Genomic DNA, 143,320 nt, shown 5'->3' on the forward strand with positions numbered 1-143,320 from the left:
TCTTCCGGCTAGCCATTTTGGGTGAGAACCTGAGTTGTTACAAATAGTATCAAAACAATCTCGGCCCATAGCCTGTATGTATAAGGGGACATTGCAATACGAGTTCATGGAGGTAACCACAGGCCGATCGTGGTGTGCCTTATATTAGATTTGAATAGATTTAAATTCTTAGCCTGACATGGATTTTAGGGCTTGAATGCGGGGAGTACACGACGACCTGCGTAGCCGTGTGTTTAGTCTCACATCGGCTAGTCCTACGTTGTGCCAGTTTAAGCTGCAAACTAGTTAGACAAGATATCTGAGTTGAAAATATATGGAAGATGACTGACTCTCTCCATCTCTCTCCCCTCTCTCTCTCCCCTCTCTCTCTAAAACAGCCATATAAACCTCAGTGAAATATCTATGTGAAGAGTAGGTTTAAGTTATTTGTCACCAACAATTAATTCCTTCCAGGAAAACTACTTTTACCCCCTGTAAGCAATTACCAACTTGAACAGCTTGAGTTAGCATTTCCTCTCCTTTGCTGAGATCTGCGATTCTATCCAAGTTGGCTTCAAGTTATGTATAGGCCATACGTCAGGCTTTATAATTAGCTATAAGGGCCTAGCAGGGCTGCACTAGTGGAAGAGATAACCCACTGAAATCTAACAAAGTTGAACTACCATGATAATTACTTACAAGGGTGTAGAGCCTCCTTTGGTCATGCCCTCCAATCTCGACCTGTGGCGCACCCGCCACCGCCGATGGCCTCAGCCCCGTCCCATTAGTGAGTTCCTTACCATTGTACACCACTCTCATGCTAGCGGACCTCACAAAATTATCCAGGACATCACCAATGATTTGTCCTAAGATCAAAGGGTCCCTCCCTCGTATCATTGCCTATGAAGCTTAGAACAACAAGTACTGAACTTCTCAAAGAAGATGAAAGATTAGCAGTTCAAATGGACCTTGGTGGGAATAGAGGCAGGAGAGCTTGTCTCTATATATAGTAGAAGACCAATGTGCAAGGCATCCACTTTATGTTAACAGCATGTTGTTGTCGTTGTTGCAATACCTCCCAAGGCTTGGAATCTGTTTATCTTTTTCTCCTCTCTCTCTCTCTCTCTCTCTCTACAGGCTTATCAACGTTGGCTTGGAAATATGGGATGAGCCTCCCCACTTTCAGCCTCCTCATCATGGGCAATTGCGAGGGAGTCCTAGCTGTGAATAATATATTCACAACTAGAGAAAGGCTAGCTAATTAAGTCCTCTTATATATTCCCAAGATCTAGCTAGAGAAAGGCTTTGAAAGTGATACGTTTTTATTTGTTACTAATCTATAACAAACAAAACATGGCTTCCGGCCCGGCCGGGCCTTCCCCGAATGCCGCCATGCCCATGCCCAGCCCCACTGGCGCTTCAGCGAATCGTGGCCTCGTGACCCATCGAGAGGTCGCATTCCGGTCAGGCTGGTGAGCACTCAGCCGGACAAAGATTCTGAGCCAAGGCAAGCAGCCATTGCTATCACTAGCAATGTTCTTTTTCTCCTAGTGTACTTTTACCTCAGCACTTCAGGGCATCCGGTGCCTCACTTTCACTTTAGTTTGGGTGAGTTTTTGTGGATTGTTCCACCCCGGAGTCCCTTCTTTCTGGCTCCTCTCCGCCTGCATGGTTGTCTGTGAGCCACTTGCTCGACGATCGATGGACTTGTTTGATCAATGAGTGCTCCTCTTTCTGGTATGACTGTCGAGGACGTCGGACACGCGTCCGACACGCATTGCAGCGTCGGCCACAGGCTGCAACTTGTGTGTGACTGCTCACGAATGCAGAGAAAAGTCTATGCTCCTTGAAGGTGATTAATGAGGTCTGATGCTCATTGGACCATTTAGCATGGCCGCTCAAACATGCATGCGAAAATGTCTGAGATGAATAGCCACAGTCATGTCGCATGGTCTGAGCGCAATATATCTCTCCATGCATCGAATATATTTCACACATTCGCAATATTTAAGATGTGGCTAGTTGTTTGTCACTCGAGCATCAAATTCACATCTTGAGAGTCTCATGAGGCCAACAATATTGCATAAAACGATCGAACAGTACTCCAAAACAATCCCAATCTATCTGTGTCGCATCCAAGCTGAGAAGGTGATTCGAGAAGTCTGAAAAATGTGGACATATTATTGTTTACTAGATATTGTAGGAAATTTTTGGAAGCAGATAGAGAGGTTTTTGCAATATTGGTATGTTCTCTTTGTTTTGTTGGAAGTAGAAGATGAATGTAATCAGAACATATATGTGACTCTTGAATGAAAAATTGTATGTGAATATCTATGATGCTCAGTGGACCATCCAACATTATATGAGCAAACATTTTGATCAATCACATTTCTCATATGTCTCTATACGTGATGCATGGTTGTGCTGCATCAGATCATAGAATTCACGGATTCTAGAGTGTCATGTGGTTGGCACTGTAAAAATATTGCGACATGTGTTCCATCAGAGCTCAGCGAAGTACTTGTAGAACACCTAAAGTTCTTTTACATGTGCAAGGACTATTGTTAAGGAAGATATAATATGGGACATAAAAGTAAACAAATTTTTTGTGACAATATGCCATTTTTACCGTGTAGGATGTTTAGTCCCACATTGGTTATTCGCCGAGGAGATTTTGGATACTTATACATGACTAAAAAACTCAAAAAGATATTTTCCGACTAGTCTTTTGGATGAGACCTTGAGTTGTGACAGTTTTTGATACTACACATGCATATATCACGTCGTTTAACATTTAATGTGTGGTGGTTACAAGTAAATTGTGAGTTCGTAGAAGACACATCGTAAGAGTGTGATATGTCATCGTTATAAAATTATGAAAAGACTTTAGATATATTTGCATCTATCTACATTGCATCAAATCTCCAAAGGTGCTTTGAGAATATTTGTTATACAGATTGACACCTGCTAAATTAAAAATAGTACAATGTGAGAAGTAGACAAAATCTTTATGATGCTATGTCATTACTGCTATGTGGGATGTATGAGTATAATTTTCGGTGTCCACTTAATTTTGCTAGCTATAGGTGCTTTTCTTCTAATATTAAGGCTCTTTATTTTGGCGGCATAAAATTATAATGCATTTTGGCTTTGTGAACAAAATCCCCTGCCATGTTGTGCAGGAGCTCTTGCCCCCAGTTAATAATCCTCATCGAAATATGCATGCATTGCTGCCTTCTAGATTTTTCATCTATGCATATTGACTGCTACTTGTAAAATTATTTTTTTGCTTAAGACTAAAAAAAATATTGATCAAATGTACATCTAAAACTTTATTTCTGAGGCCATGCAAGGGTGTCAATCAACCTTATTATAGAGTAACCTAATTATTCTAAATCTAATGCTCCACTAGAAGAGGAACAGAATAGAGGACTGATGTAGTTAATAGAAGAAGCAGTGATGCAATAGTAGGGAAGTTATTATGCCATGGCATTGGCATGTCTATGTCTTCTTTTCTTGGACAAAACACCCTTAATGTTAAGGACAGATTTGTCATACTCTAGAATAATACTGTGAAGTATATGAGGCTTACCAATCTTTGTCCATTTCTTAAGTACAAAGAAGCATTAGTTCCTTCTTTTTCTGACTGCCACGTTGTAAAGTGAAGGTTCCCTCAAAAAGGTTACCTAGGCCATACTGGCCTCCAATACCAATCCCCCAAAGAGTGGCGTTTATGTGCTTTTAAGTCATAGTCTTAAAGAAAAAAGAGGGAGAGGTGAGGGGCAGTTGTTTTCAACCTCCCATAAAGTAAAATCTATAAGTGTCAATATTATTGTTTAGGGTTTTCAACTGAAGATTCCTTTCAAAGTACAAATATCCAATTTCATATATATGCAATGTCCAAAAAGCTTCAGTGGATGATAGAGTTGTCAAAGAATTATAGGCCTGAATGCAAATGGCTCTTTGTGATCTATACCATTAAATATATGTAGAGCAGAACAAAGCTAAAGACACAATGTTGGAGCAAATGATCTATGAGCTTGTGTTTTTTGGCTGTTCAAAGATGGGCAAGGACCACCAAGGCCACCAAGTATCTCAAAGGATGAATGACCATAGGCCTTCATGTGGCTAGCAATGAGCCACTTAGATAAACTGATAAAAAAAATTCTATGTAAGAGAATCTATCAACCCACCTTTTCAATCTTGTAAGAATAAAGTTGCGCATAAGATTGGCATCTCCCATAGGATATGAACAAAGAGGACAAGAGTCATCGAATTCCAAGCTCGCAATACCAACCACTCATATAAAGACACTGAAATTGTAGAGCATTGGAGTTAAGTTGCTGCATGGATTCTTGCCGACAGAATGTCGTGGTTTAGATGAGGTAGCAAGTAGGATTTGATCTACAACTTTAATGTGGATTACATTTTGAGGCCAGGGATTGTCAACGGGGTGTAGGTGAATTAGACCAAGGTAGTCATTCAAGATAGGAATGAGGGAACCATAGGTATACTTGACTAGAAAATTGATAAGACTTACATTATAGGCCAGGTTACAGACTTACAGTACCCACTTTGTTTCCCATGCTGCTTCTTTTTCTTCTACTTGGGAGTTGGGAATTGGGACAGCCAAATCTATGTTGATTTAGAGAGGATTTTAATGAAAAAAATAGCTAGAGGATATACACTTAGGTATATGGAAATACCTATGAATGAAGAAAGATATAATAAAAAGTTAATAGAGGGTTATGATAAGGCATGATGGACTCTGCATGCTTGTAGGATTGGCAACCGATGTCGGTTGACTTAAAATGCAAGGGTTGGACTTTAAAGGGGAAAAGAGGGAAGCTTTTGTGACCTTCATAGCATACTTTATAAAAGTGACTTTGACCTCAAACTTTGTGACCCTTCATGATGCTCATCCACCAACTTATACATTTTTGATGTGCAGGTAATTAACTTATATTTTGAAGTAAGATGTGTGAATAAAAATTCTGAGCGTACATATATAGTATTAGGAAACCAAAAGAAAAGAAAAATAATGCCATCTCTTTTATTATAATTCTTTTGTCATTCTTAGAGCTTTTCTTTTTTTCTGTTGATAAAAGAGATCCATAAGGCATAAACTATGTAAGTTGGGCTAGTCGTTTGTCTCAAACACCTGCAAACTCCCAAATCTTAATGAAAGTGGGATTTGAACCACTGGAGAGATTTTACCAGCAGGAAAACGGCTTGACACCTTCTTTGTTAAAATCAACCTGCTACAAAATCTTATAATCAAGATACATACATATACATGCATGCATGCATGCATACATACATGTACATATACATACATACATACACATATATACATGTATGTATATATGTATATGTATATGTGTATATGTGTGTGTGTGTGTGTGTATGTGTATGTATGTGTATATATGTGCGTGTGTATATATATATGTATGTGTGTATGTATATGTATATGTATATATAATCATATAACCATACTAGATCATGCATAAATTATGCTGAACAATATAAAAACAACATCATTACAACATCAAAATATGTGTAAATTGTAACCATACTAGAACTTAGAAAACATACCTTGTGAGAATGCAACATCAAATTACATGCACCACACACCGGCTTGAAAGTAATATATACCTCCCTTTTGGAGGCAAGGATGCCAACTATTAGACCATTGCACCTTGTTTCTTTTGATAACTTCATATTATGTTATTTTTAATTTGGATGTACTTGGGCTCAAATAAGGTCCCAATTATGTGCTCGGGCTCCACTTGTTTCATGAAAGGGGTTATTGGGCTTGAGCCAAGCTTGACAAATATTCAAGCTTAGGTCACTTGTCAAATGAATTAAGCTTTCTATCAATCTAGCCAAGCAAGCTTCTACTTTTTCTAGCTCAGCTACTTTGAGTCTAGCTTTCTAAAGATGTTAAAACCTGGCTTTTCCCTATAACGGCGTGTTACCCACCTGAACCCAAGGTGCTTATGCATAGATAGCTCTGTTTGTTTGCATTACTTTTCTTTAAATCAGTGTAGTTTTTTGACAGCCTTGCTTGATTAGCCCCATGCATCTTATATCAGTCCACAACCATTGGCTTGGCTCTGCAAAAAGTACAGAGAACTAATACCAAATTGAGCATGGGGAATCCAGGATTTACTGAATCTCAGTTTTAGCGCAAATTTTAATGTTTGAATCTACCTTTCAGCTAATAATCGAGGTAAATGAGTTAGGTTATAGAGAAGGCAAGCCAAAACCTGGCTTGAACTAGAGTTAGGTGAACAACCTAGGAGCAGGCTTCCCATCCTTAACCCATCTGATCACATTGAACCATGGATTGCTTCGACCTATCAATCCGCACATATAATATAATTGCTTCATAGCATTTTGAATCACCATATAAGGACTACACACACTCTAAACTTATTAAATGCTATCATTAATTGTTTTTTTTTCTTTTTTACTTCTTTTTTATACACATCTGCGATGCCAATCTAACACCTGCTGCAAGAAGTGTTAATTAGGATGCCGATACTACTAGTGTATTACCAACTTTCTATTTCAGTTTACTCCTTAGATGGCATAATGAGTTCCATTGATGAGGTGCAAGCCTTTATGATTGTCATTACACTAGAAAAATGATTCCATCCTTCTTTAGCTGATAATGCTGGTGGGTAGTCATGCGTGACACATAATATACTGACAAGGCCTAAGCAAGGGTGCTGATAAGAACTATCATTTCTACCAGCTACAAACAGAAGAGCACATTCCCTAGTTCCTATCAGCAAATCATTCGTTAGCCTTATGATGTGATTTAAAAGGCTGTTTGTTTCTAATTACACTATCTGCAGTCCTAAATGTTGATTAGGATCTAACACCTGCTGCAAGAAGTGTTGATTAGGATGTCGATGCTATTAGTCTGTTACCAACTTTCTATTTCAATCTACTCCTTAGCTGGCATAATGAGTTCCATTGATGAGGTGCAAGCCTTTATAATTGTCACTACACTAGAAGAATGATTCCATCCTTCTTTTTAATTGATAATGCTGGTGGGTAATCATGCAAGATATATAATATACTGGCAAGGCCTAAATAAGGGTGCTAATAAAAGAACTATCATTTGTACCAGCTGCAAACAGACATGATGTGATCTAAAAGGTTGTTTGTTTCTAATTACACTATCTGCCGTCCTAAGTGCTCGAGGAGGAAACTCTATACTCCGAAACTCTCCGTGATCTTCACTTTTCCCCTTCTATATTCTTCTTCTTCTCTCTCGCAATGCCAATAGGCCCAACCCCATGTCCCTGTTCCATATGGGTCCATCTCTAACTGGTGTCAGGACTATATTTGGTCAAATTTCTTTTTTTTTTCAAACATAACACTATCATGAATTTGTGTTAAGGTTCAACTACTCAATACTAAGCTTGGCCTCAAGCATTAGCCAAGCCTGGCTAAAAGGCTTAAACTTAATGAAACAAGGCAAGTGGAGACCATTCTAGAACTATTGCCCCACCACCAGGCCTTCAAAGATTGCTGATGTGTCGGTTTGGAAGATCGCCAAGAATGGTGATTTCACTGTTGAATCCTGCTAGAAGTTGATTAACAATGGTGGCATTCTTTGGCCGTTTTACAAAGCAGTTTGGAAGGCAGCAGTATTGGAGAAAACAAAGGTGTTTGTTTGACTTGCATTAAGAAATAGACTATACATGGGCGAGCTCCTTGCTAAGGAATGGTAGGCGATAAGCTCCAATTGCCCCTTGAGCAAAGCTTGAATTGGTAGTCGGTTCACTATAGGGAAAATAGGAATTTCCGACTGTGAACTCTTAACGCTAGAAAAAGGCGTCGGTAATTTGGCTATTGCACCAAAATTTGCTAACACTTTTTACTAGCATCGGTATATTACGATACTTAAAAGCATCGGAAGTGGAGGAAAGGGCTCTCCCGAGACTTTTTGGTAAGCATCGTCAGAAGCCAATAATTAGACAATGCATATAAGCATCGGAAATGATTTACCAACACTTTTTTTACAAGCATCATCGCGAGTAAATAATAAGATGATGCGAATAAGAGTCGTCGGAAACCAATAACAAGACGACACTTATAAATGTCGTCTTAAAAGCATCGGGAGTGAAAGAAAGGGCTCTCCCGAGGCTTTCTGGTAAGCGTCGTCAGAAACAATAATTAAACAAAACATATAAGCGTCGGAAATAATTTACCAACACTTTTTTACAAGCATCATCGGTAGCAAATAATAAGACGATGCGAATAAGAGTAGTTGGAAGCCAATAACAGGAGGACACTTATAAGCGTCGTCGGGTTTCATATATTTTTCCAAATCGATCGACCGACCCACCATCCATCATCCCCCTTTCCTCTCTAATCCCAAACGCTGCTACCACCGCCACCGTCGAGCTCCGCCTCCGCCTCTCTGTCGGTCTCCTTGTCTTCCAGCCTCCTTCCCCTTTGCCAGCTTCCTCCTCCTCCTTCCTGCCCATAGCCACCGCCAATCCACAATGTTCTTCAAAGCTCCGGCAGACCACCCTCCTCCGTTCGGATCTCAGCCAGCCTACCTCTATACTGGTGATTTTCTATTTTCAGAATAATCCTCTTTTGAGTTTTTGCTTGATGCCCTAATATTCTATTTCACTAATTAGTGAAACATCAAAGGTAGGAAGATTGACATTGAAGATAGCATTTGCATGGAATTATGACTATTATTTATTTTTATTTTCACACTTTTCCAAAACTAATAAATTTTTACAGTCAAAAGCCTTAAGGATTTTATAAATAGTTTCAAGAAAACAAGAATTTTATTATACATGTCTTAGTCTAATTCATTTTTCTTATTAAATTTTTTAATAAAAGATAGAAAATAAAAATAATACCAAATAGGAGTGGTGTTGGTTGCTTTAGAGCAGCTGTATTTTGTGCTGCGAGGGTTGTCCCTCGTTTGTCTACTTGACATGTGCCTGGCTGCAGCAGGCCTCTACCCCAAGGCCATCTTGTTTCCGTGGCGTTAGGTGTTTCGAGTGCGCTTCCCAAGTCAAAATAAACGAAGATATCACACGTGGCGATCATGCATGAAGGAAATAAAGTGCCTGTGCTAGGATTTGCTACAAACCAAGTACTTCATAATATTTACTGGAATTTAACTTTGTGACTTAAACATGATATTTCTATATGGATTTCTTTCTTTTTTCATTTTTTCTCCATATTGGGGTGGGGTATACAGGTCATGTTACTCATGTAGGGTTAGGGTTTTATTTCTCGATCTTATATTATCTAGTAATCTAACTGATGATCTTAGATACTAAATATTAAACTAGACAAATAAAATAACTAAATACACCCTTATATGGCTGCACCATTGATGATTCATATATCCATTTCATTTAGGTCGTGAGTTCTGTATTTGGCTCAGGCCAAAATACACCCAACAAGAAATGTAGGCTTTTACACAAGTCAAACCTGACCTAGTATTGATTGATCCAGCCTAACTAACTGTTTTGGGTCTGAAGCCAGTTAATAAGGTCTGATTATCTGGTAACATGTGTAATCCCAGAATAAGTAATGTCTATTCTGCTGAAGCTCGCATATCCACTTCTATCCTTCAGTAAATACGTAAAGGAATCAACTTTCTAATATACATAATACATTATAAAAATAAAACATGTTCTAAAAGAAATACATAAAATATATTTTTAAAAGAATCAAATTTAAATCTTTGTGATGCCAATGGCTAATATGTTTGGTGAATTTGTATGTTTGTTTTCCTCCACTTTCTCACTTAGTATCTGTTGCTGGAAATTGGACCCGAGGGTGACCGCGGACCGAGGAGGAGGAGCTCCGGCTGGTGGTGCGGCGGCAGATGGCTGTCTCTGGCAGACCTGCAAGAAGCCTGTGCCCGGAGGTTCCGGCGCCGGCCTTCCGATGCTTAAGTCAGAGAGGGGCTTGTAATGGAGAGAAGTAATGGAGAGAGGTAATGGAGAGAAGTAATGGCCAGGGAGCAAGAAGAAGAAGTCCTTTCTTTTGTGGAGGAGGAAGCCCCCTACCTCGCCAGCATTCCCCCCTCTTTATAGGAGAGGGTGTGGCGGTTACTCACCCTTGACTGCGATTGCGCATATCTCGGATTAAATATGTTACCTTAGATGGCACGGGCATTAAAATTAGCTGGCAATCGGTTGAGATAGTAGGAATTCAAATTTTGACAGCTATGGTGGCGAAGACTGCGGGATTTGATCCCGAATATGGAAGATTTGGTGCTCTTTCTTTATGTGGGCGTTCCACGCTCGGCCTTCTGAGCTTGGTCTTCTGAGGTCGGCCTTCTAAGCTCGGTTTTCGAATCTTGGCCTTCTAAGGTCAGCCTTCTGAGCTCATGCTTTCTGAGTTGGGCCTTCTGAGCTCAGTCTTCTGAGGTCAGCCTTCTGAGCTCATGCCTTCGGAGCTCGGCCTTCTGAGCTCGATCTTTTGAGCTCGTTCTTCTGAGGTCAGTCTTTTGAGCTCATGCCTTCTGAGCTCGTGCCTTCTGAGCTCGGTCCTCTAAGCTCGGTTTTCTGAGCTCGGTGTTCTGAGCTCGATTTTCTGAGCTCGGTCTTCTGAGCTCGGTCCTTTAAGCTCAGCCTTCTGAGCTCATGCCTTCTGAGCTCATGCCTTCTGAGCTCAGCCTTCTGAGCTCATACCTTCTGAGCTCGGCCTTCTGAGCTCGGCTTTCTGAGCTCGGCCTTCTGAGGTCCGCCTGCCGAGGTTGTCCTTCCGAGCTCGGTAGGAGCTTCGGTGATGGCAATGCTCTGCGGAAGAGCAACGTCGCGAGCGCTGTCCTGAGGACTTGCACCAATGAGGAGGGAGTACATGCTAGTCTCTTACTTGCTGTAGGTCTTGAACGGCCATAGTGAGCGCTTGGACTTGTTGCACCGATATGTCAAACTGTTCAGGGTGGATCCATGGAGCTTGTTCTGTCGGAGGCATCGTGATATGCCCTCTGAACCCACCAGACCGCAACGGGTTCGAAGACCCAACCTCCGCTACCTGATGGCATTGGACCAGGGCCCTAACACACGATCCACCATGATGGAGTCCCAGGCACGTAGAGAAGGAGTCCGTTGCAAGGGAGCTGAGTTTTCGTCGAAGATTCTGTTGCGAAGATGGGGGGAGCGGGACGACATGCAAAACAGGGAAGATGGCATGCAGAACGGGGAGGAAGAAGAGAGTAACCACATCGAGGAAAGCATTCGATTTAGACGGAAGACGTGGGAGGGAGAGGAACTCGAGTGCCGATGTGACAGCCTTTTATTTCGCTAGTCAGTTATCAAGGGATCCATAAATGAGAGAACGAGCGAAGGGAAAGGCAGCGTGAGAATAGAAGTGGTGTTTGGGTTAACTCTCGCCTGAAGAAGAGTCCTACGTGCATGGGTTTTCTCTCACCCAAATAGAGGTTTGAATAAAATATTTCATTTCCATCGTTCTCCTCTTCTTCTTCTCCATAGCTGGGACCTACCACATCGGTGGTGGATTCTGGATCGAGTGGCTAAGACTTGGTGCATGATGCCTGGAGACATTAGAAGCTCCTCTGCTCCTGAGTCTCATGATCATGACTTGGGTCCTTCCTCTAGCACCAATTGTTACTGAAAATTGGACCCGGATGACCGTGGACCCAGGAGGAGGAGCTCCGGCTGGTGGTGCGGCGGCGGACAGCTGTTTCTGATGGACCTGCAAGAAGCCTGTGGCCGGAGGTTCCGGCGCCGGCCCTCCGATGCTTAAGTCGGAGAGGGGCTTGTAATGGAGAGAAGTAATGGAGAGAGATAATGGAGAGAAGTAATGACCCGGGAGCAAGAAGAAGAAGTCCTTTCTTTTGTGGAGGAGGAAGCCCGCTGCCTCGCCAGCGTTCCCCCCTCTTTATAGGAGGGGGTGTGGCGGTTACTTACCCTTGATTATGATTGCGCATATCTTGGATTAAATATGTTACCTTAGATGGCACGGGCGTTCAAATTAGCTGGCAATCGGTTGCGATAGTAGGAATTCAAATTTTGACAGCTGTGGTGGCGGAGATTGCGGGATTTGATCCCGAATATGGAGGATTTGGTGCTCCCTTCTTTATGTGGGTATTCCGCGCTCGGCCTTCTGAGGTCGGCCTTCTGAGCTCGGTCTTCTGAGCTCGGCCTTCTGAACTCGGTCTTCTGAACTCGCCCTTCTGAGGTTAGCCTTCTAAGCTCATGCCTTCTGAGCTCAGCCTTCTGAGGTCGGTTTTCTGAGCTCGATCTTCTGAGCTCGGCCTTCTGAGGTCAACCTTCTGAGCTCATGCCTTCGGAGCTCGGCCTCTTGAGCTCAGTCTCTGAGTTCGGCCTTCTGAGGTTAGCCTTTTGAGCTCATGCCTTCTGAGCTCGTGCCTTTTGAGCTCGGCCTTCTGAGCTCGTGCACGTCGAGATCATGCTTGCCGGGGTCACGCCTATCGTCAGATTCGGATGCTCTGATTGTATTTGTAGGGTGGTCCATTTTTCCCCCAACAGTATCTAATTTTTTTAATCTATTTTAGATAAGTTGCAATTCAATCAGTATTCTAATATAATGAACAAAAGTTGGATAAATAAGTCGAGATCCAATAAAGAATATTTGGACGGAGTTCAGAATTTCATTAAATTTTCTTTTGAGAAAGCTAATATAAATTGAAAGATTTTATGTCCATATCAAAAATATGTAAATTATTCTTCTCTCGCTCCAAAATCTGTTAAAGAATATTTGGGATGGAATAGTTTTCTAAAGGGGTATACTAAATGGGTATTTTATATAGAGTCCATATTGTCATCTTCATGCAACCAATCCTTCTATATAGAACATGCCTTTAGTTTTGGATCCAGTAACACACAAAAAAAATTTGTAGGGAAAGATGATATATGAGGCTTACTCAGAAGATGCTCTTGAACATGGTATTGAAAATTTAACAGATTTCAGTGGAGAACAAGAAGTAGCTGCAATAGGTGATGGGCGTACAATTACTGATTCTATGTATGTTGAGATACCTATACATTCATCTAATGATGAGACAGGTCAGTATCGTAACTTGGTGAAAAATTGTGATCAAGAACTATATCCGGGTTGTAAAAAATTTTTGAAGATTTTTATTATGCATTTATTCTGTTTGAGATATTTGAATGGATAGTCAAGCAAGTCTTTTACTATGCTGCTTCAATTATTAAAAAATATATTTCTAAAAGGTGTTACTTTGCCATCATCTTTTTATGAAGGCAAAAAACTAGTAAAAGAATTGGATCTTGAACATGAGAAGATACTCAGTTGTTCGAATGACTGTATTTTATACCGTGGTGAAAATGTTAACCAAGAGGCATGCCGAAAATGTGGATCTTCACGATGGAAAAAATATAAAGAAGATAGGCATAATCTGTTGAGTGAAGTGGATGTTATACGGACTAAGAAACAATTGGCCAGAGTTTTGTGGTATTTTTCTCTCATACCTAGATTGAAAAGGATGTATGCATCATCGAAGACAGCTTCTTCGATGAGATAGCATGATGAAGGTCGTACAAAGGATGGAATAGTAAGGCACCCAATGGATTGTTTAGCATGAAAAATATTTGATGATAGACATCACAATTTTGCTTTTGATGTTCGCAGTATTAGGCTGGGTTTAGCTGCTAATGGGTTCAATACATTCCGACCGATGAGTTCTACATACAGCACTTGGCCAGTTATTTTGATTTCTTATAATTTGTCATCATGGATGTGTATAAAACAGTCTTTATTTATTATATCAATGGTTATTCCAGGTGATAAGGGTCCACGTAATAATATTGATATTTTTCTGCAGTCTCTAATAGAGAAATTGAAACAATTATAGGAGGGTATTGATATATTTGATGCTTTCACTGGCCAAACATTCAATGCGGACAACTCTTATCTAGACTATTAATACTTTTTCTGCATATGCTAATTTATCTGGTTGGAGCACTAAGGGGTATATTGCATGTTCTTCTTGTAGCGATTTAACCCATTCGTATTGGTTAAAACATGGAAGAAAGTTTTGTTATATTAGCCATTGTTGATGGTTAGAAGCAAAACATCCATTTTGATTTCAGAATGATCTGTTTGATGGTACTATAGAATTGTGATATGCCCATATTCTACCAACTGGAACTAAAGTTCTTAGATAAATTCATGGAATCAATTATAGTTATGGTAAGGTCTCCAAATGTTAAAAAAAAAGGGGACGAAAAGATGTTGGAAGCTCAATGAATGGAAGGTTAATAGAGGAGATCACTGCTAGCAATCTTGGCGCGGGGGTTTTTGAGGATGATCACAACTTCTTCAAAAAAATTTACACTTTTAAAATAAAAGAAAAAATTAAGTAAAGTCAGCAATAGGTTTGCCGATTTTTACTTAAAAAATACAAAAATAAAAGGGGCCCCCTTCGGGCCCCTGTTTCGAATAAAAGAGGGAACCGTAGACGGAGCCCCTCCTACGCCTCGTCCACGGCAGCTCCCCGACCTTCGCTTCCTCCGTGCAGGGGCTCCTCGACCCTCCGCTGGCCTCCCCCTTCTCTCTCTCTTTTTCTCTCTCATGTTCTTCCTCTCTTCTGTGTCTTCTACTGTGTCAGTACATGCCCGACATAGTACGACATAGGCCCATACCGACCTGCACCATTAGGCAACCGGTCTGGAGCTCGGTATGGCACAGCAGACACTAATTATAAATTTTATTTTTGGGTTCACTTGTCTTCTGTTTTGAATAGCACTAACAAATAGATGCATATGTATTTCGTGAGTAATTGATTTTTTATGATTTGTAAATTATGTATTCATACTCATAATTTTAATGCAACGACCATATTATACAAAATATATGTCATTGCTATAGTGGTTGGCTTATTGATTGTATTCCATTCAGATTTCAGTTTACCTTCTATAACAACATCTTTTAGTTTATTTATTTTGCTTTGCTATTTTCTAGTTTTTAAAGAAGAACTAACACTATTTGCTAAAAGAATGTGCATTTTTGGTTTCAGATTTATGCTATTATACTCTGCGGGGTTCAACAAAGTATTATGTTTACTTAATGATGATGAAAACCATGCAAGGACGTATAACCGAATGTCACATGCAAATATAATATTGATATCCACTTACAAATGATTTGGTTGATATACTCTCTAGCACAGATTTATTGGGTGTTTTCTTTTTGCACATAATAATTGTGTTGTGCTATCTATACTTCCTACAAAAATTTTCTTCATTTTTGGAATTTACTGTACATATATTAAAATTCATAGCAAACAAAGAGATATATAGTCCAATGAATAATAAGTGACTCTGAAAAAGTGGTATATTAAGTGGAGTTAGTATCCTATTTTTTTGTTCAGTCTCAATGCTTACAGTTGTTTTATATGCAGGTTATTCCAGTTGGATTTAGTGATTCCTTTTTATTTCCATTGCAATGCAGAATATTTTTAAAAGATAGAAATATATCATGGTCAAGAAAGAAAAACTGCAAACAAGCTAATTTCTTTTGCTTTAGATAAAAATGAATGGTTAACATGAATAATTTCTGTGTCATATTAGTTTATTTTCCATCATTTTTTCGACACTAATGATGAGCTGCTTTGTAGATGTTTCATTGTTAGATTAGTTTTTGCAATGTAAAAGAAGATTAGTTAGTTAGAGGCAAATTATTGTCCATATGGTTCATTAATGGATACATTGATATTTAATCTTAAAGTCATTTTATCTTGGTTGTTGTTATGGCTTCAATTGCATTGATATTTATGGATGCATTGATATTTAATCTTTAAGTCATTTTATCTTGGTTGTTGTTATGGTTTCAGTTGCATCGATAATTAACTTTTATCTCAAAAATGGTTGATGATGACAACAGCAATTTAAAAAAACAATTTTGCGCTTTACATACTAATATGTTATCTTATTAGTTTATTGTTTGATTGATTTTTAAAGTATAATTGCCCTGTAAATTTGTTTTTCTCCTACTCTTCTTTCTCTATGGATGGTTTTAGCGCTATATATGAAACTATACTTCGAGTGGAGTGAACTATTCTATATATCTTTGGATAGGGATACATGGAGCTAGAGTGATACATCACTCTAATGATTTTATTGATTGAGGAGTGTGTTAGTGCCCAATGAAATTGAGGCCTTTTTGTTGCTTAACATTGTGCTTTTTATTTTAGGCTATTTGTGGCTTGTATTCCTTGTAACGTTTCTGAAGCATGGTTAAAGATGTGTTACCCAAGGTGAAGCATTGTTTATAGATGTATTTCTGAAAGCATGAGTCTCTTGTTCTTCCAAACCCTTCTCGCTTGTAATCACAATGTTTAGAGTCATATTCATCTCCGCCAAGTCTTTGTTGCCTCTCGCGCTTGCAAAAAGGGAAATAAATAAACATTAGTACATATTTATGATCGACAAGTTTATTCTTTTATCTATATATTTTTGTTGACCCAAAAAAAGTTGATTTTAATAATACAAAATAGTTGAGTTAAAAGTTGACTAATCTATTACTTTGAGTTTAATTGATTAATTTTAGAAAATAGGAAGAAAGCCTTTAGCCACTCTCAAATAAAGATCATCCATCTGAAGCTCTACATCAAGAAGCTGAACTTCAAAATGCTATAAAAGCAATCTTTGAAAACTCACATGTAAGATAGAAAAATTTATCCTGAGCTACTTCAAGAATCAACCTCAAGTTTGCAACGAGTCGACTCTGGCACACTATTACTAACTGATACACCTTCCTGAGCCGACTCCAACAAATCGCGAGTTGACTCTAGAACAGTCTCAGAGGATAGACAAAATGACAAGAAATTTATCACAATGACGAGTTAACTCATGAAGTACTCGAGCCGACTCAAGCTTAATAAGAGTCAACCCCAGACAAAGCGAGTTGACCCCAGAATGGCCACAGAGAAAAAACAGAGAATTGAAAAAATATCGAATTAGCGAGTCGACCAATAGAATTCACGAGTCAACTCCAGTCAAACTAGAGTCAGCCCTAGAAATAGTTGAGTCGACCCCAGAACGGCTATAGTGGAAAGATAGAAAGCAGTGAAATTTAGCCTGTTGAAGAGTCGACTTCGAAAAGCAACGAGTTAACCCCCGTCATCTGACAAGTCGACCGCTGAACTGAGAGAGTTGACTTCATAAGTACCACAGAAGAAAGATAGAGCATAATAAAAAAAAATTGCAAGCTCGAAATAACTCCTGAAGATCACGAGTCGACCCCTCTATTTTTGACAATAGTAACGACTAGTTTTTCTGTGAATCGGATGGCTATTTTCATCTCATAACGACTCTATTAACTGGCTGATGGCTAGAAAATTATTCCAACTTTCTCCAAAGAGTATAAATACATAGAACACCAAAGAAAAAAATAAGCTCAAGCACTGTAAAAAAAAATCCATTAGAGTAAGAAAAAGAAAGCGAGAAGAGAGAGCCTTAAAGAGAATATCAGTCAAAAGCTTTTATTGTGAGCTGATCGATCACATCCTCAACATCAGAGAGTTGGTGAAGTACTTTTAAGAGCAATCAAATCAACCAATAGAGTCTAGCTCTATTTATTGTTTTGTATTCATTGTTTTCGAGCTATATTCATCATGCTTAATTCTTTCTATTCTTTGCTGTAACAAGTTTTAAAGATTGAAACTTGGAAGAAATTCCATCCAAATTTGAAATTGGATTGTGAAGGTTTTGGTTCATTGCCCGAAAAAATCAAATTGTGAACCCAGAAAATAATTAGTGTAGGTTTTTGTTGATTTTCTGAAAAAATTTTCTGGGTTGTTTGTGAACCTAAAAAATAATTAGCTGTAGGTTTTTGTTAATTGACCTAAAAAAATAAATTGAATTTGGTTGTGAATCTGAAAAACAACTTGGTTGTAATCTGGATTATAGATTATAGTAAAATTTCAAGAAGAAAATCTTGGAGAGTGGACATAGGTGCAGAGTTAGCACCAAATCACTATAAATCTTTTTTGTTTGCATTGTTTGATCGGTTTACCTTTATTTTTAGCTCATTTACTTATTAATTATTCGTTGAAATTTATTTTCTTCTATCAAATATTTAATTCTGGTGCATTTAGTAAAAATTTTTGAAAAACCCAATTCACCTCTCTTCTTAGGTTGCATAGCTAGACAACAATTTTTATACTCCCTATTCTAGAATACTAATTTTAGCAACTTCACGAGATCATAATACATAAAAGAGCAACTACTTATTTTATTTATTTTGTAGTAATTTTTGTTATCATTGACAGATATATAACTATTTTCTTTTTTATAGTGCTTTCTCTTCTCACTTATTTTTGTAACCTTTATTCACTACTATTTTGTTACTTTAAAATCTTGTAGTCTTTTCTGCATTTACATTTTATGTAGAATGACGAGGACTGCCTATATAATATTTGGCTACTTTTGTGGCTTCTCAGAAAAGATGATCTCTAAATATTTTAGCCTTTATCTTTGATTTGCTATATTGAAAGTAATATATTGCATGTTCTTTCTATTACCTAAACCTATAAAAATGTAATATTATAATATTACAGCAAGTTTCTATATTAGTTTCAGTCTCAACAAAACAAACATTCTTTATATATTCTTTTCATACTCTCTATCTCAAACTCCTCACTAACTTTCGCATATTTTCAATTTTATTACTTCTATTTTTGTTTTTTTTTTAGGTTTATATAACAACAAAGCCGATTTGCAGTGCATTGTTTTATATCTTACTTTTTTCTCATATATAATGGCGATTGAATGTAATTATCCCTTCAACCATTAAGAAAAATATATTATCATTATAATAAAAAAATATTATATTTATTTATTATTGTTTTTTAAATTTATAGAAGATGAGGCTAATTTGGAGAATGTATATGTTTTGTCGAATGGTACCCTAGAAGACATGAATATTTGAGCTGTTTATACAAACCTACAGTCTTTATCAGATTTCTTCACAATAAGAAGCATAACCAATCATAAAATTTGATTGTCTTAGGACAACAATTTATTTATACACGTTCTCTAACATCTTTTTGGAGCAAAAGATCCAATTACTGCTTCACATCAAGGCATCTCCTATGATAGAGGTAATATCTAACATGCTTTTGATGGTTTGAGCAACCTATGTGAACTTGTGTATTATTTTTAATTACTAATTTAAATTTAGGAAATGATTTATGTTTTCTCTCCTAACTCATGGTCCCACTAATTTTTCTTTTATGTTTATATTTCTCTAATAATGTTAGATAAAAATATCAATGTTGATCGGTTCTATTGCTGAGTGGAGAACAAATGACTCTTGCTTGTTCTAATATGTTTTTGTAATATTATTGGAAAATATCATTCAATGTAAAATTTTATTGTTATCTTTTGAATAATACTATTGGTAACATAGTTGTCTTCATAATATTAATTAATATTAAATGATCATAAGCATTCGTTATTTTAGATTTTCCTATGGTATTTGTATTATGATTGCAAAAACAAATGAAGCCCCCACAATTACAAGGACTGCATTTAGAAGAAGAAAATATGCATAAAAGCAATTGATCATCTTTTAATTATAAGTATGAGCCGGTAAACAACAATGCTTCCATTTTTCTTATGATTTCTATGTTTTATATTCTTTGATATTTATTGAATTTTTGTATTTATTGGGACTGTGATGACAAGATATTTATAAAAGTTAAATTCAATTGTTGCACAATAAAGCTAATAAACTTGATTTATGTTTCCATCATATCAGGTTATTTTCATTTTTTTCATTTCTTTGTAAACTTTTTTCACAAATTTTCTTTGATAATCTTTCTCTATACTCTTTATATTACACAGCATGCGCGCGCGCACACATATCAATATTTTCCCCTCCCCTACTATTTCATTGTTCTTTTGCATGTAATTAGCTTAAATATTATTTGCGAATCTTCATATCCTGTAGACATGTCACAAGTAATATGTAGTTTTATATTGTGGAACTAATGGATATAAATCTGAGCCCTCCATTTTTATTTTTAAATTTTATTTGTATTTTTAAAGTTACTGATTAGTGGTCAAAATATCTAATGTTACCTTTTGCAGCAAAGTAGCTTATAATATGCAGCTTTCTCTCTTGTGTTTGATACATAATAAATATTCTTCACATAAATTACCAATTCAGCATATAATTCATCTAGGTAAGCATGTATAAATGTCTTCAGTGCTATCTTCAGTTGTTTCATTTATTTAACATCAGCAGGCATTTATATTACATGCATGTTCATTATTGTTTTATATCTTATTCAAGTTTTCTCCTTTCCTTTTGTAATTGTGCTTAATTCATAGTCCACTAAAACACATAACCTGAATTATTTATTTTCAAGATGTTGCAAATATATGTTTTTCATTCTTGGCACCAACCGGATCCACCACAGGCGAGTAACTCACAGAAATCATGCTCCAAGGTCTTCTTAAAGCTTATAGAAAGTTTAGCCACTGTCCCAAGTTCTGGATAATCCCAAACTTCTTAAAGCTCCAAGGCTCTACATGGCTATAAGATCAGATGGTGAGATGGAATTGTTGTTTTGCCAAATGAAAGGACACACAAGCATTACTGTTTATGATTTGGAATTGGCAGGCAGATTCCACAGGTACTGCACTTTGTTAATTAAATTTTCTCACTCAAGTAAATAAATGAACGTTTGTTGCAAGAGAAATAAGGAGATGATGGTGGCAATGGGGCCATCATGCTGCAGACCAGCAAACACGTTTTTTTTTTTTTTTTTTGTCAAAAAATTACAAAACTTTAATTATTGCAAAAAATTTTAAGTTGGATTATAGCATATGTTGCATATATTTATATCTATGTAAATTTTGTTAATTTCTTCTTTCACTAATAATTATTTGCATATCTCTAGCTTACATGGCAGTTTATTACAAAAAAATGTTAAGCTGAAAATAGTGCACCAAAACCCTGGGTATCTATGACATATAGCCTTAGACATATGTAAGTGCACATGGTGTATAATGAATATTTCTTAGGGGAAATAGTTGGAACAAGTTACTATCGTGAGAAAATAGGGGTGAAGGTGGATTGGATAATATCCGTTCGAATCTATTTTTCTATTTAAATCTATCCAGGTATAGATAGAAATTTGAGCATTTTACTAATATCTGTATCCGTATTTATATCCGTCAAAGAAAATAGATGTGGATATGGATAGACAAGTATTTGATCCATATCCGAATATTCGATTCTTTTTATAACCCTATTTAATTTTTATATAGAACTCATTAACGTTTAAGAAAAATATATAATCATATTAACATACAAATAATTTGATTTATCATCCACTTAGTATATCTTTAATTATATGGTTATAAAATTTAATTATCCAACTTATATCTATATTTATATCCATATTTTCAGTATCTAATTTGTATCCGCACCCTTTTAAAATAAATATGAATATAATTTTTTTGCATCTGACTAAAATCTGTATTTATATTCGTCAGACCAAACAAATATGGATATGGATATACTAATAACTCAGCCGTCACGTTGCGTGAGTAATCACGATCTTTTTGCTATTTACTTCCACTTTTGTATTTTGCAATACGAACCTTATCCCAAGCATAAATTGTTCCCAGATCCAAACGCCTCTAACAATAATCTAACAAGCTTCTTAAGTAGCGGCATAATTTATTCACTATTAAAAATATTTCAATCAAAAAAACTAAAAATTCCATACTTCCTAAAAATTAGAAATATGACACGCCCCTTTATAGCTATTGCAAACCTAATTTACGAGTATAACACCTACGAAAAAGTGCAAGGTTGATAAATAAAAAAGAAAAATTGAAGCAAACAGACATGGAACGCCAGGTCATGGCTCCCCCATAATATTTTATCTTACAAAGTAAAGACTTCTTTCACTATATAAAGTTCAAACTTTTATTTGGTTATTTAAAGAGTTTCACTTCGCCACTTGCATCTAATGCATTTCATTTAACCAAAAAATGATGAAAAAATTTAACCATCCTCTTGATGATATTATCACTTAGATAAACCAACTCCATGCTGCTCTCTTATAGAAAAGAACAGAAAAATAACACGAACTGAAGCATGGATTCCTACACGGCCTACCACTCAGAGTATACTCTTTAGTCTGGGGAGGGAGAGTTGCCATTGGCACTCCGTGAGCTTTTGTATTTTAACTTTATTGGGTGTATTCATACACGTACTGTATGAAGCACCCGTTTTCAGCAAAAAAAGAAGAAGCATGGATTGATATATCAAGTATACAAATATTAAAAAAAAGTCTACATGTTTTGTTTTTAAATATTCATCATTTATCAAATGCATTTACTATTTGATGGTATAACTATTAATTTATTTGATTCTATTTATGTAATCAATATTATTTTATCGTTACAGTACGGCTTAAATGATGGTCAAGAACTATTTTCATATAATAAGTGAATGATCTCAAAAAAAAAAAACAAAAAAGAAAAGAGGCAGATACAAGATTTATGAATTATTTCTTCAAACATTTTATCTGGATAAAATTCTTAGATCATGATTTTAATATGATAGCCAGCTGTGCTTCCATTATTTTTTTGAAAAAAAATAAATATTAGAAAAATTTAAAAAATATTTTTAAGCTAAATTATAAAAATTCTTTTGAGATTAGGCGTGAATTACATTTATATCCAATAATTTAAAATTTTATACTTATGTGAGAGTTATTTTTATCCAATACTTCAACCCATAACTTAATATAATGTTAGTCAAATTGTTAAGATTAAATGGGATTCAAATGCTATATCAGAAAAATTTAGAAAATATTGAAAATTATCTTAAGTGTTATAACATCTATTTATATATATATATATATAGATATATGTATCCTCTTCTCAATTCAAAAATAATTTTAATTTTTTATATGAGATAAATTGTAGCACGAATACTGTTAATTTAACTAGATATAAATATAATTTTTTTAAAATTATTAGATATAAGTGTAATAAAAAAATAGAAAAAATTTTATAATTTACACTAATTTTTATCCTACCTTGTATCACGGATGCGGATGGCCGTTCGGAAAAGTAACGGTACAATACATTCACACTGGACAACGGCTGGTCGGCCGCTGCGGGTTACAGAAACCATGGTCCTAACGGGCTCCGTGTTTCTAAATTCTAACAATCCGTTCCGTTACGATTAAAAAGACCAATATACCCTTCAGCCTTTCTTTTCCATGGCGTGTGTGTCTTTTTTTTTTTTTTTTTTTCTGTTTAATGATGTACGGTTTTAAGCTGGCCGGCGGTATGATTCGGCTTTTTCGGCACCGTCTTCTTCGGTGGCTTCTCCTGGTCCCCTTCCCCTTTTTGAGACGCCCTCCCCCCTCTCTTTTCTCCCGGGAAGAAGCCGCTCTCTTCCCCCGGCCAAGAACAAGCTCGCCTCCGCCCCGCGATTTCAGGTCCAAGAAAAATTCCTTCTCCTCCTCCCTCGATCCCTGTTGAGCGCGACCGACCTCTCTGTTTTTTCTGTTGCTGTTTGCTTCGGTTTTCTTGCTCCAATTTTTGATTCCCTTTTTATTTGTTTGGGTCTGTTCAGATTAGATTAAATGGCAAGGAAATACGCGCTTGGGAAATTGTGTGATCACTTGGGGAATTATAAAATCTTGGTCGGATCCGGATGTTTTCGTGGGGATTTGATCGGTTTCCTTGTCGGGTGTCGTTCTCTGTTGAGGATTTGGATTGCTTTGTATTATGAGCGGCATTGATTGATACTTTGTGCCCTTCACCTTTCTTTATGCTTCTTGGTCGTTCTTTTCTTTGCTTGGGGGCTTTCAGCTGGGATAGTCAGGTTAAATTTAAGGGTTTCTTGCGATTTGGGGATTCTTTTTGGCTTCATGGAAGAATTCTTTGGGATATGTGGGAGGGTTGGTAGAAGACTTTTGACAGTGATTGAGTGCAATTACGGGCCGCCGGGGGGGGGGGGGGGGGGGGGGGTGCAATCTTGTTTTTTATGGAGGTATTTATTTTGTTGTTATTATTAATTTGTGAAAACTTGAAGGAATTCTTGGTATATTTTCGTAGTTATTATTTATAAATTGATGACATTTTCAAATGTGATGGAAATGTTTCTTGAATCTGATTTGTAAAATTGTTATCTAGACTGGTCTATTGCTGTATCCATATGAATAATCTTTGTCTCCCTCTTCATCCCCATTAATATTGAGTATTTTTTGTCCAAAAAATGGAAACCCGCCACCAGTCTCCAGACCCACAGATCTGGGGCGCCGGACTCATGTACTATATTCCAATGACTGACAATGCCAGAGTTTCATTTTAATATGTTTCCCCGAAGTTGGTTAAATGTTTCTGCCTATGCTACAATTGGTTGATGGGAGATGTGCATGTATATTTATTCAGGAAGAGAAGAGAGCTTGTGATATCATTAATACATGGAAAGTGTCATTGGACATAATTAAACTTTATTACCTTACTGCATAGCCTTTCAAAACTATGATTTCATCTCATTTCCTTATGTTGTCAATCAAAGGCGTATTTGCAATATGTCTGTGTTATTGTATAATAGTTCTAGCTAATTATATGACCTAGAATATTTCTTATTTTAGGTGTATGTACCACATAAAAAAGGTATAAAGAAGAGGTGCAACATGCGGCGCTGGCTGTGCTGTTCTTGTCAAGTGGACGAGCCTTATGATGCCCACGAGAATGAATACCTGAAAAATTCAACAGATCATACAGATGGTATGTTGTCTTTTCCTCTGCATTTCAAAAATCAACACTAGAACCACTACCGTTTTGCAGTAAGCTGTTTTTTTTTTCTGTAATATTGTGCTCCATAATGCACGTCTTGTGCTGGGAGGTTGAGGAAGATATTAAAAAAAAGGATAATTTGGAGGTCTCGCTTCTTGTCGAGGTTAAAGTTAGAACAAAAATGTTGTTATGAGTAACTTTTCCAGACTGATCCTTTAAACTTCTCTTGGTTTTGGTGGGGGCTTTTTATGGTTTTTGAAATATCTGTTGGGATCCTCCCACTTGTATATTTTGTTTATTTCACTGCCAGTTTCTTTTGCTCTGTACTTGTGATGCTATTTTTTCTTTAATCATGAGAGTGTGCCTTGATTTAGTTCTTGTTTATCTTCATGTCTCCCTTTGTTTCTATGATTTGTGCATGCACATGTTATATGATAATATTTTTCTGTATATTTTTAACAAGTAATGATTTCTGCAGTTTATACTTCTTCCCTATCATTATGTGAGACATCAGTGATTTACCCGTCATTAGGTGGCGTTGACCAAGTCATAATTATTGTTATATTTTCTAAGTATGCAATTATGGTCCTTGAGTGGTTGCTTCCTTTCATTCATATTTAGTCATATGGGAAGTGAAAACTTTGTATTTGGTACCAGTGAATTCTGACATCATAACCTATCCCTAATGCAATTCAGCCTGTGTACAAGCTGAGAGCCCATCTCTTTTCAGGTTGAAATCTTTCATGGAGGTTGGCTCATGCTTAGACCTTTCTGTTGTCTGAGACTCTAAGTTGAGGCTCTCTGTGGTCCTCTTTTGGTGTGACAGGGTTATGCCTAGTTTAGCAAAATTTCAAAGTCATGGCTTGACATCGAAACAAATTAAAATAGCTATATATCTGGACATTTAATTGAAATGAATTTTCTTTTTCTTCGTCAACTAGTTTTATATAAAAGAAAAAATTATCCCCATATTTTATCGGCCAACCTAAGGCTTGGCATAAGCTTATTTTCTTAAAACAGATCCTATATGACTCAACTGTTGAAATGATAAGGTTGTCTCAACTCTCAATGTTGTAGCTTGCAAGCAAATCGTGTTGTTTCAATACATGACAGCCCTACTTGCATGCTTGAAGTACAAAAATATAGCTGTCTTTGTGCTAGTTGGACCGAGTTTGACTACATTTTGATTTCAAAATGTTGAAACCTTTCGTATTGTAAGATATACTTTGGTTACCTTAAAATAGCAATTTTGATCTTCAGAGTTTGGATTTCTTACTAAGATGATCGGAACATTACTGATGATTCTATCAGTTTCCTACATAATTTTAATACTTAACATTCAAGGCAACCCTACCTCATTAGTTGATTAGTTGTCAATAAGACTCCTATTAGTTAGTTTTATGTTCTTTTGGGTAAGGCATTAGGTTAAATGCTACTTTGTCCTTGACTTCTTTTTTTTGTGGATAAATAGTGCTGAACCAAATTTCTAAAAGGGTGATTTGCACATCTATACCATTTTCTCCTTTTCTGGTGCAGTTGTCTTGTGCTTTTGTGTTGCTTCTGTTGTTTTATTTCTGATACTGTCTTTTTGATTCTGGTTTTCAGGAATGCAAAAAGGTTCAAAGCTTTCTGCTGTTGCCAAAAGCGAAACCCAAAAAGCACCACCTCCCATTGAAGTGCCTGCATTGTCATTAGATGAGCTGAAAGAAAAGACTGAAAATTTTGGATCAAAGTTTTTGGTTGGGGAAGGGTCCTATGGAAGAGTATATCTTGCAATCTTGAACAATGGCAAACAAGTGGCATTAAAAAAACTTGATGTTTCATCAGAGCCTGAGTCCAACAATGAATTCTTGACCCAGGTCTGTTTGCTAATATGTCTAACAAAATTTCTCCTTCCCTCTCAGTTTACCAAAGCTTGACTTATTGGGTTAAGTAGGGAGCTCTTGGTTTGATATCTTTTGTCATCAATCTTTGGTACTTGGCTTTTGAGAGTTCACTATATTATTTTTTCTGTCATTAGGTCTCAATGGTATCAAAACTGAAGCATGAAAATGTGCTTGAAATGGTTGGGTATTGTGTGCAAGGAAATCTTCGTTTGTTGGCCTATGAATATGCAACCATGGGTTCACTTCATGATGTTTTGCATGGTATGACATCTAGTTCTGTAAACATCTGATTTGATTGTTGTTATTGTATGAGAAACAAAGATTTCTTATTGTCTTTGGACCTACAGGTAGAAAAGGAGTGCAGGGTGCTCAACCTGGTCCTGTTCTTGACTGGATGCAACGGGTGAGAATTGCTATTGATGCAGCGAAGGGGCTCGACTATCTTCATGAGAAGGTTCAGCCTTCAATAATACATCGTGATATCAGATCAAGCAATGTCCTTTTATTTGAGGACTTCAGAGCAAAAATTGCAGATTTTAATCTTTCAAATCAGGCTCCTGATATGGCTGCTCGTCTTCATTCTACTCGTGTCTTGGGGACCTTCGGTTATCATGCACCAGAGTAATTGCCTGACTGAGATGCTTTATGCAGTCATATAGGCCATAAAGAATTAGATTACTAGGTTACTTATATATCTTTCTGCTTATAGTTTTCATAGCATACTTTGATGATGCAGATCAACTAGGGGATTTATGTAAACTTATAGTTCTGCTCATAGTGTGCATTGTCCAATTTTTATGGCCCATATTATAGTTACCATGCTGTTAACTGAATTGGAATGGAATAGACCTTGATCATTATGAAAAGGTTGTGAAATTGGTTAACCTTTATGTAACTTGCCCATCGTGAAAAGCTGATTGGTTTTTCAGCCATTTCTCTTTCCAATAAGTTTGTTACTCTGACTAAGCATTTAATTTTTCAAGTGAAAGGTTACTTGAGATAACTCTAGCATGTCATAGCCTATTAAGCAAGATTCCCGAACTGGTATTGGAGATCGTACCGGCCGGCGACTAGTTTGGGATGGTACGGGTCCATTCCAAGGCAAGTTGAAACAGGGAGAGGGAGAAAAGGAGAGAGGGAGAGGGAGAGGGAGAGGGAGGGGAACAGAGAGAGGGAGAGGGAGGGAGGGAGAAAGGGAGAGGAGGGGAGGGCTGAGGGAAACCCTAACCCTAAACCTAGCTGAGTGAGAGAGAGGGAGGGAGGGAGAGAGAGAGGGACTTACTAGTGGCAGCCGAACCCTCGAATGGTGCGGGAGCTCCCAACCATTACAAGCTGCAAGTGTTGGGGGGGTGACTGTGGTCGCAAGCAGGGGGGTGGGAGGTGGAGGCGGGTTTAATATGTGAACCATATTGTCTTGAATAAAGAGGTTGAACCATGCTATTCCCCGACTGGTTTGGTTTGATATGCCCCGAATGGGCCAGTTCGGCCATCCTTGCTATCATGGGTGTACGGCTCTTAGTTTCTTTTATGTAATATTGTTTGAGGAGCAATAATAGTGAGCAAAGTTTGAAAGAGATAGATAACATGAGGAGAGAGGAGGGTGAGTAAAAGACATGGAAAAATTATATATGGGAGTTTTTGGTTTAGAACAGGGATATCCCATCTTGAGGATTTGGAGATTGGCACTGTTGGTTGGGAGTGGACAGGTGGATTATAGCTTTAATGAAGATGAAGTTAAGGGAAAGAAGTTTGTCTAGAGTGGGAGAAGGCCTGTGAATTAATGGTTCCTCTATGTTGACTTTAAATGATTCTAGACATTACTAAGGATGAAATGTCATGTGACCATCTTTGTTTATAGTTATGAGATTCTGCAGTTATAAAAATTGTGAAGATTAAGAAAGTTTTGCGAGGGCTCCAAATGTAATTTGCATCGCTTGTAATGCGAAATTGACACTGAGGCCCACCAATTTGCTTTACTAGAAATATAGAATCACAATAAAAGTCTTAACATAGGAGCTATGAGAAAAGAATGGACCCTTATGTCAACGAATTGCATTTATCAAACATTTAACAAGTTCGGACATTTTTACAAACAAATGAACTATTAATACATTTTTGCAACATAGATATGGGGATTCTTATTCTTTACTAGATAAACTTGAACTATTAATTTAATCATACCAAAAAGAAGAATTGTGAGACATTAGTAAAAGTATTTCAGTTATTTAACCATTGAAATGGAGGATTAGTCATCCTATTTGATATGCATGTTGCCATTGGTTCATTTGATTGAGGATTAGCAAATCCTACTACTCAAGCACTATCAGCTGTTGGAAACTTTGCAAGAATTGAGGAACCAAGAGGTATGCTGTTCCTGTTGGAGAGGGGGCTGATGATGTGGGTGAATTTTGTGAAGGTTATTTGGTTGGAGAAAGAACACTATTATCTTATGTTCAAGTCAGTGATTCTTGGATGGACTTGATTTTTAGTCTGTTGTCTTTCTTCAGAAAGGTTTAGGTTTTTAAACTATAATGGAGTCAATTTTGGCCTGTCTAATTTACTTCTTCTTTTTACCAAGCTCAATTACCTTCTATTGGTTGCATTGACATGCTAGGATGCGTTAGAAACAACTAGATTTCACTCCAATGAATCAGGTTCAAGTTTGGTGGCTTAATATGGGCTTTTCACCGATCCACACCCTTTACCTTTTATTTCATGTCTTTCTTATGTTTTCCCCCAAGATATGCAAATCATGATTGCAACAAGTTCTCCATTTTATCTTCTTTGCTTATCTTTGCATATTTGTTACTGCACCTTCATTTACCTCATCTATCACCATTTACATGTCCTTTATGAGTTACTTTTCCCTTGATCTTCCTTTTTACAATTCCCATGGTTTTAGTTACCTCTCTAACAACTCTCACTTGATTATGTTGCTTATTCATCTTTTTGTCTATAAAGATGCCTTGGACTTGTTCTGTTATGATTGTCCCAGTTTTTCTTAATAGATTGATGAATTAGATGAAATCATTGGTGTCATTTGGTTTGACCTTGATAAAACATGGTCCGATTGACCTTGAACATGGATATACTTGTATTCTTAACCTAACATGGATAAATGTTTTATTTGATTACTAATAGGAATGATTTGTCAAATCTTATGCAGGTATGCTATGACCGGCCAGCTAACCCAGAAAAGTGACGTATATAGCTTTGGCGTAGTTCTTCTGGAGCTTCTGACTGGCAGGAAACCAGTGGATCATACGATGCCTAGAGGGCAGCAGAGTCTGGTTACTTGGGTAAGCTATTACTACATATATGACTCTTTATTACTTGCATAATTACAATTATTTTTGTAGATAATATTATGTGATCAAAATAAAAGAAGTCTATGATAGGAGCATTTTGTGGTCCATAACCTACAAACAGGTTGCCATAAAGCGGTTTAAAAATGATAATAATGTCTGTTTTCTGAATCAACTGAAAGGAACAATTCCTCTCTCTTGGAATAGATTGACTTAAATAAAGTTGCATTGTCCAAGTTTTTAGAATATTATTGTGACACTTAATAGCTGTCTCCCGCTCTACAATCAGCTAGTCATTAAAGAAACCATATATATGTCTATTGATCATCTCATCACATTACTCTTTCTTTGATAATAATTACATTTAATTTCATCCAACTTGTTCGACACTTTTATTTGTTTAATCGCTGTTTTTTTTATCAATATATCAATTTAATGTATATTTGATGTTTTTAGAATTTCTTAATGTTAATATTGATCTAATCTGATTCAAGTTGATGCTTGATAACTGAAAGAGAGGCTACCAGATTAGTTTCACCTTCACAGTAGTTGGTGTACCCACTCAGCCTAGGCTTCATTGCAATTTGGAGCTGCCACCACATACCCCCAATTTCTTGCACTACCATTTTGTTTTGAAAGCTCAAGAATCTGCTGTTTTCTGTCGCAGCGAATGCCAATTCTGGAGTTTTTAGCTTATCAGTAGCACAGTGGTTAAAACTGGAACTTTATTGGACAAGTGTGTGTCACAAATTGTCGCAAGATTGAGGTTGGGCTGGCTCTTTAGATAATGTCACAGTATATGGCAGAGCTTAAACCATGATTGTGTTTTTGGCCATACACATTAAGGGGCAAATCAAGTATTATTGTCCAAGGCACTTGCAGAAGGATATCTCCTATGTGGGGTGCTTGTGTTTCCAAACTTAATGCGCCAAATTCCTTATTTCAGCCTCTAAAAAGGCACTATGTATGCAGAGAACTACATTATATTTTAGATCATTGAACCCACAAATGGACAGAGGGAGGGAATGAACTTGACCCACAAACAAAAGCCAAACTCTATATCCTTTCAACCATGGAATGCCGTACCGGCCCGTACCGGCCGGTACGGGCCGGTACGTACCGGTCCGGTCCTAGACCGGTACCGGAACGGCAAAAAAACCGGTATTCCCGGTTTTTTATCCGAACCGGCCGGTACGGGATCGTACCGGCCGGTTCGGGGCCCGTACCGGCCGGTTCGGGGCCCGTACCGGCCGGTTCGGGGCCCGTACCGGCCGGTACCGGCCTCGTACCGGTGCGAACCGGCCAGTTCGCACCGGTACGATTTTTTTTTTTTTTAGAACCACAGCACCGCGCGCTGTGGTTTTTGAAACCACCGCGTACCGTACCGGTACCGGCCGGTACGTACCGGACCGGACCGGTACCGTACCGGTCCGGCCGGCCACCGGTACGCCGACCGGTACCGGTACGGCGGACCTTGCTTTCAACCCTCGGACTTCATATGGATGCCCAACTGCTGTCCATGTGTGTTATCTTCCCACAGCAGTGGGAAGGGCTGAGAGGAGGCGCACCATTGATCCCAGAACTCCGGGATTCTTGGCATTCCACGAATGCCTTTCAATGAAATCTGTTATCCTTAAAATTTGGGATTTGTTGGACTTTGTTATCTTTTAATCTCTTCAACATCTTTTCTTTTTCTCTGTTAAAACCATTTCTTAACCTTCTGCTGGTATCATCCGGACATCGGACCCTTGCATAGATGGAAGGTATGTTGCATGCACGGACAGAACTCTTGCCGAAGTCATAGATAAATACTGCATATGTGTCCATGCCCGCTCGGTGGGTATTGCGTTAATGGTGGAATCTTCTTGGATATCCACAGTAGGGAAAACATGAACTACGTGCCACCTGTGGGCATTCTAATCTATTGTATTTTCTGTCCTCTCAATACAGGCAACTCCAAGATTGAGTGAGGACAAGGTCAAACAATGTGTGGATCCAAGGTTGAAGGGAGAGTATCCACCAAAAGGAGTCGCTAAGGTCTCTCTCTCTCTCTCTCTCTCTCTCTCATTTTTTCTGTCCCTGTGTGGGGATGTGGGCATGCATGTCTGCATGCCTGCTTGTGTACTTGCTGTAGCGGCAAGCATTTGTGCATTTATCTGTAATCATGCACTTATAGCTGTTAGCTTATCAGTTTTGCAAACAAACTGCTTTGTTAAATGTGCAATATTTTTGTTGCACTGCTCATGTAGTTCATCTCTGCTCCTATAGCTCAGTTAGCATTTGTGTTCTGTACTTTACTGCAGCTTGCAGCAGTGGCAGCTCTGTGCGTGCAATATGAAGCTGAGTTTAGGCCCAATATGAGCATTGTGGTCAAGGCACTCTCTCCCCTTCTCGTAAATAAGCAGGCTCCACCTGCTGCTGCTTCTTCCCCAGCTCTTGGGACTTGAGTCCTGAAATGAAATGTTGCATTAAAAATTTGGCATGCTTTTGTGGGTGCATCTTACTTCCTCCAGGAGACTCTTTTGATATATCGCACTCATCGGATCAAGAGCCTGAATTGGTCTTGCCATGACTCTGCAGGTTGTCATGCTGCTTGTTTGTTCAGAGAGTTTTTTTTTCCAGCGAGAAGCAATGGACCATTCTTCATGTCATCCTTGTCAGCAGGGATCTATGTTGTATATTTGTTGAGTATTTCTGTTGTTGTTTCTAACTTTCAGCTGTCCTGTGAGATAATATGGGATGGATTGTTATCAATGCTGTAGTGTCTCCCATGTCCTGCACGTAAGATCTAAATTAAACGTTTCATGTTCTGTCAACTGTTTTCCATACTTATCTGCCCCATGATTAATCTACCCTAATTTATTCCCCAGATGGTTGTAGTATGATTAAAACGGATCTTTGTGGTCTTGCCCATTCGACGGCTCGTGAACGATTTCTAGCAGGCAGCATCATGCAATCACCTTAAGGACCTCTATGGTTCGCGAACCAATTGGGCCTGTTGGAAGTTCCTCGCTTGAGAGAGGTCTTTAATGTTTATCAGTGACGGCATACATTTTGGTCTCTAGTTGCGGGCCTGGTGCTGCTGCAGGATTTTCTTAACAGGATGGTGCTGAGAGCTCTTCTTACTGATATGATTGTGTTTGTGGTTTTCGTTATGAAACAGGATAAACCTTGTTAACTGTTGACGGCGTTTTTCTCAGCAATTCTTAGAAACTGTTAAAAGTCATACGAAAGTGGGAGTTGTTTTGTTTATTTTTTACAGACGCCTACGAAGTTCGAACCGATTTCGGAAGTAATGAATTAATTAATCAGCCTGGGGTAGGAAGTATGGACGAGAGAACATGTGTTCTATAGTCCTAGCCTATCAGCCAATTTACCAAAAACTCAGGAATTTAGCTCTCTCTAACAACTCTTTTGTACAGCCCATTTCATAGGTGCGGATGAATTTTCCATTGATCCACTTCAGCTTCACCGGATTTTACTCCGATATGTAAGTTTGTTGACCATCTTTCTTACCCACGCATACGGTGATCCAGGCATCAAGTCATGGTCGCCCGCTGCCAGTAAGACAATCTAGTCGGAGTATTTGTTTCATAACATTTTTCTAGATCATGGATCCGATATCAATGAGTAGATATGGGTTCCTTGGGTTTAACAACCAGATAGACGAAGAACTTGTTTCATAACCTTTTAAGTCAGAGATCCGATATCAATGAGCATATATGGGTTTGTTGGATTTAAAAAAAAATTATATCCCAATCATTCAACACATTTTTTTTGATCCTTGATGAGTTGTTATTAAATTTTAATCAATGCGAAGCAAGTAAAGCAACATCAAACTACTGTTTGTAATCATAATCCGGAGCTATTCATCCTTGCGATTCCAGATTTCTAATCGACTCTCCCGAACAAAGTTTCTAAGGACACGCATACGGATGTCCCGTGTCCCAACATACCACTAGCATATCATGCCAAGAACCATGCTAACTAAAATAACAACTAAAGGTGTTACGCTTTAGATCCGAAACATGATTTGTCGCGCCCCATATCCAAAGCATGATATGGCCATGCTATCGAGGGGTACAACGCACGATAACACGAAGCCAACATTACATTTAACTTTCAAATATATCTCAAAAAAATAATAGAATCAATACGAATCCAATTTTATTATCCATTAAATAAAACCAATATTGGTTCAGAACGTCTAAATTCAAACATAAAAACCAAATCCATATCTTTACTATTCAAAAATTTACTAACTACAATTTTATAATCAACTAAAGAACTAAAGTTCTGGTCAGTTATATAGATCGCCAAGCTTACTAGCGCGAACTCCAAGCCTGGACCATGCTTCGTTTCTATCGACCTTATTCGTCTGGAGAGAGAACAAGTAAAATATAGATATATGAGCGTCACAGCTCAACATATGCTTGATTCTTAATTTTAAGAAAAATATGATATCATCAATATTTAATACTATTTTTATATTTTCATAATACCAAAAAATAAGTAGAAATTTTAAAAATTAATGAGAAGTATAAGGTTTACTTTCAAGTTCAAAGCTAGTAAAGAGTATAAGATTTACTTACAAATTTGAAAAATGAGTAAGGAGTATAAGGCTTGGTTGCATCTTTCATCTTAGATTGTCAAACTTTACTAGATGATTCAGTTAACCTTATTAAAACATTAAAAGCAAGATTAATTTCTATTCGAATTAAAATAAATAAGAAAGGAGACGGTTAGTCAAGTAAGGCTGCAAATGGGCCAGGTTGACCCATGACCCAACCTGACCTGCTTAGACCCAACTCGACCCATTTTGGAGGATCCGTAGGGCCGGATTGAGTCTTAAAATTGGACTCGTTCCATTTTCTGAGTCGGGTCTGGGTTTACTAAATTCAAACCCGACCTGATCCGATCCGACCCAATTGAAATTTGGATAATTTTGGATTTCAATCTTAAGACCTGACCCGACACGACCCAAATCTATAAATTATTTGGGCACATGAGGGTGCAAACAAGTTCTGAAGCTATGCATGGGTTGACTCAACCCAGACTCGAACCAGATCCAATTTTTTTAGGTTGGGTCTGGGTTATACATAGGACCCGACCCAACCCAAATAACCTATTGGGTCAAAAATTATAGCGGTGGACCCGACCCGATTTTTTATTGGGTTAGGTCTGGATCCAAAATTAGAACCCGAACAATGAACCGGGTTGGGTTGGGGTCACTCATGACTCGACCTGACCCGACCCATTTTCACCCCTATAGTCGGGTGACGGTGTTCGGCGACTTCGGGCAGGTCAAGTCTAGACAATTCGTTCGATGAATCGGACTCAATCAGGCCAAGATCAATCAATAAAGTTCATCAATAAGGGTTTTAGAGACATTCAACAGAACAGGGATGATCAGTCCAGTAGGCAGCCCCGGGAACCATGGCGGATTAGGGCCCTTTACAGGGGTCTAACTCGAGTTCGTAAATTAGGTTGACAAGACCCGATACTGAGTTCTTTAGATCTTCTAAGATAGAAAGTAGAGAGAGGAGAGAGAAAGTAGAGAGAAGAGTAGAGATAAAAGAAAGAATAAGAGAGAGAAAGAAAGGGATGGTTCTCTCTCTCCTCTTCTTTTCTTACTTCATCTTCTTCTTCTTTCCTTTCTTCCTTTGTAAAATAGAGGAGGAAGGGGAACGATTGGTAGCTATGATTAAGGTGGTCCGGCAAGGTGGCAGTCGGAGGTGAAGATAAGAGGCGGAGGGCGGCCGGCGGCCGACCGACCAAAATCAAACCAAAATAGGGTTGAGATGGAAAATTTCTTGGCTCCGTGAACTCCGAGACCAGCCTGCTTGCTGGTGGTTAGGGGTCTGGCTTTGGCCAGGGACTGATGCAGGGAAGGGGCCGAGGCCCTCGACGATGAACGCCGGCGACGATGGTGGTCGGAAAGAGAGAAAAACAAAGAAAATGGGGGACATGAAGAAGGGACTTTCTGGTTGATTCTTCGACCGATGATGATGCTTTTGGACCATTGAAAGAAGAAGAAGCTAAGGGGAGAAAGATCGAAGCTTCACCTTAGTTCCGACGGTGTCTTCGGCTTCGATCTCTGGTGGGCATAAGAACAAAAATTATGGACTCGATGAAAGAAAAGAGGAGGAAAGAGGAGCGGTGGCACTCGATGAAGGTGGGGGATCTCTGTTATAGAGGAGCCCCTAGAGTTCCTGCAACCCGGGTCCAAGCGGGCCTTCACATTCTTCCTGCCTTAAAAAGTGTTTCACTCTCAAAACTAACTTACTTAAGCCTCAAGCTTTGAAAGTACTAAACCATCATACTTCTGCTGATCTAAGCCAACTCTTTTATACTTGTCTTATGCCTATCACAATGAATCATAACCTTAAGCTTAATTTTCTACCTATGGTCAAACCTATTGCTCTGATACCATATTTGTTGTGCAACAGATCTGGAGCATAATTTATCGTGCTCTATATCCAAAGCATGACATGGCCATTCTACCAAGAGGTACAACCCATAATAACACGAAGCCAACATTACATTTAACTTTTAGATCCATCTTAAAAAAATAATAGAATCAATAGGAATCTTATTTCATCATTCATTAAATAAAATCAATATTGGTTCAGAGCGTCTAAATTCAAACATAAAAACCAAACACATAATCTTTACTATTTAGAAAATTACTAGCTACAATTACAAAATCAATTGAAGAACTAAAGTTCTCCTTTGCTATATAGATCACCAAGCTTGCTAATACGAACTCCAAGCCTGTACCATTTTTTGTTCATATTGATTTTATTCGTCTAGAGAGAGAAAAAGAAAAATAGAGATATATAAGCGTCACAGCTTAGAAAGTAAACTTTGTACTACCTTACTAGATCAAGCATAAGTTTTCTGCATATCAATGCATTATTTAAATAAAATAATAGATATTAAAAAATAAAGCATTTCATAGTACAGTATATTAAAATAATTCATAAAGCCAATCAAGCATGCATAAATCATTCATAAAACATGGTTTCTGGTGTATAGCATAAATAAAATCATAAATCATTTATCATTGATCAAATTACTACTCACACACTAAATGCTAAGGTCACTATTATACCCATGATAGGGTTGTAATCGACAAACACCAACTACTATTATCCGTTGATAGGGTCGTATGCCAACTACTATTACCCACTGGCAGGATCGTGTGCCAACTATTATTATCCGCTAGCGGGGTCGTATATTAACTATTATTATCCGCTGGCAGGGTCGCATGCCAATCTACTCGATTTTTAGGGGCCATACATAGCTATTTTAGAGCCTTTTTGCCATAATCATTAAAATAATTTTTCTTAAGTCATATTTCTTGAATCATACATAAATAAAACATTAAATGGATTTATAGAGTTTATAGCCCACAAATAAGTATTTAGCAGTAAAATAATCATGAAATTATTCTTTTCATAACAAAAATACAATTTCATAAATATGAAGTTTATAGTTGACAAATATTTCTTCATGGCAAAACAATCATTGATCCATTAATTCACAATAAATCATGAGTTTCATAATATAGTATGTTTGATCCTTAATTTTTAGAAAACATAATATCATCAACATTTAACAATATTTTTATGTTTTCATGATACTAAAAAATGAGTAGAAAATTCAAAAATTAGTAAGGAGTATAAGGCTTAATTTCAAGTTCAAAATTATTAAAGAGTATAAGATTTATTTACAGGTTCAAAAATGACTAAGGAGTATAAGGCTTACATCTTTCGTCTTAGATCGTCAACTTTACTAAGCGATTCAGTTAATCCTATTAAAAACATTAAAAGTGAGATTAATTTCTATTTGAATTAAAATAAATAAGAAAGGAGACGATTGGTCGGGTGATAGTGTTCGGATGCTCCGGGCAGGTCAAGTCTAGACGATTCACGCAATGAATCGGACTCAATCAGGTCAAGATCAATCAATGAGGTTCATCAATGGAGATTTTAGAGATGTTCAACAAGGTCGGGGTGATCAGTCTAGTAAGTAGCCTCGGGCACCAGGGCGGATTAAGGCCCTTTGCAGGGGTCATCTCGGATTCGTAAATCCGATCGACAGGACCCGATACTGGGTTCTGTAGATTTTCTAGAGAGAAAAAGTAGAAAGAGGAGAGAGAGGTAGAGAGAAGAGATAGAAAATAAGAGTGAGAAAGAGAGGGATGGTTCTCTCTCTCCTTTTCTTCTACTACTTTTCTTCTTCTTCTTTTCTTTCTTCTTTGGTAAACCAGACGAGGAAGGGGAACAAAAGGTGGTTGTGATCAAGGTGGTCTGGCAAGGTGGCGGCCGGAGGCGGAGACAAGAGGCGGAGGGCGGCCGGCGGCGGCCGACCGACCAAAATCAAATTAAAACAGGGTCGAGAAGAGAGATTTCAAGGCTCAGTGAACTTTGATCCCAGCCAGCTTGCCGACGTCTAGGGGTCTGGCTTCTGCCAAGGACTAATGCAGGGAAGGGGCAGAGGCCCTTAGCGATAGTGGCGATGGTGGTCAGAAAAAGAGAAAAACAATAAAAATATGAGATATGAACAAGGGACTTTCCGGCCAATTTTTCGACTAGTGACGATGCTTTTGGAGCATAGAAAGAAGAAGAAGCTAAGGGGAGAAAGATCGGAGCTTTACCTTAGTTCTGACGACGTCTCCAGCTTTGATCTCCGACAAGAATAAGAACGAAAAATGTGGAGTTGATGAGTGAAAAGAGGAGGAAAGAGGAGCGGTTGCACTCGATGAAGATGGGGGCTCTCTCTTATAGAGGAGACCCTAGGGTCCCTACGACCCTAGGACTCCTCATCCCGGCCAAATTCGCCGAAGGGAGAGGAGGAAGACTCCTACAACAATTCTTTCTTGGCAGATATGCAGGGTGAACGCGGCTCTCCCCCACCTTGGGCCGAGCTTGGGTCAATCAAGTGGACCAGGCCCAAGCGAGCCATCACATTCTTCTCGCCTCAAAAGTGTTTTGCCCTCAAAACTAAGTTACTTAAGGCTCAAGCTTTGAAAGTACTCAACCATAACACTTCTATTGCGCACTCTAATCTAAACCAACTCTTATATACTTGTCCTATGCCTATCCCAGTGAATGATAACCTTAAGCTTAAATTTCTACCTACGATCAAACCTATTGATCTGATATCATATTTGTCATGCCTTAGATCCGAAATATGATTTGTCGTGTCCCAGATCTAAAGCATGACATAGTCATGCTACCAAGGGGTACAACCCACAAATAACATGAAGCCAACATTACATTTAACTTTCAGATCCATCTTAAAAAAATAATAGAATTAGTAGGAATCTAATTTCATCAGCTATTAAATAAAACTAATATCGATTCGAAATGTCTAAATTCAAATATAAAAACCAAATCCATAATCTTTACTATTTAGAAAATTACTAACTACAATTTCATAATCAATTGAAGAATTAAAGTTCTGCTCTTGCTATATAGATCGTCAAGCTTGCTAGCGCGAACTCCAAGCCTATACCATCCTTTGTTCCTATCGATCTTTTTTGTTTGGAGAGAGAAAAAAAATAGAGATATATGAGCATCACAACTCACAGTAAGTAAACCTTTCACTACCTTACCGGATCAATGTATTATTTAAAGAAAATATATCAATGCATCATTTATAGAAAATAACAAATACTATAAAATAAAGTATTTCATAGTACAGTATATTAAAATAAGTCATAAAGCCAATCATGTATGCATAAATCATTCATAAAACATAGTTCATGATGTATAGCATAAATAAAATCATAAATTATTTATTATTGATCAAATTACTACTCTTAGACTAAATGCTAAGGTTACTATTATACCCATGATAGGGCTGTAATCGACCAACACCAACTACTATTATCTGTTGGTAGGGTCATATACCAACTACGATTATATGTTGGCATGATTGTATGCCAACTACTATTATCCTCTGGTAGAGTCGTATGCCAACTACTCTTACCCACTTAGAGGGTCGTATGACAACTACTATTATCTACAGGCAGGGTCATATACCAGCTACTATTATTCGCTGGCAGGGTCGTATGCCAACTACTATAAAACTGAATGTTGATCTACCCTATTTCAGGGGCCATATATAGCTATTTAAGAGCCTTTTTGTGATAGTCATTAAGACAATTTTTCTTAAGTTATATTTCTTGAATTATACATAAATAAAATATTAAATGGCTTTATACAGTTCATTGCCCATAAAAAAGCATTTAACAGTAGAATAATTATGAAATTATTTTTTCATAACAAAAATATAATTTCATAAATATGAAGTTCATAGTTCACAAATATTGCTTAACGGTAAAACAATCATGGATCCATTAATTCGCAATAAATCATGAGTTTCATAATATTATATGTTTGATCCTTAGTTTTAAGAAAACATGATATCAACAATATTTAACACTATTTTCATATTTCTATAATACCAAAAAATAAGTAAAAAATTTAAAAATTAGAAAGGAGTATAAGGCTTACTTACAAGTTCAATGCTAGTAAGGAATATAAGACTAACTTACAAGTTCGAAGATGAGTAAGAAGTATAAGGTTACTTACATCTTTCATCTTAGGCCGTCAACTTTCACTAGACAATTTAGTTAACCCTATTAAAAACATTAAAAGTAAGATTAATTACTATTTGAATTAAAATAAATAAGAAAGGAGACGGTTGGGTGATAGTGTTCGGTAGCTCCGGACAAGTCAGGTCTAGATGATTCACTCAATGAATCAGACTCAATCAGGCTAAGATCAATTAATAAAGTTCATCAATGAGGATTTCAGAGATATTCAATAAGGCCAGAGTGATCGGTCCAATAGGGCAGCCCTCGGCACCAAGGCGGATCAGGGCCCTTTATAGGGGTCAACTCGGGTTCGTAAATTTAGTTGATAGGACCCGATACTAGGTTCTTTAGATCTTCTAGAGAAAAAATAGAAAGAGGAGAGAGAAAGTAGAGAGTTAAGAGTAGAGAGAAGAGAGAGAATAAGAAAGAGAGAGAGGGATGGTTTTCTCTCTCCTCTTCTTCTTCTTTTCTTCTTTCTTCTTCTTCTTTTCTTTCTTCTTTGGTAAATAGAGGAGGAACGGGAACGACTGGTGGCTATGACTAAGGTGGTCCGGCAGCGTGGCGACCGAAGGTGGAGATAAGAAGCAGAGGGCGGCTGGCGACGGCCGTCGGTAGCGGCTAACCGGCCAAAATCAAACTAAAATAGGGTTGAAAAGAGAAATTCCTTAGCTCAGGGAACTCGGCTTCTAGCCCGCTCGCCAGCAGCTAGGGGTATGTCTTCTGCCAGAGATTGATGCAGGGAAAGGGCCGAGGCCCTCGGCGCTAAATGCCGGCAGCGATGGTGGTTAGAAAGAGAGAAAACTAATGAAAATAGGAGGCATGAACAAGGGACTTTTCGGTCAATTCTTCAACCCGTGATGATGCTTTTAGACCATGGAAAGAAGAAGAAGCTAAGGGAGAAAGATCGGAGCTTTCCCTTAGTTCGGATGGCGTCTCCAGCTTTGACTCCACCGGGCATAAGAACGAAAACTATGGACTCGATGAGAGAAAAGAGAAGGAAAGAGGAGTGGTGGCACCCGACGAAGATGGGGGCTCTCTCTTATAGAGGAGACCCTAGGTTCCCTGCGACCCCACATCTCCTCATCCCGGCCAAATTTGCCAAATAGAGAGGAGGAAGACTCCTAATTGGATTCTTCCTCATCGGATATGCGGGGCGAACCACGTTCACCGCCACCTTTGGCCGAGCTTGGGCCGATCAAGTGGACCAGGCCCAGGCGGGCCTTCACATTCTTCCCACCTTAAAAGTGTTTCGCCCTTGAAACTAAGTTACTTAAGGCTCAGGCTTTGAAAGTACTCAACCATAACACTTTTGATGCGCACTTTGATCTAAATTAACTCTTTTATACTTGTTATATGTCTATCCCAATGAATCATAACCTTAAGCTTAATTTTCTACCCACAATCAAACCTATTGCTCTGATACCATATTTGTCACGTCCCGGATCCAAAACATGATTTGTCGCATCCCATATCCAAAGCATGACATGGCTGTGCTACCGAAGGGTACAGCCCACGATAATACAATGCCAACATTACATTTAACTTTTAGATCCATCTCAAAAAAATAATAGAATTAATAGGAATTCAATTTCATCATCCATTAAATAAAACCAATATTAGTTCAGAGCATCTAAATTCAAACATAAAAACCAAACCCATAATCTTTACTATTCAAAAAAATACTAACTATAATTTCATAATCAATTGAAGAACTAAAGTTCTCCTCTGCTATATACATCGTCAAGCTTGCTAGTGCAAACTCCAAGCCTCTATCATCCTTTGTTTCTATCAACCTTATTCGTTTGGAGAGAGAAAAAAAATAGAGATATATGAGTGTCACAGCTCAGTAAGTAAACCTTTCACTACCTTACTTGATCAAGCATAAATTTTTTGCATGTCAATGCATTATTAAAATATAATAACAGATATTACAAAATAAAACATTTTATAGTACAATATATTAAAACAAGTCATAAAGCGAATCATGCATGCATAAATCATTCATAAAACATGGTTCCTGGTGTATAGCATAAACAAAATTATAAATCATTTATCATTAATTAAATTACTACTCTCAGACTAAATGCTAAGGTTACTATTGTAACCATGATAGGGTCGTAATCGTCAAACACCAACTATTATTACCCGTTAGTAAGGTCATATGCCAACTACTATTATCCATTGGCAGGATCGTCTGCCAACTATTATTACCCACTGGCAGGATCGTCTGCCAACTGTTATTACTCGTTAGCAGGGTCGTATAAAACTGAATGTCAATCTACTCTATTTTCAGGGGTCATACATAGCTATCTGAGAGCTTTTTTGCCATAGTTATTAAAACAATTTTTCTTAAGTCATATTTCATGAATCATATTTTCTTCAATCATACATAAATAAAACATTAAATAACTTTATAGAGTTCATAGCCCATAAATAAGCATTTAACAGTAGAATAATCATGAAATTATTGTTTTCATAACAAAAATATAATTTTATAAATATGGTGTTCATAGTTCACAATTATTGCTTAATGGTAAAACAATCATAGATCCATGAATTCGCAATAAATCATGAATTTAATAATATCGTACATTTGATTCTTACTTTTAAGAAAACATGATATTACCAATATTTAATACTATTTTCATATTTTTATAATACCAGAAAATAAGTGAAAAATTTGAAAATTAGTAAGGAGTATAGGCTTACAAGTTCAAAACTAGTAAAGAGTATAAGATTTACTTACAAGTTCAAAAATGAGTAAGGAGTATAAGGCTTACATCTTTAATCTTAGACCGTCAAACATCAGTAGGTGATTCAGTTAACCCTATTAAAAATATTAAAAGCGAGATTAATTGCTATTTGAATTAAAATAAATAAGAAAAGAGACGGTTGGTTGGGTGACAGTGTTCAACGGCTCCGTGTATGTCAGGTCTAGACAATTCGCTGAATGAATCATACTCAATCAGGCCAAGATCAATAAAAAAGGTTCATCAATGGATATTTCACGAATATTCAGCATGGCCGAGGTGATCGATCCAGTAGGCAGCCTCGAATACCAGGGCAGATCAAGGCCTTTTACATGAGTCAACTCAAGTTCGTAAATCAGGTCAACGGAACCTGATATTGGGTTCTTTAGATCTTTTAGAGATAGAGAGTACAAAGAGGAGAGAGAAAGTAGAGAGTGAAGAGTAGAAAGAAGTAGAGATGGGCATCGGGCCGGGCCGGGCCGGGCCGGGCCTACCGGACCACAGACCAAACGAGCCGTGCCTGACCTGGCCTGTTACTAAACGGGTCGTGCCTGGCACGGCCCGCTTAACCTAAAGGCTAAGCTCGGCATGGCCCTAGGCCCGTAGGGTGGCGGGCCATGCCGGGCCCGGCACGAGACTCGATCTCGGATTCGGTGTCCGGCAAAGGCTGGGAGGCCTCGGGTGGCTGATGGAGGAGGAGATCATCGAGGCTGGGGCGGATTCGGGCAGCCCGCATGGGGACGAAGGGGGATTCGTGGTGGAAGACGGTGGCGCGGCAGAGAGGGCAGGTGGCGTGGGATCGGAGCCAGACGTCGATGCAGTCGACGTGGAAGGCGTGGGAGCAGAGGGGGAGCGTGCGGAGCGAGTCGTCGTCCTCGAACTGAGGAGGCACACGGCGCAGTCCCGATTGGTGGCGGCTAGGTGCTTGGCCTTGGACTTGGAGTAGAGTGAGAGGGGAGGGTCTTGATCGCGGAGTCGTCGAGGCCGTAGGGAGAGCGGAAGTCGTCGGAGGAGGAGTCGAAAGACACGGCGCCGTCGGGGGGAGGGGGGGATTCAAGGTCGGCGGCGGCGGCGCCCCCGGCAGCGGAAGCGGTGGAGGATGCGGGCGTAGAGGACGATGAGGAAGGTGGTGCCGACAATGGCGACCATGGCGATGAGAGGGGGGCTGAAGTCGGGGGTGATCCTCGCAGCTGGCGATCCACCGGTGATTGCAGGAGACGGGCCCCACTCGAACTCGTACTCCGCCTCCTTCGCCGGCGCTGCCATGGCCCGTGGAAGAAGTTGGAGAAGAACAAAGAGGATTCTCGGGCCTCTTATCTCTCGATGCCCATATTCGTATTCTCCTGCTTTATTTTGTCTGTGATTATTGCTACGGAGATCGAGTTAGGGTGTTGCTTGATGGGCTGTGGGGAGCAAGCCGTGCCGTGCTTGGCCCACGAATCGTGCCAGCCCAGGCCCTTATGAGCCGTGCCGGGCTCGGCCTGCGGCTCAGAAATTTTTAATCCAGCCCAACCTCCTTTTATGAGCCGTGCTTAGCACGGCCCATTACTGTAGCAAGCAGACCGTGCCAGAGCTTCGTGCCGGGCCATGGGCGGCCCGGCCCAATGCCCACCTCTAGAAAGAAGAGAGAAAATAAGAGAGAGAACGAGGGGGATGATTTTCTCTCTCCTCTTCTTTTTTTCTTCTTTCTTCTTTTTTCTTCTTTGGTAAACCAGAAGAGGAAGGGGAATGAGATGGCTATGATCAAGGTGGTCCAATAAGGTGGCGGCCGAAGGTGGAGATAAGAGGCAGAGGGCAGCGGCCGACTGGCCAAAATCAAACCAAAACAAGGTCTAGAAAAGAAATTTCTTAGCTTAGTGAACTCGAATCCCAGCTCGCTCGCTAGTGACTAGAGGTCTAGCTTTGGCCAGAGACTGATGCAGGAAAGGGGTCGAGGCCGATAGCGATGGTAGTGAAAAAGAGAGAAAAACAATGAAAATAGAAGACATGAACAAGAGACTTTCCGGTCAATTCTTCAACCGATGACAATGCCTTTGGACCATGGAAAGAAGAAGCTAAGGGGGAAAAGATCGGAGCTTTGCCTTAGTTCCGATGGCGTCTCCAGCTTCGATCACTAGCGGGCATAAGAACGAAAACTGTGGACTCAATGAGAGAAAAGAGGAGCAATGGCACTCGACAAAGATGGGTCTCTCTCTTAGAGAGGAGACCCTAGGATCTCTACGACCCTAAAACCCCTCATCCCGGCCGAACTCGCCGGAGGGAGAAGAGGAAGACTCCTCGGCAGATATGCAGAGCGAACGCAGTTCGCCCCCACCTTGGCCCGAGCTTGGGCCAATCAAATGGACAGGGCCCAGGCGAGCCTTCACAAAAGGTCACTCGCTTGCCCTGCTAATCCTCTCATGTTCTGATATAGCTCTGAATTTATTATGCATAACAAGGTCAGTTGACATCATTCAAATACCAAGTCCGGAAAATCATCCCAACAAAATTATTCAATGACTGAGGCTCAAAGCAATAGATAATGCTCCTTTCCTGCTGGTTATTCAGTTCTTACGAAATGGGCCAATTTCTGATCATGAATGCGCCACAGTAAAATTCACCATGCAATTGTAAGAATATACAAAGCACTAGCCTCAACAAACCAAATTATAAGGGGCTTGGGATTTTGCTGCTCATTTAGAAGATCCTTTATAAACTCGTAACTCCAATTTTTACATGGCAAAAGCTGGATGATAACACTATAATCCATCCAAAACTCGATGGAAGGAAAACAAAGACATAAATGATATCAAAAGAAGTCCGCCAGTGACTAAAATAGTAAGGATACACTATGAGTGAAAAGCAACAAAGTGCCTTTCTGTGACTACCCCCTACAGCTCAACTATAATCCTTTTCCCTACTCCATCTCATGGCAGCTGGTCCTCCTCATTACTGAAAAGCTACAGCATGAAACAGCTTGAAATTTATGGTCAAAATATGTATGTGAGATATATATATATATATATATATATATATATCTCCTCTCTGTGGTCAAAAAATTTATTTGTAGTAGTTAGAACTGGCTCATCTTTATAATATATCCAGTAAACGAATCTTCTTCCATGTCCCTGTAGAAAAAAAAAATGTTCCAGTATTTTGTTTAAAAAAAGTTAGTAATAACAATATTAAGATGAAGAGAATATGAATTGAAATTACATATCCTATTATAATAGCATATTAGCAATTAAAACGATAACCGAATGATATGAGGACTTGGAACAAAAGATGGAAGTTTTTCTCCATTAGATGCTTCTAGCAAACAGCATATCCACCAAAATAAACATATTTTGCCTCTATTGTCTATGTAGCTGCTAAATTCCTACCTTGCTTCATAATGTTGTGACTAATTTAGGCACTGTTTAGCATGGTTGCCGATTTCCATTTTTCAAAAAAAAAAAAAAAAACACAGAAACAGAAGTAGAACAAGTGTTTGGTAAGCCAAATTCCATTTTCAGTTTTTCTTTGAAGCTGGCAACCAAAAAAAAAAACATGGTTTGGAACTTTTTTTGAAAAATGGCAACCACCTCCCACCACCCCCACCGGCCACCACTTGCCGCCATTAACCATCACCGCCAATTGCCACCACCAGCTGTCATTGCTGCCACTGATCCCTACCGGCGGCCATTGCTGGCTACCCACTGCCAGTCGGCCACCCCTGCCACCAGCCATCACAACCGCCCGAGGCCCATCGCCACCCACTGCCACCACCAGCCACAAGCACCATATTTGCCGCAAAACAAGTTTCAATTTTCTGGGTTTTGAGAAAAAAAGAGAAAGTGGTTTCGGGTTTAAAAAACGGAAAGTTAAAACTTGGCAAGCATGACCCTTAGGTCCAGACGCTCCAACTATTGGTACAGATTCCAAAAATTTGGTGGTGTAGAAAAACCAGAAGAAGTTTGCAAATAAAGAGGTGGTGTCAATAGTTAAATGACAGAAGATTGAAGGAAGCCAATTAGTCAGCTTATAGGTGGTATGAGTCAGTTCCACCGAAGCCACATGCATGCCTATTTTGAATATAAGCTCTTTTCCCGACACTGACTTCAACATTAACTCCTCTTCCGTAGGTTACTACTTCTGCATCATTCTAGACCTTCAATTTTTCATAGTTTGATGATAGGACTAGTGTCATTAGAGCTTGTCAGGGCCTAATTAGATCACCTTTCAGTTGGTTCAGGTGTTGTTTAGATATTAAAATTCTCAATAAAATCTTAGTGCTTTCTATACTTTCAATTACATTATGAATCCAATGATATATACTCTCTCCTTCCTTAGAGTCACTTTAGATACATGAAAAAAGATGTTTCAGGGTTTCTAAAGTCCTGCTGATACACATGCAAAATGACAAAATTTGCCTTGAACTATCAACTAATATATAGAATAGGATGGAAACTCGGGTTTAAGTCAGGTTTATCATGAATTCATAGGAGTGGCAATTTACACCGCCTCGTTGAGTAACCGACTCTAACAAGGTGGGTTTTAACCGACCCATTTAGAGTCGGGGATAGCGACATAAACTTAAAATAAAACCCGTGTCAGAGGTGGGTAATGGCATACCCACCTCAAAATCAATCTAGGGTGTTTACTAAAATACCCTTTTCCTAATTGTTTGCTTTTCTTGGTTTAAGGTATCTTTGATTTCCTAAAGAACATTTTTGCTATTCGTTGTTTATATTATCGTTGAAAATTAGGTTTGTTATAATCTTAGTTTGTTTAAAGTTATGTGACATGCTAAGTTTTAATTTTTTTTTTTTATTTGTTTGATTTGTATGCTGAAATAGAGAGAGAGAGAGAGAGAGAGAGAGAGAGAGAGATGATATTTGCAATTTTACCTATCCCGACCCGTCCCAACCCACCCTAACTCTAGGCAAGGTGGAGATTTAAGTATACCCAGGGGGCAAGTTCAGGGTGCACCAACCCACCTCGAGGTAGGTATGAGTCAAGGACAGGTATGTGGTTTCCATCGCAAGGTAGGTCTTGGAATTGGACAAACAAATGCCTTCTTTTTAGCTTAAGTCAACATCCAAAACATGATAGCATATGTCATGTTGGCTTTCAACAAATGAATGCCTTCTTTTTAGCTTAAGTCAGCATCCAATACATGACATATGATAGCATATGTCATGTTGGCAGACAAAAGAAAAGGTAGTTATGTCTGACATTCAAATTGCATGTCATTAGCACTGTTCTAAATCCAAAATGTCTAGTGAATGCATGAATATCTTTTTAAAATGATTACAGAAGCATAAGTTATCATATCCTCTTTCTAAAGTATGTCATAGGGTTCAGAAGAAGCATACCTTGAGAACAAAATTAGGTGGGAAGAAGCGGCTGTTTCTCATCAGGTCCAATATGGTGGCTAGCCTGAATTTAAGAAAAAATGCTTGAGGAAAACTTATTCAAAAATAAAAAGTAAAATTATAATTATTAATAATGGTGGAAAAATTCCTTACATCTTCAGTTGCACCAGCAGTCATATTTATGAAGGATGCTTCCTTGGATCTGAAAAATGGAGGCATCCATATTATGCCAGGTTAATGAGAAAGGAACACTGATATTGCAACAGAATAAATATGTACAATTTAATGAACTTTCAAGGATTGGAGATGACTCTCAAATTGTTTCAAACTTTTGAATCCAACTCAACCAACTGATAGAAAATCCACAGAACTTATATTATGTCAACATATCAGCATAGCTATTTTTTGCAAGGAAATCAGGGTTTGCATCTTAGGATGTGCAAATGAAATTCACACACCCAGTTTGTCAATTGGTCTATAGCAGTCTTTCCAAGTGTAATAAAATAATTATTGGATATATCAGGCCAACAGTTGGTAGATCAGCTGGCATGCACCCATCTCTCCGAGTGAGAGGTCCCGGGTTCAAACCTGAGTGGTGGTAAATAACCATCACATTCCCAAAGATATTTGGACGTATCAGGAATTAAGAAAATGTCTGTTGAAATGGTACTATATGCTACTTCAAAAGGCCGAAAAGACCGAATAAACTGCAACGTAACTAGCAAACAAAAGATAGCATCAGGCAGCCTATCAACTACAGCAGTAAGATTAAACAACCTGAGATCTTGGGCATCCATCATTTCCAGTGTTCCATTTGGCACCTCATTTTTGGCTTTTGCCAGTGGAGAAAAGAACTGTAGAATGGCACACTGTCAGGGATGTCCAGGAAATCAACAGTATTCCAGATAGACAACTTCAATATGCAGCTGTTACCTGGTGCATTGATATAAACACTATTGAGATTCCCAGCATAAAGTTTATAGTTAGAGTATGGCCAAACAACAGCGCAGATGCTATGCCAGTAAAAATTGTGGCAACTGTTGATGAATATTTCTTCAAAATTGTATCTGCGAGCAACATTTAACCAACAAATGAGGTAACAAAATATTTCCAGTCAATTGAAAAGAAAATTTTATTTTTAGTGACTACAAGGATTCAAGCAAGTCAAACTCATCAATCATAGTAACTGTAGTCCACCTGCATACTTGAAGAAGAATGAGGACAGGATGCCTTGTGCTGCATTATTGCATATGAGTAACATTGTAGCCTTTGAGTGGCCTTGAAGAATATCAAAGCTACTGGGTCCTGAGACGTTGAAGATTCCATGCCGAGCATTAAAAACTATAATAAGTATTTATAAAAACAGTCAGTCAATGCTGGACGCAGGTGCACCAACATGGAAAGCTGTCATGTGATAAAACACATACAGATAGATATAGGCTTATTTACTCACACTAAATGCTAAATTGGCTCACAGCATGAAAAACCATTTCAAATCAAATAGAAATCAGAGAATTCATTCGATACAGAAAACACCAATTCATCAGATAAAACTACCATAAATGTTTCTTATATGTTAACTAAAACTTACAGAAATAAATGAGCACCTTAAAAAAAACTCTCACTTTCTCCATCCATGTGATGACAGAGAACATGCACAGATACTGATGGAAGAATAAAAGGTGATAAGCAGAGGGTTATGAGGAAGGCATCAAAATACCATTCAGGTCAATAGCTTTGGAAGATTGACATTGACAACTAGAAAATCTAAGTATATGGGTGGACCATCTAATAAACTATATATTTGGATGTTTACATGCCAAATTTTTGGTCTGATGTAACAAGTTTGCACACCAGGTTGATGTCAAACCCACACAAACACTATCTTGCAATGGCACGAAATCACACGGGAGTGATCTGGATCTATGTGCACAAGCAGGAGATAAGTGGATATCTAAAGCCAATAAAAAATTATGCTAGGAGCAGCGGTATGCATGATCCCTTGAGCAGCTGCACTTATGCAGATGAGCAAGAGAAAGAGAAGGCATCCTTTGGCACCCAAATGGGTAGCATAAATAAGGGTTAACAAACAAAAGAGTGACACCTAATAAGACTTCTAATCTTGGTGAAAATTAAATGGCCCTTGGCATATAATAAAACCCCAATCTTGATCCAAAAGACCTCCTCGATGAATGATGCATATGAGATATTCCCTAAACAGGGTTTCATCCTATGCCATTCAAAAATAAATGGCATATTACGTAAATTTATCAAGAGGAATATGCTCTTCAAGATTTAAGGTTGCATGTGTATTAGGTTTCTTTGTATATTATGCATCAAACTCTTCAGGACCAGTATGCATGCCTTAAATGATTTAATTATAACAACTTTATTAGATAGAGATGTATTTTGAATGCTTCAAATCCAGACCTTGATTATGGTGGCACCAGAAATAGTACATACTAGATTGTAAAATGATTAGTTTGCTGATTTTTGGCCTAATTTTTGACAAGTTCATGGATCATTTTGTGATACGGTAAGAAGCTACCTGGCACAATAATAATGACATTGTGCAATGAGATGGTTTCTAAACTCACCAATTTCGGCATGATACTAAGTATTTTGAGCTTAGCTGTTAATAGGCCTATTTTTATTCACCAATAACTTCGAAATATGCTAGAATCTTCTGGCTTTTTCAGAATTGATATTTTTAAAAAATTCAAGACATTCAGCGAGTTCGTGAGAAACCAACTACTATGGCACTCACAATTACGAGAACAGATTAGAATAATAAAACAATATGATTTATTCATTCCGCCATGCCACCAAGACATTGTGGCTAATGCTCAAACAATTGAAATTGGGTAATAATGGTCCAAATATGCTTCTATAACATCATAATTAAACAAGGTGGTCTAAGAAGTTAGAAGGTAATAAATACAGTGATGATTCAGATTTGGAGATTGGGACTTCAACAAGGCCATCCCAATTCTGAAAGCATGTTGTTGATGGCAGGCTGTTGTTTAGCAACAGTCATACTTTTAGCACTTAGGATGAACTTATGCCCTAATATTCTGACAGTGAAGGACAAATTTGGTCTCAAAAGTTTTTTTTTTATCAGGATCACTAAGAAACTACTATGAAAATAATGAATCATTTTAAGAAAAAAAAGGTAAAATTGTTAATAAATCAAAGTATCTACATGGTGCCTTAATAGAAATATATATATCAACAAATAATGGTTCAGCATGGCCCCACAAGGACTACCTGTGGCTATCATTAGACCATGACAACTTGTTAAAGGACATAATATAATGGAGAAAGAACATGAAATATTTCATTAGTCATAACCGAAGAGACAAAGCTAGGAAAAATAAGCAATGGAGAGGATACTTCTTCCATAACACATGCTTTATTTATATAGTGCAAAACTTCTGCTACTGTTGTGAGAGAAACCACATCCTAAGAAGTCAAGGCCCCATGCCCTTTTCCTGATGAAAATAGTAAGTTCATCAAAAGCTTTTTTTTGGTCGAACCATCCGACAAGTGATCTAGAATTATGAAGATCCTGTCCTAGAAAATCTTTTGCTTTTTCCTAAATGAACTTAAACACCAATCCAGTAGTTAGCATCTAACATCCAAAGAAAATTACAAGAAGATCAAGAATGCAGGTACATAATTCAAAATTGCCTTAATTAATGGTCAAATCAGAGAAGACTAGACAAGTAGATGGTTACATTCATTTTTGGCAGGTGCAGATTTATTCTACTGAATAACCAAAATCAAGATTTTCTTACCCTTCTTCATGTTTGATAATTATCTCTGCAGCAAATGTAAATTTATGAGGATTGTCGTTAGCTTCTCCACCATATAAATGCCTTTAAGTTTTCTGGTGTTTGGCATATATGGTCAGGTATCAAGTTAGCCTTGCCAAAAAAAAACAAAAAGGCAAAAAAGACTCCTCAAGTACCTCCAGCTGAATCTCAGGAAAAATATAAATAGAACACAGATGGGCATTCAGCCAACAGGCATCAGAACCACCAAAAGATACCAATCCCAATAGACCACAGTTGTAGGATTGAATTCGGAAAAAAGATGCAAAACCTTAACCACTGTTATGTTTGCATGTGGCATTCAGTGCTCAAGGCTAGACTTGAACGAAAGCATTGGTGTCGGGTTCAATTTAATAGCAGCATTTAAGGAATAGAAGTGATAGAATACAGCGACGGTGGTCCCACTCAATCTTCTGACTATAAGTGAACATCTTCATATGACGATCAAGCTATGAAAGATGATCTTCACATGTTTGATTGCCTATTCTCTAGCCGTAAGTCACTGCTGGTTTAAACATGTTATCAAGTATAAATCTGTTTCCTAAGTGATGAATCAGTTAACAGAATTAACCGATGTACAGGCAGAAAGCATAGAAGTCCCTGTTCATGGTATTCCAGATTGAAATTCTATGCATGTACACATGAAAATAAGAACAAAAAAATTCCTGTTCTCGAAAGCTGCAATCAAAATATGACAAGTAATATTATAACAGATTTCTGAAGGCCTATATATATTTAGTTTAACTGAACTTCTTCTTTATCCTAAAATGGCATTTTGAGTCTTGAGAATTGCTGGCATTCTGTACCTTTAAAAATGGCAGTTCCAACGATGGCAAGAAAGTTAAATATAGCACCATAGCCATACAAAAACAAGTTCTGCAAAAAGAAACAAAAATACACAAATTAAGGGTACCAGAAGAAAATAAAGGGGGCAGAAAAATGGAAGCATCTCATTATCATGCAAAAAGTGAGGGGTTTTGCAAGCACAAGATCACAAAGATGAAAGTGACTCTTTTTCTAAAATACCAATTAGCTAGCTAATCCAGCTATTAGAGATACCTGAAGATATATACTTGTCTCAAATTGGCTTTTCAAAGCATATTCATTGTAAACTGAGGCTAGTGAAGGAACAGTCACCTGAAATTTTTTTCATCTCCATGTTAGAATCTATGACACATGAAACTAGAGTTAAGAGAAAAGTGTAAAAATAGGCATCTATTTTACATCAATTTAACAACTAATCAATTCAAGTACAATAGTTACTTAGTTCTGTTAAGACTTACAACAATTATTTTTTCCATGGATGATATAGCCTAACACTATTTACACAAAGGCAATAAGAGGTTCAAACTCAATTTTCATCTTGGAGTTGCTTGGTAGTTTGTCACAATCTGTTTGAATACACTTACATAATCAAGATTCAGTTCACCTCTTAACAAAATAACATTACAAAATTTTTAGTTAAAATTTTTAAACAAATTCATATGAATACTCATGAAATGTGGCAAGATATGAAGATTTAAAGATCTCATGTCATATTCAATAAGACTTACAAAAATTAATGTATAAATGTACGCAACCATTGCTACAGGAAGATCAAGTGCGGTAGTTCCCTGAGGCAATGACCGGAGCTGATTAACACTAATTCCGATAAGCAACAATGCAAGAGCCTCCCACTGCAAATAACCAAATAAAAAAAAACATATTTAAGTATTAATGACTAAAGAATAGATAATTTAGTACAAATATCAAATCATCACATTAATAAGAAAAAACAAGCCAATTACTCTCCTCAACTTCTTAAAATATTCAATGCAAATAAAAGTTAGTTGTTAACTACATATAAATCATCGAGATGCCACCTAAAAATAAAATTTATAGAGATATCACCCAAAAATGATAGGTTATTTTTTTCCCCTCCAAGTATTTCATCACTGAAATAGTTTGCTAGAAATATAATGGCAAAACTCAAACTTGCCTGGATAATGGAAAAGCGCCTTTTCATTATGATCTTTAAAAGAACAGCAATTACCAAAACCTACAACCGTTAGCAGAATCATCAAATAAGATTAAATCAGAGGTATGATTTAAACAAACAAAATAAGTGAAGATTAAGGAAACATGTCTGAACAAATTGTAGAAAATAATGGAGTAACAAGGATCTCAAGGTACAGCAGGTTATATAAATAGGCAGTTTTATTTAGAGTTTACTGACAGAAATTCTAATATAATATATCTTTGTAACCAGGTAAATTATTATCTACCACAGCTAGAAAGCATTGAAATCACCTGGTAAAAACCAAAACTAGGGTAGATAACATTGTTAAAAGAATAACATTATAGAGGGAGTTTGATTGTTAAACATTGTTCTCCTCAGTGATAATGTGACTAACAAAAAGAAGCCAGATTCCAAGAAAAACATATGAACAACACAGATGTAATGTCTCACCAAGACATAGGGCCTGTTTGGATACTGGATCATGATATTTGGCAATAAGTTCCCCAACTCCTCAGAAGTCTCCAGTGAAGGTGGTCTAACATGAGGGTTTTGGGGGATTGTTGTTGACCAAGATGTTATGATTCCATTGATCGCAGATAACATGTATGGTTGCAAATGTGATTTAGCCCTAGAATTTAGGTATAGTGAAATCTTTAGCCCCTTCCAGTCCCTAAAGCTCTTCACAACAAGCTTGCTTCCTTCTGTTTCCTTGATATGAGCAAATTTTATCTCTGAATTAGATCATCTGGCATCCAAATAGACCCATAGTCAACAGGAAATGCCTACTATAGTCCTTTGTTATATGGGAAGTTTATGGTTAGTTGGTAAGAGGATTCCATGTATCAATGTAAAATATATGTTGAGCCAAATCATGTCTTCAACTGCAATTTTTTAAAATAAATAAAACCATCATATTCTCAAAAAAGAAAGTTAACTAGTCATTGTTATTTATTTTAAGGATCTTTAGGATGCTTTATTATGGTGTATGCCACTAGGAAATGATATACTTTTGATTGATGAGAAGAAGACAATATTAGGTGCTAAATTGGATTCATGAAGGAAAATCATACATGAGAGTATGCAGAATGCAATTTCAAAGAGATAGAATTGAAGATTATTACCAAGAAAAGAGATAGAAATGAAGATGAGGACATGGTCAAGATTGATTGACAAGAGAAAGTACAAAGTCATGGATTGTGTTAACTAAGGCATGTTATAGAAAATATTGAGATATATTATTACACTCAGTTAACACTGCATTCTCAAAGGCTAAAGATGGAGAGGAAGGAAAAGAAAACAGGGATCATGGTAAGGCAGTTGAAAGAAGAAGAGGATGATGCCAGATTTTCAGTTTAGACTCAGAGAACCAGACTGGGGATGAGCTTGTAAGCTCAGGCTCAGCTTTAGCTTGGCTAGGTTCAAGAAAACCCTAGCCCAAGCATTGGTTGACCCATTGAAACCCCCAAAGCTTTATGTTGATAAAACTTGGATACCAGCCCTTGAGATTCTCATAAAATCTTTTTGGTTTTTGATAAGAAAAAAAATCTTTTTAAATAGAAAACCTAACCACAGATCAAGCATACCATCATAGACTACATAATCAAAAGAAAAAGTTACAATGCACTTTTACATCTTATCATACAGCAATCTAGAAATGATATTAGCATGAAACCAAATGACCTAAACGTCCTACAACTTAAAGTAAGCAAATCTTACATAAGCAACAGGAATCAAAAGACAAATCAGATTAAATAAAATCCAAATTCAAGAGGATTAGTAGTTATCTTTTTGTGGGTGTGTGAGAATGACTGTATTCCTGGATAAAACCAAAAAGCTATATCATTTATGCAAGAATCAGGTCGGAATGAATATGTTGTTCTGGAAAGTTTTTTACAACTGATGCCAAAACTGTAATCCATAGAAAATCCACAAAAGTTTATCCTAGAACACCTTGAATACCCAAGCTCTCAGACGTCCAATTACCCAAAAAAAGGATAGTTACAAAAACTAGAAGCTACTATAAGTTGTTTATGATGCTTCAATAAATTTATTGCCTGATGCTGGTAATTTCATAAAGAATCGTACCTTCAGGTTGCTCAACATTTTCACAGTTGCGGGGTTAAAGTATAACTGTATGAAAGACATGACCAATAATTAAATAGAGATAATGCAAGAAAATAAACAAATAAAACGAGTTTCAGACCTTCAGCATGGTTTTATAGGTTAAATTACGAAAATTAGCAAAGTTATCACATTAGATCGGCTACACCATCACATGACCAAATCAACAGCTTCACCTTTCTTATACCTCAAAGATAGAAGTAAATAAGAAAACGTAGGTCATAATACCTGAGCTATAAAAAAGGCTGAATACCTGCATTATAAATTTCAAGTAGTTGTTGATGGCATAAAGAAGGGCAGGAATAGCAAGAAGAACATTATTGCGAGCTGCCTGCAAGCAGAATAACACATTTTGACAATTAGATGCTATCGCTTATTTGCCTCATATGAAGGGCCGATATTTGAAAGTCATTTCAAGGTTTTGGCAGAATGTCTGCATGACATAAGGTGAAGGACAAAAGAAGAAAATAAATGCAGAATAACTAAATAAAATTGGAAAGAGTTGTAGTCATAGCACATGCATAGTTTTAAATTAGTTAGAATTCAAATTTAAATATAAACCAAAATATATTTAAACAATCAAAAACTTCGTTAGTATTTTAACATGGAGTAGCATATACTTCTTCATGTCAATCCAACAAAACCCTAATTAAATCCACCAGTTATTATTGGTTCTCATTCATCTAATAGCTAGATTGAAATCTAATCAGTGCTCAAATTAAGTTATACAAGCATAATGTTAGCAATGAATGAGAATTTCAAAAAGAAAAGTGAACATGAACCTGTCTTTTATGCTACTCCAATCATGTCAAAGCAATACAATAGAAACAGAAAATAGGAAAATGGAAAGGGAACCCAGTCCTCTCCATCATGCTAGAATTGCATCTTGAATTCCAGCAAGTTTGCTCAGAAAAATTGTGAAAGTGGTTCAAATCTAAAAGCTTGTTTCACATCAAAAATCAAGAATCATCAATGGAAGTTCCATTTTCTAACCTTACTTCTAAATTTTCATTCTCAACATATATAGCACCACCTCTCCAAGGAGAAGTTGTCCATACCAGTTTTCATGCTCCACAAATGGTACAAAGGGCTATCACTCAAAAATTTATATGCTGAGTATGTAAATGTTCTAAAGAAATTGTAAAAAACTGAAGCAGCTATATAATAGGTAGACTACAAGAAGTTGTTAATAAAATTACACAAAATTTTATTTTATAACTATGAATTGGATTTCAACTTCAATAGAATTGTTCAGAGAGATTGGAAAGAAAAAGTTAGCAAGTTCAACCTTATTGCAGATACAAAAAGGGGAGCAAACAGGATGGGTCCAAATTAACCAAGACTCAGCCAAGATTAATTATGAAAGAGATGATGTAAAAATTGTTTAACCACAAAAGTTATTGATATTTCTATACGAGAAGAATTTACCTGCACGATATTTGAAATTGACAGAAGGGACTTCTCTCCCACTTTTTGTTGCCTAGCCTGTTGAACAAAAACTAAGCAATATTAGATAACCATTCTTACACATTTGAAATTAAAAAAAAAAAGAAAGGAAGAAAGAAAAGAGAAAGAAAGGCTCATTCTCAATCATACTGATGCAAATCTTCTGAACCATGGTGACTACAGAATGAATACTAGCTAGCGATAACACTACCTACATATGCCCTAACTACGACAATCCACGGATATCCAGGCTTTAGGTAGCCCACAAAATTGAGATGTTGATGCTTAAAAATCATTGAGTTATGGAGGTGATAAAGTGATACAATTCAAATGAAACCTAGAAGTAATACAAGCCACATGATATGCAATATCAGCTAAACATGTAAAACACATAAAATGCCTACTGATTAACAAAATAAGAATTTTCAAATTATCAAAGAAGATTCTAATCAGCAGGAAAAAAATGAATCTCAAAAAATATAATCTTAATAAACAAAATTAATCTTCGATGGAGATACAGTGAAGAAATAATGCAGTACAGGTTTCTTTATACAGTTCTCAAATCAAATTAACTCCAGATCAAGGTAACATGGAGCAAAATATAGCTTTACTGTTGTAGTTTCAGATGACAGTAGAGGGAGCTGCATGATATTTGTTTTTTCTTTCTGGTGAGCTGTTTTCCAATCTATTTCTGTTTCTAATAATGCAAATATTTAAAAGAGCATATCTTCTGCCATGCAGCTGAGTGCAGTTAACAATAAAGTCAACACAGTCTTCAAGAAAACATTTCTGCACTGGAGTTGATCTGCATTTTTTTTTTGTAAACATTGTGCCAGGTTATCTTTGATTTGATTGAAGAAACTTAAATCTGTATCTTTTCCTAGCAAAAATCTATCTAAAATTATTTGGAAGAAACAGACAGATGGAAAATAACCGATAGCAGAACTTAGCCAAAAAATTTCCATTTAATAGAGCATGAAACAGTTTTTATCCCAAGTACAGTGCAAGGCAATACTCAGATAATAAGAAGCATGAAGAACTGAAAATCCCAACAGCTGAAAATAACGAAGAAAGTGAAACAACAGAACAAAACAAGACAAACAGAATAGTTATTATACAAGATGTATGTTGTGGATTTCAATTACTAGATTAGACATTAACTAATCCAAGTCGTGCTTTAAAACTCGGATCAGCTTGAAGTATATTTTCACCAAAAACAGCTATCATTCAGGTCTGTTTGGAATTAAAACCAAAGGCCAAGTTGTTTGTTGTCCCAGTAATCTAATACCAAACTTCAAGTTGTTTGTTGTCCCAGTAGTTTAATACCAAACTTCAGAAGCACCCTCAAATTACAGTGCATGTGTGCTATTATTCTGGAGAATATGTGCTAACTTACACACAATCTGATAACCATCTATTCAGTAACATATAGTCATTATTAGAAGTTAACAAAACCAAAGTCAAAACTGCAAAGAACATAGGAAAAGAATCCAGTCAACAGATTAAGTTGATTCTACAAGCACAACATTCAACCACTATGAAACACTGATACTGAAGGACAGAAAGTCCACCAAAGCATGCAAATCCACAGCTCAAAGGATTATCCATATGGAGAAAAGGCTGATCAAAGGTTGTAATCAAAAAGATATGTTTAAACCAAAACATAAAAGGCAAGGAGCAGGCTATTCTAAGGAAGAACATAAGTTACAGGCAAAATGAAGGATAGCTTGACTAATTTATTCATGTTGTAAGAATGATTTAAATAATTTAAATGTCCTTCCACATGCCCCACACTTATAAAAGAATCTGTAACAGTTTAAAATATTTTCTGGTTTGGCACCTTAAGTGCATATTGCTTTGGTTATGTATCCTAGTGTATGTATGTATGCGCATATGCGCATGCATGCAAGCACTTGGTCTACTGCACTATGCTAAGATCAATTTAGACTGCTAGATAAGAAATGATATGCAAATCTGAACTTTGCAGCTGATGACACAGTTAATCATTAGAAAGGTTCTCATGAGGTTGTATGAAGACAGAGTGCAGCCACCACAGTACAATCAACTAGGCAGAGATATTTAGTATATCAACCACATCGTGGAATTCGAAATAATAGGTGAATTGAAAGAGGCGAACATTGCATATTAGTACTTTAAGGCACCAGAGCATCAAACAAAAATAATTTGTTCTATTTAAATATATGCAAAATATCTAGGTACCATATTCTCGAAATCAAGGATTACAAAGCTATGGTGAACTATCAAGATTTTGAAGTTAACAGACATCTAGCATCTCAACATAAGTTCATGATATATATATATATATATATATATATATATATATATATATATATATATATAGCATACAGCTAAAGCTCTAATGGAGTCCAAATCAAATGAATTATCAATATCTATTCACATGCTACCCACTTCATTCAGTTTTAGTTCACACTGCAATACGTATTGATTTTTATATCAACATGAGATGCATCAATTCAACGGTTAGCTAAGGGAATGTTTAAATATAATATCAAGAAAAAAGACTAAGTGCAAAAGTTAGCATACAAGCATATATAAACAAACCTGGAACATAAGCATGATGATGGCAAAGAGAACCTTTGTGACCTCAGTTAGAAAGTTAACACTGATAGGACTAAACTTAAAGCTTCCATCCACTTTGGACATGTAAACCAAAATAGGCTGCAACAAAATAGAAAGCTCAGCAAACATTGTCAAGTTGCAGGTACACATTTCTTTTAACAAAAGTGTCCTTTTCTCAAGAAAAGATAAATGTTTTAGAAGGTACTGGCTGTTTTTCAATAAGCATACATAGACCTAGTACAGAAAGTAATAGTCAAATGAGAATATGACACACAGACTTGGTAATAAATCATGCTTTGACTATTCTGTATATCAAAAAGTATATTTAAAAAAAAAAAAAGGTACCTACAATCATAGAAGATAAATTACTAACTTGATATAATCATCCAACTCCATATAAAGTGGAGGATTTGCAATGCTTGTTACTTTAGATGAAATGATAGTGCATAACTCATCCAAAAAGTCATTTGCATATTTTCTAATTGGCATTTGGCCACTTCTCTCATGAAATATGACAGCCCATCCAATTCATTATGCAAAAGGCCCACTGGCTGTTATCAATCTAGGAAGCATTTACAGAACACTTGTCTTTATTATCTTTTCATCCATTAAACAAAAAGAAATAATAAACAGTATTGAGAACATGCATCAGAATGTTCATCCAGAACTTTTATCATCAAATATGAGCACAACTACAGAGCATAGCTCTACATTAAGAAGGATCTATGGAAAAATCTAGGCATGATTCATATGCTTTGGAACAATCTGCATCTAGATTTTGCCAGGAGATATATATAAAGAAAAGTGGGGGCAGAGAGAGAGAGAGAGAGAGGATCAAGGACTAAGAATACAGGCTTCGATCTACAAGGTTGGGCTTTACAAAGAATAGATTTTCTTAAGAAGCATAAGAAGGCAGGGAAAATAAGGGACATTATAAGGGAGAGAGAAATAGAGGAGCCGATTAAAAGGGGGAAATCAAAATCAAAAGGCACAGGCTTTGGAAGAGAAGTGTACTTAAAGATGATTAAAATGCTAGAAGAGATGTTCATTTACGGCATTATAAGGTTTGATCTTAGATTGTCTCAGAATTTATGAGAACAGAGCGAAGAAAGAATATAGTTAAGGTCAGCCTCCAAGTTTACGGTTCTAAATATTCTAGGTTTCAAAGATAGGCTGATATGGTTTGAGGGTGAATCTTTTAGAAGACAAGGATTATTGGATAAAAATCTAACAAGAATTAAGAAAGAAATAAAGAAAGAAAATGTAGCAGCACTAACTATATATTTAGGTTTAGGGATTATAAAGAACTGAGTCCATATCAATACTAATGTCAGAAGTATTCACCCTAGGTTGATTTGTGCAGGCTAAAAATACTAATTTTGGACCAGATTTAGGTTCAGAAATGCAGATCACAGGGCAGTTTGCTTAGCAAATAGCATATAAGGGAAATATAAGAAGATGAACAGAGAAGAAGAAAAATGTGACAAGAGGATTAGAGATGGAGACAGAAGCCAACTTTTTTACTCCTGCACTCAAGGACTTAAATCTTCTCCGGATAAAAAAATGAATGGGAAACCACAAGTATCATTCAAGTTCATCAAACCTCTAGAGAAAAAATAGAAAGAAAAGAAGTCATAATTCAGTATCTTGTGGATCTCCTCAATAAATGATTGGAAAATCCCCTTTATATTTCCAGGATGCAAATATATTTTCCTAACAAATGGTAAGCAGCCTAGCAGGATTCTAGGACATCATAAGCTTGAGAAAAATCTCAGTATGCCCCATTATATTATGCAGTATGCACTCCAGCCAGCAGCAAAAGTGGCCCTCAAGCATATTACTATAAGTTTCATTCTAGCTTTAGCTACGGTCCAAGACAAAATTTGGCCATGGAATCAACAAAGTTCCTTATTAATCTTACATTCAAGATCATGATCAAGTTTTGGTGTTGAAGCTTCCTGAGTAAGTTATTTCAATTCAAAGCACATCTCCTTGCCATCAAACATCTCATTCATTGCCCACAAATCAACTGCTTGACGATTACTAATAATCAAGATTATGAGCACACATTGTGATAAGATATTGGGAGGTCAGTGCTTAATTTGAGCTTGAACATATTGTTGTTGGCAAAATAAGTTGCCTGCAGAAGAGGTGCTTCAGCTCATGTGTGCAGGCCAAAAGCTCTCATGTTAAATGGCTTGAAGTCCCACTAACAAAGCAGGAGGGTAATGTAATTGTCATTAGACCACATGAAAGTCAAACCCCCCACAAGTTCGCACAAGTGAAACATCATAAGCAACCTTTCTTGAATATGTCAAATCCTAATGAGATCATGTGTGAGAGCTAGCTTTGGCATTCTAGTTCACACCTCACTCTAGCCCACAAGTGTGTGGCAAACATGAAATCATATGCACAAGACAAAAGGCTTGACTACCTGCCCTGCTGCCAATTTGAAGGAGTGCAATATACACATATCAACATCGGTGTACCATGGAGTAGCCCCAAGCTGACATTCGATCAACATGACTATATTAAGATCAATTCATGTTCAGCTTAATATAAACCAAATTCCAAGCCACATCCGGATGAAACCCATGCCAACCCATGGCATGCAACATGTTGCATTATATTCCACATAATACCATGTTGTGTCCTGATGTGAGCTAAGACTAATTAAGCATTCAAGTGGCTGCACATTATTGTGTATCATGAAAAGGCACCTTCATAATGTACGTACTGCAAAGAGAGCCAACAACATGCCTTTTCACCCTTTGGCTCAAGATGTAACGCAAGGTTCACAATACCAATTTTGGCACCTGTGTCGGTACCATATTGCTACCTGGTACAATGTTGATATTGGTCCATTCGGCATACGGACACTCGGCAGGGCCGGCCCGAGCCCTAGGCGATCGAGGCGGTCGCCTAAGGCCTCGGGCCAATGGAAGGCCCCTGGGAGGCTGACCAAAAGGAAGCAAAGGCCCTATATAAAATGGGAACAGGAGCTGGCTACAAGTCTTCCCCCTTGATGGAAGGGAGGTGGAGAGTTTCCTGGCCTGCAGAGGGTCAATTTGGGAAGTTGGGGACAGTAGTTTTGTTTTGGGTGGAGAGAAAGAGAGAGGAGGGATTTGGTTGGCTTCATACACGTCTGAAGCCACTCTTATCTTTCATCCCTTCTCTTTTTTGGTTTTGGTCTTGATTTTCCTTCCCTCACATTACTCCTGATCCAGCTGGGCCATCAGGAAGAAAGATAGGGGGATTGGAGATGGACTTCTTGGAGGGTAGAGAAAGAAAAGGAGGGAGGGGGGGTTGAATGGCTGCTGTGCCGTGATGTTGCAGTGGCTGCTTGGGTACTCACTTGAAGGGGAGATGGTGGGATGGGACTTTTATTAATTAGATGGAGTGAATTTCCCATAATGCCCCTACTTTCTCTTATAGAGAGGTTCCTTTCTGGACAAATTCTTTCCTTTACCTTGCCCATGAAGTGCCATGGGATAACCTTTTCCTACTCTGCTCTTGCTTGACATGGTAAACAGTACTGTCAAGCATTATCCCAGTTATTTAATCAGTTTTATAGGCCCTTCCTTAAGCATAATTACTTTTCCGTGCTTCCATTCAAAAATTATATTAAACTGAAAAGACTTTTTATCTATCTTTGTCGCATACATGCATTTTTTGTTGAAATAATGTACTTAATGGCTATCTATTTTCATATCTTTTTTCTAAATATTTTATACTTATTAAAAATTTTATTATTAAAAAAAAAGGCCTCATTCACTGAATCCGCCTTAGGCCTCCAAATATATTGGGCCGCCCCTGACACTCGGTACGCCCCCCTTACCGAGTGTCGGTTTGGTACCGATACAATAAAGTATGCCCGATATGGATTGGTATGCACCAGTATGGTGAATATTGATACAGAGAAAGCATATGCAGATCATATAAATGCCTATGTGCAGTCACTTCTGTTTTGTTGTGCAAATTTGAAGATGGACATCATTCAAACTTGAAATTAATACCAAGTAAGGATGATTAAAAAGACATAGATGCAAACTAACAGGAAGAAATAACTACATTCGCTATAACCAGATAATGTTGATGGATATGGATTGTCAAGGTGTCTTGTACATTGGCTGCTCAAGGTGCCTAGTATACCTTTTCTGTGCACCTATGCCAACTTGTAACAAACAGGTCCATTGGTTCAGAAAAAGATTACATTTATCATATGTACATGTAGATGTCTATATTCATAACCTAAAAGCATAAACATTTTTCTACTTGAATCTGTATGAGATGAACTTATGTGTATTAGGTCTATATGTAGATGTCATATCTATAACCAAGATCTTGAAACATTACATGTATCAAGATCCAAGCAAATTCAAAACCACATATTTGTATCAATATCCGTATTTAAACACGGAACATCAAATTTATCCTTAAGTATGCAGTTGAAATAAAGAATGAATAGAAATACCGATTTGAATTGGATAATCCAAATTACTACACAACTCTGTCATCCTCTTGTGAATAGAGCATGGTGACAGAATAATTTAAGAGTTTTTAGCAGTTTGTCATTGAAGGGGTCAACTTTGGAACTCATAGCATTGCATTGGCAACTCTGGCTCTTCATTAACAAGCTTGATTCACCTTTGAAAATCCTATGCAAATATTTCTAATTTTAAGACATCATGCAAAACATCAATAGATAACATTTAGAACTAACAAATTAAAATGAATTACCTGGAGGCCAACCAAGATGCAATCACCAACAACCAGAAGAACATTGAGGGCACGATATTTCGATGATATCTTGCTCTTACGGGTATCATATGCCCTTGATACTGTTTTGCTTGTGGGGGATGACAATTTGGAATGACAAACACTGCATTCTATCATCCCGTTTTTCAGCATTTCAAACCTTAATCCTTTGTTAAATTTGTTCGATGTAACAACAATACTAAAATGTCGGCAATTCAAAGTTGCAAGAATAACTCCAAACGGAGCCCTTATCAGACCTGACAATGTTTAATAAAAGAACTAATTAGAATCTCGCCAAAGTGAAAGAACATTTAAGATCGTCATCATCATCTGCTCCTTTTTCCCATCAATTATAGGGTTGTCTATGAAGCACAACCCTAGGTCAAAAAGGCCCTATAGAAGAACTAGAAAAATTTTCCAACCAACATCAACCCACTAGAATGTGGTGGCAAATTCTTAGTGAAAACAAATATAGCAAGAGAAGAGATTGTCATAAAACCTTTACCCTCTATTTGGTACGAAGGATGGATAGGAAAGGAAAGACGGATGAGGGAGAGGATGGATGGGTTTTCCATCCATTTTTTAAAACCATCCATCCTCCCGTAAGTTTCGTAAAAACATGGAAAGATGGAGAAAAATGATTCCCTTCTCTATTTGATATCGCAAGAATGAAATGGAGGATGGATGATATTTGTATGATATTTTTACTAAACTATCCTTTAATGAAAAAAAAGGTGGGGTGTGGGGTCTCTCATCTTTTGTCAAAAAAATAATGAGGAGTAATTTTGTCAATACAGAAACCCACCTCTCACATGTTCCATCCATCCTTTCTTGCATTCTCCTAATTTGGGAGAATGCAAATTAGTGGGCCAGCATCGATGGGCAATCCCTCCTTTTCAAACATTCTTCCCAAGATTTTCCAAACCAATCGGTGGATGGGGGAGATCTGTCCTTCCAGCCCCATCCATCCTCCCTCTCATGACCCCAACCAAACACAAGGTTAAGGAAGTTGGCAGGTGGAATCTTCCGTCCTATTAGTCACAATTTAAGTTCATGCATGACATGCAAGCGAGGAAAAACCATCTAGAACTCTCGTGTACTTGGAAAGAGTCCAGAGAAAGGAGAAAAAAAACTTTTTTGAAGCAAGTTCTGCTCTTCTCTGACGAAGGACAAATGAACCAACGAGCCAAATTGAACCCAGTCCCACAAAAAAGAACAATTTAAAATATGAAAGAAAGTTAAAACTAAAGAATGAATCAACCAACAACCACAAAACCCAAAGAATAAAACAAATAACTCGAACCGCTTGCAAAGATCAACCAAGCAGCAAATATCAGAGGACATGCTAAACAACACAACAGCGACCTAACAAAAAGCTAGAATTTTTCTCTTTTTACTCGAAATAAAGTTAATTAATATTTAAATTAATAATTAATATTTAAATTAAGCTTTTCTGGACCTATAAAAAGAAACAACATTATAAAATCTAAGGACAACAAAAGGCAAAAGCCAAAACTTTTCAACCGTATAAAAATAACCGAACAAAGCTCGAAATAACCGAAGTTAAAGAAATCAAATGACTTATCAAGATCAAAGACCATCTACCCCGACAGGATCCAAGCACACAGAGCCGTAAACGAGAGGAGATCTAGTTCAACCGGAATTCCAAAACCTACCTGGATCCTCCTCTAGAATTCAAGCCCGGATCGCCGGAATCCGAATCCCACGCGATCAGAACCAGGAAATTCGGGCGGGGCGAGGTGCCGCCGTCTCGGATCTGGCTGGAGACCTTCGCCCCCGGCGCAAGGCTCTTGGAGAGGAATGGGGAGGTGAAGAGAGACACAGATAGAGAGATCCGGAGGGAATATCCGAAGCTATGAGGAGGTGAAGAGAGAAGAGAGAGGTTATTTATAGGCGGGATTTGCCGCTGCGTCTCTATTGCATGAACCCTGCAGCACAGCACGGCCTTCCAATCCTCCCCTTCCCCCTTTCGCGTGGACGACGACAAAAGCATGATACCGATAATGCCCCTGTATCTATTTCTTTCTTCTAAGATATTTGTGTTATTTTCTGATTTAAACAGGGTATGTTGGTAATTAGAGATGAGAGCGTGTTCTCTTAGGAGAAGCAGTGTGATTAAAGGTTGGGGGTTTTTTTTTTTGGTAAAAAATAGGAGGGGAGGGGGAGGGACCAGCCCACCCGCGTAGCAGCCCCATTACTGAGCCCCCTTCCACTAGGGAATGTTCGATACAGGTCGCAGGTTTCGCGTGCCTTCCCCGACCCGTGGGCTCACCCCACTGGGTTCACCGCCTCACGTGTGGGTACGTCACCCCAGTGCCACCTTGGTACAAGTGGAAGGAAAGCATAACCGCCAACAAGCCAGCCGAGCGTGGGGCATCCGGTCCCCTAATTTAATCGACGCCCGTGCGTTTCGAACCCGGGCAACTTGGGCGGAATTATCGCCCCCTTACCACCAGGCTACTACCTTGGTGGCAAGGTTGGGGGTTTATATGGTTGGAAAAGCATGATCATTTGTCCGACCAACTGGGGATACAAAATAGTTTTAATTTTTGAACCGACACGACATTGGAAAAAAAAAAATATATATATATATATTCTTCTAAATATCAAATTTTACATAAATATTTTTTTAAAATTAATATCTACATGTATATCCTCGTCAAACACTTATTTTACTATTATATCCTTTTCTATTCTTATTTTTACATATATATCCATGCAGTCTAACGTCGTTAAAAAAACTAATAGTTTCAAATTAAAATGACTAAAATATTCTTAATTGATAGAAGTACGAAAAGAAATATTTATAAGACGATCGCAATAAAGAACAAAAAAGTAATTTCAAAATTTTATTTTATTTTTAATTAAAACAAATATGATTTTTATTAACGACGTTAAAAGAACTATTATAATATGGGCATTTGTGTAAAAAAAGTGTTTTATAAGAGCACAGAAATAAATAGAAATTTTAAGAGAGTTTCGTGTAAATTTAAATTTTTAAGAAGTATTCATGCAAAAAATTCAAAAATAAATGATATGCTGACTTTAGAATTTGATGGGGGATGCAACGAATAATCTTATCAGTGGTAGTGTGATAAATGTTTGTGTGGAAAAGAAAATGGTACGGTAACGGCATGGTAATAAGAAAATAACTTTGGATGTTTGGATTTATCCTTTTTTTATGTAGTAAAAGTTCAAAAATTATTTTCTTTAATATTACGAAAAATTTGATAACTCCCTTTGATTTTCATATTTAAATTCAAAATTAGAAAATAGTTTCAAATTTGAATTCAAAATTTGAAAAACACCACAAAACACACTTTATTGTATTTTGGTTACAAAATTTAAGATTTGGAGTCTATGCATTAAAACAAAATAATACTTACTTGCTAGAATAATTAATCTCATTCTTAGTGCCCATTTAATTTCAATTGTGGCTATCATTTGCTCTTTAATTAGTGAATTTATTTAAATTTAAATTTCAAAACCTAGTGCAATACTATTGAAAACTCTTAATTAAATACTTAAATATATAGGACTAAACTTGTGTGTACAACTAATTAATCAACCAAAACTCTATAAATGACTCTTTTTTTATGATTATAGTGTCATCAAACCAAAAAAAAATTAGTGACTCTTTGAAAAAGAAAAAAAATCTTATTTCTTTTGCGAACTCCACATGCACAAAAAAAAGAGGAAAAAATAATTAGTTTGCAATATTTTCTCCACAAGCATAAAAAATTTGAGATAAATTAATTTTTTAGTGGAACTCTTAGAAAAGAAAAAAAATGTTTTCTTTTTTTTTTGGAACTCTACACGCACAAAAAGAAATAAAAATAATTTGTTCGTAATATTTTCTCCACAAGCACAAAAAAATTCAAATAAATTAGAATTTTAGTAGGATTCTTCAAAAGGCAAAAAAATCATTCAAAAATAAATGTATGCACAAAAAATCTATGGCAAAAAAGAAAAAATAAAATATTTATAATATTGACTATATTAGATTTTTAGTGGAACTCTTCGAGGAAGGAAAAAAATCTTATTTCTTTCGAGAACTCTATACACATTGAAAAAAGAAAAATAATGATTCATTTGTACTATTTTCTCCATGAGCATACAAAAATTCAAGATAAATTAGAGTTTTACCAGAATTTTTCAAAAAGAAAAAATTCTCTTCTTATTCCTTTAGAAATTCTACACTTATTAAAAAAAATTATTTGTAATATTTTCTTTATAAGTAAATTAGATTTTTAGTGAGACTCTTCAAAAAGGAAAAAAAATACCATGTGCATAAAAAAAACGAACACAAAAAGAATCATAATAACTATAGGATGTCAGGTAAAAAAAAAGGAAGTCACATACATAAAAAATTTCAAAAAAAATAAAATAAATTCAAGAAAATTCATTCATTCATAATAAAGGAAAAAATATGGTGTTCAGAAGTTGTGTAAAAAAAGAAAAGGCAAAAACTATATTTCTTGTTGCCTCGAGAAGAAGGGGTGCCTTTGTTGCTGCATTTTGAAGGTCATCGCCCAACGTATGGTTTGGCACAGCTACAACGTCGTAGTTCTGCCTCCACAACACCCATCTTCCATATTAGGGCAGCCATTTGATTTTGAACTTCATCCATCAGATCATTTTATTGTCGTTCGATGTTATAGAGATAGTATTGATCATCATAGTAAGAATCATCATAGTAGGGATCATAATAGTAGGAACGGCTTCTTCTTGTACTCATGTGGATCGATTTGCTCTGATACCAATTGATGCAGTCGGAGATAGGGTTTATGTGGTGGACTCGGATGGAAGGGCTAATCTTTGCTCTCTCTCTTTTTATTTTTCTCAAGTGGCGGTTAGGATTTTGGTTGATGGAAGGATGAAGGAAAAAGATGATGATGATGATAAAGAGATTGGGTTTTATGGATGGCAGCCAAGTTAAGAAAATGGCGAATAATTGAACTAGGGCTAGAGTTAGGGCGTGGTGATGATGGATGTGAGAAAGATGTAAGGAAGATAATTAGGTCTTAATTGAAAGAGTCTCACCTTCACTCAATTGATAAAACAAATAAACCTAAAATCAAACCCAACTTCATGCACACGCCCTAAGGATTGGACACCTTGCTCCCAAGCGATGATCCAAACACAATGCATATCTAGGATGACTCGGGCTCCTGCTCCTACATAAGATTCCTAAATAGGTTCAAAATCTTTAAGGCTAAAGAAAAAACCCAAACTAAGAAAATTCTTAAAAGACTTAGGCTTGATCGAGGTGAAAAATATACCTCAAATAAGATGACCCTAATCTACCAAGAACATGGGATCATTCATAAGGTAACTCCTCCTTATTCCCCTCGATCCACTGGTGTAGTGGAATGGAAAAACCGAATCTTGATGGATATGATTAACTCAATATTAATTAGTTTAAGCATACTTGAAAATATGTAGAGGGAAGCTGTATTAGTAGCCTGTTATATCCTAACTAGGATATCTTTTAAGGATACTTATAAGACCTCTTTTGAACTTTAGAAAGGTAAAACTTCAAGGTTAAATTATCTCAAAATATGCAAATACCTAGCCAAAATAGGTATACCTAAACTCAAAAGAAAAAAATATATCCTAAAACTATAGATGTGATCTTTCAAATCAAGCCATCAACTCTGAATTCAACTCAATCATTCAAAACCCCTGGATTTTGGCCTCCTTACCTCTAGATGGTAAGCAAGGTTGTAGGTGGGTATTCCAAAAGAAATTTAGACGTGATAGATCCATCGAAAAATATAAGGCTAGACTAGTAGTTAAGAGTTATAATCATAAAAAAGGCCTGCATTTCTTTGATACATATTCACATGTAGCTAGAATCATAACTTTTAAAACCCTTCTTGTCATTGCTTCTATCCTTAGGTTGATCATTCATCAAATAGATATAAAGTCTGCATTTCTAAATGGAGAACTTGAAGAAGAAATCTACATAGAACAACATAAAAGCTTTGTTATAAATGGACAAAAGAATATTATGTGCAAACTTGTCGAGTCACTCTATGGTCTAAAACAAATAGCTAAATAATGACATGAAATGTTTGATAAAATTATCATAGCCTTTGGTTTCATCATCAATGATCATGATAAATGTGTTTATTCTAAAGTCATTGACGATAGTTGTGTAATTCTTTGCTTGTAATTCGATGATATTCCAATTTTTGGAAGAACCCTTGAGATCATATCCAATATCAAATCATTTCCATCAAATAACTTTGAAATTAAAGATCTAGGTAAAATTGATGTTATCTTTAGGATGGAGCTAATCAATTCCCCAAGGAATTGCTCTCTTTCTTGCTCATTCCATTGAAAAATGATTGAAAATTTTAGTTACTTTGGTTGAAAATTTGAATCCACTTAATATAATCCTGGTCTTGTGGATAGGTCTGATAATCGCACGGTGTGCTACCCTATGTTGGATAGCCGAAAAGGAGATAAAGAAAGGTAGTGACAATTGTTAGCCTAGATGCACAAATATAATTGATAAATTAAATATTTCTAATATTCAAAAATAGTAAATAAAAAGAATAAATTAGTAAATAATTAACTTAACAATATAATAATAAAATGAAGAAAGAGAGAGAAGATGGCTTGTGGATCGAAGCACGCTGATGCGCTGTCCCAGGAAAGTTTATGCCCCCATGCACGGGTCTGCTGGCACAGATCTCCTAGAGATACGATGGCCCATTACAGAACCACGTCTTTTCCGTCAGTGCGCCTCCAGGAAAGAAAAAAGAGCACGTTCACGCTTGCAGATAACTCAAAAGAAACTTAAAAAAAATTATGAGAAGAAAAAAAAATTTATTTCTTTTCTCCCTAATGATCCCTAGAGCCCTTTTTATCTAGACTCTTGGAATAGAAAGAAGAAAAAATTTTGATTGTACTTTGAAATGATCCCTAGAGCCCTTTATATAGGCTCAGGCACGTCAAAAGAAGAAGATTCCCCTCCCGCGGATTGATGACGTGTCTTCTTGTGCTCCTTTGATTCTTCGGCTTATTGCATCTTGGTCGTCCACGTTTTTTTCCTTCTTCAAGGGGCCTTTTCATGCTTGCTCTTGCGCTGGATGCATGACACTTGTCATGGTTTGCTTTCTTTGGAAATTTTTCCATGTTTGCTCCCTTGCTTGTGCACGGATGCTTGCCACTTGGCCGTTGACTAATTTAGTTTTCAAATTTTTAAATTATTTGATTTAATTCAACAATCCCCCACATAAATTAAATATTTAAAAAATTTAAAGTCAAAATAAAATTAAAAAAAAATCAAAATAAAATGCTGAGTATCTTATATTATGTAATAGGTGTATGTACCTTTCGGCTTGAACCTTCACTTACTGACAATTGATTACCTTTGTGGAGCCAAGGTGGACTAGGCCTTGAACCTTGGTCCATGGCTCAGATTTCATCAACAGCACACATAATATAACGTGAACATGCTCGAAGCGGATTTGCGCTTTACGGCCATGCGCAGGTATCTCTTCATGTGTGTTATTAGGAAACAGCCCACTTTCCACAGTCGTGGCCTCACGACTACACGCATATAGGTGAATCCTAAAAAAGGGTACGAGCAAGTAGGTACCCTGCCTCATGGGTCTCGGATCCATTAAGAGTAAAAACTCAACCTAACCCTTACTTTTTATGAGCACTGTTGCCATAAGGATGGAAAAAATAAATAGTGCTCCTCATTAGTCACCTATCTAGCTTGTTTCTACCCATTGAACCTTTTCAGGTTGGGTTACCACCGTTGTGACTTTACTTATGGGCTTAGCCCCATCCCCCTCGACAACTCTAGAACCACTGTTCTAGACAATCCTTTGGTAAGCTGATCAGCTAGATTCCTTTCGGATCTTACAAAATTTAGTGCAATCAAGTTATTCTTTAATTTGTATCTCAATGATTTATGGCACACTTTTAAGTGCCTATTTATTTTCACATTTGCATTTTCTTGGTTGCATTTATCTATAGCAGATATGCAGTCACAATGAATAGATATAGAAGGTAATGGTGAAGTCTCAAGAGGCAAATCTATTAGTAGATCTCTAAGCCACTCGGCCTCAATGCTAGTGATATCTAGGGCAATCATTTCAGATTCCATGGTGCTCCTAGCCACTACAGTTTGTTTGGTAGACTTCTATGATACAGCTGCACCTCCTAAAAGGAAGACAAAACCAATGGTGGATTTGGTGTCAACTGTATCACTGATCCAGTTGGTATCACTATAGCTTTCCAGAACAGCAGGATAACCACAATAGTGTAATCCTAGAGATATGGTACCCTTAAAGTACCTGAGAATTCTTTCTAGAGCAGTCCAATGATCATTATTAGGATTGTGAGTATATCTACTCAGTCGGTTCACAGAGTATGCAATATCAGGTCTGGTATAAATTGCAAGAAATCCTAAAGAACCAATGATCTGGGCATACAAGCTGTTGCTGGAAACGGGACCCGGGGGCGACCTGTCCGCTGGGAAGGAGGAGCTCCTGCGGAAACTGGCGGGCGGCGATCCGTCGGCGGGCAGCGTCCTCCGGGAGATCTGCAAAAAAGCCGGTGGCCGGGGTTTTCGGCGCCAGCCCTCCGATGCTTAAGTCAGAGGGGGCTAATCTGTGGGGGAGGAGAGAGGAGGAAGATATACTTTTCCGGGTTTCAGAGTCCAACCCCCCTTAGGATGGAGGGGTTCCTTTTTTATAGGGGGTGTTGGGTTACCTGTGATGTGATGGGGCGAGGTTGCCGTACGACTTAGCACGTCGCATGAGTTGGTGCACGATCAGGTGAATTAATACCTTGATATCGGAGGTGAGGCCGGGATCAGAGAGTTATCACGGCTGACCGAACGCTGCCGAGCTGATTTGCCATGGAGGACTGAAGATCCGTAGATAATAGGAGCCACGCGCATTAATTGTGGAGTAAGCCGAAGATATGCATTAATTGTTGAGTGAGCCGGAGATATGCATTAATTGTTGAGTGAGCCGGAGATATGCATTAATTGTTGAGTGAGCCGGAGATATGCATTAATTGTTGAGTAAACTGGAGATATGCATTAATTGTTGAGTGAGCCGGGGGTCTGCAGAGACCATGCGCATTGAATGCTAGGGGCAGTGGCAGGGTATGGCCCCTGGCCAGACTTCAGAAGGATGCGACCGCGGTAGGTGAGCGGCGAGGTCGGACTTTCGAGGTCAAGAGCTCTGAAGTTAGACGCCTGGCGGGGCGCCAGGTCGGGCGCCCAGTCGGTCGTCCGAGGTCAGGCGCCAGGTCAGGTGTCCGGGGTCGGGCGATTCTGAGGTCGTGGGCCGTTGGCACGCTCATGTGCTTAGGGGGCGACTTACATTCCCCCAATACTACCCTCCGACTTTCGAGTTCGAGTCGTTTCGCGAGTTCGGGCTCAGGAAGTAACTGCCATTATTGAACTAGTGGGGACCGGTGAATCTTAAGTTATTCCGGCGCTCCGCGTGTTTCGGGGCGTCCTTAGTGGGGGGAGAGGGGGCGACGCCCCTTCGTCCTTCGAGGTCGCTTCGTATAGTGAGCTCATGATGGGGCTTCGAGATCCGACGGGACATCGCCTCGATTCTGTACTCGAGGCACCAGCCCAGAATGAATGCGCTGCTTCGGCTTCCGAGGCCGACACGTGGCGTGATCTGGACGGAGGGTGGAAACCAGCTCCGCCGATCTGGGCCGTTAGAAAGGTCTATATAAACCCCTCAATCTGGCCCTAAGAGAGGTCTTGCTTGGTTGCTCCCTTTTTTCCGCCGTTTCTATCCTCTTGTCTTCTTTCTCAGTCGCAACAGAGCTTCCCCGACGGTGCTCAGAGCGATCTCCGACGGTTCCTCCCGTAGGTTTCCTTCATGCGTTAGCTAGGGGGTCCCTTTTCTTCTTCCTTTTTGGGCTTTTTCCCATCTTCTTCCTCTTTTGGTCATTTTTCTTTCTTCTAAAATGGGTCTTGGTCCGGATGAGGTTGGATCTAGTCTGTCGGGGGAGGAGCTGGAACTGGTCCGCACCCGGTTCTTTTTCCGGCCCGGGTTTCATCTCGAAACTACGGGGCGGGAGGATAGGGTGACGCGGCCGCCCCCAGGTCGGATCGGGATTCATCTCGAGATGCTCTGGGCTGGTTTACGGTTCCCCCTCCATGAGTTCGTGAACAGCCTGCTGGTGGAGTACCAACTCGTCCCAGCACAGCTTGCTCCGAATTCATGGAGGACCATCGTCGGATTCTTGTCCCTTTGCCTTGCGCACGGGATTCCGACTTCGGTGAGCGTTTTTCGCCGGTGTTTCTTATTAAAGACAAACCCGGCGGATGGAGAGTGGCTATATTTCGCCTTTCGGAGCGGTATGTCACTTTTCCGAGGCGCCCCTTCCTCTATTCATGAGTGGAAGGGAAGATTTTTCTTTCTTGCGTCCGAGGTGTCATAGGGATTCGACCCAAGGTGGGGGCACCCTCGGCTGAAGGCCCTTAACAGGCTCTCCGAGCCCTCGGCGAGCGAGCAGAGGGTCCTTAACGCTCTGCGGGGCCTCGGGAAGGATTTCAACCTGATCGACCTCCTAAAAGAGGGTGCCTTGGCGAGCGTTGGCCTGAGTTCGGCGCGTCCCGAGGGTAAGAGCGGTCACATTGTTTTGTCTTTACCTTATTCGTTTCTTTCCCTCTTTTCTTACTTAGAATTTTTCCTTCTTCTCTTTTTTCTATTTCAAACATTCCCCGAATGCCGACTAGCAACACATCTCTCTTCTCCCGGCTGAAACGGAGGTCAACCGAAGCTGGTGGGGCTGTTCCCGAGCCCAGGAAGAAGGCCAAGCTGGCTGCTGCTTCTGCCCCTGCCGAGGTGAGGGGTTCCGAGGCCGGAGCGTCGGGGTCCGTCCGGGAAGGGGCCCCAGTCGCCGAGCATACGAGCTCGGATTCCAGGGGGCGTCGGACTCGGCGCCTTCGGCACATCCCGCCCCCGTTTCTCAACAAGCGGGTCGGTCGGCCTTGCGCCTGCGGTGCTCGAGGCCCGAGCCGAGCAGGGGCCCTGGGGGGCGTTCCGGAAGGGAGTCGGCCGACCCGAAATCCCTGATCTCGGAGGGCAGCTCAGCCTTCTGGGATGGTGACGTTGTGTGCGCCGTCTTTCGTCGCGCAATGCTCCCGGCCGACCAGGCCGAGTTCAGGAATCTCGGTCTCGAAGAGATTGTCGACCAGACATACTGCAACACTGCTCGGATAAGCTGTCCTCTTATTTTGTCCTTAGTCGTCGACATTTTCTTTTCTCTTACTCATTGTTATTTTCCCTGTAGCATATTCATGAAATAGACACTCTGGTATTCATCGCCTCGGAATGCTAGAATGAGTCTCGGCGATTCCGCAAACAACTGGAATCGGCCGAGAAGAGGCTCGCGGAGTCGGAGGCCGTGCTAACTGAAGCCGTCGCTCGGAGGGAGGCCACCGAGGCCGGTCGGCGAGCAATCGCTGATGAGCTCGAGGAGGAGAGGGTCGCGCATGCCCTAACGAGGACGGCGCTGCACGACTTTGAGGCGCGTCTTGCGGAGGCCCACTCTGAAGCCGCTGGCTATAAATATGACGGCGGAGTTCTCCGCCTAAAAGTCGAGCAGCTTGAGGCCTGGGAGAGGAGGGCGCTCAAGCGGGCCAAGAACGCCGTGGAGCTCTTCAAAGAGTCGGAAGAGTTCCGCGATATGTTGGAGGAGGAGACCGTGAACGGGTTCCTCCGGGGCTTCAAAAATTTTCGAAGACAAGTGGCTCGGTATTGCCCTCAGTTCGACCTGTCTGGGATCCGGCCGAAATCAGGATTCGGCGATGAGTTCGATTTGCCCTCCGCACTTGAGGACGAGGAGGAGGCCGCCGGAACTGAGGTCGAGGGATAGGCTGCCGAACCTGAGGCCGCCGGAACCGAGGTCGAGGGACAGGTTGCCGAACCCGAGGCCGCCGAGGCTGATCCATCGGTTCAAGGGGCTCTTACTGGGGAGGTACCTGAGCCGGCCGCGGGGGGTCCCGAGCTGAGTTCCGCCGAGGGTCCCCAAGTGATCATCGTGGACGATACTGGTACTAATGAGGCCGCAGCCCCCTAGGGCTTATCTTCTTTTTGTTTTTCTTTTATTGTAAGCGAGGTCGGCCTTCAAACTTGTTGTTTGGCCGATCCTCAATTTTGTACTCCAGCCTTCGGGCCTTCCATTAATGAGAGAGCTTTCTTTATAAATTCATGTCTACTTTTCTCGTCTTTGCGTAACGAATAGGCCTTTACTTTAATCGTTCGAGTTGATTCCCTCCTGGCGAATTTTGCTAAGTACTGGAGCTTGGCTAAACTCATAGACTTAGGTTCGGATTACGTTCGCCAAATTATCAGGCTTAGGTCCGATGAAGAGCCTTCTAGCGCCGGGCTCAAACCTTAGAAAAATTCACTAAGTCTTTGAGCTCGGGTTCGTAGTTTGCCAGGCCCTTGAGCCTTGCTCTCGAATTTTTAAAGCACCGAAGTTGGGCCTCGGACCCCACAAGGGGCTTTGCTAGGCTTCCAGATTCATCTTCTGGAGTATTCGGCCAAGTTTTTGAGCTCTGCTTTTTCAGACGTAGGTTCACGAAAAATTTTGGGGTCGGTCCCTGACGGGACTGTAAACCGAAGTGAAGTTGCCGCTAGGGCCTTCGCGGCTGTTGGCCTCGGACTTGGTCGAGGTACCGACAAGCGGGATAAGAATATATGGTGGGTGCCTTGGCACTCCCGAAGTCAACCAGAGCATCAAAGGTCGAGGTCATTGCTACGAACGGACGTCGACTTCCTGGTGTTCGGGCTTGGCCGAGCCCTCATTCAGAGGTCGTAAATAAAGAAAACATGCACGGGGTCGCCGGGATTTCAGCCTTGGGTTGGCTCAGAAGAGCGTCCCGACCTTGGTCGGGGGAAATCCCGAGCTTGATTGGGATCTCACCAGCGATACATAAGCAAATAAATGTGATGGAGCAGGTGCTAAATGGGATGTACCTTTTGCACCTTCGAAATCAGGCGCCCCATGTTGAAGCAGGCCGCTTCGTTCCTCGGTCAGCTTTTAGAGGCTTTTTTTTTTGGCCTGGGATCCGCTCTGGGGACACCGGCATGCTGGAAGATGTCGCTGTCGTCGGGGATTTGCATAGGTATTATCCTATCGCCGTTGTCGAGTTGCGGAGGGCCACGAAGGTACTATTCCGTCTTTCCGAGGTCGAGGAAGCCCGGGCTCGCTGTCGACCTGGTAATGCTTTCCGAGGTCGAGGGAGTTTGGGACTCTACGGTCGACACACGGGCATCCCGACCTTGGTTGAGGTATTGAGCGCGAGGCCGAGGGAGCTTGGGCTCGCCGTCGACCTGATGACGCTTTCCGAGGTCAAGGGAGTTTGGGACTCTACGGTCGACACACGGGGCATCCCGACCTTAGTCGAGGGATCATGCGCAAGATCGAGGGGTCTGAAAACGCACTGTCGACCTGCGACGCTTCCCGAGGTCGAGAGAGTTTGGGACTCTACGGTCGACACACAGGGCGTCCCGACCTTAGTCGAGGAGGCACTACGGGGGGCCGCGAAGGTACTACCCCGTTGTTGATGTCGAGCGCCACGGAGGGCCGCGAAGGTACTACCCCGTCTTTCCGAGGCCGAGGGAGCTTGGGCTCACTGTCGACTCAGCGGGGCATCCCGATCTTAGTCGGAAAATCGTGCGCAAGGTCGAGAGGTCTGGGAACGCACTGTCGACCTGCGACGCTTTCTGAGGTCGAGGAAGTTTGGGACTCTACGGTCGACACTCGGGGCATCCCGAACTTAGTCGGGGTCTCTGAGGGAGATCGAGACCGAGCTCGATATCGGCGCGGCGGGGCGTTCCAGGCTTGGCTGGGGCATCCGATCTTGGTCGGGCATCCGAGTTGCGTCGGGCGTCCGAGTTGTGTCAGGCATCCGAGCTGTGTCGGGCATCCGAGCTGGGCCGGGTCGTCTAAGAATTACGAAATATTTAGACATCAGGAGAAATGCAGCACAATGAAACAATTGCAGATAAGTTATTGTAAAAAGATGAGACTTATGCTCCAAACAGAGAACCCCTTGGGGTTCTATTGGTAATACACCCGGAGGTTTTTGGAGCTCCAGCTTCGTGGAATTGGGGTCCCGTTAAGAGACTCCAGCTTGTACGCCCCGGGTCGCTGGACGCGCGCGACCCGGTAGGGCCCTTCCCAATTCGGAGCCAATTTCTCTCGTTCGGTTGGCTGAGAGGCTTCAGCTCTTCCGAGGACGAGGTCCCCCACCTTGAAGGACTTGACTTTGACTTTGGCGTTGTAGTATTGCGCCGTCTTGTTGGTACCTCGCCATGCGGATTCGGGCGGCTTCCCTTGTCTTCTCGATTAGGTCCAGATTGTTTCTGAGCTACGAGGAGCTGGAGTCGGCGTCATAATGCTCTACCCTCGGGGAAGGGAGCCCGATCTCCAGCGGGATAACGGCTTCCGTTCCACATGTCAAATTGAAGGAAGTTTCGCCGGTGGGTACACGGAACGTGGTCCGATAAGCCCACAGAATGTTGTATAGGTCTTCGACCCACTGTCCCCTAGACTGTTCGAGCCTGGCTTTGAGCTCCTGCAAAATAGTACGATTCGTTACCTCGGTTTCTCTATTTGTCTGAGGATGTGCGGCCGAGGTGAAGCAGTGGTCGATGCCGAGCTCGGAGCAGAACTCTCTGAAGCGAGCGTTGTCAAACTGACGACCGTTGTCTGATATAAGGATGCGGGGGAGTCCGAATCTGCAGATTATTGACTTCCAAATGAAGTTCCGCATCTTCTGCTCGGTGATCCGGACGACTGGCTCGGCTTCCACCCATTTAGTAAAATAGTCGATGGAGATGACCAAAAATTTTCTTTGCCCGGTTGCCTGGGAAAATGGTCCCAGGATATCAATTCTCCATTGGGCAAATGGCCAGGGGGAGCTGATCGAGGTCAACAGGGCCGAGGGTCGGCGTTGGATGTTGGCGTTCCTCTAGCATCGGGCGCATCTCTGGACGAAGTCTAGCGTATCCTTCTGGAGTGTCGGCCAGTAATATCCCTGGTGCAAAATCTTGTGCGCCAGCGCTCGGCCTCCGAGATGATTTCCACAAATCCCTTTATGGACTTCGCGCATAGCATAATCCGCCTCTGTCGGGCAGAGGCATCTGAGGAAGGAAGAGGTGAAAGATCTCCGATAAAGCCAGCCTTCGTACAATATGTACCGAGCGGCTAGACGCTTGACTCGGCGAGCCTCGCGTTCGTCACTGGGGAGGACTTCATTTTGCAGATAGCTGACGAGCTCGTCCATCCAGCTCAGCTCGATTTTAATGCAAAGGGCTGGCTCGGGTTCCTCCGTGCTGGGTTTTTGGAGGTACTCCAGCGCTGCCATTTTGGGAAGCCCACTCATGCGAGAGGATGCCAACTTTGACAGTTGATCTGCTCTGAGGTTCTCCGACCTGGCAATGTGTTGGATGTGGAAAGAGCTCAGGGTCGAGGTGAGATCCCGCACTTTTCGGAGATATTCCTGCATTGTGGGTTCTCTGGCTTCGAAGTCGCCCAAGATTTGGTTCACAACCAGTTGGGAGTCACTGAAGACCTGTAGGTCCTCCACTTCCAGCTCCCTTGCCAACTTGAGCCCGGCGATGAGTGCCTCGTATTCCGCCACATTGTTGGAGGCAGAAAACTCAAGGCGTAGAGCCTGCTCGGCGACCACTCCATCTGGACTGGTGAGGATAAGGCCCGCTCCACTACCCTCCGAGTTCGAAGAACCGTCGACGCGCAGAGCCCACGTCGACCTCGGGGTCTGCTCTGTTGGTGCGGGCTCGAACTCGACCTCGTCTGGCACAGTGCACTCAACTATAAAGTCGGCGAGCGCTTGCGCCTTGATCGCCGGTCTGGGTTGGTACTCGAGGTCGAACTCCCCGAGCTCGACGGCCCACTTTGTAATTCGGCCAGCCGGTCTGATCGTTGCAGGATCTGCTTCATCGGCTGGTCGGTCAATACGGCCACCGTGTGAGCTTGAAAATAGGGCCGAAGTCTCCGAGCTGAGATAACTAGGGCAAAGATGGTCTTTTCCAGCTTGGAGTATCGGGTCTCGGCGTCCCTCAAGACCCGGCTAGTGTAATATACCGGTCTTTGAAGCTTGCTCTCCTCTTGAACCAGGACCGAGCTCACTACAACTGGAGAAACAGCCAGGTACAGATAAAGGAGCTCATCCTGCTGAGGCTTTGTGAGCAAAGGAGGAGAAGCGAGGAGACGCTTAAGCTCTTCAAAAGCTTGCTGGCACTCCGCCGACCACAAGAAGTTCTTCGGCCGCTTGAGAGCCGCGAAGAACGAAAGACAACGCTCGGCCGACCGGGAGACAAATCTTCTGAGAGCTGCAACCCATCCCGAAAGCCGCTGTACCTCTTTAACTATCCTTGGGGGCACCATCTCTTGGAGCGCTCGAATTTTCTCGGGGTTGGCTTCAATTCCCCGTTGGGTGATCACGAAGCCGAGAAACTTGCCCGAGGTGACTCCAAATGCACATTTCGCAGGATTGAGCTTCATCCGATGCTTTCGAAGCATGGAGAATGCCTCGTCGAGGTCAGCCACATGATCCTTCATCATTCGACTCTTCACCAGCATGTCGTCGACATAGACCTCCATGTTTCGGCCTATTTAGTCTTTGAAGATTTAGCTGACCAGCCTTTGATAAGTTGCTCCAGCATTCTTTAAGCCGAAGGGCATCACTTTGTAACAATAGGTGCCCCCATCAGTAATGAAGGCTGTCTTTTCTTCATCTTCTGGCGCCATCCGTATCTGGTTGTACCCTGAGAAGGCATCCATGAATGTCAACAGCTCATGTCCCGAGGTAGAGTCCACGAGCTGGTCTATACTAGGGAGTGGGAAGCTGTCCTTCGGGCAAATCTTGTTCAGGTCGGTGTAGTCTACGCACATACGCCACTTTCCGCTAACCTTTCTGACGAGGACCATATTGGTGAGCCACTCCGGATAAGATATCTCCCGGATGAAGCCGGCCTTGAGGAGTTTGTCAACTTCCTCAGCCGCTGCTCGTTGTCGCTCTGGAGCGGCACTTCGCTTCTTTTGTCGCACGGGCTTACAGGTCGGCTTTACTTGGAGTCGGTGGACCGCGACCTCCGGATCTATTTCCGGCATGTCAGCAGGCGACCAGGCGAAGACGTCCATGTTGGCCCGTAGAAAGTTGATAAGGCGATCCCTTTCGCGAGCATCAAGGTCGGAGCCGACCTGCACGGTTAGCTCAGGGCAATTTTCTCGTAAGAAAATTTGGGTGAGTAGCTCACCAGGCTCTACCCGCTTCTTCTGTGGGCCGACCCGTGCCTCTAAGGTTTCGGCCGCGAGCTTGCCATCTAATGTCGAGGCCGACACTTTGGCTGGTTGTTTCGCTTCGTGGGTCGCCATGTAGCATCGCCTTGCTACCGCCTGGTCCCCACGGACTTCGCCGACTCCTTGGCCGGTGGGGAATCGCATAAGTAGGTGGCAGGTTGAGACCACGGCTTGAAGAGCGTTGAGCCCTGGTCTTCCAAGGATGGCGTTATAGGCCGAGGGCAAACGCACCACGAGAAAATCCATCCTCACGGTACTCTCTCGGGGGGCGAGCCCGACCGTGACCAAGAGATTGATCTCGCCCTCCACTGGAACTGAGTCTCCAGTAAATCCGACCAGCGGGGCGTTCATCCTCCGTAATTGCTTTCCTGCCATCCCCATTCTAGAATAGGCGTCAAAGTACAAAACATTAGCCGAGCTTCCATTATCAACTAAGACACGCTTTACATCAAACTTGTTTACAATCATAGAGATGACCACAGCGTCATCATGAGGGGTCTCAACCCCTTCCAAATCATTGTCCGAGAAGGAGATGGCTTCAGAAGTGCGCGGGCGCTTTGGGGAAATCCCCTCTTGGGCTGGCTCTCCAGCCGAGCTTTCTCCTCCAATTACATTGATGGTGCCGGCGATGGGCCTATTATCATTTGGATTTTTGGGTTGTACGGCATTTTCTGCCGGCCTCCTTTCCTCACGCCGGCCTCGCACGAACCGGTTGAGTACCCTGCGGCGGATGAGCGCCTCAATCTCGTCTCGGAGCTAGAAACAATCCTCCGTATCATGGTCGTGGTTCCGGTGGAAGCGGCAGTACTTCCTGGGATTACGCGGGACTCCTATGTCCTGCATCGGGGGTGGGGGTCGGAAGAAGTCCCGACCTTCGATCTCCATCAGGATCTCGGCCCGAGATGCGTTGATGGGAGTGTAGTTCTCGTACCTCCCTGAGTGCGTCCGAGGCCGTGGCGGGGATCTGGGTCGAGGCAGGGACCTGGGTCGGAACCGTCTCTGCTGCCGAGGCGGGCTCCTTAGTCGAGGCAGGTTCCCATCCCGGCGGGGAGATCGGCTTCTCGGGTGGCCACGTTCCTCGTGGCGCTTCTTCTGCTTCTTGGAAGCCGGCTCGGTCGCGCCTTGCCTAGAGGCAATAGCCTCCTCGGCCTTCGCGTATTTTCGAGCTCGGGCCAGCATCTCGGTGAAGTCGGCAGGAAAGCTCTTCTCGATGGAGAAGAGGAATCTGTAGGAGCGAGCCCCAGTCTTCAGCGCCGACATGGCTATCGACTGGTCGAGCTCGCGGACCTCCCAGGTTGCAGCGGTGAAGCGGTCGAGATACTCCCTGAGAGATTCTCCCTCCCACTGCTTGACGTCCAGGAGGGAGTCCAACGCTCGCCGCTGGCGCCGGCCGGCAGCGAAGTTGGTAGCGAACTGCCTGCCGAGCTGCTCAAAAGAGGAGACCATGCTCGGCTTCAGTCCCGAAAACCAAAGCCGAGCCGATCCCCGCAGAGTTGCTGGGAAGGTCTTGCAGAGCACGGCCTCCGAAGATCCTTGCAATGCCATGAGGGCTCGGTAGCTCTCCAAATGATCGAGGGGGTCGGTAGTCCCGTTGTAGGGCTTCACCTGGGGCATTTTGAATCTGGGTGGAACCGGCTCATCCTCGATTTGGCGGAAAAAGGAGGATCAGGTGGTAAACTCAAAGTCGCCCTCGCACCTTGCCTTTCTGCTGTGAAGCGCCTCGATCTGGCGCTCAAGATTCTCGACCTTCCTGTCGAGCTCCCCGGCCTGGGGGATTGCCACAATAGTCTGCTCCGGCTCGCGGCAGTCCGGGGCCGACTCGGCTTCTGAGAGCTGCGGTCTTCTGTCTATCCCTGGCAGCTCTCTTTGGAGGGACGCTCGTTCTTCATTATTGGCCCTGGAAGAGCCATGAAGATTCTGGCCCTGGAGGATCGGGCCATTCGAAGGAAGCTCCGACGGGATCTGGGCCTGCGGAGGCAGCGTAGGTGGGACTTCCTCACGCTGCAGGCTTTGGACGGCGGCGGCCAAAGCCTGGACTTGCTGCACCAGAACGTTGAACTGCTCCGGCTGAACTTGAGGAACCGAATCAGTCGAAGAAGGTGAGTGCTGGACAGAGTGTCTAGGACTTGGCGGAAGATGCCGGGAAGCGTTGGAGGCTCCTTTACTTCTCAACTTCATGGCCGCAACTCGGGCCCTTCCTCTAGCGCCAACTGTTGCTGGAAACGGGACCCGGGGGCGACCTATCCGCTGGGAAGGAGGAGCTCCGGCGGGAACTGGCGGGCGACGATCCGTCGGCGGGCAGCGTCCTCCGAGAGATCTGCAAAAAAGCCGGTGGCCGGGGTTTCCGGCGCCGGCCCTCTGATGCTTAAGTCAGAGGGGGCTAATCTGTGGGGGAGGAGAGAGGAGGAAGATATACTTTTCCGGGTTTCAGAGTTCAACCCCCCCTTAGGATGGAGGGGTCCCCTTTTTATAGGGGGTGTTGGGTTACCTGTGATGTGATGGGGCGAGGTTGCCGTACGACTTAGCACGTCGCATGAGTTGGTGCATGATCAGATGAATTAATACCTTGATGTCGGAGGTGAGGCCGGGATCAGAGAGTTGTCACGGCTGACCGAACGCTACCGAGCTGATTTGCCATGGAGGACTGAAGATCCGTAGATAATAGGAGCCACGCGCATTAATTGTGGAGTAAGCCGAAGATATGCATTAATTGTTGAGTGAGCCGGAGATATGCATTAATTGTTGAGTGAGCCGGAGATATGCATTAATTGTTGAGTGAGCCGAAGATATGCATTAATTGTTGAGTGAGCCGGGGGTCTGTAGAGACCATGCGTATTGAATGCTGGGGGCGGTGGCAGGGTATGGCCCCTGGCCAGACTTCAGAAGGGTGCGACCGCGGTAGGTGAGCGGCGAGATCGGACTTCCGAGGTCAAGAGCTCTGAAGTTAGACGCCTGGCGGGGCGCCCGGTCGGTCGTCCGAGGTCGGGCGCCAGGTCAGGTGTCCGGGGTCGGGCGATTCCAAGGTCGTGGGCCGTTGGCGCGCTCATGTGCTTAGGGGGCGACTTACATTCCCCCAACACAAGCTTTGATTGACTGGATCACCTAAGTTCTTCTTTAGATGAAGAGATGGATTATAGGGAGTAGATACAGGATGACAATCAGAGTAGTGAAACTTTTTAAGAATTTTCTCCACATAGTAGCTTTGGGACAAAGTTATTCCATTTTCATCCCTCATGATTTTAGTATTAAGTATTAGGTCTGCTTCTCCTAAATCTTTCATGTCAAATTTTAGAGATAAAAATTGTTTTACTTCATTAATAATTTCTAAGTCTGCTCCAAAAATTAGGATATCATCTACATATAAACATAAGATTATAATTTTGTTATTCTTCTTTTTATAATATACACATTCATCTGTGTTATTAATTTTAAATCCATTGGTTAGGATTATTTTATCAAATTTAAGGTGCCATTGTTTAGGGGCTTGTTTTAGACCATAAAGAGATCTAATCAATCTACATACCTTTTTCTCTTAACCTGGAATAATGAAACCTTCGGGTTGGTTCATGTAGATCTCTTCATCTAGGTCCCCATTCAAGAAAGTGGTTTTAACATCCATTTGATGTATAACCAGCTTATGAATGGAAGCCAATGCAATAAGAATCTTAATGGTAGTGATTCTAGCTAAAGGGGCATAAACATCAAAGAAGTCAATCCCAGATTTTTGAGTAAAACCTTTAGCTACTAACCTAGCCTTATATTTGTCTACAGTTTCATCTGGCCTAAGTTTCTTCTTAAAGATCCATTTACACCCTATAGGTTTACTTCCTGGGGGTAGGTCCGCCAATTCCCAAGCGTGGTTTTGGATTATGGATTGCATTTCATTATCTATTGCTTCTTTCCAGAAGGGGGCATCTAGAGATTTCAAGGCATCCTCTAAAGAAGTAGGAGAGTCTTCTATTAGGAATGTGCAGTAGTCTTCTCCAAAGTTCTTTTCAACTCTAGTTCTTTTACTTCTTCTAGATTCAGTTTCTTCTTCTTCTTCTCTAAATCTGGTTCTGCTAGAACTAGTCCCTAAATTATTATTGGTATTTATTTGATCATTTATCCTTGTTTTAAAGGGAAATATACTTTCAAAGTAGATTGCATCTCTTGCTTCCATTATGGTGTTGTTATTAATTTCATTTATTTGAGAGTTAAACACTAAAAATCTATTAGCATTACTCTCAATTGCATATCCGATAAATATTGCATCTACTGTTTTGGGTCCAATTTTCTTTCTTTTATTTTCTATAATTTTTATTTTAGTTAAGCACCCCCATACTTTTAAGTATTTTAAGTTAGGTTTTCTATGTTTCCAAATTTCATATAGAGTTTTATCATTATGTTTGAATAGAATTCTATTCAAGATATAAGATGCAGTTACTAGTGCTTCCCTCCAAAGATTTTCTGGTGCTCTTAAACTAATTAACATAGAGTTAACCATATCCATTAAGGTTCTATTCTTTCTCTCAGCTACTCCATTAGATTGGGGTGAATAAGGAGCTGTCACTTCATGAATTATCCCATGTTCTTCATAGAACTGGGTCAGCTCAAATGAGGTATATTCACCTCCTCTATCAGACCTTAAGATTTTAATCTTTTTATCTAGTTGGTTTTTAGCTTCTGCTTTATAGACTTTGAATTTATTTAAGACCTCATTTTTAGCTTTGATAAGATAAAGATGACAGTATTTAGAAAGATCATCTATGAAAGTTATAAAATATTTGTTTCCACCCTTTGAGGTTCTCCCTGAGTCACATACATCACTATGTATGAGTTCAAGGAGATCAGAATCTCTACTTACAGAGTGGAAGATTTTTTAGGTAATTTGGCCTCTATACATATCTCACATTTGTCATTATTCTTAAGTTCTGATTTTGGGATTAAATTCAAGTGCATTAAAAAGCAAATGCAATGATTAAAGATAAATTCTCACAAAAGGCCTATGACTCTCTTATATAGACCTAAGACTCATGTGCCATATATGGCTTGTTAGCGAGATAATTGAAACTACTTCCTAATCAGCTGCATGGGGGAAAATTCAAATTCAAAATCAAACTTCTCAGGTTTAGTACTAAGTTTTCAGATGTGTAGGAAGCCATTAATTTGTAGCTTAATACAATTTTGACACATGTACAAATGAGAAGGTTTATGTCAAATTATTGCATTGATATCTAATTTGAACTTTAGATATCTAATTTGAACTTTAGATGTCTAATTGAAAAATTCAACGAATAACAGCCAGATCAGCTCCAGATCGGTGGTGGAGCATTTGGCTCACTTAAGTACCAGTCTTTCTTAGGCACGTATGCCTTTTTGACAAGCTTTTCTTAGACACCGTTATTCAATAGATAATTTCACTAGATATCGTTCAATTTTATCCTAAGTACAATATTAAGCTAGCTCCTATGAATTAACCAATTTTCGAATTTCTGTTTGAATGGAATCTGGAAATTACTCCGCAAGGAGTCCAAATGGAAGTATTAATAAACCTCTTGGAGGTTAAGCAATCTAATATTTTGCTTGAAAAATTAAGTACTAAAGTAAAGCTAGCATAAATGTGTAACAGCTAAAATAGAACAATTTATAATTATGCAACAAAATATATAATAAATGTCGCAATTTAAAATCTAGTGCTAACAATACATAAACTTTTCTGGATTGTTAGCCTAGATGCACAAATATAATTGATAAATTAAATATTTCTAATATTCAAAAATAGTAAATAAGAAGAATAAACTAGTAAATAATTAACTTAACAATATAATAATAAAATGAAGAAAGAGAGAGAAGATGGCCTGTGGATCGAAGCACGCTGATGCGCTGTCCCAGGAAAGTTTATGCCCCCACGCACGGGTCTGCTGGCACAGATCTCCTAGAGATACGACGACCCAATACAGAACCACGTCTTCCCTGTTAGTGCGCCTCCAGGGAAGAAAGAAGAGCACGTTCACGCTTGCAGATAACTCAAAAGAAACTTAAAAAAAATTATGAGGAGAAGAAAAAAAATTTTTATTTCTTTTCTCCCCAATGGCCCCTAGAGCCCTTTTTATCTAGACTCTTGGAATAGGAAGAAGAGAAAATTTTGATTGTACTTTGAAATGATCCCTAGAGCCCTTTATATAGACTCAGACACATCAAAAGAAGAAGATTTTCCTCCCGCGGATTGATGACGTGTCTTCTTGTGTTCCTTTGATTCTTCGGCTTATTGCATCTTGGCCGTCCACATTTTCTTCCTTCTTCGAGGGGCCTTTCCATGCTTGCTCTTGCACTGGATGCATGACACTTGTCATGGTTTGCTTTCTTTGGGAATTTTTTCATGTTTGCTCCCTTGCTTGTGCACGGATGCTTGCCACTTGGCCGTTGACTAATTTAGTTTTCAAAATTTTAAATTATTTGATTTAATTCAACATGACAATAGCATGGGTCTAGGTGCCTTGACTTTACAGGACTGTCGTTATTGTGACACCGTTTACATAAAAAAAGAAAAAGTAGGGTGTAGCCGGAGCTCCAAATTACTCTACTACTAATAGTAAACTAGAGTTCTACTAAAAAGCTAAGCAAGAAACTTAAAAGGAAAAAAGTAACAACAAGTTAAAGATAAAGATAAAGTTTTGTTGTTTGATTGGAAGAATAAGCATTCCTTTTTCAGATCACATTCTATTATTTATACAAGATGACAAACGATATGATAACTACCTACTTCTAGCGGGAGTAACCTATGTTTGGCCTTCATTTATAATAGTTCTGATAATTGATACCAACTGCCCTCCACTACTTATGTTATCACAATGGCTAGATCCGATATTAGCTATCAAATCAATAGTGAGTTTTCACGTAGTCATGCTTAATCAGTCTCAAGCCTGTTATAATTGATCTTCATTTGACCTGCCCATAATAGTTCACCCTGATCGTATCTTTTTATTTAGCCTATAAAACGATGCCCTGTGTTAAGGTACCTTCAAGCCAACTCGGTCGGCTCTTCTATGTGGTGTTTGTTGTTTCGACCTCAGTTCTCATTAAGATTTTTTTTTTTTCCTTTTAAAAAGAGTATAAAACATACAGAATACTGTTTACACTTGTCTCCAATAACCAAATCCCATTGAATCCATTCTAAATAACTTAGACAATGGAGAATGTAAATCTTGCCCTCCGGTTTGTGACTTTAAAACAAAGAGTACAAAACATATAGAACGCTGTTTACACTTGTCTGCAATAACCAAATCCCATTGAATCCATTCCAAGTAACATATCAGGGATCTAAATCTTAATCTCTGAGGGCTTCCAATATTTATTGCATCCTGCCAACCAATCAGTAGGAAAGTTGGCCTCAGAAGAAGTGTACATAGGCCAACAACTAGAATACATCCTTAAATATAGGGATGGAATGCGATGTGCTAGAGATGTCATTAATCCACCCTATAACCGTACCGGAGTCACCGTCTATAATAACCCTTTCACTTTTGAGAATAAAGATAACCACATGGAGGGCTTTCAAGCTACTTGTAATTCAATAGAATAGAGATGATTGAGAAACAACAAGCCCCAGCATAAAGGGCCCAAGCTTCATGATCATGAACTATGAAACCTGCATGAAACCTGCACCTCCGCAGCTATCCTTTATCGTTCCATTGAAGTTGACCTTCAGAAAACCCTGAGGAGGGGGCATATTTGAAGTCCTATCGTCAATAGCATACTCTAGCTTTGTTGTGCGGCTAAATGTGTGCATGTTCCTAAGATGTAGAACTGATCATGGACCGAGCTTGGCAGAAAAAATGTCAAATTTTACATACACCTAACCCAAAATCTAATTAAAAATGAATAGAGTTTAGGCTCGAGGTTTGGTCTATAATTAGCTCTACTCAGATGCCATTATAAGTTAGGATGTGATTGTAAAGAAATTCCAAACCGAGCCTACACATTTTATAAAAATATTGATGCTTAAGAAGGCTTGCATGGCAAAAATAACCCACATTCAAGCAGCAACGAAGGGCCACGAGCCACTAATATCAAGTGGAAGGAGGAGCAACATGGTTTTAACATTGCCCATTACCTGTATTGAGCATTGTATACCGCACTGGTTTTGTGAGTTGCATCAATCCACGAGCTCGTTTTGTGGCACGGTCAGCCCATAGCATCACTTCTCCATTTATTTTTTTTAAAGTAAAACTTGGTCCTTTCCTTTAACAAACCTAATTATAATGGAATAATTACCATCGACCACCATGACAAACCCTTAATTGTCGGTGTAGACCTGCTTAAAGACATGCCGTCGGTGCATTGCTTTCGCCTCTTCTATCACCACCTTCCCCTCTTCGATTCGATTTCCAGAACGTTTTAACCCTAGAAAAATGATATCTTGATCGATAAAGAGTAAGCCGAAGGAAAGGATGAGCGCGAGCAACGTCAACGCCGTGTTTTACGCGGACACCTACCACCCGATCCAATCCGGGAGCATCGACGGCACCGACATCCTCCCCCACGACAGAGCCGTCTACGGCGCCCTCCTCTGTTCCAACGCCGGCCTCTGTACGTAACTCCAAGTCCATCTCTTCTCGCTTCTCTACTTCCCCTCTTTCTCCGCCGTGCTCTAATGTCATCGAGAAATCGGGTGTTTTTTAGATGATCCGTTTGGCGATCCCAAGGTTATCGGCGATCCTTACTGCACTGTATTCGTCGGCCACCTCTCCCGCCAGACCGATGAAGAAATTCTTCGAAAGGTGGGATGCCGACCCCTGAGCGTTGTTAAAAATCGGATTTTTACTCGTCTTTGTTTTGATTTGGGTCTGTCTTTGTTCGTAAGTTGATTGGTTCTTCTTCTTCTTCTAAACATTGTAGGTTATGAGCAAATATGGGAGGGTGAAGAACCTGCGGTTAGTGAGAGATATTGGTAATCTCTTGCTTTTGATTTTTTTTTTTTCGGGTTAGGGGAAAAATAGAATGGTCGTCTTCTGCAATGAGGGGATTAGATACAGAAGTTGCTGGAGATTTCACTGTGATGTTTGTTATGATGAGATGCCGTAGTATTTCTAATTGGGTGGATTTATGCAAGATTTCTGATGAACTACGTAAAGAAAGATTGCTGAACTTTGGTGGAACTCCTTTTGGAGCTCTTCTATTCTTTCCAATAGGTCCTTCAAAAAATCCTCTGAGGAAGTATGGATAGCTAGAGTATCTTTAATATCCGAAATGAAGGACTCTTTTCGTTGTCTTTCATATCCGATATTAAAGAGAACACATAGCTCTCTCTTTACTCTCTCTCGAAGCAAATTTAGATTAGGGAAAACTTTTTTTTTTGTAACAAAAAGAAAAAGGTGAGGAAGGAAGATAGAAACTTGAGTCCAAGCATGTTTGCCTACAAGGCCCAAAGGAAATGAGGTCCTTAATCACTTAGCAGCCACTACACTTAAATATCAGGTTTCTACTGACACATCAGTTATGCCAAGAGATGATAGGAAGCCTCACTGAGCACGACGAAGGCCTGACAGCGATTTCATGTTGAGGCAAGTTGATCTGGTTTCTCAAATTGCTGATGTTAGTGCCTCTGATAAACTCTGCTGATAAAGGCTCATTGCAATCCATGCCAAACAAAGGGCATTGCTTCTACTTTTGGAAACCTTTATCGAGAAATTTGGAAAACGCTATTAGAAAAGAAAAGCCTGTGAAACAGAACTGCCACTCAGAAATCATCTCACCAAGACATTATCACCTGGATACCTCATATTTCTGTTCCAACATTTTTCCATTAATGAACACGTGCCTGCTTTATATGCCTCTGTTCACCAAAACATGCATTTATCTGGTTAAATTCGTTTGCGGAGTATGCCTCTTTTTGTTTATCTGATTGTGTTGCTTTGCTAGTTGCAGTTACTGGCGCCTCACGTGGTTATGCTTTTGTTGAATATGAAACCGAAAGAGAGATGCGCCGTGCATATGAGGTCCAACATTCATGCCTTGTTCCTTGAGCTTTTGTTTCCAACATGCTCATTGCCTGCTAAAACTCACAACCCTTGTATCTGTATCTATGATTATTTCATAATTATGATATCTGGTGGATGAAGTGTAAATATAATGCATTCTTTAACAAAACATTTATGTTTTTTGGTTCACATTACTATTGTTTATTAATCCTCTTCATTTTCAAATCTGCACGCATAATTCTGGGCAAGGAATTGGTGTTCATCTAAATGTTCTGTTGTCCGAATAGGTGGTAACACATCAAGTTCATTTTGATACGTTCATCAGTTTTCTTTTGTTAAAGCTTAGCATGAATGAAGTTGTTCAATTAAAAGCACGAAAGAAAGATTTGGCACATTTAGGGAATCAATGAACTAATCATGCAGTGTTTCTGAGAGTCTACTAGTATTTCTGTGTGCTGGATGATTTAATGTACTCATCCTTCCTTCATATAAATCACGTGTTAATAGAGTTAATCAGTGGCTTTGTAACAGTAAGACAAAAAGTTAATAATTGTATCATATGCACAACCTGGAGACAGTTCTAGTTTCTGCTTCCATCAGGAATCATATTATCTTATAAATTGAAGTTTACTTCTGCAAAACCTTTTCTGCACTCCTTGAAGGCTGCAGTTGTCAAATCTAGGAGCTCAGTGAATGTTGGGATGAGAGTGCTTTCTTTGTCATGCAAATAAGTCACTAAACTCCTTGAGTGCAAGCACACACCCCTGTAGTTGCAGGGCATATAGTTGATTTCACATATTTTTTCTTGTAAGAATTTAAGTATTTATTACAAGGAAGCTATAGGTTTTTCTACTAATGATAGTGTTCGGCTTGTGATCTGAATCAGTCATAAAATTTTTGCCAACTTAAAAATCAGAGTCTCTCCTTTGAAATTAAAATATTTAGTGAATAACCAGATATGAAGAAATTTATGGTATCAACATTCATGGGAGATAAGAAGCCCACCCAAGAGTGGAAGCAAACTGAAAGTTCTACCAGTTAGAACTGGTATACAGCATGCAAGTTAGGATGCCTCATCAGTTACATGAGGTTTTTGGAAAGGAACATATGTCTAACTGACATCAGTCTTTGATAACTTGACAATTTGCAAGCACAACAAAGCATGACAATGAAATCTTGACACATTATGAAACAACTAATCTTTTAGATAGAACACTGACTGGGTCCCTCGTAAGATCATAAGCTACCTTCTTTAAGGAATAAAAGTTGGTTTACTGAAGTATAGGCAACTAAGGTCTGCAATAAATCCTACTACTTTACTAGAATGTTATGAGTTAAATGACTAAACTGATTGCCTGTAGTAATTTAGAGAAATCCTTCTCTGATCCCTATTCACCCTTCAGAAAGAATTTATGAATCAAGGTATTGCTGCAAACTGTCATAATGAAGATTTAGTCATATCCACTCACTGAATCATTTTTTATAGGAACACTTATTCATGAATCATTTCTGCCTTTGGTTCAAGTCTATAGGTGTCCATTACATCGGTATGAAAAATGACTTTATTCATGATGATCCTCTTGTGGTCTATAAGCAATCTCACCGATCTTTCCTCAGCATGTCTGTCATCTTTGCCATGCCATCCGTGGTCTAAACAGGCCCTCACTGCCTAACTTAAGTTCAATCACATAACAATGGAAGTTCTTTTGTTGCAGAATATGATTGTGCCATAAGCACACCTGGTGATGTGAAAGGCTTAGATCCATAGATTGAGTGCTATAAGATGTGGAGCAGAATGTTAACTCTATTTTTTCTCAAAGTGTTGGTGTCTGCTTTCTGCAGCAGAATTCTGTTCAAGGTATAAAGTGATAAAGAGACCAAAAAAAAGTGTGACAGTAGCTTACCAATCCCAGTTTTTCTTTATTTCTTACATGATGCACCCAAAGCGATCATCGCTTTGGAAGGGAGAGCCCTATTGAAATAAAAAAAATAAAAATCACAGACTGTATGACAATTTAGATCGGTGTTTAAAAAATATAATTTGGGAATAAAAAAGTGACTATCAAAATACCTAAATAAGCCCAAAGGCTATCAAATAACAAAATGCCTAAATAAGCCCAAAGGCTATCAAAATAAAATAAAATCACTCTAACCACAACGAAACTGGCTGGACCATCCTCCTGCAGCGACTGTAGACCCAAGTGACAGGTGATCTGGTACTAGAGCCTGCACCAAAAGTATAGTTGTCATGCAACAAGAAATATTTGAAATTGAATAACAAGATTATGATGCCAGGTTCTAGAGCATGTCTTTTCAAAGGAAAGGTAGCTGACCACTTGATATCAAATGAAGATTTATAACAAAAACTCCTTGCTGGAGCCGCTGATTTAGCTATTATTGGAAAACGTGATATGCATTTTGTCCTGGAAGATGACATGTATGATTTACATGTTTTTTATGAACATTAACTCATGTCATGACTGCAACTTCTATTGTTTTTTCAGCTGCTAAATTTATTAGCTGCTTGAACATACCCTCTAATTATTCTCCTCATGCATGTAGGATGCACACCATTCTATTATTGATAACAGTGAAGTGATTGTAGACTATTACAGGCAGCAATTGATGCCTGGATGGATCCCGCGGAGATTAGGTATGTTAAAACACTCAAGCATTGCTTGAAATATTTCGGCACTTACCAAAACCTTGAGACACTGTTCAACAGGAGGGGGCCTTGGAGGTAGGAAGGAATCTGGTCAGCTTCGCTTTGGAGGTCGAGAGAGGCCATTCCGAGCTCCTTTGTATGGAATTAACTCTTCACGTCAAGCCCTGTTGTTGTGTGACTTCATATTAGTTTTTCTGTTGCAGTATGTATAAAAAGCCAACCAGCTTACATCCTTGATTTTTGTGCAAGCAGGCGTCCTATTCCCTATGATGATCTGAAGAGGCTTGGTATTCCACCACCACCTGAAGGACGATATATGTCACGCTTTGAGGTATAAGTTTCTATTTTCCTGTTTAATTTGCATCCATGAAGTAGTTACCTTGTCATGGAAAAACAGACACCTTTGGGGCTCGATGATATCATTGCATGGATGTTCTTGTTATAGTAACTCTTTTAACCAGTATTTTTAGGGCTCAAATGCCTGAACTAACTTGATGTCAGGATTATCAATGTGTCTTCAAAAATTGAGTATCATTGTGCTGTAGCAACAGCATTGCCTCGGTGTTAACTGACTGCCTGTGAGCAGTGTTGCTTTCACTTGTGGCCATATTTTGAACACAGTTCCTTCTGTGGAAGTTGTTTCTATTTCATTTCTATAACATACATGGTTAGTGGGCACATTTATTGTCCCCTTTTTCTCGATGAGATACATAATGATTCCTTGTTACTTTTAAGAATGTAGACTGTTACATGGTAACCAACCTCGCGGTTTCTTTGTGATTATAGGTTCCATCACCCCCCAGACGGAGAAGCAGCCATGCGGACAAGGAAGACTCCCCATATGTGCAGCGAAGATCCAAAGATAGGGAAGAACCTTCCCGCAAGCAGCAGAGAAGTTCACCTGACAGAGATGATTCCTCTCACAAGCACCGTAGATTTCACCAGGAACATTCCTATGACAAGGATGACTCCTCTTACAAGCATCATAGACGTCGTGGTGAACATTCCTACGCGCATAAGAAGAGATCAGCTAGTAGAGACCACAGTTCATAATTTTTTTCAAGAGAAGAATTAAAATGTCATATGTTTCTTAGTTTGTGGGTCTTTGTCTAGATAGAAGCTAGAATTTGATAGCCTGAGGGATCTTTATTTACTCGTTAATCATACCTATCAAGGCAGGCAGGAAAATGGAAAATAATTTTGAGGTTCTAGGCTCTATCAAAGCTTCCTGATTTGTATGTTCATTATTGCTAATTGTGATAGCGTGACTGCATTTCACCGCTCTTCGACCTGCAAGACCAAAACAGTGTTAAAATCCCTTTTTTTTTTGCTGAGAGTTAAAATCCTTTAAGAATATAATTATACACACACAGAGAGAGAGAGAGAGAGAGAGAGAGAGAGAGATTTGACCATACTGAGTAAATCTTCATTTAGATTCAATTAAATCTAAGATTGGATGGTGAGGATTCTACATCGATTATCCGAGTGGTTGAATATGATCTACTACTTCTAATTATTTATACATCCAAAGAATAAATATCTTGAAGATTTTTAATTTATACATCAAGCTATTAAAATTTTTTTGTATTATATAAACTATCTAATTTTTTGACTATTTAGGTGTATAATCTAAAATTCTTCAAATCATATGATTTTTTGTCCGTAAGAAATTTTAAGTAGATCATATCAAATAACTCAGATTATCGATATGAGATGTTCGTTGTCCGATTTAGACCTAATTAGAGCTGACTGAATTTGAATAAAGGTCTGTTAAAATGTACCCAAATCAATCTCTCTCTCTCTTTATAAGTTTGGTAATTAAACCCATCCAGACCAGCAGATGGATCAACCTATGATGCCCATGAATCCGTGGTCCGCCATGGAACCCATCCTACAAACGGTGCCCGATCGCACCTACTCAACCCTTCCCTGTCACACGCATGCATGACCAGAACTTTGGAACTCTCCACAATCACCTTTGGAAAATCACACAGAAGAATGGTTGAGACACTGCAAATTAACTTGATGGACACCTGTGTTCTCTGCAAAATCCCCCCTCATTTGTATTTGGGGCATGGCTGATCCTCACACTTGAAGGCTTGAACAGAGGATGGACAGAATTTGTTAAACTGCAGGTAACACCCAACCCTAGAATATTGTTAAACGTAAGTAAGGGTTTCAGTATTAGCTTCTCATTTTCATCCAGAAGTAAACCACCAAATCTAGATTCAGCTTCCCAGAAACAGAACTGCTTATGTTGGTGATTGTCATATACTTCTGATGAGCCAATTAGACTTCAGGAAGCTTGAAAGAAAAAGGAGATGGCTATTGGTCACTTCATAAAAATAGAAACAACTGAGAAGATAAAGATAATTGGCACTTTACTATGTAATCTGTTTGTGTGCAGTATGCATTTTGGCTGCAAAATTTTCAAAGCCTTCTTTACAGGGAGCCTTCAAATTTGGCTCATAGAAATCGCTACAACATAGAATCATTTTCTTTTCTAGGTGAGCCAATATTCAATGCCAGTGCCACAAGGATACAACTTTCAATTGAGCTCTGTGTTTCTCAAGAAAAAGACAATCAATTCCAGCCTTTGACATATATCTTCCTTCTATCTCTCAAAGAAACTTGACACAAAAAGCAGAATATAGTGTTAGAAAAGCTTCACTGTCTACATTGGACAATTGCAGTCCTGTAGCTTATGTTTCACCATGTGATGGACCAGCCAAGTTCTCCTATCCAATTTTTCTGCAACCTACAAGAAAGAAATCTTAGAAAAATCAGGACGAGAGAACAGTAGACTTCATAGAAAAAGAAAGTCCGCTGGGAAAAAGAACTTTGACAGGCTAAAGGAGTTTTTTACAAGTACAAAAGAATGAAAAAATATGTCACATGCTCATCAGTTCTTATCACTAAACAGTCAAAAATAAATCCACGAATCTAGAGTTTTAATTTTGTTCATTGGAGTACCAGCCGATATCCTTGTATTAAACCCAAAATTATAAGGTCTCTAGCAAAATGGTGCTGACAATACTGAAAGAATAAGATTCCTATTCCTTTGCTGCAATTTTATTAAATAAATGCAAAGTCCATTCGAACAGTAAAGAACAGCAAATACAGTTTTACTTAAATCCCTCAGAAGGTGATGCACAGTTTCTTGGATGTAGAGAAATCCATGTTAGATTTACTTTGCATTACTGCACATACAGGATATCAGAGAAGTCTCCAATTAAACAGTTATTGCCAGGATTTTTTACAAGAGATAATGAGATATGAATGGTACCTCCAGAAGCAGCAACAAATTGACAACTTTGGCAAAATCATTGGCACAAAGTGATCAAAAATCCAAACACACTTAAAAACATGGACAGAAACAATATGGAAGATGAACTAGAAAGAGTAACCATTTACCGAGTCAAGAGGCATCTGGGAAAACAGTGGCAAGTTGCAGAGGAAAAAGAAAAACAAGAAAGAAAAGTAGAAAACATTAACCTAGTATTGGTGTACCTCATATAATGGCAATTTTTGTCCCCGCATGACGGAGCCCATGCTCCATTCGGATGTCATTCAGCTTGGTCTGACAAGTTGCCACCCAAGAGTCAAAACTCTTGGACACATTGCAAAACCACAACCATATTTGAAACATAAGCGGCTCAACCAACATTCACATCCATCACTGCAATGTTGTTAACGCTGGTGTGATGCTTCTCTTCTTTTGGATTGAATTTGGTGGATACATTCTGCAATTGTAACATGAAATTTCGGAGTAGACCTGCCTGAAAAGAATAAGTTAAGGCCTGCCTTCTTTAAAGCTTGTGAGACATTCTCCTGAGCCCCCTGAAAGTGCATGGAGCACAGAAAGGGAACTGCAGCTTTCAGAACTGGTTTCCCGCAAACAATGGACCCAGTTGGTACACTGTTAAAATTCATATGAATCCATACAATTAATAACAGATAAAGCAGTTCCAGAATATAATTAGCAATACTCTGTCAGATAAAGCAATCACATGCACACCCACCATAATTAAAAATGAAAAAGAAAACATATACCAAGGTCATATTTAAGTTAGATCCAATCAACAAGGGTTTATGTTGCAAAAGCAGGAAGAAGCGATCGCTAGCACAACAGTTCATCAATGCATCACCTTTGGCTGCAAAGAACAGCAAAATATGAGACCGACCGGTCACCCTAATCATGGACCAAGTATTTGCGAGTTGCTACTTGCTACTTATGACGAATCAAATATTTTATTTCATAATTCAGAGAAATATTGGCATTACTGTCCTGTTCTGAATCCGAACCAACTTCACTCCTAACAATCACTGAATCTAGGATGATGCATTCAACCTCCAATCATGGCATTTTATGACATCTCAAACAACGCAAATGTTTGTTTTATTATAGTGGGAAACAAAAATAAATCAAAAATAACAGTAATATATGAAAAGTTACCAACTTTCCCAACTAAATCGAACAGAAAACACCTGAAGAGGAGAAAACTGGGCAATTCGAACCTCTTGACGACAAAAGTGCAAGCTTTGTAAAGCGTCTGCCTGTTATCGGAGAGTATGTGGGGATGGCAATATCTGGAGAGCGGCATCGCCTTCGACTGGCACCCCGCGAACCCGCACCGACTCCCGAATTCCGTCCCCACCACCCCATTGTCCCTGCTCCCTTCAACCGCCGCCGTCGAGGAATCCTCCTCGAGCCCCGCTCGGCTTCCTTCTTCGAGGGGGCTCACCCCAAAGGTCCAGTAGTACTCCCGGTGCTTGGCCCTGAGCTCCTCGGCCAGGGCCCAGTACTGGTCGCGGTAGCAACTCTCGAGCCGCTTGACACGGAGGGAGCGGCGGCGGAGGACCTCCTCCCGTGAGAGGAGCTCCGCCGGAAGGAGCGCCGCGTCCTCGGCGGCGCCGACGAGGGCGAAGGCGGGGAAGGGGGAATTGGGATTGGGATCGGAGGTGGAGCTAGGGTTTATACGGTTTTGAGAGGGAGAGGGGAGAGCTTCTGGCTCCACGGAGATGGAAGGGGTGGGGAGTTTGGTGGCGGGGGCGGAGACCATCGTCCGGCTTCCTAGTTGCCGCCGAGGAAAGGGAAAGAGAAGGGAACAGAGAATGAGGATGGACGGCTGAAAATATTTTGAGGTCGGATGATAGACGCTGGCCGCCGGCTGAGATCAATGCTGAGTATTTAAAAAACCTTCAAAGCGTTTGTACCAAAAAAAAATAAAAAGAAGACTTCAAAACGTGACAAATAGCTGGTATTTCATGCGAAAAAAATGGTTGATCTTTCTTCACGATACCAACCTTTGGATCGAACCCATACAAATCACAAAACATCTTTATTTATTTGCTTGCATAAATCTCCAAACAGCCGTTGAGTGATCCAAGGGTAGATTTATTCGTACGAGGAAAAATGATTTTTTTTTTTTGCAAAAGATACGACCGTTGTGGATGCAGCTAAGGTATCTTGAGATTACTGAAAGGCAATATCAATATATTAATTATTTTAAGAGCGTAGAGGTTAGAAGTAAGATTTCTTAATATGATGGGGTCAGGGATGGCAATCGAATTGAATATGGGTCGATAGGTTATTATCCAATGGGGTGGATTGGATGGTTGAGTTGAGTTGAATAAAATTATTTTTTTACATGTATTATGAAAAAAAAATATATCTAAAAATTTTATTGTTAGCTATATTTGCTTCAAATCTATTGTAGATCGGATAAAATCTACCCCATAATAGGCTGGAGTAAATTACCATCTTTAGGTGAAATTATGTTCCGATGGATGATTCTACTTACATCAAGCTATAGTTCTATAATAATTATATTTTTATAAAAAAAGTTTAGCATAAGTAATTTAATTATAAACTCCTACAAATAGAGAAATAAGAAAATTATTTTTTTATATAACTAGAATTTTGAATTACTTAATTCATCTGTATTTCATTGCAAACTTCCAGCATGCCATTGCTACATCTTTGCATAATAAACGCTCCCTGTTACTTGTTGATTTAGTAACAAGAGATATGTGTAACCAAAATCAAGGGCGTTTATATCAAAATATTTCATGTGTGATGGAGACTAGAATCCAAGATCATACTCGCGCATTCCAAAAATAACGTAAAACATTCATGTGTTATGGATCTATAATATAAACAATTGAAACCGGGAATCCTATCAATACTATAGAATATAATATATAAAAGTTTTGAATGCTTCTAAAAAGCTCTCTGTGTTGGAAAGTGATGCGGTGCGCAGCAGCTGGCGAGTTGGAGCAGGCCAAAACGCTGCCTGTCGCCCGCCACCGGAGACGTCGCCGGTTTGGTCTCTTCGTCTGGCTTTTGTCACTCTCCTTACCTTCTTCCTCTAAATGCGACGATGCTTCTCATCCGGTCTCTTCCGTTCTCGCGCCGCCGCCCTCCGGCGGCGTATACCTCCTCTTCCTTTTCCACCACCTCCGCCGCCGCCGTGGCGGCGGAACGAATGATCCGGGAAGGGCCGAGGAACGATTGGTCCGGAGAGATGATCAAATCCATCTACGACTCTCCCCTCCTCGATCTCCTCTTCCTCCGCGTAAGCCTTCTTGCTTCCCTTAAACTCCTCCTCCCTCATATGGTTATAACCGTGTTATTACTTTCACGTTTTGTCTTCTCAGTGTTCGAAATTATAAGGCGAATTGATTCAAATGGGCATGGATTTCTGTTATTGTATTAGAAACCGGCGATATAAGTGAAATTGTCTCATAGAAATATAAAAGGAATGCTACCTTAAAACATGTTGTCTTAGTTGTGGGTATTGTAGTCCATGATGCTTACTGAAGTGGTAAGATATATGTAGGAATTTGATTAGCAAAAAGGAAAAGAAATACAACATGCTGAACAACTTCAACTCCAAAGTTTTGTATCTTTGAATGATTTCACGCAATACTAACCATGCTGAAGTGGTGTCTTATGTATCTGATCATACCGGATCTATGTTATGGGATTCTACAAGAAGTGGTAAGATATATATAGGATTTTTATTAACAAAAAGGAAAAGAAATACAACATGCTGAACAACATCAACTCCAAAGATTTGTATCTTTGAATGATTTCACCCAACATTAACCATGCTGAAGTGGTGTCTTATGTATCTGATCATACCGGATCTACGTTATGGGATTCTACTAGATATCTTCCTTGTCCATTGTTTAATATTTTGCTTGCTGATTCTCATGGATGTATTTACACTCATATGGTTTAATCTATCCATTTTACCACAAAAAAAAAAAGATTTTTTTTTTTTCACTCAATACTAGCTGATCATTGGCCCTACTTATTACAACATTCTTGTCATTCAGTAGGTGAAGAGACGGCAATATCTAGCAAAACTTGTCCATGTCGTGTTTGATATTAAAACTTGAAAGCAAACTGTTTATCTAGTTTTCTGGCGAAACTTAAATTAAATATCATTTAACCATATCCTTTTCTTTTCCTTTTAAGCAACAAAGCTCATCTAAAAGAAAATGCTGTCACTGAAGGTACACTCTCCAAGAACGCTCAGACAAATAAGAGAATGCCATTGCCATTCTCAGATTCCTCCAAACTTAAGAGCCATGTGTTGAAAAAACTGTTTTGCTTCCTTCATTCCAGACCTTTCCCTAAACTGCACTGGGATTTGTGTTCGCGAAGTTAGTGTTTAAATGATCAATGTTGGATTGCAAGAAATAAACCCAGTTATAATGGCTCTCTTAAAAGATCAGCAAAGTTGGTCTAGATCTAGAAGCCATGACCGTCCATGTATGATAAGAGAGAAATGAATAAGAAATTTCATCATTAATCCTTTGAGGTGCTGGTAACATTTCTCATCGACTTCAGTCCCTCTGTTGGAAAGTGTTAGATTATGGAATCTTCCCTTGCATGAAATATTCTTGAAGGCTAGAACTTTTAGAGTAATCTTGTAACGACCAAATTCCTTCCTACAAAAGCACTTTCATCATCCAAAAATCATGAGCCGAATTAGAAGCTTGCAAAAAGGAAATGTAAGCCATAATGCTGTTTAGCATCCTACCTCCAAAGACTTGCACTAAATTTACCACTGTCAATATTGACTACATCTAGCATCGATGATTTCATTTTTAATTGGTTTTTTTGTGTACACACCCTCCTCAATATTAGAATTTATGTGAATACCCTCCCAAAATTAATATTTGCATGCATACCCTCATCAAACACTTATTTTGTACATATGCCCATCTTTTCTTTTTGCGTATGTACCCATGCCATCTTCTTTTAAGAAGTTAGCGGTTTAAAATTGAAATAACGAAAATACCCTTAACGGATAAACATGTAAAAGAAACATTTATAAGAGTATACATGCAAATAGCAATTTTGGATGGTATTTATGCAATTTTATATATTTAGAAGGGTACACACATAAAAAAAAATCTTGAATTTTTGCATAAATATCCTTCTACATATTGGAATTTGCATGAATACCCTCCAAATTGATATTTATGTGTATACCATCATAAAACACTATTTTTGTATGAATACTTTTGACATAGCAATTCAACAAATGTGATTAGCCAAAATTATATTTATTTAAATTAAAAAAATAATTAAAATTTTGAAAGTATTTTTTTTTTTTGAAGCTATAATAGGTTAACAGGTCTTACTGAAAACTAAAATCTCTACCTTCTTTGAAAAAAATTTCGATCTCTTCCGACCCTCTCTTTCACTCATCCATTTGAAATCAAAAATATTTCCTTGACTCCCTTCTCCACCATAGACAACCCTTTATTGTATCCTTTTTTACATGAAGATGGTCATGTCCTGCCTTTAGTTTTATGAATTATTTTAAAAAAAAAGTGTTGTGAGAGATCTACAACATTTATCTTTTAGTGTATGAGATTTGCAGTGTTTATCTTTTAGAGCTGAAAATTTTTTTATGTGCAGACTGGTGGCTGATTTAAAATTGTTGTGGCAAGATGGGCTCTATACACTAGACCTTTTCTTCTTGTAGAAAATTGAAACTCCAAAAGAAAGTGACTTAAGGTATACAATGTAAAAGATGGCCTTTTACCTCATGGTCGCGGAGGTTGTTAATAAGTATGAAGGGTTCGAAGTTCTTCAATAATTTTGGTTGGGGATGATTGATGTTGTTCTTCCACCCACGAGCATACCTGTAGCAAAAAAGCATGACCATTGCAATCTATCATGTATCTTTAAGAGATTCTAATCCCTTTCTATATTCTAATACATGGTCTCATATATGCGTCTATAACAATAAATATTACAAGTTATGTTTCGATGAAATAAGATATTGTAGTTGTTACAAATGAAGAAGAATATAAAGTAGAATAATCCCATGATTAGTGAAAAAAGTTTTATAACTCTTTTTATTATCTAATTGTTGAATCAATCTTTTTCTTAAGCAATATTTTTATGGAAATCATTGAGGAGCAGATACTAGACAAATCTGAGTGTTAAAACAGGTTGAAATAGAAAAAATTAAAATTAATTTTTTTTGCATATAAACTCTTCTAAATATGTGAAATTGCATAAATACTCTCGCGAAGTGTTATTTGCATATATACCTTTATAATTTTTTTTTTTTTGCAATCTACCTATTAAGGGCATTTCAGTTAATTATAATTTTAAACTGCTAATTTCTTGACGGCATTAGATAGTATAGGCACTTATGCAAGAAAAAAGAAAAAAGAAGGGTACACATGCAAAAAAAGATTTTATAAGAATATAAATGCAAATATCAATTTTGGAAGGGTATTCATGCAAATTTTAATATTTAGCAGAATATATATGCCAAAAACCCTTTTTAATTATCCAATTTCTGGTTAGAAAAGTTCTCTTGAAAATAGGTTTGGAAATGCAACCAATCTTCCAAAACTAATCTCTAGCATAGGCAAAAGGATGTTAGGCAAGGAAGAAAAGCCTAAGGAACAAGAAAACCAAGGTGGCATCCATATGAAATACATAAGCCAATACCTTACTTCATCCAATCATCTATGCTGCCTTTTTTAATCTTTTAGCCCACAAGAAAACAGTTTGACTCTAATAGGTCCTGTTCAGATTTTGATTGTAATATTAGTATTTTTTAATGCGATTTGTCTCTAGTGTCTGCTCTTTTTTTATTTTGGTACAAATGACTGCTCTTTTTTGCTACGGTACGGGAACAACTTATAGTTCTTATCCTCCTAAGCCATCCTTGATCTCTATCTGAAAAAATTCTCAAAAAATTGTACCTTCACGTCAGATTTCCTTCATCCACTTGAATCCATCCTTGATTCCATGAATCTCCTCTCTCATGTCTTAAGAAGTCAAGTGAAATCTTAATTTACCTTCTTATAATTCTCTTTCCTTCTAGCAGGCAGCTTGTCTTTCACAAATTAGTTCTCACACTATTCTGAGTCTCATTCCAATAGCCAATTTCTTAGCGAACTCCAGATGCTTCTGGTGCCTTCTTAAGTTTAAATAGCTTAGAATATTGCAGGCAATAATTTAACATGATGAGCATGTGTTTTCCACTACTTTCAGTTAACTTAGGCCAAAGAAATAGACAACAAGAGTACATTAATCCCAGTCAATTACAGGATTTTCTAAGGCTGGTCCAAGTGAACCTATTACTAGAAGTGGGGGATTTTGCTAGTTGGGTTGTCCTCACAAACTTAGAAAAGTCAGCCATACTTTTGTTTGTCAAGCTTTGCTCTTACACTTCAAAAGAGAATAGAATGGATTGTGTTGGGCTCACCTCTTGCATGCTAAGCATCATTTCACCACTATGGCACTATCTACCATTCAGCTTCTCCCACAACTGGGCCTATTATAGAAGCCAATAGTTCCATCCTTTAGACGTGAAATCCTGAAAATACTTGGGGTATTGATACCTCTGAAACCTCCAGATCTTTTATCTACTCCCCTCATAACATAGGCTCCTTTTACTAAGCTTTCAAATACCGACTGCAAATAAAATTCCACATTTTAAGCCTTTTCTGAGCTAACTGTATTCAACTTCTCCATTACCACCAATCTTTTGTCTGCCCTCTACTTCATCCCAGAGGCCAATACTCTTTAATCTGTACAATTCAAACAGTGATCTTCATCGAACCATTAAGAGACTTCCCCTTGAACAAATTGTTCCAATACTCAACAAAGTGCTCCTGCCAATTCCACAAAAATCTTAAGATTAAATATTTCTCTGTCCCTAATATAGTGATCCTTTGTTTTGGACCTACGCATTTCACATGGTGCTTAGTCACCAAGGATCACAAGCAATATCTTAGCCTGTTAACGAAGCTTAGTCTCTTTAGTTTCTCTATAAATAATCCTTAACTTTTCCCCAACATCTAGAATTTGGCCATTGACTTAGTAAAACCCATTCATAGGGTATCTTTTTCTAATCTTAAGCTAGAGGAGCTAGTTTGCTCAAATCTACACCCATTCTGAATTTTCCTAATCCTGAACATAATATTTTATGTTAAATGCCAAAGGCATCTCGTTGATTCTATTTGTATTGTATATAACCATCCTCACATGCACCAGCACCCCAGACCTTTGACACTGCAAGCTGAGCAGCAATCTCTCGCTCCACCAACATGTACGTCCTTGGCACAATCTAAAGATCCAGTCCCCTCAACATTTGGACTTCACCTCAAGTCAGTCTACTTTCAATTATGCATTCCTGTTTGTTTTTGCGGGTTGGAATTTGTAAAACACTATTCTTTGATCTAAAAGTTGGTTGCCGCTATTGCATTGCAAAGACAAGTGGGCTCAAGCTCTGTGTTCTGCACTTGCATGCTGATGTGCTGGGTAATTTGGTCTTATTGGCTAAATCGGGAGTGTCTGGGAGATGGGGAGAGAGGAGCATAACCATCATGAAGATTAGAACTTCAAAACATCTAGGTAGTATTCATTAAAAATGACATTACCCAATTATGGATCTGGCAATCCAAGTCCTAGAAGGGGCGGACTAGGGATAGTCCTAATCTTTGGTGTTTTTTTTTTCTTTTGACGCAAAGTGGCTACCCTAGGTTTTGATCTTGTGCCATTGTATTTGTTAGCCCAAGCTTTTACCGCAGCAACAAGAAATGCCCCCTTTAGGAAGTATTCGTTTATAACAATGATTTATGATATGTAATAATAAGAATATATTGATTTGGTTGTGAATTTAGGAACCGTTTGGAACCCTGCTGTTAAAGTTGCAATGCAACTTAAGTTGCAATTTGTTGACTTACAAGGAGGCTCGGATCATTTGTTTGCAGAAGTGTTTTGGGAAAAGAAAGCCATCGTTGACAAATAATTTGTTGAACAACTTGCAAGCGGACATCAAGTTGGAGCAGTGGATGTACATGGAGATGAGGGTGTTCTAGATGAAGAGGTCAATGTCAAAGCTATTGGTGGAGAGAGCTTGAGTGTGGATCTAGGCACCTATGGGGAGGGTTGGATGGCGATGTAGGCCTTGAGGAGGGTGGAGAAGGTGAAGGAGAGAGGTGAGGGGGTTGGTGGTGGCATAGGAGGAGATGGTGGAGGGGAGGAGGGTGGCATGGTGAAGTTTGATGTGGAGGAGGCGATCATGGGCTTCTTGAAGATAATGGGGGCTGGTGGTGGTAACTAGGATGGTGGCAAGAGGGGACTTGAGAGTGGGGCATGGGAGAAGAGGGGGAGGAAAGGAGGAGAGGTTTGTTGTCTTGAAGTTCGAGATGGAGGAGGCAGCCATAGGCCTTCCATAGGTGGCGTCATCAAAGACATCGATAGTGAGAACAACGTCAAGGAGGGACTCTAGAGGTAGGGGTGGGGGCAGAGGAGAAGAGAAGGATGATGAAAGCCTGCTTAGCAAGGTTCGCTGTTTTGGTATCGGACCCCATACCGGTGCCACATTAGCATTATATTGGTACAGTATGGTGCGGACTTTTTTCGGTATACCAAGTGTTGGTATGCCACCAGTATCGAATATCGGTACGCCATCCATACTGAGTGCCGGTATCGAACCGATACGGTACGGTGCATCTCTTATCGTCTAGTTCAGGCCGGTACGGCGAACCATGCTGCTTAGTAAAGATCGAGGTGGAGCAGATGGCCGTGGGCCTCCTATTGGTGGTGGGGGTTGGCGACAACAAAGACGGACTCGGGAGTGGAAAGGTGGGGAAGAGAGGAAGGGAAGGACGAAGAGGAGAGTTTTTTAATTGAGATATTTACTTGAGCCGTTGCAACTCATCCTATGGTCATTTCAACAATAAGTCCTATGACAATATAGTCCTAAGTTGCATTCCAATAAGTAACTCAACTTATTATGCAATTTGAATTGCGGGCATCCAAACAAGCGGACCTACCCACATTTGCTACTTGAGCTATATGCGGCTCCACTTATAAGACTCCAAACATCCTCTTAGAAATTTTAGATTGATGTGAAGGTAGTGCTCAGGGTATTATGCCATACCGGCCAGTACGGGCCGGTACGAACAGGTCCGGGCAGGGACCGGTACCGAATCAGCATGGAATTTGGTACCATAAGTTTTTTATTAAAAAATCGGTCGGTACGACTATCGTACCGGTACGGAACCGGTACGGACTGATACGGAACCGGTACGTACCGGTCCGAATCGCCACTGGTACGCTGATCGGAACCGGTACGGCGGACCTTGGTAGTGCTAGTATCAAAGTTTGTCGAACCGATATCGAGACTCGTACCGGTTCGAACCGAACCGGAAGTGTTGTTCACGAACCGGCACACCCTAATTTATATTTTTTTGTAGTTCTCTCTTTTTAAACTTTTTTATAAATTTAAGCGTAATTTGATAATTTTTTGTTGTTTTCTTGATGTTTTTTAAAGCCGATTCCATGCTACGGCACCTGCTGTGGCAATGATTGCAATAGCCCCATAGCGGGGCCTCGGATCTAGTGCGAACCGACTAGTTAGCACCGAATCTGAGTTGAACAGGATAGAACCGTCCAGTTTCGTTCGGTTTCGGCCGGTTCCGGCCACATCCAATCAGGTTGCAGCCACTAGGGGGCGGAACCATTTTTCATTGGAGAACCGACCCCGTCAGAGACCGGGTTGGCTCGGTTCGGGCGGAACCGGCCGGTTCGGCTCGGTTCAGCAATCCTTGGCTAGTATAATGGAGAACACTGCCATTCTTCAATTATGTCAATAGATCTATTAAGTGTTGGAACTAAACATTGATTGACATGAGAGAAGTAGAATACTGAATATATGTAGATGTCTCTATCTTAGTCACTATCAATTTCACTTTTTTTTTTAAGTGTATTACATTTTAACTAGTAGGAAATGCAATATATGGAGTCATTACTTGAGTGATCGAAAGAAAGGGGACACATCAATACATGGTTTTTGCAGACTTGGAGGAATACTTAAAATAGCACCAGAAGAAATGTTCTAGTTGTTGTTGTTGTCATGAAAGGTGTATTCATACCTTAAAAGACATTCATTTTTCCTTCTTTTTTTTTTGTCGAGAAATATTATGGGTCTGCCATTTTGTGTGTTTGAAACTTGGAGCTGTTCCCAGCGAATGAGCTGCAGAGAGAGGTGCAATAAGTCTTGTAGGCACCTCAAAAAGTATATTTGTGAGCACATGTATATAGTAGAGGCTATAAGTGGAAGAAGTAACAGGTTGTGGTTGGGTAAGTGAGATTCCAGATGTTGGCCTGCCCTAAGTTCAACTTTGAGCATGTTTTGACACATAAGTTGTATGTGAATTCTTGAAGACATCTGAAGGTGCCTTCTTGGTGTTTTTACAAGAATAAGGTTATATGTGAATTTGGAAGTATGAAGGAAAATTTTAGAGGACATGGGCCAAATATCCAGCAATGGTAAAGTGAGATATGGTAAATTTTAGAGGGATAGAGATAAAATTGAATATGGGGAAGAGATACCTTATTGAAATCATCATAGTCATCTTGGGTCAACTATATAGGAAAATGGAGAGAGTCACTGATTGATCTAACTGAACTGAAACAGGGTAGATTATAAGGATCAGGCACTTCTGTTGTATTGTGTATTGTGTGATTCCCACTTGCAATAAAGACTTGGTAAAAATTTTATATGACATCGTGAAGGTCAACAGTCTTTTATGGACCTTTGTTTGCATCAAAAGCTTTGTACCATATTTCATCTCTGTTCTTTATGTTTTTCTTGTTAATTTTTGGTTATAATCTTCGTGAATTTTATATAGTATCAAGTAAACTACTGATATTCTACTTACATGCTCTCATTTTTGTATGTATTGCGTGGACTCTTTTAGGCTCAAGTCCATAGGCATGTTCGCAAGTTTCAGGGAGTGTACGCAGTGTTCTCTTGTTTCCATAAAGACTGGTGGGTGTGGTGAAGATTGTACAGTGTCCACAATCCTTGAGGTGTGACACTGGATTGAAAGCTCAAAAGCTGATGAACAAGGATGCTGTCCTGCAGGCAGCAAAGAAGGTAACATCTATAATCATCATTATTATTATTCATGGGAAAGCTACTTATACTAAAATAATAATCATCATTATTATTTTTTTAAAAAGTTAGGGAACTATACCTAACTATGCTAATCTGTTATTTGCATCAAATATATAAAGACTGTATGCATTTTGTGTTACTGCATTATAAATTTTTTCCAGCTTCCTTGTGATCAGATGTTAGCTGAAAAGATGTTTCTGAAATGCATGTAATAACCCATGAGGAATGGCTATCATCGTTTTGTCGTATTTTTCTTCCACTTCTTGTAACTACTATAATGTGACTGCTATTACAATGTGAAGTTCTGAACTATGATCTTGTTTCTGCCCACCAATATGTATATACTTCTTTCTTATTGTTGAGTGAAAGCCTGGATCTTGAATGTTGGGACTAGATCAAAGAATGGAGGATGATGAACAAAGTGTTAGGCTATCTGAGAGTAATCTTCTGCAGGATTTTGTTTTAATCTGTGTATCTTAACCATGTTCAGGTCTGTTGCAGTGAAAATATAGTTTTGTTAAATGAAGAGCAGTCCATGACTGTTTCTTGAGTCCTTGGTCACTGAAATAAAATAGTGCTCCTCACAAAATGCTTAAGAAGGTAAACACAGAGGAGATTCATTACTTTTTACGAATGAAGTTATTCAAGGATAGCTAACAGGAAAGACAAGGGTCTCAACCACCTTAAACGAATGTTTGGCTAATCAATGTCATGAAGCTATTGTGAGATGTAGTAGTCTGAAGGGTTGAAATTTGTGGATTCTGAAGGAGCACTTCAACTACTTGAACTTAAGATATATCCAACCCGTGGAATTTTGTGAGATGGTTAGCTATTGTTGACAGTCCTTGGAAATTATTGACCTATATTTTCATTCAGGTTAAGGGCCCATCTAGTTTGGTTTAAGTGCTGGGTGGGAACCTGCTTTGCTGCAGTGGCTTTGGCTCCCTCTGGGCTGAAGCCACCTAGGGCCGTTTCTCCCAAACTGTCGCCATTGCAAGAACCAACTTCAACTTCACTTGGGCCAACAAACACCTGAGGTGGGCTCCTGCTGGGCCAAACTCAGTTCAGATGCCCAGTTACAGGCAACCAAATAGGCCCTAAGCCAGATGAAGCCTTTTGGCATAGAGAAGAGCACGCATTCTTGTTTAGCTTCTACATAATATGGTTACCTTCTTAGTCTTTTACATCGTATTGTATGCTAGCTTGATCTTTCTGAACTGGTATTTTTTGCATCCAAAATGGCATTCCCTTGGATTTCATATATATAATAAACTATTACATCCAAGTAAAAGTGAAGTTCTAACCCTTCCATAGGAATATGCAAAATAATGTGACTTAATTTTGATTTTTTCTATTTTTAATTCGTTAGTCCTTGGCTAAAGAGGCTGGCAGCACACATTTTTGCATGGGTGCTTCATGGAGAGATATAGTAGGAAGGAAGACAAATTTCAACCAGATCCTTGAATATGTCGAGGAAATAAGGTATTCTAAACATTCACGCTAAACCCTTTTAAATTTGTAAGGCTGAGGCTACAGTTGAAGCTAAACAGTTAATATTTCAAAGCTTTGGTGTACCAATAAAAAAAGATCTAAATTTTGCAGTTACTTCGATTAATTATTATATGACATCATTGCAGTTCTCTTGGGGGATCCATGTAGTTGTTGACAAAAGCGCTTGGATTGTATGCCAATCCAAATGCATAATCAAGGTTTTAAGTTTCCTTTTTGACCTGAGAACTCTTTATATAGTAGATATTTTAAATTTTTCATAGATATATCTCTTCTTTGTGAGCGAAGTTATGCAGTTCTTTTCATTTATCAGAGGCATTATATGACTTGGAAAAGCAGAAGAGGGCTGTGTCTCTCTTTTGCGTATGCTGGCCACCCTTCCTACATACCCTGAAAGTGTTCCCATCAATTCTCTGGTTGCTGTCGAGGGCATACCTCTTCAAGGTCAGAAGGTGATAAAATTATCTACCTATGTGAGTGATATTTCAATTGTGAAGTTCCTTAATAACATTTTCTCTATTTATGGATATTGTTGGTGCTATCTCAGTCATAAATTCATTGACATATTGAACTATGTACTCCATGACTGCCTGATATATATCCAACTGCACCAAATTCATCATGCATTTCTTCCTATGTTCTTAAACTGATGCTAAATTCAACCACTACCTGCCTTTTCAATTTTGACCAAGTCCATCTCAGATCCCCAGTATCTTGTATGCAAGTAAACTTTTACTTCCTACACCATGATCGGTCAAGTTGAATCCAGATTCCAGATACTATTCCATTGGTAGATAAAATACTATGCTGAGACTCGAAACAACATATTTTGATATGATATACTTTCATCAGTGATATTTCATATCTTTTCATGAATCAATGAAACCACTGGCTATTTTTCCTATAAGAAGGATAATTTTACTCATCATAATAATGTATATAAAGGCCATTTCTATAGCTAGGACAAAAATTGACTCGAAAATTAAGCTGGCTTTCACCTAAGGCATGAGATGCTTTTGCGAGGCTTTTTGTTTGATATCTACTAACTATTACTCTTCATCATGTGGAGATATTGGAGATGATTCAGATGATCGCAGCTGCTCGTATCATGATGCCAGAGGCAATGGTGAGGCTATCAGCTGGCCGAGTACGATTCTCCATGCCTGAGCAAGTACTATGCTTCCTTGCTGGTGCCAATTCTCTCCACACAGGAGACGTTATTGACAATGCTCAACAATGACTTTGATGCGGACCAAATGATGTTCAAAATCCTCGGTTTGATCCCTAAAGCTCCTAGTTTTTCAGAAGAAATGGCAGCACCGGAACTGGCGAGATGTGATGAACCATCTCCAGTATAGGTTGAAGCGACTAACTTCCAAGAGGGTATTGATATCCAGTATTTTGTTGGGCACATCCTGTTGTACATTAAGTTAAACCAGGAAATAAATTCTGATTTATTACTAAAGTTCTACCTCTTTTCTTTGCATTGTTCCAGTCTCTTGGCACTCTTCTCCTTTCTTTGTCCTGAAGTGTGTAATTAAAGTACTCGGAGATGGTGAATTGTTGATGTGAGGTCTTGCAGCATGCTGGCAGCTGAATGTTGCAATTTGTAGATAACAATCTGACTACAGATTCTTGTTTGGACCAGACTGGATGTTGATACCTGCATGCATTTGCATTCTTATTTTCTGAGAACACACAATGTCCTGAAGGGAGACTGTTGGGATTCCCTCATAATTAAGGGCAGCCATGGGTAAGGTACTGTGGCTCAAAAACTTCCAACTACTTACCATACAAACCTTTACGAAGAGAGAGATGGCAAAATTTCTGATGAGAAACATGATGGAAACTGAAAAGTGATGATTGTCACCTAAAGTCTTCCCTCAACTTAAATGTAGTCCACCAACCATGCATGAGAATAGTGCCAGACCACGACATGTGGGAACTAGTTGGCCATCGGTAGGTCTTTCTTCTAAACCAGCCACTGAGCTGGAAAGGCAACACTTTAGTCTACCGTAGCTGAGAAACATCAATGAGTGGCTCTAAATATTTTCAGTTGATGAAATCTTCTCACCTCTGTCCTTCGTCGCCTTGATGAGATTTGAGGTTGGTGTACTAGGTGGTGGTTGTGGTTTCACCCATCAGCATAAATATAGCCTTGTAGGGGAGAAATTGTATCCTACCCCTGCGTGCACCATGCACGCCGATAATCATGCTCATTTTTGTAATAGTGCATTGAGAAGAGCATTTGATGAATGAGAGCCATAACAATGAGGAGAGAAATTGTATCCTACCCCGCGTGCACCATATGGCTGTGCAGGCCGATAATCATAGCTACTCGTTCTTGTAGCAGCGCACCGAGAAGAGGACTTGATCAATGGGACCCATAACAACGAGCGGCTATGATAGGCAGTGTAAGATATAATTTCTCCTTCTAGTGTCACCATGTATATTGGTCCAATGACAATACTTCTTGAAACTAAAAGAAAAATTCTCAGTCAATATTCTTTCCTGGACCAATAGGTTCAGTCGATCTTCTCATCTTCTTGAGTGGGTGTGACTTTGGGTCCTGATTGTAATCGAAAGTGAATCTATTAACTGTTCCCGGTAGAAATGGAGGCTTTGAGGCTCGATGACCCTGCGATGGTGTCATCGGCCATAGCATCAATTTTGTTCTAAACCAATTCAATGAACTTAAATATCCGATAAACATTAAAATAGCAACTAGCATTTGAGCACTCATGGTTCATCCTATTTTACATTGATGGTAGCTTGATTTATGAAGATATGAAGTGGTCCGATGCTAAACTTAGTGAGAGGTCACTATCAAATTTGTTGCTTGAAAGATACAAATAACTGCTCTTTGATATGATTAATTATAATGGGAAGTTTCTAGTGGTTGCACATTTTTGCCTGACAATTTGAGATTCTTTAGTTGAGTTTGATCGAGGTGCATTTCCAAATATTTGGATCTAGATAATTATAATATAAGTTTTTCTTCCTCTCTCTCCCCCCTCTCTCTTTTACTACTGAAAAAAATAAAAATCAATCATATAATAGTTTCATGATCTTCCTTTTTTTTTTTTCTGAGCAAAATGACGAAAAATTCCTCTCATCTCCTTGAGAGGGTGTGACTTTGGGTCCTGATTGTAGTTGAAAGTGGATCTATTGATTGTCCCTAGTAGAAATGCAGGCTTTTAGGCTCGATGACATGGTGTCACCGATCATAATTGGCAAGTATCAATTTTGTTCCAAACCAATTCAGTGAACTTAAAATCCAATAAACATTAAAAAAAGCAGCTTGCAATTGAGTACTTATGGTTCATCCTATTTTACATTGGTGGTAGCTTGATTTATGAAGATATGAAGTGGTCCAAAGCTAAACTAGTGAGCAGTCACCATCAAATTTGTTGCTTGAAAAATACAAATAACTGGTCTTTGATATGATCAATTAAAGGGGGGAGTTTCCAGTAGTTGCACATTTTTGTCTAACAATTTGAAATTCTTTAGTTGAGTTTGAGGTGCATTTCTAAATACTTGGATCTGGATAATTATAATATAAGTTTTCCCCCCTCCCCCCTCTCTTTTTCTATATATATAAAAAAATCAATCATATAGTAGTTTCATGATCTACACTTTTTTTTTCCTTTTTTTTTTTTTGAACAAAATGGCAGAAAATTCCACCGCACATGTTATTAGAAATAAAATGAGTACAAAAAGAAGAGATAAAAATAAAACAAAAAAATAACTAAGGATAAAGAGAGAGAAGGCGATGGATTCTAACTAGGCTACTGCTTTCATTCCTTTGCTGTTCATTGGTACAAAGATCTAGCTGGCTTTGAAGTACTTACCTTTTTTTTTTGTCATATTTAGATAGCATTATTATGATCATGAAAACATTCATAATCTACCATCATCCTAAAGTTCGGTTTAAATTGTAAGCCAACCAATTATCTAACAACCGGTTAATTTGTTTTCAAAGGTGCTACCACAAACAAGCTAAACTTAAGTTTGTAACTAGCTGCTTCGCCAGTGATGAGGAGAAATATGTCCTATAGCTCTCTCCTCTAAGGGTTTACTTGGCTATTCCTATGGAATTGAATTAAAAATCATGTAGGATTTATAGATTAGGCCGTCTATTTAAGCATAGTCTGCTGCATCAACCAAATTTCATTTAACCTAAATTCTGTGGGAAGGAAAAAAAAAAACCTTCATAAGTTCTTTTCTTTTTCTTTCTGCAACTCCAAGATTAGGATTTAAGCTGGGTTTGGACAAGCTCTTAGAAAATGTAATCCAGAAGGGCCGAAAATTTTTTTTAGTCCAATCACATAGGAATATCTAAATAAGCCCTAAATTTTTTTTTGCCCTCAAGGTCTGTTTGAGAAATCCAGCAGAATTGGGCTGAATTTTCTATAGAAATCGTGCCTGTTCGGCTGCTCAGCCCATTTTCTTCTAAAATCTTATCCTAGTTTTGGCCTAAATCTCATATGTGGGCATGTTGGACTGCACGATTAAAAAAAAATAAATCTATGGAGATGTTATTTTTTCTTTCCATAGAATTTGAGTTAGAAAAAAAATAGGTTGATACAGATCTTATTTAAATAAATTATGTAATTAATAACCCTACAGAGAATCCATCTCAATCCTGCTGGATTTTCTAGACAAGCCCATTCATTCTATTACTCTAGCAAGAATTTCCGCATAGAGGTATCACATTACAATATTACAGGGTCACATGATCTATGTTGGTACAACAAAGTTAGTTGCTGTGCTTGGCTAAGAAAACTGTACAAGATCTAGACTTTGGTACAAGACGGGTCTAGATGGGCCACAATAAAAGCAATGCCGACCTAAAGTTTCCAAATTCGATTCTATTCAGACCGGCCTTATCCCATGACCCAAAGCATCCATGTACCAGCTGGGTGGTGGTAATTTCCTGTGGGCAGATCGCAGAAATCTCATTCAAGAACGCATTAATTCAATATTGCTACAAATATTAATCATCTAAAACCCTAAGATTGCAAGTTAGATCTACCTCTCTAAATGTTCTTCAAATCAGATAGCATCCCAGAACCTACGCAGCTACCATCACAAGATCTAAGACGTTACATCAAACTTTAATTGAATTGGTTGTCACAAGACCTTCGTGTGATCTCATGCCTTTTTCTTCTTCTTCTTTTTGTCTTTTGGGTTCTCCTCCCTACTTATTTTGCACCTGCATGACCCTTATATAATACCGTCAAGTTTCCTACTTCCTAGCTCACACATAGTAGAAGGATGCGAGCCTTACCCCAAGGACTTCGTGTGATCTCATACCTTTTTCTTCTTCTTCTTTTTGTCTTTTGGGTTCTCCTCCCTACTTATTTTGCACCTACATGACCCTTATATAATACCGTCAAGTTTCCTACTTCCTAGCTCACACATAGTAGAAGGATGCGAGCCTTACCCCAAGGACGAAGCCTCCTCCAAGACCTCAAGGTCACCATCCTAAGCTCCACCACTCTCTATCCATCAGAAAAAACTGAGAGGAGGTCCATGTTCCTCTCAAACATAGACCAGGTACTCAATTTCGACGTCGAAACCGTTCACTTCTTCGCCGCAAACCTCGAGTTCCCCTCGACGGCGGTTGTCGAGAGGCTTTCGCCGGCGCTGGAGAAAGTACTCGTACCATATGATTTCCTGGCGGGGAGGCTGAAGGTGGAACCTGGAGATGATGGTCGGCTGATCATAGACTGCAATGCTGCTGGTGTGGAGCTGGTGGTGGCCTCCAGTGAGCTCAAGCTGGAGGAGGTTGGAGATTTGGAGTGCCCAAACTCGGCATTCCGGCAGCTGGTAGCAAAGAATATTCCAGATAACGGGTTGGCTCTTGAGGACCGGCTTCTTTGTTCTTTTCAGGTATTTGAACAAGAAACATATGTTCTACCAAGAAAACAAGAAACATATATATATATATATATATATATGTCACGTATGGTAGTATGAAGAGCTTGTTTAAATAAACTAAAGCACTTACAAGTTGGCTATCCTCTTCTAGTGACCTACGTGACATCATAATTGCTCGCACCAAGGCTTCCATGTCTTTTCTAAAACAACCTATCACTTTTGTTAATGTTGTACAAAAACTGCAATTAATAGTCGAACAGCATTATAATATTGTCAAACATCTAATACCAAGTGATAATGCTGTCTTCTATCAAGACTTGGCATGCAGAGAAATTTATATATAGGTTAGCGTTTCTTTACGTCCCTAATTACTTTTTGCATGGGCATACATCTTGGTACAATAGTAGCATTGCTTCATCTAAATATTACAGATTCAAAAAAAGAAAAAAAAAATATTTTAAATATATCTAGAATTGATTATATAAGCCCATCGATCCCTTGTAAAAGGGTTGAGAACATAAACCTCAAAATCTATGATAGCTAGACACTCCTCTCTCTTTTTATTCTTTGCCAATGTAGTCACCTTTAAGTGAACCAAATGCATTATTAGGGTGAAAATGAGCACTTGGGTGCTATCCTACCTTGTAGATATCTTGTATACTATTTAATGGCCTATCGAACTAGTATACAAGGTCTCCTGCTTGAAGGAAGAACTTGAGACAAAATTGTTAGACAGGCAGCACATAATGTCTCTCTCACATTAAAGGAGGGGTTAGGCGTATCCGAGGCTGGTTCCACCCTAATAATAATTATAGCTGCCACTTTTTACCATCAAATTTTCGGTTGGATCGGGTCCACCGACCACCGTTGAGTTGGTGGACCAGTCTAACGACAAACCAACATATATAAAATATGCATGTATTGCTATATTTTTCTTATTTTTTTATCTATATTTGTGAGTGTTGGTTTGACTGGTCCCTCGGGGTGGTGGATTATCGATCTAGTCCAACCAATAATCTCTTCGCATATTTCGTGCTGTTTTTATAAATCTTCTGCAAGTTGGGCTCATACCATTGGCCAAAAATATCTATGTGAAATTATTGTCTTGTCATTTAATTAGGTAAGAATAAGACCTAGCTTTTTTTTTTTTTTGCTACAATAAGGCCTAGCTTTGAACAGCCAATTTTATTTTGTGTGTGTGTGTGTGTGTGTGTGTGTGTGTGTGTGTGTGTGTGTGTGTGTGAGAGAGAGTGAGAGAGAGAGAGAGAGAGAGAGAGAGAGAGAGAGAGTTAAAAAAAAATGTTTTTGTAAATATTTTTTGTCACAATGCAAAATATAAATATTAGAAAAAAATATTTATGCTTATTTGGCAAGCTTGAAAAATTCTGCAGGTAACCTCGTTCAAATGCGGTGGCTTCGCGCTGGGCATCTGCAACAACCACATCACCTTCGACGGCCTCAGCTTCCAGACCTTCCTTCAAAACCTCGCCGCCGTCGCATCCAACCGGCCCTTAGCCACCACCCCCTGCAACGACCGCCGCCTCCTCGCCGCTCGCTCTCCGCCACAAGTCTCATTCCCCCACCCTGAGCTCATCACCCTCCAATCCATCCCCCACCCCAACCAACACCCACCCTCCACCCTCCTCGACTCCCTCTCCAGCTACCTCCACTCCCACCTCTTCCACCTCAGCCCCGACGACATCTCCGCTCTCAAAGACAAAGCGAAAACCTCCCCTCCCCCCGCCGCGTCCAGCTTCAACGTCGCCGCCGCCCACCTCTGGCGGTGCAAGGCCCTCGCATCAAGCACGCGCAGTTCAAACAAGTTGTCGACCGTCCTCTACGCGGTCGACCTCCGGTCGAGGCTGAAGCCGCCACTCCCACGCTCGTACGCCGGCAATGCGGTGCTGAGCGCGTACGCGACTGCGGCATGCAGTGAGCTCGAGGCGGGGCCATTCGCTCGGATCGTCGAGTTGGTCTACAAAGGGGCGGAGAGGATGACCGACGAGTATGCTCGCTCGGTCATCGACTGGGGCCAGCTAAACCAGGGTTTCCCCAGGGGGGACGTCGTCGTGTCGTCGTGGCTGAGGCTAGGGTTCGGCGAGGTGGAGTACCCTTGGGGGAGGCCTAAGCATAGTTTCCCCGTGGGTAATCCCCAGTGGGACATCATCCTGCTGTTTCCTGCTAGTGGAAAGGAGGGCAAGGGGATGAATGCACTGGTTCCGCTTCCTACTGAAGATGTGGAGAAGTTCAGAAGCCTCTTCTATAAGTTTTTAGCTAGAGATGTGGTTAATTAGAAGCTAAATAAGTTTTCTAAGTGCTATAGGTTGAGCTGTTAGATTATAAGCAAGAGTGCAGCTGGTGTGTTTTTATTTTCTCTTGGGTATCAGCTGGTGAGTACGTTCTTGGTTTGATGCTTGTGTGCATGTGGATTTGTCTAATACGTAGTTCTCTATAGTTTTTGTTACATTAATGGATTAGTGGACTAAAATATATCTTACGTACTTGCAGGTTTTAGTTATATTTTTCATTTGATGATGTAAAATACCATTCAAGCTTGATTTGGGCTACAACGGTGGCACATCTGACTCCAGACCAAGCTCATCCGGTTTAAAGGCATATTTAGTTGTATGTAACTAGGCATCTGACAAATTCAGGTGATCAGTCCAACGAAATCTGATTCGACTGAGCTGAATTTGTAGACTGGATTGCAGAACATTGAAAGCACAAAAGATCGATATTCTCATTGATAATTCAGAATTCTAATCATTTTAAAATGTCTTGAATTTCATCCAATTATTATACCTTCAGAAGATTTGACCCAGGCTTGAAAATACCAATATCCAAAAATCGTGAGCCTAAAGATTTAAGAAAGGATGACAAAGGGTTTGGGACACTTGATTTTTGAATGTACGTACAACACTGTCTCGCGGAGCCCTTCTTTTAGAAGATTTCTTAACAAACCTAAGCCCTCTAATTTTCCATGATAAAATCAGCATTGAAGCCTGATTGCAACAAGAAGGGCATGCTATCGCAGATCTGATATACCAAAAACATTTCTCATGTAAAATCGTATAACACATAGAGTGGAAATTAAGACATTAAATCCGAACAACAGAAAAATAAGGTCCATGACTCCAATAAATGCATTGGTAATACCACCAGCAAGAGATCCCAAGGATCCTGAAGCAACAAATAGATATCAAAGCTACAACTACTAACAACATTGATGACAAGATTGAGATTCGAGAAGCAGACCAACAACAAAATAGATAACAATTCGAAGGGAACTCCACAAAGCTAAGATTTCAAGCTGTGGCTTCATCCAACATCTTTTCAAGTCTACCATTTCCTTCCATTACTAGAGCCCTATCTTTCTCCAGACAACAGTAGTTGATAAACAACAATGCAAAAGAAAAGAACAAATCACATAATCTTATACAAAGTTGACCTAAGCTTATTCAAAGATTAAGCAGTGTAATCAAAGCTGACCTACAGAACAAATAAATAAAAGAACAAAGTTTGATGCGTACAGCAAAAGATTTCATCTCAGTTTGAATTAATGTCAGGCACTGTTTGATTTATGTTTGTTCGACATCCATAACGAGTATACACACAGCATATATGCCACAACAATGAAACATAATGAACATTTAGGGACTATTTGAACTATGAAGCAGCGAGTACTATTTTCACATAAAATTACCCTCACAGAGCCTGTGGATTTTGATTGAAGAAAAGTTTATTGATCATGCAGAGTTTCACATCACCATCTTTGCTACCAGTCAAGAACAAGCTGGTATTTGGGGTAGTTGAAGTCCTGGTGACAATTCAGTCACACCAAGTAATGGCATATATTTTAGAATCTAGTTTCCATTCAAGAAGACACTTTCTAATAGAATCTTCAACTACAAAGCTTTTATGCTGGCATTTTGACAAAGTTACTCACATCTTAGCTCGGTTTGCCATCTCTCATAATATTTCTCATGTATAAGATTGTTATACACTACTCTCATTGTTTTTCCTCTCTAATATCCATTGAGAACTCATTTGTTTTGAGAGTAGTTGATTTAATGAAATTATAATTAGCAATTTCTATTAGGGAAAAACTACAGTAAGACCCTTTTTTTTTCTTGGCAAAATGGTGTATTAAGTTTGGCTTATCGTTTGCATCTAAACATATCTATGTATTCCTCAGATGTTTGTGGTACAATAAGCTATGGCGCTTGGTTTAGCTACTAAAACCTAAATAAAAGGGGTGTGTGTGCACGCATGCGCCTGTGTGTGCTGAGAGAAAGAGAGAGAGGTAAAATGGATATTCACTCAGATCCAACCAGGATTAGATCGGATGATAGGGATTCTACATCAACGATTCTTATAGTTGGATATGATCTATTATCTTTAACCTACTTACAAAATAAAAATCACGTTTTTTAGAGATTCATAGCCTGTACAGCAAATTATCAAAAAAAATGTATTTATCTTGTTATTTAAATTGTTCAAAGTTTTGGACCACTTGATGCATAAAATAGGAGCCTCCAAATTACATAATTTTGGTGTATAAATATTTTAAAGATAGTATACCACATCCAATAACTGGGATCATTAATATGAGATCCTATCATCCAACCTAGACTTTACTGAATTTGAGTGGAGATTCAATCAAATGTAGCCAAGTCTCTCTCTCTCTCTCTCTCTCTCTCTCTCTCTCTCTCTCTCTCTCTCTCTTCCTATATATGTATGTATGTATGTATTATGTTGGCCCAAAGAGGAAGTGCTAACTCATTCATGTTGTCACCCACAATCGAGTTGACTCTCTCTCTCTCTCGATAGCATTTTAAGGGATGGGTGCTAAATATTCTGAGCCATTTTATCTGCAAATTTGAGAAAATCAAAGCTTTCTCCCCCATAATAACATTTGCAATTTTTTTTTTTTGGAGTAGGCCAAGAGTCTTATGAATTTTCTTTCATAGTTTTTCCTTTTGAGCGTATCATTGTCATCATTAGGAAGGTTACAAGAAACCAACCTAAATATCTAAAATTTGAAAGGTGAAAATTTTTGAAAATATCTTATAGTTTTGAGATGTGAATAGGCATGTTAGACCTCGCTAGGCAATAACTTAAAAAAGATTTAAAAATAATCACTTTTAAAATTATTATAGTTAATAATTAATTACTTTTAAAAGAGAGTTGTGAAAACAATTTTCGTAAAAGGATATCTAATGCAACTCAGGATTCTAAATGCACCATAAACCGCCCAGCTCTAGGCCTGATAGTGCAATGTTCAATATTTATGCAGGGACATTAGAGTAATAAGGGACTGAATTGCAAGATATGGCTTGTGTAAGAACAAGAAAACAAACTTGTTTCATTCTACTTACTGAGAGATTCAATAATGCAATAAGCACACCATATCACCATGCTAGACCATGTAGCTAAATTGTCACTAAGTGGACCTAAAGAGGCTAGTCTTTGGTAAATGGATACCTAAGCTATCCTATCCCAATTATGTATCTAGTATGTGTCATCTGTCTTCAGGTCAACTGAAATGAGATACGATTGATTGTTTTCTCTTAGATTGGATAAAAAAAATATCCTAATTTAATTTGAGAAGAGAAACAGCCCCCCTCCCCTAGAAGAAGGTATCCCTAACTTAAATACATAGGATGGAAGGTGAAAAATTTGAAAACATCTAAAACATTTGAGAATCGACCAATATAGCAAGCAATATATCAAAATCTCGGCCAACAAAGTAAATTTAAAATTAACAAGTATTTTTATTAATCAAAATATCTATTCAAGGAATTAACATCATTTCGAGCCTATAAGTGAATATATTATATCGATTTTACTCAAATTTTTATCACTAGACATCAGTTAACAACTTAATGAGAACTTCAAAGTTTAACCCTGTTTCAGCACATGATGCATTTTGATGGTTACGTCCATGAATAATATGATCAGTGGCGCCTTGGATGGCTGTTGTGGAGTGCCGTGCAAATCTCTAGGAAACAGCAGGAAACTTACGCTCTAAGAAACAACAGAAGGAAGTCAACTAAACGCCTAAATTTGACGTTAGTCAGCAAAACAAAAAAAAAATCCACCGTCACGTGCACATCCAACGCTACCAGTTTCTAATGCCTGCCTTCTTCTGTTTTTCCTCCTGCAACTGAAGCCCGGAGAAAAAAAAAATGGCAGCAGAAATGCCCGACTCCATCTATGACATCACCGTCAAGGTAATGGCTTCATCTCTTCTTCCCAAGACCCTGCTTTTGATGTCTTCCATCCTTTTTCATTTGCTGCTGTCTTGGGTTTCTGATGTGATTGATATGTTCTATTTCTGTTGCTAAGATGGAATTCTAGCCATAGTACGCGACTCTGTTTCTTTTTTCTTTTGTAATATTTTAACCAACTTTAAATAATTTTATTTTAAGGTCTTCTTTCAATCCAGGGGAATAGTTTACAGATCAGGTTCGATTTTGTTGGATTGAAGGCTTTTTCTTGTAAATTTGAGGACTTTTGATCTTATTCTTTCTTTCTTTTGACCAATTGTCCTTTTTATTGAAAAGAAGAATGGGTTTATAAATGGTTAATTGGATGATCTTTGATTCAGCATATATTTCTCTTCCATTTCCCCCTTAATTTTCTTTTCTCAGTTTTTTTATTTGATGGGGTGATTTTAATCGCAGGATATGAGCGGCAATGATGTGAGCCTCAGTACTTACAGTGGAAAGGTTCTTCTTATGGTCAATGTTGCTTCTAAATGGTATTTGCTCAGCAAGAATTGCTTAGATTTCATTATTAGAGTTTCTCTTCTATGATAGTATCTTTATAAATTTAGATGTTAATGGAGATCAACACCTTAAGATCCAGTTATATATCTTATACAGATGATTTGGTGGTTTGCAACATGTTTGTATGAGCTATCTTGAATGATATCTGCTACATATGTCATTGAATTGTAAAGAGGTGGATGTTTAATGCTTGCATATCTTGGGCTTTGTGTTGCTACAGAATTTGAACCCTAAATTGTAAAATTGAATCCATTAATATTCTGAGTTGGGAGGGAGGCTGCTCTTCAGGAAGTATTTGTTCGTATGTTAATTTGCTGATTGTTATTATCTCATGTATAGCTGTTAGTGTGGATTCTTCTAAATGGAATTATTGCTAGTTGGGTACTCTGTATTTTTAGCTTATGACTTCCTGTTGACCTGCTATGGTATTGTTTGGCATCTTTCGTGGATTAGTAATGAACCCAATGCCTGATATATTCACTGCTTCAGGTCAATCATCCTCTTTTTTTTTTTTAATATACTTCTGTGTGAAAGTTTCATAACTCTGGCTTAATTTCACTTTATGATTTGTGGCTCACTATTGTTAAGTCTGATATACATTGTCAACTCAGACGAAACAGCTTAAGTTTTGGGGATCTAGTGGTTAACTAACAAGATATCAGTGCTCGAGTTTCTGGAGCTATGAGTGCACATGCAGTTCACACGACTCCAGTTTTTACCTTTTTTTTGTCTTCATTTATGGACGGTCTTAAATTTCGTATCAACTTTGGTGCTGATATATGAGATCTACTAGGATATTGCCCAGATTTTTTTTCCAATTATTGTTTAATATTAAATGCTGCATTTCATGGAACTATTTCTTTTATCATCCAAATATGGGTCTGCGTGCTGCTACATCTCCTAAGAAAAATCATATGAATGTAAATGCTGATCTATATCATTAACATGGAGCTGAAACTTCAATATACTCTATCTAAATCCAGATTTTTTCTTGACAACATGATGGTTTCATAGTTTTGAATTCTACTGGCAAGTGAACAAAGTTTTGTTGGTACATTTGAACCATCTTTTCTCACCCCCCCCCCCCCCCCAAAAAAAAAAAAGAAGTATTGGCATGATTAAGGTTGATCATGGCTTATCAGTTCAGAAATATTAATTGCCATTCTTATGTGTTAATTCTTGTATTTATTCAGGACTAACTAGTTTTTATCTCGACTAAGGAATTCAGCTACTGAAGATACCTCGTACCTTCCTGGGCATGAAAACTTGACTTGTTGATACTGGTTGGAAACATTAAAAAAAATAGGATGCCATTTGGGAACAAAGTCGTAACTTAATTTCAGAAGGGCAGTTATACTGGACATATTTATACTGACTTTTGATTTTCGCAATGCTTCATTTGTTTATTCTATTGCATAGTCTCCTGATCCTTTTTTAACTTTTGGGGTTGATGCAGTGGGTTAACACACTCCAACTACAAAGAGATGAATGCTTTGTATGAGAAGTACAAGAATAAAGGTTGGTTGCCAATTTGTGTTTCCTGTTCCATGAATTCAAATATCTTTTACATATTTTCAAATTATAGATGACTTGTTTGGTGATGTTTGATTTGGATTTATCTTCACAGGTTTTGAGATACTGGCATTTCCATGCAACCAGTTTGGTGGTCAGGAACCTGGAAACAATGAAGAAATTAAGGAGGTTGCGTGCACAATGTTTAAAGCTGAGTTCCCCATTTTTGATAAGGTGGTTAAAACAGAAATCTTCAACCCAAAAATTTTCCTTGCGCTGTTTCATTCATGACTATAACTATTTGGTACTGGCTACATGAGTCGTTCACCTACCATTTCCTTTGACCCAATGCGGAAATCCTTCGTGTGTTGCCTATGTTTATCAAGATCTTTATTTTCCCATCTCATATTGGAAGTTTTGAAATTAGAGTTCTTTGATGTCATAATAACTTCTCAATAACTTGGAGTAGGTGAAGAGATTCAGTAGTCCTTTACTGCTAGGAGCAAATAGGCCTCCCAACTTCAAAAATCTTATCTGTCAAATGGAGTTCTTTGAGGACTGAAATCTTATCATGCTAGGCTTGGATCAGCATTCAAATCAAGCTCCACATCTGGTCCATTTACTTGATATATGTTATATAAGTTAATTGGGATATGGTGCATGATATCTCAATTTTATCTCATAATCAGAGATAGATTATAACTTTCACAGAACAGCGAATGTATGTTTTGAATTTTCAGCATTTTGCTTGCTGAAACTGCGTCTGTCAATTGTAGATACGCAGAACATTGAAGATAAATAGTGATCCTAGCAATTTCTTAATCCAAATTGTCAAAAGCTTAATACAAGCCATAATATGAGCCAAAGTATAAAATTGTTCTGTGCTACATTAACCTGTGATATTCCAAGAGTCCACCATCAATTGGTTTATAGAAGGTAGGGACATCTATTATATAGCAGGGAACTCTAATCCATTCTCAGTTATTCATGAATCTTCAATTTGATGATTCAGAAAGTTGAGGTCAAAAAGATAAGGCTAACATGGACAGTCCACTTACCAAGTTGATGTAAACAATCCAACTAAAGCTAATGTACTTCTATTCTTTCAGGTTCATGTAATTCTAAAGTTTCCTTGTTCTCAGAAGGTGAATACAAGCAGAATAGTTTCCTAAGATATATTTTCTTAAAGAGATCCATAAAAATTCTTTTTTAAAAAGAATAGTGACCTCTCATTGATATTATATTCTCACGTTCCCTCCATTTTGCCTCGACTTTTGCTTCTTAAGTCAGGTTCAAGCATAGTGATGAGGTTTTCATATGAAGTTGGACAATATATGCCATTCTTTGCTGTGCTCAACATCTTTCAAACCTTTAAACCATATTCTACCTACTGGGGGAAAATACATTGTAATTCTACTTAGTTTTTTTCCCTTAGCATAAGAGAAACAAAGATCTTGTGGGCAGTGGAATTTAGATCAGACTGCCTTATACACATAATTGTCCAATTCTGCCTGCACAATGGGGTAACTTCATATGCCTGTTCTGGTGTATCTAAGAGTTGGGGAAATCTGATCGGTTCTGTAGAATACTAAGAAAGCATCAGTATTTATAGTAGATAAAGTACAGTAAAAAGGTGAAACTTGTGCTTTTTTTGATAGGAAATCTTACGCAATTGATTATTTATGATTTATGATGCATGTGGAAGATTTCCCTAAAATTATTACCATCTATAACAAATTTTTTCATCAATTGACAAGTTTTGGTGCTCTCAAGGTTCTTTTTTAATCCCCTTTTTTATGTTTTTAATTATATGATTTACTATTGAAATATTGGGATTTGCATCTGCCAGTGGCCAAGTTGGTCCCCTTCAAACTCTAGGCTTTGATCTGATTGCTACATTTTATATTGGGCCTTGTTGAACACAGTGTTGATTTTATGGTTTTCTTGAGGTTTTTTTTTTTCATTGGTTCAGTTTGAAAATCATATATTAGACCTTATCTATCTAACAAAAGAAATCACTAACATGTAAGCCATGGAAATATATATACAAATACATACATGCATACATAAATATATTTTGAAATCCTTTTCTTTTTTCCTTTGGTTTACTCTAGATTGAAGTGAATGGGAAGAACGCTGCACCCCTATATAAGTTCCTAAAATCCCAGAAAGGTGGTATTTTTGGAGATGGCATCAAATGGAACTTCACCAAGTTTCTTGTTGCCAAAGATGGCAAGGTCATGGAGCGATATGCACCAACCACTTCACCATTGAAAATAGAGGTTCTACTCCTGCACGCTGACCTCATGCTATTTTCCCCACATCCAGTAGCTGTGACACTCTTTTCTCTTCTTGCAGAAGGACATCCAGAAGCTTTTGGAGTCTTAACAAAGTCATCAACTTATTTCTCTGGATGCGAGTTTAATGTCAGGTTCCATATGTTAGGTTTGAATAAAAGGATGATGATGTGTATTTGAGGATTTACTCCTTGTAGAAAACTACCTGAGCTTGGATTGTTTTCCTGTCTGAAAAAAACAGTTATATTTAATTTCTTTACTTGCTCTTTGGTAAATCAGCAGACTTGGGTGATGCTTTACTGATCTGTTAATAAGCAAACAGGCACCATGGAAGACAAATTTTTGTTAGCTTGTCATCTGGAAAGTAGAGGGGCTTTATCCTGCTCATCTTCTGTCCTCAACTCTGACAGTAATTTCCTTCGCATCTGCCATGAATGCCATGTGTCTCACTTCTTTCGTCAATTTCTTGTGCTGTTGCTTGAGTTGTGCACCATGGTTAGTTCATATGGTGCAATCAGTAGATATCCATCAGTGGTTGTTTTGGATCACTAGTATGATCATAATTGATCCCTGATTAATAAGCCTTCCATGCATGCGAGTTCAGCTTAATGTATCAAAGCATAAGTTTTCATTTCTGCGGACCGTCTATTATGGACTTAAATCAAGTTGAAATTTCGATTAAAATGATTGGAAAAGTAGCAAAACTTGTAGTTGAGAACTTAAGATAGAAATCCACTAAACCATTTTACCTGCAACGTTATGAAATGTTCTCTGCCAATGCTGTATCTTGTTTCATGCAGAAGAATTGTTGTGTGGCATCAATTGTTATTTGCTAAATCAATATTGGAATTGGATAAGGTTGTCGGCCATGTCAATAGTTTGTGAAGTGGGCCAAAGCCCACTACCATCTCTCTCCACCAACATTGGAAGACATCTCTGAATATGGATAGAGATCCAAATTTCCGAGGGACACAGACCGTTGCTCTCCCGCCACAACTCAAAAATGATGAGCTCTTCTCGGGTGCTCATTTCCCACCCCTTGTGCCCTCCTCACCCCCAAAATCTTTGTCGTCCCTTCCACCCTCACCCCGAATGGAAGAAAACCCCAAACACCCTCTCTCTTCGACCAAAAGAGCCCATTTTTCCCCATTATAGAAATCCCGAAAGCCTCAACCTTGAACCCATGAAGGACGAACACAAGCAAGTCTTAACTAGGACGTATTCCAAAAAGATTAGCAGTTCACCAACTACACGGCTGTCGTACACCCAGAGCTTGAATAGATTGATAAATTCAGACAGGCTCGCCGAGGCCATGGATTTGTATGTCGAGATTAGAAACAAAGGCCTCGAAGCCGGGATTATTCTCGAATCTGTATTGATTGATGCTTTGATGAAATCTGGTCGAGTGACTGATGCCTTCCAAGTATTTGAATCAATGCCTGAGAGGAATGTCATCACATGGACTTCGATGTTATCAGGTTGCGTCCGAAATGATCGTCAGGCGATTGCGTTCTCCTTGTTTGTTGAAATGCTTGAAGCCGGTGTGCTTCCCAATGATTTCACCTTCAATGCCATGCTTCAGGCTTGTGCTGACCGGGGAGCTCTGGGTTTAGGAGAGCAGGTGCATTCGCTAGCGGTCCGTGCCGGGCTTGCGGATGATCGCTGGATTGGCAATTGTCTCATCGAATTTTATTCGAGATGTGGGTTGATGGCTAAAGCAACAAAAGTCTTTGATAGGATGCTGGATCTGGATTTGGTGAGTTTCACCTCATTGATTTCAGGGTTTTCTAGGAACAATCAGTTTGAGTCTGCAGTAAGTGCATTTGATCAGATGGTGAGACTGGGGTTAGAACCAAACGAGCACACGATCACTAGTATTTTGACTGCTTGTGGACCGCTGCTTGGTGAACAGATCCATGCCTACATGATTAAAACCATGATTGCCCAGAGTGTTTATTCTGGAAGTGCTTTAATTGATTTTTACTCCAGAAATTTTGAGTTCAGACGAGCTAGAGAGGTATTTGAGAAGCTGGAAGCTAAGAACATGGTAACTTGGAGTTCAATGATCTCTTGCTGTCTCCGGAATGACCAAGTAGAAGAAGCTATGAGAATGTTCTATGACATGGTTTGTGCAGGTTTCAAGCCAAATGAGTTCACCTTTGCGGTTACTTTTGGAGCTTGTGGATTGTGGTCCGAGTCCATTGCCTTTGGACGTCAACTCCATTGCTCCACGATTAAGCTCAACTTGGTATCAGATACTCGTGTATTCAATGCTTTACTGACCATGTATGCTAGAAGTGGTGAGGTTGAAGAACTAGAGAAGTTGTTTGAGAGAATTGAAGACCCTGATATTGTCTCTTGGTGTGCAGCTATATCTGGCTATTTCCAAAATGGATTTGACGAGAGGTCTACAAGGTTACTTTGCCAGATGCATAGGAAAGGGTACATACCTAATGAACATGGATTCTCTAGTGCCTTAAGTTCTTGTGCAAATCTTGCTTTGCTAGATCAAGGCAGGCAATTTCATTGTCTTGCATTGAAGTTGGGATGTGATCTTCTTGTTTGCACAGGGAATGCACTGGTTAACATGTATTCCAAGTGTGGGTGTATCGACGATGCAAGATTGGCATTTGATGTCATGCACACCCATGATGTTATTTCATGGAACTCGTTGATTCATGGTTATGCACATCATGGGCATGGGAAGAAGGTGATCAAAGTGTTTGATGAGATGGTGGAGTCCAGCTGCTGCATCCCAGACCATTCAACATTTGTGGGGATTTTGGCTGGATGTAGTCATGTAGGTAATGTCGATGAAGCAGTAAGATACTTTAAGATCATGAGAGATCACTATGGCATAGTACCATCTGCCTCTCACTATGCATGTATCGTTGACATGATGGGTCGAGCTGGAAGACTTGGTGAAGCTCTTCATATCATTGATCAGATGCCATTTGAAGTGGATGTTTTGGTATGGAAGACACTGTTAGCATCTTGCAAACTGCATAAGAATCTAGAACTAGGAAGTTTTGCTGCAGACAAGGTTATGGAGTTGTCTCCGAGGGACTCCGCAAGCTATGTGCTTCTCTCAAATTTGCATGCTCAGCACGGAGAATGGGAAGATGCAGAGAGAGTGAGGGGAATGATGGAGGAAAGAGGAGTCAAGAAAGATGCTGGATGGAGTTGGATTGAGACCAAGTGTGAAGTGCATGCTTTTGTTGCAAGGGATAACTCTCATCTGGAAGCTGAATCTATTTATCAGATATTAGAAGAGCTCTTTGAGGTCATGAAAGATGAAGGCTATTCGCCTTCTGCAAGCTTTAGTGATTTATGACAATCAAGGGATAGAATAATGTTTGCATTGTCTCAAGAGAATGGAAAAACTGGAGAATGTAAAGGACTGACAGAAACAAGGTAAGACAACCAAATCAAACACAATTTTACAGCATGTAAGAATCCAAATGGATAGAAAGTTCAAAGATGCTTAATTTACTCCTACTCTAGCAAAGCTTTCAAGAGGGCGGGCTTTAGTGCAATAGTTAGTTTTCTCTATTGTGAGCTAGGTATCATAGATTTGAGATATGGAAACAGCCTCTCCGCACACAGGGATAAGGCTGCATACATCTAACCTTCCCTAGATCCAATTAGTGGCAAGCATCTCATTCATTGCATCTCATTCATTAAGATGCTTTTTTTTTCTAGTGAAGCTTTCAAGATGGCTCTGTATTGTTGCAGTCTCCAACTTTTCCTGATATGAATAATGAAAATGTTTTATGAAAGAGATGAGAAGATAAAAAACAAGATCCAGTTGAATCTCCACATCCTAACATGTGCACTTCCAATTATTGAAAGATTTTGTAGTGTTCTATTTAACTCTTCATTTAGAGAAACTTTCATGCTCTTTCTGTATCTTCTCCAGTGATTTATTTTTCATGAACCATCAATCCTAGTGTGTGAAGGAAAATCAGATGTAGTTGTCTCATTTTGTATAAATTCTCAATAGTAATAAATAATAGTTTCGACTTGCTGATATCTTTATACTATTGCATAACTAATGCATTTACTCTGGATAATAGTTTTTGAGATGACCTTTCTAATTTGTGTCAACATACATGGGAAAACTGTCAAATTTTTCTTTTTATTTTGGATTGGGAGGGGGGTGGACAACTGTTACTGAGCATTTTGCTCACGATTAGATGCATACTCAATCCCATCCTCCACATTTGATTGATGATACTAGTTCAAACTGTCTTTCAAGTAAAGACCATAAAGATTAGGGAATGGTTGGCTACTAGCATGACTATCTTCTTAAAGATATTTAAGTCAGAGAAATTCAGGAAAATGTGAATAGGTAAATATCCTAGCATAAAGCTGATGAGCATTTAGAGGATACCATCCTCTAAATTAAAGGGTAGCAGAGGGGACATGCCATCCTCTAAATTAAGATTATGTAGGCACATACTTAATACGTTTGATGTTTTACTTTCCTCTAAGTAAAATAGAAATCTTATTCTCATCTCCTTGCTCGATAAATATAGCTCCACTTTTCTATTTTTCTTTTTCTTCATTTTCTTATCTATCTCTATATTCCTATCTCCATTCATCTTTTCAGTATTGTCTGTTGCATGTCTAATCACCTACTCTGCAGCTGAAAATTACTATTTTTTAAAAAAAAATCTACTTCTATTGAACAGCAACGTTACAAATCGCATTATCCTTGATACTTCTTTGATGGTCTCCACACTCAACACTTGTACTTCATATTATTCCTGTTTCACAGTAGTTGTATTTAAAACAATTTCTATATTCCAAATTGATATACATGCACAGAATTTTGAACTCATAGCATGCAACAAGAGTTATGTGAAAAAAATAAAAGCCCCTTTAGCATTAAATATATAATTTGTAAATAGTGGAATCTATTTCGCATTGGATGTTAGGGTCATTTCTTGGTATGAAAGGTGCTCTCTTTTAGAATTGTTTTTCTATTTTCTTATTTTCTTTTATTTATTTATTTCTCTATTTCAAGAGGAACTGGAATGTTTTGTGGAAACTGCCTAAAGTCCACCCTCTCTTCCCTTTTTTTTAAGAGAAAGAACCCGCTACTTGAATTGGTGACTCAGCTTCGCAAGTTACCCCTCGGGCCATGGCAAAATGATTGAAGTTTCCAACAGGATAAGTTCTAACACATCAATCCTGAAATGCTTAGATTGTTAAGAGTGCATGAACTAGTGATCCTACAAAGCATACTGTTCATGACTAACGGTCATAAATCATTTGCTTATGAAAAGGGGGAATCAGAGTGACCAATCATCATTATTCATTGCCATATTATACTCATAACAGATTTATAAAATGATCTGCATGTAACACTGCCTCCTGATCTAAGAGGAATGACATGCATTATTAATATCTGTACACCACATTAATTAGATTGTTTGACCTCTTTCCTTCACAATAATTATAATAATATTTCTTTGGGTGGTAGTTTAATAATAATTCAGACCTCTGTAACCAAACAAAATAATAGTTCAGACTTCATCAGAAGTGTACGGTGACCAAACCCTGTAAAGCTCATGAATTCTCTTGTTGTACACATGATGAAGAATTATTTCTGCATTCTCACATGAATGACCTTTACTCTGAACTTGTAGGATGAGAGACATTGTGCTGCTATTTGCAAAATGAATAGTGATAACAATATTCAAATTGTGAAAACTAGGGGGGAAACAGTAACTGCACTTTCTTGTTCTAGCTAGTTACTTGCTGAACTTAGAAATATATTGCCAAAAAAAAAATCTACTCATTTATTCACCTGCAGCAAGTCAGCCTCTGTTCAAGTGGATATCACTTTACTACTAGCTCAATCTTGCATTCTCAAAGCACTTCCAGGGACATTAACCCTGACCCTCTGTCAGAATAGTCATTACCATATGTGAAAGTTGCAACTTACAAATACTGTAGCAGCAGCAAGGAAGTTTGGATCCCAAAGATCTACTTCCTGCCTGTCAATCAGGATTTCAACCACCCTTTTTCATTGGCAACCACTAGCCAAAGCATCAGCTCCCCTTTTTGCTAACCTTGGGTTCATCCTGCCTGAAGCAATAAGGCTATACCAATAATAACCAACCAAAGTCTACCAACTGCTAGAGTGACTGAAACAAGAATATATGGAACAGCTGAGAATTCCACCGTCCCTTGGATTCATTCTGCTAGTACCAATAAGCTGAGTTACTTATTCTCCTTTCAAGAACAAAAAATATATTGGTAAAAAACAAAGTTTAAAGTATATGCAGCTTATTAAAGATGGAGAAGGTAAATATTTAATCATTTTATTTCTCATACAAGAAACAACATACAGTTAATCATACATAACAAATGCTTGTCAGACATGTTATTAGTTTATAATCTTAGATCTCAGACCATCTCGCCCCTCTGTTTCCTTTTCATCATCATCATCATCATCATCATCATCTTCTTCTTCTTCTTCTTCTTCTCTTATGCCACCATATATACAATAGGCATTAAATTCTGGCAGAACCATCTCTGTTGAAAGAATAAAGGCATCCCGATGGCATCAAGTTGGGAAGCCTCTTTAGAGGATTCACTCTACAAAAAGAAACCCCGGAAGTTGATACATGTACAATAATCCATGATAGTAGATGAATTCAGGTACGCAACTTCTGTTAGCGGCATAATCTAACAGTGCATGCCACTGCTTGGGCCCAATACTTCAGCCTTGCTTTAACCTCTTCAGGATGGTCCCCTAGGAGAGAAGAACAGAAAAGAACCGAATCAGAAGGGTGATAAGAAAAAAGATGAGAAATAAAGTGAATCCATATCTTTGATACAATAGTAAACAATAGTTACCAACCACCAAAAGGAAGGCAAGATTTCTAAGATGCAGGCCTTTTTAGCAAATTCTGGGGTTAAAGATTTAGAAAAATTAAATAAGCTAGTCATTGATCAATCTTATACTAGCCTATCTTAGATGGACACTTGGAAGAAGCTACTCGGTCATTAGACAGAAGAAACTCAAGTTATACTAATAGTTTATCACCAATCAAAATAGTAAGATGAATCTGTACTTAGAAGATCACTTACTTCCGGCCATGCCAAATACTGCGTCCTACACGAAGAACAGTAGAAACAAATGCATAAACCATCTTGATTTATGAAAATTTATTTATAAGGTCCGTTCAGCATATAATCCATCTGGAAATCAACACAGCCATCAAGTGGCATTGAAGAATAGCATGGGAAATGACAAGAAAAGGCCATATTTTCTCCTTTTCTTATGTAAACATTTTTTTTGATGATAAAGGGAGGCTAAAAGGAGCCACACGACTTTTATTAAAATAGATAAAAGAAATTACAATTTGGAAGAGAGAACAAGATCAATTACAAAGAAATCCTTGATTTTTCATATGTAAACATTGGTAAAGCCATCAGTCTTAGCTGGAACAAGGAAAGCCACATTATCAACTTTGAACTCCTTAAAATTATAACTAAATGGCATCTATATCAAACAACCTGATTAAATTTGTACCCGAAGACAAGTGAATCATCTCAATAGGAAAAGATCTCAGTATAAAACTGCCTCAATGGGAATGAAAGACTCGATTAATCTTATTTTCAGAAGCTAAACTTTCTTGGACACGTCTATGAATACCAAACTACTAAGAAATCTAGTCTCATATGGTTGCTCAATGGAACCAAAGCAATCCCTTTAACATATCATCAATCCTTCATCCATTTATTATTCAATATCAAGAAGAATTCTGTTTAAGAATTCTCAAGAAAATTGGAAAAAAAAAATCAAGTCTTTCTCCCATATATCAAACAGAAAAGAAATCCCAAGCAACCCCGTAATGAGAGAAGGGAATAAAAATCATGTTTTCGCCAGTTACATACACATTGACAAATAAATAAAAATTGAAACTTTCAAGAATCAAATTCCTCAAGAAAACGAAAGACACGGATACGAAACAAGAACCAATCTTACCAGGTTCGGAGATCCTCCAATTGGCGATGGGAAGCGAGCTCACCGCGGCGCACTGCTCCACGGCCTCCCCGGATCCATCCGGCGATCGGTGCTGCTGCTCGTCCTGGAACCGCTGGCTCATGGAATAGCAGAGCTCGAGGGCCGGCAGGGTGTTGCAAAGCTCGGGGATCTCCTCGTAGCTGAACCCAAACCCCAAGTCGAGGCACCCCTTGAGCTCCTCCAGGTCCTCGTCCGTGAGGCTCTTGGTCCTCCCGAACCCCTCCGACCCCTCCTCCCCGCCGCCCTCCGACCCCTCCACGTAGCCCTCCAGCATCACCCCGCCGCTCTTCCTCGGCCATGTCTCCTCCCTCCCCACCCTCCCCTCAAACAAAATCACCTCCTCCTCCTCCTCTTCCCCCGCCACCGGCGGCGGCGTCTCCCTCCGCTGCTCCCGCATCTTCTTCGGCGCCGGGAAGGCGCTATGGCTAAGGTTTGAGATCGAAACAGGGAATTCTGTCTCCGGTTCAGAGGAATAGCTCCCCATCTCTCTCGCGCGCGCGCTCTCGCTCGCTCTCTCTCTCTCTCTCGCTCGCTCTCTCTCTCTCTCTCTCTCGCTCGCTCGCCCTCCCTCTCTGGGGTGGTGTTCGAAGAGAAGGGGTCTAGGGGCATTATATCAGAGGTGCCGGCCTTGGAGCTTTCCCCATTCTCATCCCATGGGTCGTGATGGATGGGAATGGTATGATGGTATGATGGTATGCGAATGGTATGTGAGATGCCAAGCTGGGCTTGGGATTTGATGGTGAAACGGGAAACGCGATTTGTTTTGTTTATTAATTTTATGGACGTGGTCGTCACGTATGGAAGGGATGAGAAATTGAGCACAAGAAGGATGGTGTTTTTGTTGCGTACGGAACGGATAGGAAGGCTGTGCAGCTACGGAAATGATTGTTTTTCCAAAATATGGAAAGCTTGTGAGAGATGAATTCAAGCGTCTGGTCTGGTTGATAAAAGTTTTGTTTTAGGATTCCTACAGCTGCAGGCAAAATAGCATGAGAAACTCTCTTTTTCAAAATAATTATTTTTTTGGTTATTTATTTTAAACAAGTAAAATTTAAAAAGATATTACTATATTTCTAAGATTTTATTTTAAAATTAAATTACTTTTTACTTTTTATTTTTTGTAGATTTGCTTACCACCAAGAATATGCAATTCCAGCCCTACGATAATTTGAAATTATAATTCTTAAAATGATTGTTATTCTATGGCAGAAAACGATGGTCGGTAAAAAAAAATAACAGTATTATTTTTCAGAATAGACTACTTATTAATTTTTCAATCAAGGAAAAAAATTAATTAGAGTAAAAAAGTTATTATTTATTTAAACATATTTTAAAATGAGGTGGCACATTTACGGGCTAATATCTTCAGGTGTCTTGTTTCCTGAAATGCATTTCACATTTCCTAACCCTGCTCTATTTACTCTCTTTTGCAGCATAAGCTAAGATACCAGTTTGGCATCATTTTTATTTTTTTATCCTCCCAAAATATATTTTTTTATTTTTATTTTAATCTTAAATATAAAATATATTTGTTATAGTTAGTTATTTTTAGCGCATTGAACATAATAATGCCAAGAAATTTATGATAATAACAAAAAAGATAATGCATGCGCATACCGTGGTGGTAGTGGTGGGATGGTAACACTATGGTAGGGGTGATAACAATTGCAGTGGTTGCAATGGTGCAGGAGTATTGGCAATGTATAGTAAAGATGATGACAATATTAGCGGTGGTATGGTATAAGTGGTAGCTGTAATGGTGGTGGTTGGAGTACCGACTATATAGTCGAGGTAACAAAGATGGCGGCGATGGTGGTGGTAGCGCTGAGGATGGTGGTAGCAGTGCCGGTCATATGGCAAAGGCAGTGAAGGTTGGCATCAACAATGTTGGAAGGTAGCAATGGTGGAGGGATTGGTGGTGGTGGAGGTGGCAAAAGTAGTGAAGGCAATGACTGCAATAATGGAGAAGGTAATAGAGGTGGTGGTGAAGATAGTATTGATGATGGTGATAAAAAAATAAAATATGAGTTTTTTATTTTTAAAATATGGAAAGTAATGATTTTTTACTTTCTTTTTCTTAATAATGAAAATAATTTTTTAAAAATAAAAACAATAACACTAAATATGTTTTTCTTTTCGATTCTATTTTTTGTCATTCTATTTTTTAAAAATAAAAAATGAGAAATAAAAGCAATGCCAAAAAGCTCCTAAAGAACACAAAAATAACAATAATTCTTCTTATCATGCAATAACCATTACAACAAAATATTGATTGTTTCATATATTTCTGTTAGACTACGTCTAACGATGGTTATCTGAAACTGTATAATTTTATGAGTTTAATATTACTATGGGATATTCTACTTCTGGCTACAAAATAAAACTGACTCATTGGCATTACACTTTTTTTTTTGGAAAATCGAATGATTTAAATTAATCGAGTATAAACATCAGTGGGAATCAAGAAATAAAATATCAAAAAGCTGAATAGAAGATCTGCCAAAGAAACCCATAATATAAATCTTGTATGGTTTGCCACATGAGATGTCATCCAATCAACTGTACTGTTAATTTCTCTTTGAATATGTAAAATTTCAATTAACAACAATGAGCACATCATTCGCCAATAGTCCTGAAAAAGTGGATGAAGACTTCTAAATAATTACTATCATAGAGTTTCTCTCTAAATAAATTTGTAAAGCTCTTAAATATGTATATAGCATAATTCAAACCTTCCTAAGTTCCACATAACTCCGTCATTCGAATTGGCATGCAGCTAGTAGTGCATCACTAGCAATGTGTATAATAAAGTCTGCTCCGCCACAAGCACATTTTCCTATCACACTCTCGTTAAAATTGACCTTGAGAAAATAGGAGGTGTGGATCCCAAGAGAAGTAAGTTAACTATGAAGATGCAGAAATTGCATAGGAAGAGCCACAGATTGCCCCGACCGCCAAAGATCACTCTGCAACAGTCACCTGAAGAAATTCATGAGCTAGGATATGGAGGCTTTTAATAGAATTAATCTAGTACTCGTCTCATATGGTACTACTCTTTTGCAAATAAAAATTCGGTTCCACTAATTGGACTATCTCAAGATCTGGATTAATCAAAATTGAGAAGCTATTTATCCAGTGGGAGGAGGAAAAAAGAGGTTTGTAACTATGCAGCAAGCCTAGCAACATAGACGTTCACTGCATATGCCTGCTCTATTCTGATTACACGTGAATTACAGCTTTGGCTATGCGCGGTACACTGAATAAAGAAGAGTGTATGGGAAAAAAAAAAGGCCAAAAGCGATAACCACCTACTGATCATAGAATTGAATGCAATGATTTTTTTTTCCCACGTAATCAGGCGTGACGCCCGTCGACAAGTGAAGGCTTATGATTGGTGGTTGTTGGTTGGAAAGCAAGAAGTTCATGAGAAGAAACAAGACTTTTGGCTACGAAGCAACCAATCCAAGTTTATTGGCTTACAAACGCACGCAAGTGAAGAAGGGCGCCCACCGTTCTCTCTTTCATATGTATCTCAAATATATGGCTGAGACCTCATGAAGAAATACCAAATTGAACCAAATGAGATTAATAGAAAAACGTAAAGGTGGGCATCACTTTCATTTTTTTATTTTTATAAATAAAAATATTTTTTATTTGGTTTCTAATTTAAAAATATAAATATATTAGGTATAGTTAATTATTTATATATATATATATATATGATGAATACGACCAAGGCAATAATAGGAATAGCCAAGATATGTAGGTTATATTGGTGGGTGGTGGCAACGGCAATAATAGTGGGGACATTGATGATGTGGTGATGGCAGTGATGACAGTGGTGATGGTGTGGTAAAGGTTGTGGTGATGACAGTAATAGCATAGTAGTGGTTGTAGTGACGATGGTGGTAGCAATGGTAGTAGTGATGGTGGTGGTATCAATGATAATGGTGATTGGCGATAGAAATGACGACAGTGGTAGTAGAGATCATGGCAGTGGTGGTAATAATAATAGTGGTGATAGTAGCGATGGATGATAAGATCATGATTTTTCTGTTTTTGAAAATAGTGAAATAAGAATTTCTTACTCTTATTTTTCTAAAATAAAAACTATAGTATTGAATATATTTTTTCAATTCTTGTAATTTAGTTTTTAAAAATAAAAAATAAAATCAATACCAAACAGGCCTTGAGCTTCTCTTCCTTCAAAAACTATGATTCTAGAAATCCTCACTAAACTTGTTAGATATTCAACAAGATTATTGATCAAGATATCCACATATCCACATCTAGTAGCAGGGCTGGCTGCCCAGAGAAAATATATTGGGATGCCATGACGCGGATGAAAAAGAGAATAAAAATCGAAAGTTGGAGGAATTAGATAATCAAGTTTCTCTAATAAGTAGAAACTCTTCTTTTGCTTTTAAAACTTTTATTAGTAACTGTAGATTGCTCGAGCATACTTTTTCTTCTTCTTCTTTTTAACTTTATATGGCCAAGTGAAATTACATGAATGAGTTCACTGTATGTCAAACAAATGATGAGCACTTATGAATTCCCATTATGTATTAGTAATAGATGAAGGTATTCGCTTATGAGTTTATACAATATGTAACTCAAAATTAGTCTTCTGCAATAATGTATTAATTAAGTTATGTGAAATTATAAATCCAAAAATCCTTTAATCCTACTTCTGCATGGAGCAGTATTGATACAACAAACAAGTCTCACTTCCAACCTCTAAGAAACATAACATCCAAAGCAAGGATGAGGTAAAACTATAATTATTAAGGTATTAACGTTATTTCATGATGAATATCCATAAAAGTTTATCGTTTTCATAAATTATGAGTATACAATGATTAACATTCACAAACTTAGTTAATTTGTAGCAAAAAATTGGTCGATTTGGAGTCTTTTGGGAGAAGAGAGGCCTAACAAACTCAAGCATGCAACCTTTAATCCTAACAAGGATTACTCACATGCTGACCTTAATCTGAAAGGCACATTTGTGAATAATTCAGTGCTGCTACATTTTTTTGATACCATTGTTGAAGATTGGGGGTGTGCATTGCCTACAAGCTTACCAAATTTTTATTGACAGTGCAACTTTAATTTAAAACCAGTGCTCTGGAAACATTGGCTTCAAATGAAAAGAGAAACCCAACTAAAGTCCTTGGCCTATCAAAATCTTTCATATAGCAATGCTCTTATAGAAAATACTAATAATTGATAAAAACAAACGGCTAGTCTCTGTTAGAAAATTATGAAGACGCATTTTTTCAACCACAAATAAAAAGGGACACATTTACACATATCTATCCTAGTTGCATATAACTAAATGTCAATTTATCATCAACATTCCATTACTTCTCGTTCAACATATTTTCACGCGCCATTTTAATCTACCCAATTAATCCATGATCATAATGTAAAAACTCATTTGATTTGTTTCACTCCATCATAAATTAAGCTACATTATTTTTTTAATAAATTATACCTTTTAGTTAAATTCAGATTAATAGATTTCTGATCTATCATATATTCGATCTAATCGCACGATCTTGCTACCCTATGTTTTGCATCCATGAAAAGTGAACATCTAGTTTGTTGTTTTCTCAGGAGAAATACAAAAACTCTCAATTCTCAATATTTCCTCTCAGAAGATCCGGGTGGGGGTTGTCTTTTTCCATGCACGCATCTTGACGTGCAAAGTGCTGCTGCTGGGGAGCAGGGTGTCCCACTCCCAGGGGGTGTTATGGTCATTTCACAGACACAAAACGTGGCCAGATAAGCATGACCACCGAAGATGGCCGCGCGAGAATGGCAATGAATAGGTGGGGGCCCACCTGGCTCTTGGCCACGAGCCGTCCGCGTCTTGCTTTCGTTGTCTTCCACTGGGTGGTGGACGCGTGTCGTGTAGGCCGGAGGATCATGTGGTCGGAAGCTGGCACCAGCGGAACCCCGCCACGTGGATCCTGTGGAGCGGCTCGGCGGCCGAGAGGCGGCCGTGATGGCCTTTGTCTTCCGGCTGGCTGACTTGTTAGTTGAAAGCGCTGGCTGTCGCCGTGATTTGCGGAGACGTAGATCCAACGTTGTAAAAAATAGTCATCATTTCTGCTGCTGTTTGTTTGTTTGTTTGTTTGTTTTGGTTAACCCTCCTTTTCGTACTCAAAGATATATGCCGGATAGTGTCCTTTTGGATGAATCTAATGATGAATTTTAACTAGGGTTAGGAGGTGTGGAGTTGGCACCAAGCTCAATTTATCAATAATGATGGAGCTAAAGTTATATTGAGAGAAATGTATCAAGATCCAAGAAAAAATTACTATCTTGATTTTAGAGATGATGTTTAGCTGCAAATGGAAAAAATCAATTTTTTCTTCCTTCTAGGGAGAGTAGTGCTAATTATAGGTGCCTACAC

The 143,320-nt window shown here is 39.1% G+C and overlaps 11 protein-coding genes and 1 pseudogene across 22 annotated transcripts in view; 6 read left to right on the plus strand and 6 right to left on the minus strand.

The window, feature by feature from the left end:
- LOC103716231 (protein VERNALIZATION 3-like) overlaps positions 1-1,191 on the minus strand; it is a 13,037-nt gene extending 11,846 nt beyond the window's left edge. For both annotated transcript variants that reach the window (XM_088715399.2, XM_088715400.2), the window contains exon 1: positions 679-1,191. In XM_088715399.2, the coding sequence (XP_088571525.2) occupies positions 679-876 (198 nt within the window). In that variant the 5' untranslated portion in view covers positions 877-1,191. The remainder of the gene's footprint in view (positions 1-678) is intronic.
- Positions 1,192-23,274: 22,083 nt separating this feature from the next.
- On the plus strand, positions 23,275-32,777 carry LOC103716232 (protein CYTOSOLIC ABA RECEPTOR KINASE 7). Its single transcript, XM_008804151.6, has 8 exons — positions 23,275-23,461; positions 24,626-24,761; positions 26,376-26,629; positions 26,791-26,917; positions 27,004-27,277; positions 29,823-29,955; positions 31,912-31,998; positions 32,265-32,777. The coding sequence occupies exons 2-8, from the start codon at positions 24,668-24,670 to the stop codon at positions 32,406-32,408; spliced, it is 1,113 nt and encodes a 370-aa protein (XP_008802373.3). The 5' UTR covers positions 23,275-23,461; positions 24,626-24,667; the 3' UTR covers positions 32,409-32,777.
- A 10,994-nt stretch (positions 32,778-43,771) lies between these two features.
- LOC148714556 (RING-H2 finger protein ATL65-like) lies at positions 43,772-44,702 on the minus strand (annotated as a pseudogene).
- A 1,281-nt stretch (positions 44,703-45,983) lies between these two features.
- On the minus strand, positions 45,984-67,543 carry LOC103716233 (CMP-sialic acid transporter 5-like). 7 transcript variants are annotated; one of them, XM_017844989.5, is made up of 16 exons: positions 67,091-67,543; positions 65,397-65,671; positions 60,639-60,755; positions 58,038-58,094; positions 56,863-56,940; positions 56,574-56,618; positions 54,468-54,527; positions 54,043-54,165; positions 53,549-53,626; positions 53,296-53,365; positions 49,854-49,961; positions 49,590-49,723; positions 49,434-49,510; positions 48,810-48,858; positions 48,657-48,720; positions 45,984-46,427 (listed from the first exon to the last, which is right to left on the minus strand). In XM_017844989.5, the coding sequence occupies exons 2-15, from the start codon at positions 65,565-65,567 to the stop codon at positions 48,670-48,672; spliced, it is 1,218 nt and encodes a 405-aa protein (XP_017700478.1). In that variant the 5' UTR covers positions 65,568-65,671; positions 67,091-67,543; the 3' UTR covers positions 45,984-46,427; positions 48,657-48,669. The 7 variants fall into 7 exon arrangements, with proteins under 7 accessions (XP_017700478.1, XP_008802376.1, XP_088571528.2 ...); XM_008804154.6 differs by having other exon boundaries at positions 49,854-49,997; positions 67,091-67,428; XM_088715402.2 differs by lacking the exon at positions 67,091-67,543 and adding an exon at positions 66,220-66,558.
- A 14,557-nt stretch (positions 67,544-82,100) lies between these two features.
- On the minus strand, positions 82,101-83,153 carry LOC149768205 (uncharacterized). The gene is made up of 2 exons (XM_089927744.1): positions 82,367-83,153; positions 82,101-82,237 (listed from the first exon to the last, which is right to left on the minus strand). Exons 1-2 carry the CDS (start codon positions 83,151-83,153, stop codon positions 82,101-82,103), a joined length of 924 nt encoding a protein of 307 aa, XP_089783870.1.
- Positions 83,154-91,007: 7,854 nt separating this feature from the next.
- LOC103716234 (RNA-binding (RRM/RBD/RNP motifs) family protein) lies at positions 91,008-96,622 on the plus strand. 2 transcript variants are annotated; one of them, XM_026808163.4, is made up of 8 exons: positions 91,008-91,343; positions 91,437-91,534; positions 91,653-91,704; positions 92,676-92,752; positions 95,297-95,387; positions 95,460-95,535; positions 95,652-95,730; positions 96,186-96,622. In XM_026808163.4, exons 1-8 carry the CDS (start codon positions 91,205-91,207, stop codon positions 96,450-96,452), a joined length of 879 nt encoding a protein of 292 aa, XP_026663964.4. In that variant the 5' UTR covers positions 91,008-91,204; the 3' UTR covers positions 96,453-96,622. The 2 variants fall into 2 exon arrangements, with proteins under 2 accessions (XP_026663964.4, XP_008802379.4); XM_008804157.5 differs by having other exon boundaries at positions 92,682-92,752.
- LOC103716235 (uncharacterized) lies at positions 96,437-100,634 on the minus strand. 4 transcript variants are annotated; one of them, XM_088715409.2, is made up of 3 exons: positions 99,918-100,632; positions 98,910-99,174; positions 96,437-98,157 (listed from the first exon to the last, which is right to left on the minus strand). In XM_088715409.2, the coding sequence occupies exons 1-2, from the start codon at positions 100,460-100,462 to the stop codon at positions 99,090-99,092; spliced, it is 630 nt and encodes a 209-aa protein (XP_088571535.1). In that variant the 5' UTR covers positions 100,463-100,632; the 3' UTR covers positions 96,437-98,157; positions 98,910-99,089. The 4 variants fall into 4 exon arrangements, with proteins under 4 accessions (XP_088571535.1, XP_088571533.2, XP_088571536.1 ...); XM_088715407.2 differs by having other exon boundaries at positions 98,910-99,318; positions 99,918-100,623; XM_088715410.2 differs by lacking the exons at positions 96,437-98,157; positions 98,910-99,174 and adding exons at positions 99,180-99,318; positions 99,453-99,553 and having other exon boundaries at positions 99,918-100,634.
- A 756-nt stretch (positions 100,635-101,390) lies between these two features.
- LOC108511610 (biotin synthase, mitochondrial) lies at positions 101,391-113,989 on the plus strand. Its single transcript, XM_089928748.1, is given in 6 exon segments — positions 101,391-101,977; positions 110,661-110,687; positions 110,689-110,753; positions 110,755-110,839; positions 112,230-112,342; positions 112,498-113,989. Coding segments are annotated over 6 exon segments (507 nt in total). The 5' UTR covers positions 101,391-101,782; the 3' UTR covers positions 112,520-113,989.
- A 3,637-nt stretch (positions 113,990-117,626) lies between these two features.
- GLC (HXXXD-type acyl-transferase family protein) lies at positions 117,627-120,742 on the plus strand. The gene is made up of 2 exons (XM_039119312.3): positions 117,627-118,264; positions 119,644-120,742. The coding sequence occupies exons 1-2, from the start codon at positions 117,803-117,805 to the stop codon at positions 120,544-120,546; spliced, it is 1,365 nt and encodes a 454-aa protein (XP_038975240.3). The 5' UTR covers positions 117,627-117,802; the 3' UTR covers positions 120,547-120,742.
- Positions 120,743-124,328: 3,586 nt separating this feature from the next.
- LOC103716236 (putative phospholipid hydroperoxide glutathione peroxidase) lies at positions 124,329-129,127 on the plus strand. Its single transcript, XM_008804159.6, has 6 exons — positions 124,329-124,485; positions 124,939-125,015; positions 126,500-126,561; positions 126,671-126,789; positions 128,670-128,837; positions 128,914-129,127. Exons 1-6 carry the CDS (start codon positions 124,441-124,443, stop codon positions 128,941-128,943), a joined length of 501 nt encoding a protein of 166 aa, XP_008802381.4. The 5' UTR covers positions 124,329-124,440; the 3' UTR covers positions 128,944-129,127.
- Positions 129,128-129,745: 618 nt separating this feature from the next.
- Positions 129,746-132,314, plus strand: LOC103716238 (pentatricopeptide repeat-containing protein At2g27610-like). The gene has a single exon (XM_008804160.6). The coding sequence runs from the start codon at positions 129,856-129,858 to the stop codon at positions 132,184-132,186; it is 2,331 nt and encodes a 776-aa protein (XP_008802382.6). The 5' UTR covers positions 129,746-129,855; the 3' UTR covers positions 132,187-132,314.
- A 2,845-nt stretch (positions 132,315-135,159) lies between these two features.
- Positions 135,160-137,601, minus strand: LOC103716243 (uncharacterized). The gene is made up of 2 exons (XM_039119313.3): positions 136,858-137,601; positions 135,160-135,618 (listed from the first exon to the last, which is right to left on the minus strand). The coding sequence occupies exons 1-2, from the start codon at positions 137,378-137,380 to the stop codon at positions 135,539-135,541; spliced, it is 603 nt and encodes a 200-aa protein (XP_038975241.1). The 5' UTR covers positions 137,381-137,601; the 3' UTR covers positions 135,160-135,538.
- Between the last annotated feature and the right edge of the window lie 5,719 nt (positions 137,602-143,320).

This window comes from Phoenix dactylifera, chromosome 2 (genome assembly GCF_051530095.1).
Source record: "Phoenix dactylifera cultivar Ajwa chromosome 2, Ajwa_hap1_PhDact_Kaust_v1.1, whole genome shotgun sequence".
NCBI lineage: Eukaryota > Viridiplantae > Streptophyta > Magnoliopsida > Arecales > Arecaceae > Phoenix > Phoenix dactylifera.

Excerpts from the sequence above, each read along its gene's own strand:
- LOC103716236 (XM_008804159.6), top strand. The coding sequence starts at position 124,441 with ATGGCAGCAGAAATGCCCGACTCCATCTATGACATCACCGTCAAG. Across the intron at positions 124,486-124,938 it reads TCTATGACATCACCGTCAAG|GATATGAGCGGCAATGATGT; the intron begins GTAATGGCTTCA and ends TTTTAATCGCAG. Across the intron at positions 126,562-126,670 it reads TGAGAAGTACAAGAATAAAG|GTTTTGAGATACTGGCATTT; the intron begins GTTGGTTGCCAA and ends TTATCTTCACAG.
- LOC103716235 (XM_088715407.2), bottom strand. The coding sequence starts at position 100,462 with ATGGTCTCCGCCCCCGCCACCAAACTCCCCACCCCTTCCATCTCCGTG. Across the intron at positions 99,319-99,917 it reads TGCACTTTTGTCGTCAAGAG|TGTACCAACTGGGTCCATTG; the intron begins GTTCGAATTGCC and ends GAATTTTAACAG.
- LOC103716238 (XM_008804160.6), top strand. The coding sequence starts at position 129,856 with ATGATGAGCTCTTCTCGGGTGCTCATTTCCCACCCCTTGTGCCCTCCT.
- LOC103716234 (XM_026808163.4), top strand. The coding sequence starts at position 91,205 with ATGAGCGCGAGCAACGTCAACGCCGTGTTTTACGCGGACACCTACCAC. Across the intron at positions 91,535-91,652 it reads ATGAAGAAATTCTTCGAAAG|GTTATGAGCAAATATGGGAG; the intron begins GTGGGATGCCGA and ends TAAACATTGTAG. Across the intron at positions 92,753-95,296 it reads AGATGCGCCGTGCATATGAG|GATGCACACCATTCTATTAT; the intron begins GTCCAACATTCA and ends TCATGCATGTAG.
- LOC103716243 (XM_039119313.3), bottom strand. The coding sequence starts at position 137,380 with ATGGGGAGCTATTCCTCTGAACCGGAGACAGAATTCCCTGTTTCGATC. Across the intron at positions 135,619-136,857 it reads TTGGAGGATCTCCGAACCTG|GGGACCATCCTGAAGAGGTT; the intron begins GTAAGATTGGTT and ends CTTCTCTCCTAG.
- LOC103716232 (XM_008804151.6), top strand. The coding sequence starts at position 24,668 with ATGCGGCGCTGGCTGTGCTGTTCTTGTCAAGTGGACGAGCCTTATGAT. Across the intron at positions 26,630-26,790 it reads ACAATGAATTCTTGACCCAG|GTCTCAATGGTATCAAAACT; the intron begins GTCTGTTTGCTA and ends TTCTGTCATTAG. Across the intron at positions 29,956-31,911 it reads AGCAGAGTCTGGTTACTTGG|GCAACTCCAAGATTGAGTGA; the intron begins GTAAGCTATTAC and ends CTCTCAATACAG.
- GLC (XM_039119312.3), top strand. The coding sequence starts at position 117,803 with ATGCGAGCCTTACCCCAAGGACGAAGCCTCCTCCAAGACCTCAAGGTC. Across the intron at positions 118,265-119,643 it reads GGCTTCTTTGTTCTTTTCAG|GTAACCTCGTTCAAATGCGG; the intron begins GTATTTGAACAA and ends AAAATTCTGCAG.
- LOC103716233 (XM_088715401.2), bottom strand. Across the intron at positions 49,511-49,589 it reads TGTTTATATCAATGCACCAG|TTCTTTTCTCCACTGGCAAA; the intron begins GTAACAGCTGCA and ends GCCATTCTACAG. Across the intron at positions 48,859-49,433 it reads ATGGATGCCCAAGATCTCAG|ATCCAAGGAAGCATCCTTCA; the intron begins GTTGTTTAATCT and ends TCCATTTTTCAG.
- LOC149768205 (XM_089927744.1), bottom strand. The coding sequence starts at position 83,153 with ATGGGGATGGCAGGAAAGCAATTACGGAGGATGAACGCCCCGCTGGTC. Across the intron at positions 82,238-82,366 it reads AAAGGTTAGCGGAAAGTGGC|GGTACAACCAGATACGGATG; the intron begins GTATGTGCGTAG and ends ATGCCTTCTCAG.